The sequence below is a fragment of the Ciconia boyciana genome, chromosome 4 (genome assembly GCF_034638445.1).
Source record: "Ciconia boyciana chromosome 4, ASM3463844v1, whole genome shotgun sequence".
In the NCBI taxonomy this organism is placed as follows: Eukaryota; Metazoa; Chordata; class Aves; order Ciconiiformes; family Ciconiidae; genus Ciconia; species Ciconia boyciana.
In genome coordinates this window covers 45,492,340-45,636,518 of record NC_132937.1, presented here as the reverse complement: position 1 = coordinate 45,636,518, position 144,179 = coordinate 45,492,340, and the positions used below count along the sequence as shown (strand labels likewise).

The 144,179-nt window shown below is 38.9% G+C and overlaps 1 protein-coding gene across 2 annotated transcripts; it reads left to right on the top strand.

The window, feature by feature from the left end:
• The first annotated feature begins 59,002 nt into the window (after positions 1-59,002).
• TNPO1 (transportin 1) lies at positions 59,003-141,540 on the top strand. Of its 2 annotated transcripts, XM_072858743.1 has the most exons (26): positions 59,003-59,145; positions 82,888-83,132; positions 83,355-83,468; positions 87,256-87,331; positions 101,650-101,799; positions 106,762-106,868; positions 107,996-108,129; positions 110,502-110,583; positions 111,325-111,447; positions 114,996-115,114; positions 117,574-117,634; positions 118,289-118,457; positions 120,600-120,752; positions 121,903-122,128; positions 124,821-124,992; positions 127,040-127,126; positions 127,907-128,014; positions 128,216-128,374; positions 128,468-128,555; positions 129,634-129,732; positions 129,946-130,041; positions 132,898-132,973; positions 133,770-133,869; positions 135,322-135,396; positions 138,256-138,398; positions 139,954-141,540. In XM_072858743.1, exons 3-25 carry the CDS (start codon positions 83,364-83,366, stop codon positions 138,361-138,363), a joined length of 2,673 nt encoding a protein of 890 aa, XP_072714844.1. In that variant the 5' UTR covers positions 59,003-59,145; positions 82,888-83,132; positions 83,355-83,363; the 3' UTR covers positions 138,364-138,398; positions 139,954-141,540. The 2 variants fall into 2 exon arrangements, with proteins under 2 accessions (XP_072714844.1, XP_072714843.1); XM_072858742.1 differs by lacking the exon at positions 82,888-83,132 and having other exon boundaries at positions 59,124-59,145.
• Positions 141,541-144,179: the final 2,639 nt, after the last annotated feature.

The window sequence follows — 144,179 nt, the reverse complement described above, 5'->3', positions numbered from 1 at the left end:
TCTCATTATTAGTTCTCATTAATAACTGGTACAATTTGTCCTCTAACACATTTTAAGGCACAACTAACAACAATACAGATGATTATCATGATAAGTACAATTACAATTATCATTTGAAGTAAACTTGCCAACAATCCAGTTAGGGAAAATCCAAAACTTTGTAATATTTTGTTTAGAGGCCTGAATATTTCTACTTGATTTTGCCACTTATTTTATTTCGTCTATTTGCTGATCTAAACTTTCAGTTATATTGGGGATACAGATGCAACAACCTTTGTTTTACAGTTTTAGGTACCCACATACCCCGTGTTCATGTAATAACATTAAATCTAAGGTTAGCCTCTTCTGCAATGTCATCTTTGAAGTTTCCTGTAATTGAGTGTTTTAAATCTTGTAATCCTGCTCTGGTTGCATTCGCTAATAGTTCTACTTGTCCTGTTAGATTGTAGAACCACATTCGACTCTGAAAGGAGGTAATTTAGAGACTGAAGAAAGCTTCGGTTTAAATCTAAAGTTAAAATTCCCCACTCGAGTGGATCAGCTGCAGATTTAGGTAATGGTGACCAGGCCATTATACTGCTGACATTATGGATTCTTCCAAATGATTAGGCAAGTTTTAAGATCAGATTTCTGTTACAAAAGTACATGCTAGGTTAATCAATGTCAGAGATACAATTTTCATTATAACTATGCTAAATTAATAACACTTTCCAAGAGTGTCCTAGGAGCAGTTTCAATAATAGTTTTCCAGAAGAAAAGCCTTGATACAATTCATCGACAGTCCCTGGTTAGTCGGAGTTTCAGTTCTCCAGTTGGCATGGAGGTCCACTTGTCCTGGTCTGGTGCCTTCTTTACTCTAGTATAATGAATCCAGGAGTCAATCCCATTCACCTTTACCACTGTGTAAGTTTTTGATAGCACTGTATAAGGTCCTTTCCACTTTTCTTTCAAGGGCTCATCTTTCCAGGTTCATACGTAGACCGTGTCTCCTGGCTGGAAGGGGTGTACCAGGGTGTCCAAGGGAATGGGAATCTTCTGGTTTAGGTACCTATGCTGGAAGGATAAATTCTGCAAGAGAGAAATCAAATACTGTTTAATTACAGCCTGTCCCGTTATATGCATGTGGTCTCCCTTCGTGGTTAAATGATTGATTGGATATGGTTTCCCATACAGGATCTCAAATGGACTTACACCTTCCCTAACTCTGGGTGTAATTCGTACTCTCATTATTGCCATGGGTAGAATATCTACCCATTTCATTTGAGTTTCATGACACACTTTAGAAATCTGTCTTTTTAGAATTTGATTCATTCTTTCTACTTTGCCACTGGACTGTGGCCTCCAAGGGGTATGCAAATCCCATTTAATGTCTAGAAATCTAGAAACTCCCTGCACTATTTCTGCAATAAAGTGGGGTCTGTTATCAGAGGATATACCTTCTGGAACATGGAATCTGGGGATAATTTCATTCAATAAAATTTTAATCACTTCCCTGGCCTTGTTAGTGAGACAAGGGAAAGCTTCAGGCCAACCAGAAAAGGTGTCTACCATTACCAATAAATATTTATACAGATTACACCTTGGCAATTCTGTAAAATCTATTTGCCAGTATTCCCCAGGAGTTATTCCCTGTTTTACAATTCATCCCATGATCTTCTTTGCAATTTTTGGGTTATTGGCGCAACAGATGATAGTGCACTTTTTAACTATTATATCTGCAAGACTTTGCATTCTTGGCCCAATGATGTGTCTTTTGGCAATTAGTACTAATGCTTGTGCTCCCGAGTGTGTTTATTGGTGCAGTTTCTTGAGTAGAATTTCCATAATCTTTTCAGAAATTAATAATTGCTTCAGTGGTGTCACCCACCAACCCTGATCATTTTTGGAACAATCTAATTGCTCTGCCAATTGATTTTTCTTCTCAGTATATTGTGGAGGTGATAATTCCAAATGGGGTATTGGAATTAAATGTAATGCTGCTTCTTTTGCTAACTCGTCTGCTTTTCAATTTCCCTTTGTGATTTCATTGTTTCCCTTCTGATGTGCTTTACAATGCATTATAGCAACCTCCTTTGGTTGAAGCACTGCCTGTAAGAGCTTCATTATTTCTGTTCCATATTTGATCGGAGTCCCATGTGAACTCAATAGTCCTCTTTCTTTCCAAATTACCCCATGTGCATGCACTACTCTGAAGGCATACTTAGAATCTGCATAAATATTGACTCTTTTTCCCTGACTAAGCTCCAAAGCTCGTGTTAATGCAACCAATTTTGCCTTTTGAGCAAACGCATTACTAGGCCTGAGTATGTGTTACCACTGCATATCCAGCTTTTCATCTTCCTTCCAATATAAAACTGCTTCCATCAGTAAATACCTCCAGTTGTGCATTTGGTAAGGGTTTGTCTCGCAGGTCAGGCCTACTAGAATACACTTGCTCGATGGTGGTTAAGCAGTCATGATGCAATTCACCAGATTCAGAAATCAGGAGCAGAGTTGCAGGATTTAGAGCAGAGGTCAGGGAGATTACAACATCATCTTGTTCCAGCAGCACCGCTTGGTATTTAGCTAACCTGCTTGGAGAGATCCAGTGATGCCCTTTGTTTTCAAGGAGAGAAGACACAGCATGAGGTACAAATACAGTAATAGGTTGGCCTAACGTCAGTTTCCGAGTCTCTTCAATCAAAGTCACAGTCACTGCTACTGCCCTCAAACAAGCGGGCCAGCCTTTACTGACTTCATCTAATTGCTTTGAAAAATATCCCACCCACCTTTTCCAGCTTCCTAATTTTTGTGTCAAAACTCCTAATGCCACCTGCTGTCGTACACTTGCTGTCGTTCATGTACATATAATTGGAAAGGTTTCCTCAAATTTGGGAGTCCCAAAGCAGAAGCCTCCATGAGTTTCCTTTTAATTTCATCAAAACTCTTCCTACATTCAGGTGTCCATTAAAGAACCCCCTCAGGTCCTTTCACAGCAGCATACAGTGGTTTGGCAATTAGTCCAAAATTGGGAATCCATAAGCGACACCATCCGGCCATTCACAGAAATCCTCTTAATTGCCTCTTTGATGTATGTACAGCAATTCTACAAATCACCTCTTTTCTTTCCACACTTAATTCTCTCTGTCCTTTGGTGATTTCAGACCCCATAGACTGGACCTTTTTTCCCCCAATCTGAGCCTTTTTCTTAGAAACCCAATACCCTGCCAAGCCCAGAAAGTTAAGCAAACTGATGGTGGCTTCCAGCCATGCGTCATAACTGTCAGAACCAATTAGCAAATCATCACCATATTGCAACAATGTTACAGCATCGCGATCATTTTGCCATCCTTCCAATTCTTTGGCTGGTATGTTACCAAACAAGGTAGGGCTGTTCTTGAATCCTCGGGGAAGGACAGTCCAGCAGAGTTGTGCCTTTCGTCCTATAGCTGGCTTCTCCCATTCAAAGGTGAAGATGGTCTGGCTCTGCTCATCCACAGGCATACAGAAGAAGGACTCCTTTAAATCTAACACTGTGAAATAAGTATTACTGTTAGGGATTGTAGTAAGGAGGGTGTATGGGTTTGGAACCTCAGCGTGGACATCTACTGTCCTTGCATTAATTTCTCATAAGTCCTGTACCAGTCTATATTCAGAAGAATGGGGCTTCTTTACAGGTAGGATGGGAGTATTAAATTCTGATTGACACTCCCGTAACAATCCATGTATTAAAAAAGAGCTTATTATAGGTTCTAATCCTTTTCGGGCCCCCAGTTTAATGCGGTATTATTTCCTTCTTACCAGGTGAGCTCCTGGTTTCAGTTCAATCTTTACCGGGTCGCATTCTTCGCTTGTCTGGGTATCTTTGATGCCCATACCAGAGGTATAACCGCATTCAGTACTTCCTCTGGAATATTCATTTCTTCATTAGGATTTTTCTTGGTTAACAAACGTATCTGGGCTTTCCAGGCAGTCTCTGGAGGAATATGCAACTAAACAGAGTCTTCAGAAAAAGTTAGTTGTGCATTCAGTTTACACAGTAAATCCCGTCCAAGCAATGGTAAGGGGCATTCTGGCATATAAAGGAATTCATGAGTTAATTCGGTATTTCCAATTGAACATTCCATAGGTTGTAAATGCAGCCTTAAAGTCTTTTTCCCTGTTGCACCAACAATGCTTATTTTAGTTCTACTTAAGGGTCCCTCCCCTACAACTAGTTACTACAGAACGTGTGACTCCACTATCAATTAAAAAAATCTACTATTTCATTCCCCAGCTTGACTGGAACCAGAGGATCAGCTGGGAAAACTTTATATACCTTATATGCGATTGACAGTAACTGTGAGATTGTCATGCTATCTGCACCCTCTACCTTTTGTAATTTCTTTCTTATATCTGCTGCCACTTGACCAATAAACAGCATGTTAAATAACTTCAAATTGCTATCATCTTCTGGGTCCAGATCTGTCCATTTTCGAGCTACTTCACGGAGTCTCTCACAGAAGGCTGATGGGGTTTCCTTATCCCCCTGCCTTACTTCATACAGTTTAGATAAATTCTTAGGCTTTTACACTCCATGTTGAATCCCATACAAAATTAACTTTTGATATTCCTTTGCCCTCTGTAATCCCTCACTTGTGTTTGCATCCCACTCCGGATCCTCTTTTGGGAGCTACATATTGGTACTAGGCACCCCCCGCATTGTTGGATCAGTCCGTCTCTAGCCTTCTCTAAAATAATTCTTCTCTCCTCAGTTAGGATTATGAGTCATCATTACAGTTTTAACAATACCATGCATTCCTTCTGGATTGTTTTGATAGGATCCCACTGCCTGTTTCCCGTTTAATAAATCAGAAGTAGTAAAAGGTACATGTGCATACACTGGTGTTCCTTCAGGCCCTACAGCCTGTCTGAGGGGAGCTTGAATTATCAGTTTCTGTCCCCTGGTTCTTTTAGAGATAGGACTCACAACACTCACAACTCCATTATCACTGGAGCCCCCACTTTTGGGGGAGCCACCAACAGCTGAATATCCTCTTCTGAATTTTCCGATTCAATACAATAAGATTTTCCCTTTTTCTGTTTTAACGCATATATTCCAATCTGATGTTTAGAATCCACTAAACCACATTTCTTCCTAATATCCCAATCATTTCTGAATGAAAAAAACATATCCACATAAGGTATTTAATCCCATTTTTCAGTTCTCCGACAAAACAACATTAATCGCAATATCTCCGACAAAACAACATTAATTGCAATGTAGTGTTGTATTTCAAGGATCCATTCTCAGGACATTTTTCACCGTCTTCCAATTGATATTGTGGCCACCATTGATTACAATATCATCTTAGCTTATTTTTAGTCATGGGATCCCCTCCAAATTTATTGCAATTCTTCAGGATGCATCCTAGAGGAGAGCAAAGGGGTGCCTCCTGGGAAGCAGCAGCACACATATTGGTACCAAAAAACCCAGTGTTCCTACACAAACCAGAACGAGGGACATCTCCCTTTGTTAATCAGAACAGAACAGAACAGCGTGTAGAAACAAACAGAACTATGCTGCTGCCGTGTATCTTCCCTGATGCTGTCGTATGCAGAGCCCAGAACAGAACAGATGGTGCCTGCTTCCCGAGAGATCTTGCCCTTACCCCCCTTATCTCATATCCCCCCAAAAATACCTCTTTTCAGTAGCATTGCACCGTTGTGTCGCTTACCGCCGACTGCAGGAGAGGAGCTGAAGGAGTCCCCGATCGACAGGTCGGTGCGCGCTGGACTCCACTCGGGTCTGTTCTCCCTGACGGATGTGGCAAGACGAACCGGGCAAGGCTGTCAGCTCCGTCCATTCTGGGTCGCCAAAAGCTGTTATGCCACAAGTGTGAGGTCATTTACCCGGTGTGTGAGACGCCAATATACACACAGGGCAGAGGTATTTTATTTCATGCCTGCGCAGAGATGGGTGCTAGGTGGTAGCTCCACAAAGCTAGCACAAAGTTTGGTCATACAGGTACAGTATTTATACAGTCCAGTTATGCATATGCATAAGTAATTACACAAAGCAGTTTTCTATTGGTCTACATTTCTCTTATTTCAATTTAAAGCTACAGTGCTACTGTAATATTCTGCGCACGCTGAAAGGTGAGGGGTCTCTGCTTGGGCCGGGGTCTCCAGCTCGAGGGGTGCGACTTTTAGTGTTATAATGAGGATAGTTTGGGTGAGGGTGCTTCTTATCACACTTCTACTAGTTGTTTCAGATGGTTCCCAAAACATTTTAATTAGCTTACATATTTCTTCAGGATGTGCTTCTCTCCCAAGGACAGTAATTCTTGTTTAGACATTCCGCTTTCCAGCCTGACTCCCCCTTGTCAGCTTTGCATAAGCCCTGGCCTCCCACCAGCTCCTGTTAGACTGCACTGTTAGACTACACACTGATGTGGTAACTCCCTCGTAGAAAGCCACGAGGTTGGTCAAGCAGGACTTGCCCTTGGTAAAGCCATGCTGGCTGTCTCAAATCACCTCCCTGTCCTCCATGTGCTCTAGCATAGCTTCTAGGAGGACCTGTTCCATGATCTTCCGAGGCACAGGGGGGAGGCTGACAGGTCGGTAGTTCCCAGAGTCCTCCTTTCTACCCTTTTTAAAGATGGGAACAATGTTTCCCTTCTTCCAGTCACCAGGGACTTCACCTGACTGCCAGGACTTTTCAAATATCATGGAGAGTGGCTTGGCAGCTACATCAGCCAATTCCCTCAGGACTCTGGGATGCATCTCATCAGGTCCCATAGACTTATGTATGTTCAGGTTCCTCAGGTGGTCATGAACCTGATCTTCCCTTACAGTGGGAGGGGCTTTACCCCCCTGGTCCCCAACATGTTGTCCATTGACTTGGGGGGGGGTGAGGAGAGCGGTTGCCACAGAAGACTGAAGCAAAAAAGCTGTTGAGTACCTCAGCCTTCTCCTTGTCTGTTGATACTAGGTCACCATTCTTGTTCATCGGTGGAGGTACGCTTTCTTTAACTTTCCTTTTCTGGTTGGTATACCTGTAGAAGCCCTTCTTGTTATTCTTCGCATCCCTTGCCAAGTTCAGCTCCAGCTGCGCCTTGGCCTTCCTGACCCTGTCCCTACACAAGCGGGCAGCGTCCCTGTACTCTTCCCAGGTTACCTGTCCCTGCTTCCACTGCCTGTGCAGTTCCCTCTTGCTCTTTAGGTCAACTTTTTCCTTGCCAAAGAAACAAATATCAGTGATCAGAAGAAAAAAAAACAAGTTATTTTGCTGAGAGCACCTCAGATCACACATCATTCCGTTAACTGGAGCATGTTCAGCCTAAGTCCATTTAAGTCAACGCTTTTTCTGTATTTACAGCTCTGTAACTGGGAGAGGGGAAATTTTCCATGTTCTTTTTCTGTTTTCTTCTTCTTTTCTTCACTTCCCTATATGCTCTTCTCTTCAGTGCTGCCTGGCCTTACTTGAATCCTTTGAGCCTCTTCAGGCCCATATTAAGGCAGAGTCCTCCAAGTACAAAGACTGAGATGTCTTTTCAAGTCTGCAAGCATCACTGCTTGCTGAGTAAAGCATTCCCTCACCTTTCAGCTCAGATCTCCTGTAATCACAAAATGTGACAGGCCTGAAACCATCCACCAAAAAACCTAAGTGTGAACACTATAAAATTAGCCACATGAGGGAATATACACCTGTACCTGGGTATGTGTGTGCGCATTTTATATCAATGGTGAATTACCAGATTGTAAGCTGATCATTTTGCTGTTGATTAGTGAACCAGTTTCACTGTTTCTTATTGCTCTGAGGAAAGCTGAAGTCATAGAGGTCACTAATTTACTCTCAAAGGCATTTTTATATGTTACAGCTACACCGTCATTTTGTTATTTCATTCTCCCATTTTCTCCTTTTCAGTGTTATTATTTTGTATAAGAAAGTCAAGAAATGTCTAAGGGAAACACTTTATTTTTTTTCTTGTTTATCAAACTTTACCATCATCTTCCAGTGCTTGTGCATAGCCATAGGCTTTGCAGGTAAGAGGAAGGACTATATTGACTGCAACGAGTGCTGCACTGGGCCAAGTCTGAAAGTCAATACTTTGGTAGATGGGCTCTTTTTAAAGTTCAGTTTTAAGGCAAATCTGAATTAAAAAAAAAATACTTGATGGATTATTTTTCATTCATCTTGAGAATGACGTGAAGAGAACAGCTGGTGGCACCTATGAGGAGCATGGTGGGTGGGTGAGCGCGCAGCTTCCCTTCCTCCCCTCCCCTTACAGACACACATCTCTGACTTTTGCATGGAATTTGCTTTAAAAATATCTTCAGAACAGACAGGTAAGAGACCACAGGAAGAATCTTGCATCATTTTCTCGTGAATAGCTGCTCCTGGTTTTCTCTTTGCTTGCCTGGGAACGGTATCTAGAAAGACCTTCAGGAGGCAGCCTCCTCAAGGACTCTCACAGTCCAGATGTTCTTTGATTCATGATTCATTATTTTCTTTCTGTAGCATTTTGATGGGAGGGGGCATTTATTTTGCTAATACAAAACACTCCTAGTGATCAAGTGCAGAAGATGTGCTTAGTGGTAGAAGAGAGAAGCAAGAGCCAGGACGTTCAGGTTCTGCTTCCCAATCAGCCACTGGCTCAACTTCTGTAATTTGTGTCACTCCTCACACTTCATTTTCTTCCTAATAGCACAACATTACTTACTTCTAGACTGCTGTCGTAATGCTTAATTTATTCATGTCCGTGAAGCCCTTAAAGATCATTAAATGAAGGGCATTGTGTAAGTGCAACACATTATTGATATTCTTACTTATTATTCATTGTAACTGAGGATGGAAGGAAAGCCAAATAAGTTTCCCAAACACTACAATGTTAAGATTAAATTGTGTTGCTAAAAATAACCAAGAAATGTCTTTCCAAAACCATAATTTCAAGGTTAGCTATCTTCCTTTAATATGAAGGAAAGATTTGATTTAGAAAATTAGGGCCTGACTCAGTCATCCCTCCTCCATGTAGGTAAATTCACTGTGACTGAGTAGTTAACTAGATGAGAAAGGGGTTGCAGAATCAGACCCTTAATATTTTCACTTGTAATTGCCTGCAGTAGGGTTTGTATTTCAATCAGTTACATTAATTTAAATATCCTGGGGTATATTATCTCTTTGAACCATACATATAATTAATGTTAATGAGACTTAAGAGCTTACACCACAAAGCTGCTACAGGCTTTTGGCTTTGCCTCTGATGTTTCATTTCAGTATGATTTCCACCTAAAGATTAGTACACTGTATGTTTAATCTTATCAGGCTGTTTGTACAAGAATGTCTTATTGATTTTCATATATTTCACTGATTGCCAGCCATTCCTGTTTTGGGAGTTTGATGAGGAGGTGCTGCTAAAGTCATGCATGCCTGACATTAAATTATATGATGGAGATCTTGAGAAAGGAAATTATCCTGTTTAGATTAAATAATATCTTTGCTTTGAAAAGTTATCTGGATTTGACAGAAATAGAATAAGAATTTCACTAAAGCTATTATACTTTGGAGGAGGGGATGAAACAATTTCTGGTGCCTACTATATGTCTTCTCAGGCTCACCTGATGCCTCTTAAACTGTAAGTTTAGTGATTTCAATTAGAAAAAAAAAATCTGGTCAATATGATGGAGACGTGACCTTGAGCTGGATGGAATAGTTAAAGAGGCTTAGACTGAGGTCTGAACAAGGACCTTGAGCTGAGATGGCATTTGGAATCAGATACTTTAGACTCTTTGCCCCTGACAACGCTGGTAAAGGACTTTCCACTTTTTTGGAGAAAGCTTTGGAGACAAGTGGCCCAGAAACAGATACACTATTATGTGAGGACCTTTTCTAGAGAAGTTGCCTAAAGGTATTTTCCATCTGCATTCTCCTACAGGATAGCTTCAGATGAAGGTGGGTGTTTTGCATGTCTTCTCTGTCCTCTTTGTATTTAGGGAGAATCTTATGTCCAACTGCAAGTCTACAGTGAAACTTTCACAATTTCATCTAGCGTTTTGGACTTTGGCTCTTCTATTATGAGTTGCACAAGACTCAGTGCTATCCTTAGCCATAGCTTTTGAAATAAGGCTGTTATATGACTCTCAATGTTCTTGTTTTTAAGTTGCTTTAACTATAAGAAGCAGAAAAAAGCTTGAAATGGGAACTGTAAGTACATGGACAACAGTTACCCACCTAGCTAAAGCATTTCAGCCATGTCACTCTTCTGGCTCCTCCTTCTCTAACACATAGGACAGAAATTGTCCATCTTCCTTTTCACAGGTCTTCTATAGCCTTTCTCTCTCCCATTCAGTATGACAAGATCAGCTCCCACATCTGATCACTCATGACGCTATCTTACAGTGCTACCACACTGGATCTTCACACAAGCCCTTTTCTGCTTGTCCTGGTTTAACCCCAGCAGGCAGCTGAGTCTCACACGGTTGCTTGCTCATTCCCCCCTGTTGGGATGGGGGAGAGAATCAGAAGAGTAAGAATGAGAAAACTTGTGGGTTGAGATAAAGACAGTTTAATAGGGAAAGCAAAAGCTGCACACACAAGCAAAGCAAAACAAGGAATTCATTTGTTCCTTCCCATGGGCAGGCAGGTGTTCAGCCATCTCCAGGAAAGCAGGGCTCCATCACATGTAACAGTTACTTGGGAAGACAAACACCATCACTCCGAATGTGTCCCACCCCTTCTTTCTTCTTCCCCAGCTTTATATGCTGAACATGACATCATATGGTATGGAATATCCCTTTGGTCAGCTGGGGTCAGCTGTCCCAGCCGTGTCCCCTCCCAACTCCTTGTGCACCCCCAGCCTACTCGCTGGTGGGGTGGGGTGAGAAGCAGAAAAGGCCTTGACTCTGTGTAAGCACTGCTCAGCAATAACGAAAACATCCCTGTGTTCTCAACACTGTTTCCAGCACAAATCCAAAACACAGTCCCATACTAGGTACTACGAAGAAAATTAACGTTATCCCAGCCAAAACCAGCACACAGCTTTATGTTTTGTTGCTCCTTACATCTCCTAGGTGTTCCCCTGCTCTGCCTCAGATCAGCCTCATCACCTGTCTTCTTGACTGTGGTACTTAGAAAAACCTCCATCTTAGAGCTAAGTTCCTAAGACTTTGGCTCATCAGGCTGGTTTTTCTCCCTTGTAGTTCGCTGTCTGACAATATGAATCTCTTTCTTTTGTCTTACACTAAGTGTTGATTTTTTGATAACAAAGTCTCTCTGTGCTACTGTTTGTACAGCATGTAGCTGTAGGTTTTGGATCATCAGTTTGGTTTTGGTTCGCTAAACAGGAACATTAGGCACAGGAACATTACCTACAGGCAAGAGAACTGGAGAAGAGCACCAAGGCCAAACAGTTGTCGCTGCTATTATTTACTGAAGGAAAAACACATGGTGAGACTTCAGGAAAATCAGTACATAGTTACACTGTGAAATGCAAAGGAGAAAGGAATATGGGAATGGAGGAAAGGGGAAGAAAAAGGAGGAATAGGATGGAAGATGACTAAGGAAGAGTGCAGGAGAAATAAAGAAGTATAACAGAGACAAGAGGGAAAGAGGGGAGCTGAAAATGAAAATAGAACAACAGGGAGCACGGGGAGAAGACAACAAGAAAAACGCCAGTCTCTACGATCTCTGAAAGCTCTTTTCACTGATGTACCTGAATGCCGACCACTGTATTATGAACTTAAGCTGATGGATATGTTAGATTTCTTGATGTCTTTTTTCACTTCCTTGTAGAGAGTCAAAAAGCTATTTCCACCCACCCATGAGCATTGCTCATATCAGCCCAGCCTGGATCTCAGAGCTGACAGTATCCCTGTCCTGGGAGACAGCTGGTGCTCAAAGCCAGATCCTCCCATGTACCCCTGTGTGTCCATCCGCACCCTCCAGCTACTTCTTGGCACAGCACAGTTAATTTTTAAGAGACTTTTTAGTTCAGATGTTCCCATTCTTTCTTCCCCCAATTTTTCTGTACAAACAACAGATTGCATTGCATCTGACACGTCAGTTTGATCTACAAAGGGAAAAACAAACCAATAATGTTGCTTTCTGTTCCTTCTGTCAGGCCTCCTATGCCTTTCTCTTTTGCCAGATGTTTTTTCTTGGACTTCCTCCTAAAGGTTTCTGTTTCGTTTTCTGTATGATTATTTAACTTGGCTTTCTATTGACTGTCTGTGTTTCTATTGACTATCACTTCTGCAGTGCTTTACAAACACCCTGCTAATGCTTCCATTCTCTTTTGAAGCAGAGAGATATTCCCATTTTACATACGGGGAAAACGAAGGAGGGAGGTTGTGAAGTTCATAGAAAGCACTGTGCCTGCACCCAGACCATAAAACCACAGTATGATCTCTTACTATTGATATAACCAGCATCCTGTGTCAACCTCTCATTCCCAGATTTCCCCAAGTATCACAGACACAAAGGCTTCAGTGCCTATATATTGTGGTCACGAACAACTTCCTTTGAGCCTGGAGTGCAGTGACCTTCATAGGTCAGGAGCACTCTGTGAACCTCCTATTGCCTGGCAATACAACTACAAAATCAACTACAAGTACTGCACCCTGGGGAATTGAATAAACCCTATTGCTTTTCTCTGCCTTTTTGCTAGAGCAGCACAGGCTTGGAGGCATGAAAGGGCTGGGTTTTGGTTTTTTTAATTTTTGCATTCTTTGACCGAATGGAAGCAGAGAGAATTTCCAACAAATAGCATTGGAGAGCAAAAGCTACTACTTCAGCTTAAAATACTTGAATATAGAGCTAATTTCTGTAGAAGATTATTTGAAACACTAATACATATGGCAGTATGTGTTTGCTGATCAAATAATGTACCTTTTTTTTTTGCCAAACTGTGTTCCAAAATGCTGTTGTGGCTATTACAAAATTAGCTTGCTCCCATTCCTCTAAACCAAAAAACAAACAAAAATCTCCTATTAAAAAAAAATAATTCTATTATAAGTTGATTTCAATTCAAACCTAAAACCTACATTTTTTTACATGTGTAGGAAGTTCTTTTTATATAAGCTATGCCCTTTATACTTTATATGTGAGATAGCTTTTTTGCATGCTTAACCAAAAACAATTTTATAATTGGTATCAGACATGCCCTCACATCTGGGAAGAGAAACAATGTTACTGCTATAACTTCACTTATTTGTAACAACTGAGTAAAATGGCTAAGATTTAACTTCCTTCTGTGTAATCCCTAAAGTAAATGGCATAAACTGAAATTGGCTAAAAAAATTTGAGAAAAGTCTGTTCCTGGACATTTCAGAAAAAGAAACTAAATTATCTGATTAAATTGCTTGGTCTTGTTGGTCCTTTACTACTAAAGTGTTCTGGACAGTCTTCTAATTTGTGGAAAAGTACACAATTCTTATTCCACTTACAGTCATGTACATTTCATTCTTCTCTTTAAATTATGTATAGAAGAAACTACTTGCCTTATTGAAGTGTCTTTTTTTAAGATGAGAATGTTTTTGAAACCTTGTCTGTCCTGCAAGGTGGTGGAAAAGACTACTTTGTCTCAAGAAATACTACAAACACTTTGGATGGCAGATGATTTGATCAAATGATCAGTAAAGAAGCGATATGTTATGGGCAGTCATTTTTTTTAGCAGTTGCTCATTTCACTTTAATCTACAGTATTTATTTTTGCATTATGAGGAGAGAACAAATTAGATTTATCATATGCCTGACATTATATGATTGAATCAGTTCTGTAGTAAAATCACCATCATTACTGGTAGTCATTGAAAATTCCTTCTCAATAATAATGAAGAATGCATTTAATTTGCTGTTGTACATCTAAGTACACACTGTTTGTTGCTGATTCATCCAGTCTTTAATAACATTCATATCCCCAAAACACAGAACTTCTTTCCCTGTGCCTTCGAAGTTGAAGCTATAAAATACACATGCATAAAAATAGTGTCAGATTAGACAACCTGAAATGAGGCCCACGTCTCTCTAACACAGTTCTACAATGCATCAGTGTACAGAGGAGCTCTGTGTGAGAGCTCAAATTACTGCTTTTGGCAGTAGAAGAGTACTGACACGAAATCTCTGTGGCTTTCAGAGGTTTCCTGAGATTAGATGAATTGAAATAAGAAATTAATATATTTTCTAAATGAACCTGTCATTTCAAAGATTCAACAAACTAGCAGAAGGACCTGAAATCCCACAGTAGTCCTTGTCTTCTCAGATGCAAATGCATCTAGTTTTCTATCTGTCTCAAAGCTATTACTGTACACATTGTTCCAGAGGCCCTTATAGGTAACACATTTCATGTTAATATTTTCTGTGGGAATAAGTTTCAATTACATTTGGCCCTGAGGATTTTCCTCTGTATATAATTCGTAGCACAGTGTTGGTCTGTGCTGAAAAAGTGACACTGATTGTCATCTTCCAATAATTTTTGCAGCAAGAGGGCTCTCGCAAATTCCCACCAATAATTTGACACTATAGCAATCTCTATACATTTACCTAATGAGTATTCAAATGAGTTCAGTCCTGTAAAGTCTTTGCTCTGGGATCTGCTTGTATTCATCATACTACTGAAGCTCCTATTTAGCCATATTCTCAGGATGCTCAAAGACAGAGTGATGCTTGCCTAGACTGCTGATGTCTTGAAATTGGTACTACCAATGGCACAGACAAAGCCTGTTTAGCTAGGTTATTTGTCAAATGCTTATGTTATGGCTCAAAAATCTAAACCTTCATTCCCTCATAAAGATTATGATCTTCCAAATTCTGTTTTATTTAGAGTAAAAATTCTCCCAATTACTTGCAAATGTGACTGATTGTACTTACTTCTTATGGGCTGCGCTGCTTAGCTGTTCAGTATTGATGAGTCAAAGCAAATTTTTTGGCTGTTCGATTGGGCTGTGTAAGGTGGCTTTGCAAGTGGGTCAGCTGCATCCAGCTGGGAAGATACCAGGATGGTCATGGTACATGGATAGGTGATGGCTCCATCAGCATCATGTGGTGGTGAGACACATTGCCCAGAAGATGATAGTAAAGGTGCCTATCTTCCCAGACCCTTCACAGTAAACCCTCTCCTGAGCACATCTGAAAAAGAGACTATAAAAGTTCTTCCCATACTTTATTTCCTTCTGTGTATTTCCCCAAAGCCTTATGAACACATTGGGATCTGCAGTAGGACCATCCATGGATGAATAACTCCCTGTCTGGGGCACCTATGCTGAAGTATCTCCAGAGACCTAAATACACACTGGCCAAAGCTTTTAATTAAAGACCAACATACCTAATAAATACCTAAGCTATTTTTTATTTCTGAGTCCCTGGAAGGTAGCTGGAGTAAGGTTTTTCTGTATTTGTACAAAGCCTCTCTTTCTCACAATCAGTATTCCTCTTCCCTGAGGCTTTGAGTTGTGATTTTATTTATTATTTATAAAGCGGCTAAAGTATCTGAAGTATCTCTCAACAAACAGAGACATAGTTCCTCACATCAGGAATTCATATTCTAAATAATGAAGCCTTGGGGCCAAATCCATTGCTGACACAGGCAGGCACAGCTCCACTGCATTCAGCTGAGTTGTGCTTGCATATTCTAGCAGCAAATGCTTAATCTTGTGTTTGCAAAATCAGATGTTGCTACTGAAATAGTCTGGATGTAGTGAATTTGATTAAGTGATTTTACAGCTAGGGGAAAAGATTGCTTTGCTGTGTAAGTGTCCTTGTCTATTTGAATGGAGTTTGATAATTAACATATGAAACAACGATTTAAAAAGCCAAACAATTAGATACTTGCTTCATCAGGGACATATAACTTAAAAAGCAAATTATTTACATCGTATTCTTCTTTAAGTTGAAAAGCAAGGGCTACAGATGTAAAAGATAAAAGAAAGTGAAGTTAAAACAGCATAGTCTATGGCTCCAAGTGCATATGTGAACCAGAGCATACTTTGTGATGAGTTGGACCTTTCATTTCTCTTGAATGACTCCAACCATCTTGACCTGTCTTTCAGCATATCCTTCTGCCATTAACCTGATAGAAGCAAAAAGGCTTTCTGCTCCTTATATTCCATCTATTATTGTTACACCCTTAGTATTGCAAGTATAAGCACTAAACTTTGAAATGTGTTGACAGTTGTGGGAATTAATCTCTTCTCAGTGTGCATACCACAGACAAATAATAGATTTTAGATATTTCTTACTTGCAGTGGAAATACATAACCATAACTTTCAAGACTGTTGCCTCCCTGCAGGAAACGGTCGAATGAAGACCATATATTTTTCAGATCGAATCTTCACTCTTTGACAGTTTTGGGCAGTTATGGTCCTTGGTTTGTTTAGTAAGTATTGTCATTTTCTTGATAGCAGAACTTATTTTCTTTGTTTCTCTTTATCAGATTGTGTACTGAATTTGTAAGCAGTGGTATAAAAGGACATCTAAGCCAAATTCTGTGAAACTATGAAGTAAGTGTTAAAGGAGAGCTATCAACATTTACCTCATTTTAGTGTAGTGGCTTTGGCTGCCTGAAGAGGTATTTGGGAAATCAGGCACGGTGAGGGGATCCACGGTCAGATGGGGGGATGAGGATGGGCCAAGGCTGGGATGGGGTGGGGGCTGGGTTCAGCCCATGGCAGGGCACAGGGAGGGCAGCAGGGATGGAGCAACCCCTGGGGCCAGGGGCCAGCCCCTGCCCGGAGCCCCACAGCCAAATCCCCTGCTGGGGGGATGCGGTCAGGGCCCTGACAGCAAGAACAGCACTCATCTCTATTCAGTACTATCAAGTGCCTCAAGGTGAAGTAGTTTAGAAGATCCTGGAAGACACTACGGATGATATTTCACAGAGCAATTTCCCCATCTTTTCCTTTTTTCTTCTCTGCAGAGAATAGGAAGGCTCTAACACACAGCCCACCCTGCAGAAGACCCCACTGATGATATGGCTGCATTGGCAGGAGACACTGCCACAGTAAGTCATTTCCATGGGAGCAGCTAGCTGTTGCTGAACAAAGGAAAGGAGACTTACATAAATCTCACTTTTTAATTTTTAGTGCACTTAGAATAACTCTCATAGAATAACGGTGGAATCAAAACCACATAGCTTGTGCCCTGGTCCTCTGTGTCCAAATGATGGGAGCTTTTACCTCTGAGTCCAGAACTACAAAGACAAATTTAATGCTTGTATATACCGTGTATATTCTCGGCCATTTCTCAGACTGTCAGTAATCTCAGCCTATGGATATTGGGTCTTTTCTTCAGCAGCCATACACTAAGTCAAGAGTGACAAGCATAACCCCCAAGTTATTTCAGATTCTTCTATCATTTCCACCCCCACTATTTTTATTAATTTCTTTACTGATCATTGAAGTAGGACATTAATTATGTAATGCTGCAGAATAGGCTAAATGAAATTAAAACCACCATTAACAAAGATTTTTGTAAATCTTTTTTAATTACAAAGAGCGTAAATTTATTGTCCCGAGATCTACTATGCATATTTATGTTCTGTCAGCTGTTTTTATTGGACGCTTAAATGGACCACATAACTTCTGGGCCTCTCTCCCAGGCTGTGCTGTGCTGCGGGGTGTGCCTTCCCCCAGGCCCAAGCACTGGAAAGGTACTCTATCTATAGGGCTGGTTCCAGCAAGGCTCTCCTACTTTATCCATCATATATAGGGACACACCAATGTCCTAAATGGATGTCATTCAGCAAGAGTGAGATTACCAAGACCTGGCTCTGAATGAACATATCCTTGTTAACTGGAGGATACTCACCAAGGACCTTTCTGTGTCTCTGGGGAGAAAGTCCCCCTTCGTGCAACTCCATCCATTTAAATAAGTTCTGTACTCCCTCACACCAAGTCTGAACTTGGCCTGTGGTCAGGTTAGTGCTTTGTCATAAAGCCATGAACAGAATTCTACATCTGCAAGTGTGTGCAGACTCTGTCCCCGGGGTTGGTGAAATCATCACATTCCAGACAAGCTTTTAGATCATTTCTCTTCAAGGGTTTAACATACTTGGCGTCTCAGCTATGATTTCTTTTTTTAATTAATGATGAATTTAGAGATTAATCACTGCCACCATTTGGCCAGCATGATGTCATTTAGACCAGAATCTGATCTATTGCCACAGTGCAATAGTGGCAATATTTGCAACACCACAAAGTCTCCACAGTAATTCTAAATGAGCTGAAAGAGGCTTGGAATTGAGCAAAAGCATGTGTATGTAAGCATATTTATATATATTCTGATCAACAAGTGTTTAAATCATATCCAAATTCAGTTCTCCTGCTTGTATTCTTAATGTGGCTGGTAGATACACTGTGTTATTAGAATTTCAGTTTGGGTTTTGCTTTGATCTATACATTTGTTTTCCTGCAAATTAGATCAAAGCCTACAGGATCAGAAACAAATGTGAAAAAAAATAGAAAAAGTGGATCATTTTTGTTAAGATTTTTTTCCATTAATATTTCTACAGTTAATTTATTTGAAGAGGTAGGGAGAGGTGGTATGCATACACAAACAACATAGAGGTCCAACTTACTCATAACTAATTGTGGGTAGAATCTGGCTCATGAAGCTCAGGAAAACAGCAACACATAAGGCCTCCTCTTATTTTATGGGTAACATGTTGTACTTTCTGTTAACGCCAAAAGAAAACAAATACCATTTTCCTGTAGAAATCTTGATGGACTGGAAAAACAATGGAAGGATGAACAGAAAAGCAAACAAATTCCACCAAATGGATGTTGATTTTACCTCTCTCTGAACTGTGTCCAGGAATTAAATAACTGAACCATGATGTTATAGCAAGTAGCTGGAACTTCTTAGACCTAGATATAATCAAGTTAGTTTCCATGCATTTTCTAACCTACAGACACAAATTAAAATGAATGAGTACATGTAATCGTTTGCAGAAATAGGTTTGTCATTTTTTTCTAGAAACACTTTCAATCCATGGTCTGTAGACCCAGGAGACCTGTGGGCTATTTCTACGGTTTCTGAGAAAAGGAGTTAAGGATGGCAGCTCTGTAGTCAGTAGGTTTATATTCTCTCAATATCCCCTGGGAAATTTTTAGGGATCCTGAAACTGCACCCAGTGGAACCATAATTCTCCATTTTATGCTACTTCAAAATGAAGGTATCTCAGAAGAGCCACCAGAAATAAATAGTGAAATCATTCAAAGGTTGAGGTTTGGAGCGCTGGCAGTCCCTTTTTTAAGGGACAGCACTCGGATCAACATGTTCAGCCCTAGGGCAGGTTTGTACAGCAGTACAGAACACCAAAGGCCCCAGTAACCCCTGTGCGCTGCACCCCTGCTTGCAGGCAGCGGGACGCGTAGTCCCCCTGCACATGCTGCTGGCTCCTCTGCCAGCAGCCAGCACGCAGCTCGGGGGCTTTTGCACATCCCCAGTTCCTCTCTCAGGGCCCCACATCCCTTTCGCAGCCAGCTCTGCTGGGGCTTCCTCCTGGGCCAGGCTTCCTCCGACCTCCTGCATCCTTCCTTTGCCAGCAGCACACTGGAGAGCAGAAGGTTTCAGCCTGTTGGATGTTGAACTGGGAGTTAATGCGCTAAGATGACGGTAAGTTAATTGGGATTCAGTTGCCTGTTTATACATGCGGCACAGGGACGCCAGCTGTGGAGGAGAAGCCCTCTTGTACTGAGTGTGTCTGCAGGATATGATTTTTGTATTTCGCTTCAGCTTAGAGCTGTGTGGCCTGGCCAAATGTCAGAGCAGAGAGTATGTAAACAAATGTACAGGTGATTTTTTTTCTCTTGCACGGCAGAGCTATAACAGCTGTGTTCATGTTTGCTCAGCATGCGTATGACTGTATTGCAGTGACTAGAAAGTTTGGGGGGATTGGTTCTTTTTTTCTTTTTCTTTCCATTTTGTTTTTTTATAAAAAGGAAAGAATGGCTTTAACTTCCCCTAGAAAGACAAAACGCCTTCCTACACTCCTGTTGACCATGCATCACTGCTAGTTTTCTTAAGCTTCTTGAAGAACATAATCAGATTTCTAAAAATAGAGCATTATTAGATCTTAAACACTTTTCCAAAACACAGGGGGTCTTCCCAGTGTCAGAGGATGGGATCAATGTCTAGAAAGTGTGATGCTTTTAGAGTCATCTTTCTTAATATGGAAAGAGAACATGCTGTTGTGCACAGAAGGATCTATGTAATGCTTATACACTGGTGATATAACTTCAGGGATAGTATTTTTCAATTATTTACTTGTTATATACTCTATTATCATTTTTTAATGTTGAAGGGGAAAGAGAAATCCATGCTACTCACATTCTGACACAGAGAAATATTAAGCTATATGCTCATTCCCAAAAGTCTCATTTTTTATGTTGCTCACTTTTAGTGTATTGGTACTAAAGAGAGGCTGAGCAATCATACATTACCGGAGAAAAGTAATAGAACTGACAATTAATTTAGCCCTTTCATGGTAAACCTCAGTTTCTGCAAAGGACAGTGCTGTGGAACATAACACTTCAGCTCAGACTCTGAGCTGTGTGGAAAGACATCCCTATGAAAGCAGGGTAAAACTGAATTGATACAGGGGTGCATCCCCTCCTTTCTCATCACTTCTGCATCTTCTCTAGAGAGGAACAAGGTTTTTGTGTGCTGAGCTCCTTCATGGGAATAGTGCAGCCAGCACTAACCTTCTCTCCGAGTATGTTTTTTACCCACTGCCCATAGAGGAAAGATTGTAGAGTCCACACATTTTTATTTTTCAAGTTATGATTTAGACTGAATTCCAGCTGTCTTAGTTACTGAAGCATTCTCATTAATAATATATTGTTTCAGCCTATGTTTACTTAGTTGGTAATAACTTATTACTTTGAGTGCATGTTCAGATCAGATACCTGATCCTAGCTAAGAATTAAGTTCAGGAAGAGCTAGGCAGGCAAGAATAATTAGTATGTGTTCCCAGAGTGCTTCTTTGAAATAGAAGTTCTGTTGTACTGGTAATTTTAATGTATTTTTAAAAATGATAGTCACTGTGAATCTCTAAGTATGTGTTTGGAGCATTTGTCCAAGGTATTTTTATTTGAAACACTTAAAAAAAAATTCATTATGAAATATTAATTGGAAGTAAATTTTGCCAGCATTTAAAAGAATATCATATTATGCATATTATTGGCTGCATGATAAGTGAATGACATAGAAACAGTAGCATCAGCTTCTCATATTCATTCCAGTGCCTAGAAGCACTGATTGGTTTTGCCCTCTGCATTTTACCTAGCGTGAGTACCTCTGAAGAATGAACGTTCACAGTCTAATCTAATCCAATGAAAGGGAACTTAACCATATAGATCTTTTAAGAAATATTGAATTCACACAAATACATGTGAGACCAATAACTATTTCTTTTGGGTACCCCTCACACAGGAATATTTCTGACATTATGTAAGATCCATTGGATCACATTCTAGAGATTACTTTATTAACTCCTATTACTAAAAAATGGTAAATTTATTATTCTGCGGGGAAAATAAATCACTGAAAATTTGCATTTTCTTTAAAGACTGAAAACTAAAAAGTGTTTCAACTAGAGGAGGGAAAATTCAATTTTCTGTTTATAGGTGCAGTGAAAAATTACAATATTTTGAAGGAAGGTGATCATCTCATGACAAATAATGGTTGCAAAAACAACAAAACATTTTACTAGAAAGTAGTGATGAATTTCTTTAAAGGATAGCTACACTAATTGAGTTTAGAAAGTTGCTTACAACGGGAAAGTAATTGCCAACATGTTGTGATATTCCAGAAAACGTGGCTAACACAACGACCCTTAATAGACTATTGCACAGCACAATTTAGGGCAGTTTTGAGTTCTAGCAACTATTTGTGTGATTTTTTTTTTTTTTTTAGAGGTTAGGCTTATATATTATCAAGGATCTTATATTGAATTTTTGTGCAAGAAATTTGTGTTGCGAGTGAGACTCTACTGAAAAGCATTTCCAACCCTAGATTTCCCACAAATCATTTTATTTGTGAATTTTCTTTTAGACTATGAAATCTGTTAACAAAATGTACAGAGCCTGGCTAACCCATTAAATACTAATCTGCAGGGAAAATGCTTCCTCCAGTTACCCACATTACAGTTTTTATCTACTAAAGTTAGTTAGAACGTCCACTCTCTCCACCTTCTGTGTTTCATACAGAAAGCTTGTCCAGAAGACTTAGAGTCTTGAGAAGTCACTGTGCTTTTCTAGTTCCCTTTGGCAGAGTAAGTTAAACCACACAACGGCACTCTTGATGCAGTATAAATGTGACCACAAGAGGAGCCAGAGCACAGAAACTGTTCCACTACACCCATTCTGGACTATTTTCCTTAGCAAGGTGCCAGACTGACCCTTAAAGTTGCACAAGGCAAGGCAGGAGCTATGCTGCACCTTTGCATGGTGAGCATGACCAAGAGAAGATGAGCAGGGGTCTGCACGATGGGGTTTTGCTGAGCTGGAAGCATTCCCAGCAGATGAGAGGGGTGATGTGATCTCCGAGGTGAGGCGAGGGGCTTAAAATCCCAGCCACCTGCAGACACTTTTGAAAGAGCTGTGGCCTCAAGGCTGGTAGCTCGGTTGTATTCCAGTCTGCCTATTTTTGTGACACACAAGGCTATGGCATTGTGTCATTCCTATTAGGATCCGTTGTCTAACACGTTGTGCTGGTAAGGCCGCAAGACACGAGTGGTTGGGCACTAGGCTGTGCCGCTGCTTCTGTGCCAAATTTGTGCAGCCCTACAGCCCAAACTGAACTTAACACAGTCACCATTGGCGTATTGGTGAATAGCAATGGCAAAACTCCCACTGGTCTTCACATTTCACCCATTTACATTGTCTAAATACTGGAAACATGGGATCTTTATGGGGATTAACAAGACAGGAGAGTGGAGCTGTTGGAGGACCTGGGGTTAATGGGAATATGAAGATGACTTAGTAGCAGTTTTGTCAGGGCTGCTTCAGCAGTTCATATTGCTGCTTCTGCTCTGCAGCTGGGGAAGAGCTTTCATGATTAAAGCACTTCAGTTTGCCCTGCTAGTGTAGTCAGCCTAGCAGAGATTCTTTCATAACACTCAAATGGTTTACAGCAGCAGCAGCCTTGACTATAACTGGACTAAATCCAGAACACAACTCTTAAACCACTTTGCGTAATGGCAGCCAAATTCCACATACCAGTTAGAAAATTCACACAACATAGTGATCATCCAAGTGCTTGAGTGTTCCGATACTGAAAAATATATTCAGTTATTCCATTTTAATTTGCTGCAAAGTCTTGGCAGAGCTTGAAATGTATTCACTTACAGACTCAGAGTCACTACAGCCTGGGGTAGGCAGCAGATAAGGCTCCGTTCAGAGGATACCTTTCAACACCATCTATATTTTTCCTTGGGTTGTTAAGATCTAGCTTGACTATAGTCTGAGGATAGCCTGTTGTTTTTAAGTTTTAATGGGCTGGTTTTTATGTTAGGAGTAGGACAGATTCTCTGCTCTTATTTCACTGTTTTCATAACTTTAAAAATTTTTCTGCTGATACAAAGATACCTTCATCAGAATTTCACTTTACACAAAAACCGAACTTTTAATTCATTGATTTCCTGACAATTTCCTTAGAATAGAAGCACAAGATGTGTCCTGTGAAATGCTTTTGCCTTGCAGTTACAGAGAGCTCTGAGGCTGTGATATGCACCAGTTGTTCTGCAGAGTACTCGCAGTAGCTGTTCAAGACCTGAGTGTTCACTTTTCATTACTGAGAAGGGCTTTTTTATAATTTCCGTATCTTATTGTCCATGCAGTACAATCTCTGATTCAATGAGCGGTGCTGTTCATTTCAAATCAGCTCTGTGCATTAGGCTATTTTAAAAATGAAAAATAAATAATTTTAGTCAAACCATGATAATGTAACAGCTTTCGTATCCCAGCCAACGCAAAGGCCCCATTAAATTGTTGTATTTGTTAAAACAGGAGGAGACGACTCTGCTATGGAGTACTGTACCTGGGAACCAACATGTTTAAATATTAACTGAGATGTAACCATTTAACTAAGGAGTCAACACAAACACAACATAAGTATCTCATTGTTCTTTGTTACTGTACAGCTAATGGAGACTGCTCACTTAGGTAGATTTACGAGTCTCATTTAAGAAGAACCCTGTATGGTATAGCACCACAGGAGTCACGTATTAAGGGCCTTGTCAGATGTGACACAATGGTAGGTTGTGATTGCAGGGCCTATTACATTACAACAAATGTGGGCAATGTTTTTTTAGTTACATATATATTTACATAGTGTTATATATATGCTATCATAGTTGCAAAGAAAAATGCCATCTTCTTATGTTCTTGATAAGAAACACAGGGCCATTAAAGTTAAGAAAGCCATTGACATGGAAGGGGTTTGCCAAAATATCAAGCAGCTTCTTGATCTGGTTTCCTAAATGGCAACAATCATATGCTGAGCTATTTTGAAAATTGGGCCCCTTTACATAAGATCTACGTTTGCAGGTTGTAGGAGCCTTTGCAGGTTTACTCAGTGCAACGAGCAACAACCAAGATGCTGACATTTATTTCCCAAGTCAGGCAATTCAGCTGTGAAAGCCAATGCACCTCTGCTGAGTCACAAAATGGTTGAGATTGGAAGGAGCTTCCTGCTCAAAACAGGGTCACAGAGAGCAGGCTGCTCGGGGCCATGCAGAGTTGGGTTTTGAGTATCTCCACAGATGGAGACTCCACAACCTCCTTGGGCAACCTGTTCACTGACCTGTGTATCCCCTGTAGACTTTATTCAAAGTAGAGATTTCACTGAAGTCACTACTATATTTACCTCTAGTCCCCACCGACCTCAGTCAGGAAAATGTGCTCACAGCAAGTCATCCGAGATAGTGAACAGCCAGCTAGAAAAATGGTATAGCCCCTAGGCACTTATATTAGTAACAAAACACAGGAACCAACTGGCAATATTAAGTGGTTAATATTAGCAAGGTTTTTTAAGAGGCTGGGTGGGAAGGAGCTGTAATATATAGATGCAAAGTATATTATCATTACCACCTCATTTTACTGACAGTTGCATTACCGTTGAGATATAGCACCGGCTTTAATCCTTTAATTTCTGATGTTCTGTATCTTTTCAGAGCTGTTTCATCCCCAGTCCAGTTGGTTCTTGATTAGAGATCCACAAGACAAAACTGTGAACTGTTTTCTACTAAGAAGTATATAATATGATGACTAAACACTCAGTGTTTCTAAATCTTCAGCTGCTTCAGCTTTTACGGTTATCAAAGCAATCTTCTGGATAGTACAAGCGGGACTGTTGTTAAACACTCTGTCCTTAAAAGCTTTTCAAAACCAATTTTCTTTATTATCATCATCCTGTAATTTGATAGTGCTTTGCAACAATAGCAACAAAACTCAACTCGTATTTCTCAGCCCTAGGAAGGAAAGCCTTGTAGCTCGTCGCTATAGCTCCTGATAACAACAGCTTAGTGGAAAATACCAGCTTTCACTCTGGATATGTAGTGCTTATTTATTTAAAAGCTAATGATTTTTAATTGTCATTAAGATTGACATTCTGGTTTTTGTTTGAACTTTTAATGTCCATTTATTATGTCATTACTACTTATAGCCAGTTCCAGAAAAAGTACTTTTGATAAAGCTATTTTTAAATGAAATTAAAACAAAATAAAATATTGCACACTATGGATTACCAGAAAGGAACCCCTTTGCAATAAAATTGATTTTTTAATTGTGAATGAGAAAAAAGGGGTTTTTTTAATGAAAAATTATATGTGAAAGACTGCTGACATTTTCTGATGAAAAAAATTTGATGTAAAATTCTCAGGTGGCTAAGCTGGTTAAAATTTCCTGCTAATGTTTTCTAAATCTGAAAAGAGAATGACAGCATAAGAGATAGCAACTTTCCATTTTAATCACAAGAGTTAACAACGGTATCTAAATCCATTTCAGCTGGTGATATACCTGAACATATATACCTGTACCTGGATCACTACTCACAGTACAAATGTCTCTCTACAATAAGCAAACAATTTCTACATGAAACATTTCAAATTGTATTAAAAATATGATCAACACTATGTCTGTCTCCTGCTGCAGACTATACCAGCCCCCTGTAAAATGGCTGCTGATTTCCACAGAGCAGAGCTCTCAGAAACAGAAAGCAGGAGCATACCAAAAGCAGAAGCAATCATAGTGGCATGTCACACTCACTAAATCCAAATAGCAGGAGTTTCAGTACAATTGTATTTCAGTCCAAATTTCCATCCCTCGAAGGGAAATCCAAAGTTTTGGAGCATGTTTTTATGTGGGTGTGATATTCAAACTGAGCTTTTACACCGGAAGTTTCAATGCTCATGTCCCGTGTAATCATTTATGGCCATTTGCTATTGCTTCACAAAGCCTTGCGGGTCTTTTTTTTGTCAGCTTCAGAATACGGTGAGGTGTCAAACATAATTTTTCTCACAGCTCCTGCGTGCCAGTAGTTTGCCATTAGAAGAGCTATCAGACTGAATTATTATGCTATTTCCATCATCAAAATGAAAAAAAAATGCTGTAGGGGATCCTCTTCTTCAAACAGATGGCAAATGTTTCTGAGAAATGCCAGAGTGGTTCAGCAGCACAGGGTTCTACAGAGTTTCATGGTCATTGCTGTGTTTTGTGCTGGCAGTTGTACTTTATGGCAATTGCTTTACAAAATTTATCAAAAGTTAAAGTTCTGTTGGAACAAAACAGGAGCTTGATTTGCACATGATCTCAAGTTGCCAATTACATGTAAACTTCTGTAAGCAGTTTTGGCAGGTGTTGGCTACTTTATCCTTAGCACTTTCATCCCAACACTGGTACTTCACAGCTGCAGTTGGTGGAGAGCCACAGAAACAGTAAGAATTCATGAAAAAAATGCTGTGTGTGTACGTGAGTGTGTGCACATGTGAGTGTGCATGTGCATGTGCATGTGCATGTGCATGTGCAAGCAGAGCTCCCTATAGCATAAGTCTGCTGAGAGGTGGTTTGGCATCTGCTACCACAGGTTTTGTCAGAGACCCGGGCCAGCTCTGTCACAGCCTGGTAAATGTCACCATCGATGGCAGCTGAAGCTGGCACACCTGGTGGTGAACTGTGCAAACCTGCATCCCCGCTGCCGGCACTGCGGATGGCAAGCCTCTGCACAGTGACAGGGTTAGGCAGCTGGGGGCTGACACCTGAGATTTTTCTGGAGCTCATTGCTCTGCCAGAATCCTGCTTGCAAACATTCCTTCAGAAAAGCAAAAAAGTTGTCAAAGCTTTACAGAGCAGAGTAACACCTCTACAAATGCAAGCCCTTGGTCTCATCTCGTGGCTGTGCTACCAGGAAAAATACTGTTAAAAGACTGCAAAGCTCTTGGTGATATAGGGGTTATGTTAGTCATTGGAAGTTAAGTAAATACTTAAGAAAGCATGATACTGTATGGTAAAATGCACATCCTCCATAGCTAAGAGAGTCTGTGTGCCTTCATTAGAATTTCTGTGGGCCTTTCAAAACTGGTACATACAAATTCACCTTTGCTCAGGCTCAGGGGAAGGGTAAGGGGCAGGGAGAGAAGTTGAGATGAGAGAGAGCAGCTGGGAGGGGATGAAGAACGTTGTTACCCTTTTGTAGACACAAAAGTGTGCCTTCAGTATATCAATGAACAATGTTTAATTTGGCTCCAACACTATAAATTCATCCGCATTAAAAAAAAAAAAAGGTTGAAAATAGTTTCCCTGTCATCACATACCAAACAAATCTCCAGTGATGGCTTGAACAGCCAGAATTGAGGATTTCATAAGTCCTTGCAACAAGATAGACATGAAGGGGAAAGTCTATCCTGATTGTCCCAATTACAGTTTTTAAAACACTAGGCATTGTTCCCCTAGTGCAAATAATTACATATACAAATTGTCAATACTTTTAATAATTACACCAATTATGTATTGCATTTTATGTATTACAGAAATTATGTATTGATATCTCACGATCAGATTTTTAACGTATGTATTGTCCAAACATGCAAATAGATACCTAATTTCTTTACCATTTTCAAAAGTACTAAGACAGTAGTTTACGTATTCACATGCCTATATATCTTGGCAAGGGCAGTGATACAACCTCTGTGTGTGTAAATATTTGCAATATAGTGGTTTGAGCCTGTATAACATTGTTGAAAAAAATACAGACTGAGGTAAGACAAAGGTCATGCAGCTATGGGATGGCACCAAGCTTGTTTTTGAAGTGCTACTGTTTCGAGTGTTTTTTTCTTTAGTATTTTGCAGACAACAGAAAGACAAGTGAAGTTATTGGAGCAGAAAATCAACAAGGAATAGAAAGGATAAAAACATAGCACAATTTATCCTGAAAGGAGATAGTCAATATACTTCTGTTTGTCCTGGTTTCAGCTGGGATACAATTAATCTTCTTCCTAGTAGCTGGTTTTAGTATGAGAATAATGTGATAACACACTGATGTTTTAGTTGTTGCTAAGCAGTGCTTACACTGGTCAAGGACTTTTCAGCTTCCCATGCTCTGCCAGGTGCCCAAGAAGCTGGGAGGGGGCACAGCCAGGACAGCTGACCCACACTGGCCACAGGGACATTCCATTCCATACCATACCATTCCATCATGCTCAGTATAGAAACTGGGGGGACTTGGCCAGGGGGCAGCAATCACTGCTCAGGGATGGGATGGGCATCGGTCAGTGGGTGGTGAGCAATTGCATTGTGCATCACTTGTTTTGTTGTTGTTGTTGTTGTTGTTATTATTTTCTCTTCCTTTGCTTTTGTATTAAACTGTCTTTATCTCAACCCATGGGTTTTACTTTTTCTCCAATTCTCTCCCCCATCCCACTGCGGGGAGGCAGGTGAGAGAGCAGCTGTGTGGTGCCTAGTTGCCAACTGGGGTTAAACCACAACAGTTTCATGTGAAAGTCGAAGCTCATGGGTAATGAATCTCATCTACCCAAGAAAACTTTGAAAAGTTTGTATGGAAACATGAAGGTATGCGTCTACCTACCTACACATACATACATACACAGACACACACACATATAAAATTTACATGTAGAAGTTGTTTCATGTGATAAGATGTTAACTTAATCTGCTTATCTTGATGACATAATGTGACGTGGTAGACGGGCTCATAGAAAAGATTTTGGAAGAACTGGCCTCTCATTCCTGGTCCTGCTACAAGGCATTTTGAAAGTCATTGTGTTTCCCTTTTAGTCTTTGTTTTCTATTTAGATAATAATGTAAATCCTAAGCTCTTGACAGAGCTTGCTGCATATCTGCAGAATGCTTTACTCTGTGGCATCCCAAACTAGATGAAATCTCTTGGCTTTGACATAATAACAATAACAGATAAACCCATCATATAATTTTCACAAATGCAAGTACATTTTCAAGAACTGAACGTCAGACTTTCCTGGATGCTTTGCAGGTGAGCTGTGGTATACCACCTGAATTTATCCTTATGTCAAATTATGGATCCTTGCAAGACTGCTCCAATATGCAAGACTGCTCTGGAACCACGAAAGGCTGGACCAGATGAACTTTTGAGGTCCCCTCCAACCTGGGCTGTTCTATGATTCCATGATTTATCACAGGAAATTTGGACCACTATATGGCAAGTGACTACAAAGATTGAACCAGCTGGCCAAGCTCATCCATCTGGTGATGGATTTCAGTGGAGCTGTAGAAAAAGTTATATGGTCCAATGTCTTTGGATCTAACTTTTGCTATTTTGTTTTACAAAATGTTCAGTGGAACAAACATGAGAATTCTACAGAGTAATACATCACTTAAGCAACAATGGGAAGCAGAACAGAGGCCATCATACCACATGAAATATTTAACAAAACACGATTTCTATATGAATGGTATTTCTCCCACTGAGCTTAGTAAGTATAGTGATAAAGGTAAAATTGAAACCCTGAACAAATTTGTGTGACTTGAGCATTTCATTCTCTGAATTAATAATGAAGAGGAGTTGTCTTTTAAAGTGCTTATTGCCCCTTAACAAGAGGCTTGGAGGGCTAAACAAGGCAATGTGATAAAATTTAAGACTCAGTAAAAAGAAACCAAATAAATTTAACTGATGGAATGAAGGAAAAATAAGACAATAAGAAAAATTCTTCTGCGCATGCATCTTACACACTCTGAGCCTAAATTGAGATAAAGGTCATAAATCCTTAACCGCCCTCGTGTAGCATCCTCAAAATCTTGAGTAGTTCGTGAAAAGCACTGTAAAGGAGACGTTCAATACTTTCAAAACCAGACTGTTTAAAAACAAAATCCAGATGTGTAACTTAGTAACGTGACAAACAATTGTCTTGTTTTTCAGATGCACTGAAAAATTACCATAACATTTCACAAGAGTTAGCAGCCATGATAGTTTGAAAAATATTCTTAAGCCTAAGTGAAGGTATATTCATCAGTGAAGTCATTACATTAATCAGGTTTAATGTGTTATCTGCAAGTAAGACACGATTTAAGCAGTTTGTGTTTGCATCATCTCTTTGCATGGGTTTTCCCTGTGAGAAAAAAATGTACTTCACAAATGTTTAAGACATCTTCTGTTTATGGTTTTGTGATTTGGGTGAGTGCTTGGAAAGCTAAGAACGCCAGACTTCCTCAGAAAGAAATGCATTTTCACAGACAATGCCATTTTCAGAAGAAAGAGGAAGGCATATCAGAGGAAATTGTCCCACATGCCGTCTCTAATGTGAGACCTCTCTCACATCACCAATCTACTGTTTTTAGGCAAAACCAATGGTTATCATCACTGCATCTAACAGCTTGACACACTATTCCTTCTTCATCTTTGCCACTAATACCATACCTGGCTGCAGACATCAGGAGAGAAAGATCTTACTTGCCACACATGATCCATTGCACATACCACCTCCATGTTACTTAGTAAGGTACATTTGTTTCATTCACAATTTCAAATAATGCAGGACACAAGTCTGCTTGTGAAGACCACAGCAGGGTTGAGAGCAGCCTCTGTCTGCAGAGCCCCTGGATCCGTGTAAGATGGGATCTAGCCAGGACTCTGTCCTTCAACCAGGACACTGAGCATGTGCCACTGCCTGAATGGGAGGGATTTTTCTATATTTCTACACTTTTGCATGGTGCTACGGAGCATTGCTTCCCACCAGGATGCTGCTAGTGATGGAATTAAACTGAGACAATTTGTTGTTTTGAGTAATTTGCTGCTAGTTGTAATGATGCTAGCATCACTGCCACTGCAGTACCAGATAATTGACTCATCATTTAGGCTATGAGCAACTGGCCTTTTGAGCTATTCATTCAAGTGGGCAGAAAGTCAGCTGCTTTGATAGGCATGCTGTAGTCTCTGACTTCTAGATCAGCATACCACTCTATGAGCCTATAGCTGGAATATGACAAGCACACTCTGCTTTAAATTAGCCCCAGTTACAGATTACTTTCCTTTAAATTTTAATATGCAACTCAGAGAAGGTTGCTTCTCTACGGCACCTTGTTTGGTACAGGGGTCTTTCAGTAGGCATAAACGAGCTATTGGGGCAAAGATTAAAATGAAGAATTGGGCAGAGCTGTACATTTTGCCTCTGATGAAATGTGGGACCTTTCCAACCTCAAAGCTCTGCTGGGTTGTGTCTTCTCTTGATTTGCCACTCTTGGCAAGGCTTGGTGTTCACAACAGCATAGGCCACTGTAAATGCCCAGGCTGCAAGTTGATTATGGCATTGGAGCTGTTGAATGGTTGCCAAAAAAGCTATGTCTCTACAACTATTGCACTATTGCACACCTGTTATAAGGTTTGGGATTGACTAGACAAACTTTTTTTTGTATTCCTTTTACTCACATGTTACTCAGACTAAGTAGCAGTTTATTCTGCAAGTGCTCCTAATGTTTTAAAGGGGCTACTCAAGGAGTAATTACTAGTCAGGATGAATAACAGCAGTACAGTTTGGTTTTCTGTGCTCAGTAGTATTTTGCAGCTTTAGGAATTTCTTCTATTAAAATTACGCAGACACTTCGTAGCCAGTTTTAGCATGACTTGACCGTGTGGGTATTAAAGAATTCAAAATTAATGCAACAATATCAAAAATTCTCCACTAACACCTTGACTATCTAAGAATTCTCTTTGTCTCAAAACTAGAACTTTTTAGAAGAATATTCCCCAAGGATGTTTGAAAATTTCATCTTTAGAGAGTCTTACCACGTATGTTTTATGAGTTACTTTACTCAGCTGCTTCTTGTACCAGTTTTGACAGACATATGATGAAATTTGTATTTCTACCCAGAATGTAAAATAAGTCCCAGTTCTCAGATTGGCTTTCTCTCACTCCTTTAAGCTTTTTCTCTTCATTATTGCTGTTATAGTACTATACCATAACTTTCATGTGTATCTACCATATATCATAAGGAAGGTTTCAAACCAATTATAATTACATTATTGGTCTGCTTTAACAGAAATTGAACATGTGTTCTACTATTAGAGGGTGTTTCATATTTTCCTCTGCTCTCAAAAACTATCTCATTGATTCTTGCATTATGTTCCTGGACAGTTCTCTATAGCTCCATAAAAAATGCTACCTCTGTAAATTTCATGGTATTTAAGAGCTGCCACAAAAGGAAAATATGTGAGCTGTGACAGGGAGGGCAGTTGTTTCGTTGTTATACTATCAGCAGAGCCACAGAACTTTCTTACCCTTCCCAAATAGCCCTTTACCAGATGGTTTATTTCACAGAACTTAATTTCTTCATGTAAAATAAACCCATGTTACACATTTTTAGATGAATTAATTTCACCCAAAAGGTGCTACAAAGTGACCTGCTGTTGAATTAACTGCAGGAAATCAGGTTTAAAAAGCAACATTAACAAAGCAGTTAATAAGCAAAATAGAAGTTAGAAAACTGCAGCACTTACATTGACAGACTCAAATTAGTTTATAGTTTTAGCAGGGAGGCTTGAGGTGCAAAAATGCAACATTTCTGATGAGAATTGGTATGAAGGCATACTATTCTGTTCTTGTATAACTCTGTTCTTGTATAACTTTTGCTGAAGACATGTACAATAGTAAAACACTCTGGCCCATTCAAAATACCAAAGCCATACATTAGTTCTTCCTGTATACATTGTTGCCAAAGAACAGGTTATATATGGAGGCTTTTACATTTCTATTTTGATCCTTGTAGAAAATACCCTGAAATAATTTATACTGAAGTGAATTCAGCTGGGGAAATTCTGTGAAACAATGGAACAGAGGCACGTAGTCCAGTGCACAGTGCATGGAGAAACCCGATTTCTATGCCCAGTCTATCACCGACTTGCTGGGTATGAGCAGAGACTATTTGGTTGAGCCGCTAAGCATTGCAGCAATACAAATAGACAAGACTAGCAGCTGGCACTGTCTGCTCTCTCCATGTGTTTCACGAATAAACATGATATTCAGGAAATTTTTATGTGCTAGCCAGATACCTTACTGTGCCTAGAGTCAGAATGAAAATCATGTTTATCAGTAACTCAGAGAAAATAATCAAATTGAGGCAATGGAGGGTCAGTTTTACTTTCCTGCTAGATGAAGTGAGAAACAACAAGGAAGAACTTTCCCTGGTACGTTCTCAATCTCTTCTGCCTCATTCTGACACTTAAGTTTCAAAAAACATAAATCATAGTCAGAGCTTCTAGGGTATTTTCCTTTTGAAGAGTCTTATTTAAATTCTCATAAACTTTTTGATAAATCTCCAGTCTAGGCAGTGAGCCAAGAAACAACCACCAGGCAATGCTGCAGCCCAGTCTAAGACCCCAAACACAATTCCAATAGGTCACTAGACTATGCTGGTACAGATGCCATAGGATGGCTGGGTGTGCAGACATGGTACAGACCAGGGCACTGAGCAGATGGCTGGGAGCCAGGAGTCGCTGCCCCAGAGGAGGAAGGGACACAGTACCTTCACAAATGAGTACACAATATTCACAGGACATGACTGAACCACAACCTGGGAGGCAGATTTCCTGGGGGCATTAATGATTTCTGGTGTTTTCTGCAAGGGCATAGTTCTCATTATACTCCTGTGGGAAAATTGTTCTAAATAATCAAATCACTTCTTTTTGTTTATGCCACATACACCATATATATATTATACCATCCCAGAGACAAACCTTACCTTTGAATTAACTTTCTAATTTTCAAACTACATTGGAACATTCAATCTTCTATTTAGCCCCATCTCAGATTGCATTTGATCTTCCACACACTCAACATGGAGCTGTCCAAGATGCCAGTGTAGCTGACTCTATCACTTCCATCCTCAGTTTTCTGTCTCTATGCCTCTGTCCACACTGTCTTCTTACCTTCTTTCTGTTTAGATTTTTTCCAGAGACCCAGCTTATTTGTGATCTCACAGACACATTAATCAGCTGTCTTCACCACCCACATGTTTAAGATGAAAAAAGTGAAGAGAAAAATGGTGACATTTTCTATGGGAGTGTCAGAATGTCCTACCTTGTCTGCATTTATTTCCTAAATAGTTCAGGCAGAGACATTGGGTTTGTATTTTTTCTATACAGCAGTAACTTAACAAACATAAGTAATAATAATGAATTATTACCTAGTTCAGAACAGTCTAAAAATGTGTCAGTTATATGCAGCATGCATGTTGCATTCATATGTGTTGCACAAATACATATTCTTTTATATCCTGTGAATATATAAAGGAATGCTTGTCATGAAACTCCCTGCCTTAGAGAGCTTATAGTGTGAGGCTTATGGACACTTTTTCCTGTTATTTCTTTATTGATATGTATAAAATCCATGGCTTTAACACCAGCCTAACAAGGTTTTTCTGGGAAATAGGATATGCTGAGCCAGCTGAGGCAGTGGGGGCTTCCTCACCTAAGCCCTTGGAGAGTCTGAGAACCTCTGGGTATTCAAAGCCTGCAAATCAGAGTAACTCTCTTCCAGTAAAAGGGGGCATAACTTGACTCTTTCCAGAGAACATTACCACAGTTTCTAAGGACCTGCTGGGAAGATTACTATCAGTAAGTAAACCAAGCACTGGTACTGAGCATATATTTGCAGGACATTCTGCACCTCCCTGCAGCTTTATTTCATTGCTTCATCAGGATCAAGCATCACCCTGTTTTCCTACCTGCTGGGGATGGCACTAGCCGTTTGGAGCCAAGTGTTTCTGCTGACAGTAAGGCAGACCGTTCATTTGCAACTCCAGTCATGACTGCAAAGGCAAGGCACCCAAAGCAGCTGCACATCAAAACCTTAAAACACGACGCTGATAATACTGTAACTTACTTGGGAAGTTCTTTCTCCTATGGCAAGAACACAATGTTCTATTCTGGGAGATGGCTGTTTCCCCAAAGTGTTCTTGTTTGCCTAATGCATTTGCTGAAGGATAGGACGTTATCTGCCTACGCATAAAATGCAGGAGTGGTGTTATTTCTCCAATTTGCATTATTCATCCAGAATGAGAAAGCTTTTCTTGTCAAGAGGAAGCTTGTTGGGCTGGCTTGCTCTGCCTATTATTAATAAATAACTGAAACATCATTTTAATCATCTAAACATAGAACAAGGCATTTTATTTCTTTAAAGTCAGGACCAAGTGAATAACCAAAAGATAATTTTGGTAAAAAAGAATACAATAAATTCTAAAGAGGGGTGAGTTTGTTACAACATGTTTTTACCTGCAGAAAAGCAAGGAAAAAAAAGAATAAATTAAGGAGGAAAACAGAGTTTTGACAGTTTAGGGTACCGAATCACTACTTTCGGAAAATGGCCTTTGTGAAAACGGTAGGGCATGAAAGGCAGACAGGAGAAGGCCAGGATCAAGCCAGGACAGGAACAGAGCCAGGCAACGGACTGCAGAATGGGCTCTCAAATGTTCATTGTTACGTGCCCTCATGTTGGACTCTAGCAGCAGTTGGATCCCCAGCAGTTCAATACATCTTATAGGACTGTAACATTGGCACTAGTGGGCTTAACATGCAAAGTGTGATTTCCACATTTCGCAGAAACATAAATTTGATATTCCTCAGCCTGCCACAGAAACTAACTGCATAGAAGTTAAATGATTTTCTTTTTGGCGTGCTATATTTTAACACCATTTTACTATTCTGCTTTACCTAATTAATTCAGAGTTAGAGCTTGAAGGTGGGAGAAGAATCCTTCAAAAAACACAAAATGCAACTCTTCTCCAAAATTATTTAACTGTGGCTTTGCTGGCAGTCAAGAAAGACTGGCAGGGCTTTATCCCCCACTTGTACCCATTCATGTAGTGGTGCAACCTCCCCAGCACAGCTGCAGCAGTCACATCCATAGCACAAACTTCTTGAAGTACAGGAAGAACAAGACTATTTTTATCTGTGGTGACACTGATTTGTGCCACTTTGGAGAGTTCAACCTAAATCTACCTCTCTGCCAGTTCTCCTTCGGTCATGTTGAAAAAAAAATCTTTGTAAAAATGTTTGATATTTAAAGATGTAAGAGATTTATATGAATTACTTACAATTATTATTTGATACTTAAACATGCGAGTTTAGGATAAACTGTGTTGGACAAGAATTTTGTCCTAACATGTCTGCCTTCTGTATTTCCTACAATCTGTTGTACATATGTGCTTTTGTAGTTACGGTTGTAGTGATATGTTGCAGTGACATTATGCCTGTTAACAAGTCGTTGTGCCAGTTTTGTGTGACGCACATGACAGCAAACGATTGCATAGATGAAGAGTCTGCCTAAGCCTACTTGCACAAGCTTTCCAGTGGGAAGTCCCTTCTGTTTGGTATTAATGTCACAATGATGTACCGTGACTTTGATGGTAGCTGTGAATATTCATGTGCTATTATGTATTTGTACTTTGGAAGGTGCTGAACTCATAGACTACGAGGATTACAGATGACTACACTTTATTTCTTTGGAAAATATGGGAAATCTATTAAGAGAAACAGCAAAATATGTGATGTATTCATAGAAAATCTGCAGAGTATGGCCGGTTTAAGCAATGGCTTAAAAAAACCAAAACTCAGCTCAAGTGCATAAATCCAGGAGTTACACACTCACCGTAAAAACTAAATATAGACATTTCCTTCAAGTTGGCATTTGATAGTTAATACTTTTTAATGAGATGCTAAAAATTGTATTTTTCGTATTATTCCCGCAGCACACACATTTTTCAATGCATTGAATGGAAATAAGTAAATTTTTACTTCAAGAAAACAACGGAAAAGGGTACAGTGCATACATGTTACACTCTATATGTTCCAACACACATAGTGGCTGACGACTGTAGTGGCAGATCTAACTCCAAGGTGCACATAGGTCATTGTTTCTTAGCAAAAAATGGGTAAAATAAACTTGAGTATGTCAGAAGTCACTCTCACAACAAAGTACAGGTAAGCTTTTCCGTCTCAGCAGAGGGAACACCTGTGTGGGGTCAGTGGCATCCTTTTGGAGGATTTCAGGGGAACAGAGCACAGTTACTCCAGGGAAGCCTCTCTGCTTACCACAGGCAAGCCACCACAGACTCTTTCTTACCTGTTTTTTTTTTGTACGGCAGGGATGATTTCTTCAGTGTCCCCATCCCAAAAAGTCATCCATACTGTTCATGTGTTAGACAGAGATTCACTTTTCTGTATGAATCTTGAGTGACTATATTTTCGCATTGCCACCATCCTCCCAGCTACACTTCCTATGTCTGTCGAAAAATGCCAACTTTAATTACAAAAAAAAGTGTTTGTCAGATTCCAACTGCCATTTCAAAGTTACATCAGAATGTACTAGTTGTGCATACTGATTTTTTTAATTAACCACATATCTGCCTGGGCAACTGGCAGCCTAGCTACAACTACCATCTATGGTGAATAAGACCTAAAAACCCAGACCTGGCTGAAGAGAAACAAAACACTGGCCATGAGCCAAATGCTGTTCTCCCCCATCACTGTGTGTCATTTGGGTATTGCTGATCTTTTGCTTCCGTCTTCTATTTCATCAGCCTTGGTGTCTCCTTCTGTCTACCTGACTTCACTGCTCTCTTGCCCTTCATCCCGGAGCCTGTTTTGCACGTAAGCTTTTTAGCTTCTTGACCTTCAGCCTTGCCTTTGACCACAACTCCTGCATAAGTTCTTGGAAAGGTGTAAGTTTCTCCACTTCCTTAGCAGGACTCACCCTGATTTATCTAGTGGCTTCTGGAGATCCATCTTGTCCTAGCATGTCCCTTGTCATTGGCCACATCTTCCCATATCTAAATAAATATTGTCCTGCCACAGGATGCAAGTAATGGTGTTACATCTGCCATGCTGAAAATGAAATGCTGAAAATGCTGTAGTGAGTGTTTTCACTTGTTCCTTTTTCTTACGTAAACTTCCAGCTCAGCGTAGCTAAAGGAGTCAGCTGCTGAAGCACCAGATACAATGTGGAGTGAAATGTGAGTGTTGACAGGCCAGGGAACTGTCTGAACAAACAGTTTTTTTAACACACCTCCATACTCTTCAAGGCAGAGTGGGAGTTGAGATGCCTTTCATCACCGTGAAAGTCCTAAAATGGTAGTAGAAACGGACCCGTTTTCTCTGCAGCAGCTTTATTACCCGCCACTGGCTCTCCTACTCTTTCAGACATTTTTGGTAGGAAAGAGACTAACAGAGAGAGAAAATAAATTAACAGAGGATGGCAATTCTGGCACCAACTGAGCAAGCAGGCTTTCACTGCTACGAGCACAGACATCTTCCACAGGGTATCTAGAACGGAATTAGCTTCCGAAAAGTTTCTGAAGGCAACCTTGCATCTCAAATGATTGATCCTCTCATTTTACCTCCTTCCTGCTCTCCCTCAGTCAGTTGCACAGAACCTTGTCCATTAAGCAGTGGATTCTTAAAGCAGAGGGCTGGCTGGCGTGATAAAGTACAGTGAAGATACCTGTTGCAGAATTTCATTACAGTGGGTGTAACAGACTAGAGCCTTATAAAATTGGTCTTCACTGACTACCCAAATCTCTCTTCAGAAGAGCACAGCAAGTCCATGCCAGAACAATTTCTGGGCTTGTGAACCGGATTTGCTTCATTAATGAAATAAACAGCTAGAGGAAGGGTTAGGCCGAATTTTTCTTTCTTCTTTAGAATAGATAAGAGTTCGGTGTTTTGTAAATGCTCAAGGCACTCTGGCAGATGGAAGGCTCATAAACCCAAAGAGGTCCTATCATTTATTATCAGAGTCTAACCAAGGCAATTTAGTGATGAGAATGGAGTGAAGGCTGCAAAGTAGAAGTCTTCCTTTTCTGCTCATCTTGTGTAATGCGAGCATATGTACATGAAGAGGAAGAAAAAATTCACACTGTCTGGCAATCTGATATACCATCGATGTGTCATTGTTTGTTGACAGCCCCAGAGAAAGAATTTTGCTAGCCTGGGTGTGTCAGCAGTAAGGAAATAAAATTTGGATTTGCTCCTCTGGTTATTACAAAGACAGACATTTAGTATCAGAAGCCAGCCTCCCAAATACCCACCATCTGAACTGGTACCTCCTTTTCTTTCACAAGCCAGACCTTTTTCCATTCTTCAGCACTCTTGTTTGTGATTCCTCTGGACATCACAGGGGCAGATATTTTGGGAACTCTTTTGGAGAATGGTTTCCCCAGCATTTTGCTGTATATGGGCTGGCTCAGAACTGGCATCTTGAAGTTCCAAAAGACAGGGAGAAGATAGGGTATACATGGAGGAGGTAGAAAGGGAGTAGATGGGTATGGAACAAAAGAAAAGAAACTGAAATAATTTCTTAGGTAATTAACTATACCTGTAGCCTTAGTCAGCCCCTGGTGGCTCACTCTCCCAGTAAAGCAAATATGTATCTTTTTGTTCTGTTGAGTCTAGGGAATTATGTACTCCTGCTAATTTATTCCTAACCATTTCTTTTCAGATGGAACTTTCCACAGTTGAATGGTTTATAACTTTAAATTTTTCACTCTGGTTCCATTCAAAACCTCATCAGCTCATCTTTGATTGCCTCAAAGCCTCAATTAATCCTTTAGCACAGAGCCAATGCACACTTTTCAAGCAAAGTAACTGGACAAAAAAAATAAAAGCAATTTGTCTAAAACTGCTTTTTCATACTTATACTCCAGAGAAACTTCTGCAGATTATGCTACATTATCATTTTAATAATTAACCAGTCATTTTAGTATAAAGACTTGCTTTGGTTGCCATGTTAATTACCATATAGCTATAAACTAGAAAAAATATTGCTCTTATCAGCATTTAGAATTTCAGCAAGCACTTCATGATGTTTTCAGCACTGCAATTTTCTATCCCAAAATTAATAACTGGAATTATATATCATCTTATGTCACAAAATTATCCCACAATTCAGGTAAAATGTATCCTGCTTTGTTATTATGTTTTCTGTAATATTAATTTCCCAAATATATCTAGACATTTGCAGATCTAAACATTGTTTTAAGTGTCTTGGGTACCTGTTGGAATAATGTTTTTGAAAAAATAGTTGAACTGTTTATCCAAGAAACAAACCACAGAATTAATCTGTCAGATTTGATGAGATAACTCAGATATTATCGCAACTATCAGGAAAACAGCAGACCACTTAAAAAGATAAATTAGTTATTTAATTGTAATCTCTTTATATTTAGCAATAAAATAATGCAAATCTCTTATATTAACAAAATGTTGGTTCTTCTCTTTCTTTACATTTTTGAATGTGTAATCATGCCTCTAAATACTGTCTAAAAAGTTAATTTTAAAAAGTAAATGTCAGCCATTCTATTCTTACAAGCTAAAAGGTGTCCAAGCAATTAGGCCAAAGTGTTTGTATGTGTTGGTCTAAAACGGGTTAATATTTAAAAGATTAAGCTATTTCTTATCCTATGGCCAAACATTCTGTTCACCCACTCAAAAAGTAAAAGAACCAGTAAGTAAGAAAAAAATATGCTGTATAAGTATGGCGTTCTTCAACTGATGAAATGGGACAAAGGGCCCCATTACAAATAAAAGGCATCAATACAGTTATGTTGCTGTCATCTGGCCTTCCTGATGGGCTACTTTCAGCTTTTATTTCATTATTTTATTATCAGTATAAATCTATTTTTTTACAACCGGGATGGGGACCTGTGCCTTTTTATTTATAGTAAAGACTATTTTCTTAATCGCGTTGTTAAAAATAGCTTCATGAATGGACAGGAGTACAGAATATAACACAGTGCAGTCCGGGTTAGGGTCATCAACAGATTATCTCCAGCTTATCTGGATTATGTGATTACCCCTGTGAAATGTAGGTGCGTTACAAATTAAAAATTAATCAGATTTACAAAAACTATTACTAAGTCAAGATAACAACTGTTGGCCTACATGTATTTAAGTCATGATGCATTTTAGTATGGATTTCATCATTAATACAGTGAAGCATGAAAAAGACTAGTAACACTCAAATTCTTAAACTCATTTAAAAAGATCTTGCACTGACTGTACCAAGTAGTCTTGGTATAGGGGTTTTGCTGTTGTTACCCTGTTCACTCCGAAATGAATTTCAAATATGTCTTTATCTTGACCATTTTCCCCTCCTCCAACATTCCTCCAACAGCTTTAACAAAGCCAACTTCATTCTCACTTGGCAAGTTGAAGCCTTGATTCTTCCTGGAATATAGTGCAGAAAAAGGCTCATGTGTTTCCCCAGCTATATGAAATCCAGTGCAATGGGTCAAAACTGTAGCAAAGGAAAAGAACTCCTCTGGATTTCCTCTCACAAACCAAAATGCCCTTTCCACAAGATCTCATGTTGTGACTGGAGAAAGCAAGTCCATTTCAAGGGATTCTCAGAGGAAGTCTGGCACATAAAATAGCCCTACTCACCAGCAGCCAACTGCAAAACCCACTGATACCTCTGCATTTCTTGGGAAGAAATAACTTCACGAAATTGTAGTGAAGACACAGTCCCACACTGTGCACATATCTTAAAATCTATACAGACAGACATTGAAATCCTTCCTGCATCCATCATATAACAGAAATTACCCTTTGACTGGGAGACTGGAAAATAAATCAAAACACACATTCAAAATTAAGTCTGAAATTTCCTTGCACTCTTCACCAGGAACATGCTCCACATTACTATGGCATTGCTAGTATCACTTCTTTGAAAAGGATATGTACAGGAAAATGTAAACACAGAGATGGCTAGTGCTGCTCTGAATACACGCTGTGGGACCTAGCCCACTAGAGGAACTAAATTAAAATGCTGACTTACTTAGAAATGAAGGGTTAAATTTACTTCAGTAAAATTCACATTAAAACAAGTGTGAAATCAATGGTTTTCATTGATTTCAGAATGAAATCAGAAAGGAAAGTTGAATGAGATGCAAAGTATGTGAAAACAATATCTTTCTGTTCTTAATCATTAAATACTCCTTGTGAAAGGAACTGTATTTCTCCTGCCCAAATAATGGCTGCCCATAATCTGTAGGTTAGCAAGGTTAATACAGAAACACACTAATGGATCGTGATGGAGACAATTTGAAAGCTTTTCTATGCGCACCTAATAACTACTTGCTATTTGTAACTCACCTATGTGTGATTGAGGATTTCATTATTTGTAATGCAATCTAATTACCATTTACATATCTGCCATTGAAGATTTTCTCTATTATTTGTTTTAATTTGCGTGGTACCTGGTTTTGGCAAAAACTTTCACATCCTCAGATGTGATCATTAAGAAGTACTCTGTCAAAGACAACGGCTGTCAGAGAAACCTCAGAAGTCCTGGGAGAGACCAAGAGGGTCACAGGTGGTTCAGGATGGATTTGCTCCTGTAACAGCCTGGTAACAGTGGTCACGAAATTCTGAACTATTTGTTCATTATTCTGCCTAGTCCTGAAAATCATGTCCTCAATGTTTTTTGACTCATGGCCTTGCAAAAAGCAGGCTGCAACTTTCTAGTTACGTAAGCTTGGAAGTCTTCTGTAGATTTTAATGAGTTAGGAGCCTTCAATCTGCAGTGTCATAAGCTGCCTTGAGATGTTCAAGTATATACCAGCTGTTAGATGCTCCTATGGAATTTAAGAATGCCAGTGGATATATGCAGAATCTTTCACGCCTGCCTCTTTGTGCATAAAAAGTTGAAGGGCCTTGCCTTTATTGGCATATTTTATATGTTTCAGCTTTTACAGGGAGAAAGGCAGTCATATATTTCACCATTATGAAATATTAATAACTGGAAATAGAACATCATTGTTACATAAAAATTTCTATAATCTCTTACTTTGCTGCTTTCATGATTAGCTTTTATTGAAAGGAAAAATACTGGTAGACTTATTCTGTGATACTTTAATTGCGACTGTGGATAGGATTACTGATACCATTTCATGGCACCAGCATATATGTCTACAGGATTTATTACTCAGTTCATGTCTGCTCTTTTATGGATTTCATCCAAGAGATGCTTGAACACCGAGCTCTTGAAATGTCTCCCTTGTGGTGGTTCAACTGCACTGAGCTGCATCAGCAAATAGCAATGACACTCACGAAGGCAGCAACTGTTACATTCCAGCATAGTTTGATTTAGTGCAGAATTTTTATAGATGTATTCTGCTGTAACCCTTTTCTATCCATTACTTAATGCAAGCCAGGTCTAAAAATTGGTTTAATGGAGTTTAAAAGACTCTAGTATTCCTCTAAAATTTTATCTTGTAAATATAATAAATATCAGCACAGGTGTGGTTCATCATGTGAAGAAAAACCCAAATGCGTAGTATTTTTTTTTAAGTCATGCTTAACCACTTACAGAAAAATGGTTAAAGAAATTAATCTTAATTATCAAAATATTTTTAAAGGTACTTCAAAATATGTAAAATCAAAGATCATTTCTAGAAGGTAAGGCATAGGATCTCTACACAGCTAGTATCTATGTCTACATATTCAGTTCCAGTGATGAACTGTGGAAATTGAATAACATTCAGTAAGCCTGCTGCATGCATAAAGATACTTGTGAGTGAAAAATTGGTTGTGGAATCATGGAAACATCATTAAATATTTGGCTTTAAGATTTACACTGGTATGTCAACATGCAGTGAATATAAAGCAGGTTAAAAGAAGAGGTCAGTATACTGCTAGTTCACTAATTAGCCACTGGCCTCTTACCAGAAACAGCACCCAAATCCCATTAAATTGCTCTTTATCTAAGTGGGGGAAGAATGTACATCAGCTGCCTTCATTGAAGGACAAATGGTATACAAGTGTTAAGGCTCTTACTGTTCTCAGTGATGAAGGGGAAGAACAAAAACATAAACAAACAGCATCTGCCAGGTGTTATACTGTGATTGTTAAATAATGGACAACACTGGAACAAGAAAAGACAATGACTGAAACTTGGTGACAGATAAGAATGAAGAGTCCTCAGTTTTGTGGTTATAAAGTGCAGGTCTCAGAACTGGTAGATTAAAGTGAGGTTGGTAGCTGTCCCAAAGACTTCCTGGGTGATGTTGCCAAGTAACCTAGGCATCCATTTTCAAAATTCTTCATTTAGACAAGCTTGAAACAAATAGGAGATAGAAATTATCAGCAGCTCAGAATATCTTGCTCTAGTTCTCTCATATAAGGCCCCCAATACATTAAAGGTAATGGATATCAAGTAGAAGCTCTATTGCTTGAGGTTCCTCACCTGTAAAATGGATGCAGCTTCAGGTTAACAAACACGAGTCAACAAAGATTACTGGGACTGTCTTCTTTGTCTCTCACTGTAGCATCATTCTACTTGATCTGTATAATTTCAACTTATATTGCCTGCCTTCCTTAGAAATGTTTATTGAAACCCCAAACAGACAGGTTTTGGTGGCCACCCTTCTGTTGTAACCTCTCTTCCCTGCTGACAACATCACTGTAGAGATTGATGGATGAAATGCACAGAGAACTGATGCTCCTCTTGATCCACTATGATTGTGTAACCTGTTCACTTTCTGTGCCAGCTTGTCCTAACTGAGGACAAGCAGTCCTAATTGATAGAATTACAATTAAAAAAACAACTTGCATTTCTAAAACTCACCCAGAGGAGTGAGAATATGCAAGACTGTACCCTTAAAAGTCCACTACCTGCGTGAACACCCAAGAGCATGCTACTTTGTTTCTGTTTTCTTCAGCACCCTTCCATGGTCAATGTAATGTGTTCTACCACGGCACAAACTTCCAAAGCACTGTATGAACATCAAGACAACATTACAATGTGCACGTCAAAAATCATTCATTCATGGACTCTGTTCTGGGAAATTATGAGTTATGCTGAACCACAAAACTGATGCACTAGAGATGGGGTATTATTTGGAATTTATCTCAAATTATGTACTTCAGGTTAAATAATGAAGTAGATCCTGTTATGGTTGATTTTAGAAGAATTACTGCCATCACATTGTCACTGAGTAAAGCACAGCAATAGCAAAAGGAATGTCTTAGATGTTGGGAAAAAGTTAATTTTCTACAAACAAGTCCCTAATAACAACAATGCAAGAAAACGATTTGTTACGTAGAGCCCTTGCTGCAAAGAAGGCTAATGATATCCCAGGCTGCATTAGGAGGAGTATTGCCAGCAGGTTGAGAGAGGTGATCCTTCTCCTCTCCTCAGCACTGGTGAGGCCACACCTGGAGTACTGTGTCCAGTTCTGGGTTGTCCATTGCAAAAGAGACATGGACATACTGGAGAGAGTCCAGTAAAGGGCCACAAAGATGATGAAGGGACTGGAGCACCTCTCCTATCAGGAAAGGCTGAGAGAGCTGGGACTGTTCAGCCTGTTGAAGGGAATGTTCAGGGGGGATCTCATCAATGTATATAAATACCTGAAGGGAGTGTACATAGAAGACAGAGCCAGGCTCTTTCCAGTGGTGCCCAGTGACAGAAGAAGAGGCAGAAACACAGAAGGTTCCTCCTGAACATCAGGAAACACTTTTTTTACTGTGAGGGTGACTGAGCACTGGCACAGGTTGCCCAGAGAGGTTGTGGAGTCTCCATCCCTGGAGATCTTCAAAAGCCATCTGGACATGGTCCTGGGCAAATGGCTCCAGGTGGCCCTGCTGGAGCAGAGGGGCTGGACCAGATGACCTCCAGAGGTCCCTTCCAAGCTCAACCATTCTGCGTATGCTATACACTATGATTTGAAAAATATCTCCAAAAGAAAATAAAGCCATTTCTGAAGTTTGTATGGAATCATATTCTGTTATGTATTCAGAAATTAGATTTTTCTCACCTAGAACTGCCATACGCTTCTTTCCTTGACAGCAAATGATCTGTCCATCAGTTCTAAAATTCAGCATACCAAAGGAACGAACGAAACAAATATTAAATTGACTTATTGTACCTAAACACATTTTCTGGTTCATAACAATTTTTTTTTCTAATGTATATGTATTTTTTTATTATTTTTCAGAAAGGATATAGCACAGTGACAAACACAGTAAATCAGTCTTGAAGAATTATATCTATAAAGAAATCATTAGCATAGCTTTTATAGAAACAAAAAGAAACACTTCTCCAACTGGGCAGTAATATAAATCTTTTGTGGGAAGAGACTTCAGTAATTATTTCTTTTTTAATTGCCAGGGAAGTGAAGATGTTTGATGAATATAAATGTTATTTAAAGATGACAGGCAGAAAGGATGCTAACCTCCCTGTGCAGAGTTGGGAAACAAATAGGTTCACTAGTATGCAATATTTCTTATGGAATAGGCGTGTTGGCTGTTGAGCTCTGCTACTAGCTGCTGTCTAGGGAAATGATTTCCAAACTGAAACCACTGATGATCCATGTGGTCATAATAACTTGTCATAGACATATAGGGAGCAATATAAACCAGCAAAAAACAAAATGTGGCATTTAAAAATTTAATGTTAAACTGTGTAAAAAAAGGCTGCAAGAAAATTTGAGGGTTGGCAGAAGTCCATCAGTTCAAAAGGCTGTGGGAAAGGGTTTGCAGTAATCCCAGGATATTGATACAGAGTCTAAGATCTGCAAAATTATTACGATCTCCAAAGTAATCTGATGTCCCTTTATGACAAAAGGAGCTATATATAAACTAAATACACAATCTGAATACGACAGAGCATGTGGCACTTAAAGAATTTCTCCATGTAGAACCTCTTGGGACTGGAGACTACCTGTTAAGAACTTGGAGAAGAGAAACATAGTTTCACAGCCTTGAAATAATTCAAACTAGAACTTTTGGTGTCTAAATTTTTGATGCTTATGTTAATTTTTTAACAGAAAAAAAAATCCAGAATTATAAAATTTTGCCCACTGTGGCTGCTTGTTTTTCCTTTCAACAATCAACACTAGAAAATACTGCATGAAGATCATGGGAGCCTTTTATTGTAGGCCAATGAAAGAGAGCCACAGACTCTGTACAAAAATAGATTAAGCGTATAGACTTTCTCTTTGTAAATGAAAACATTATCTAATAGCACAGTGCTGCTGAGAGTGAAAGATATAAACAGCTGACTTTCATCCCTTATGGGGCACATTCCTTTTCTCAGCTCCCACATCTCCAAGGGAAGTGTGCCTGGTGCAGCACAAAGTACCTCTCTGAGAGCCCCTGTGTGCCTTCCTGGAAGTATCCTTTCCAACACCCAGGCTTGCAGAGGCAGAAGGGAGAGGAACACAGCTACCATGTCCTCCCCACTCCTCCACCTTTGAGATGGAGGTGAGAACTAACAATATTCCACGCCCAAAGATAAGCAAAAGGAATAAAAGGACATCATGTAGTCTCCACTCCTCCTTTTATATCTGCAATAAGATCAGACACAATTTGATCACAAACAGTGAAATTATTATTGCTTTCAAACTGCAACAGTGAGCGTAAGAAAGGTTGCGCAATAAATGCCTTCAGTAATCTCCAGGATGATTCTGGACAGCAGTCAGAACACCTCTGGGCATCATGAAGAAATATATGTCAAAGCAAGAGCTCTGCTGCCATTCAACCACTTAACGCCTCAAATACTGTAAATTAACTTAGCTCAGTTAATGACTGTTTAGAACGATGAGGTTTTTTTCAGGCTCATCTCTGATATTTTATAGGGGGATATCTTGTCCAGGAAAGGTCAGTTAATGTCTTTCTAAACATGTTTCCTTAGCAAGAATGTTTACAGCTTGTACTAGAACACTTTCCAGGGATGTTTGTCCTTTGGTAAATTTCCAATATCTAAGTAAACTCAAATCCAATTGCTCATTCTTTCTTTTGCGGGGTTAGGGAGAGAGAGTAATTTTTTCTCTCATGCTTAACATGTTCATCATTCTATCTTTTTTTTAAAAATCAGCTTTGAATTCATTGTTTCAACAGCCATTTTTACTGGGGAGAAAGAAGAGTGCTGCTTTTTAAATTATAGTGATGATGCTTTGCTCAATAGATGCTATTAGATTTTTCAAAGGTAGTTGTCACAACAGTACTGTAATCACCCAGAGTTCCTTTGGAATAATTTTTCTAAGTTAAACATAAGCATGTTACTAAATATGTGACTTCATGATTATACCTAAGTATATATTCCCATATTTAAAAAGTTGGTGCCCTTGAGAAATCCAGCTCTTTGGCCTTCTGGTCTCCATGGGGCATCACCCATTGGGCAATGAGTGAAATCCTAGCACCACATAAAATGTGGGAATGCTGCCAATGCTTTTGATGAAGCCAGAGTTAGTTAGGGACGATGTCATAATTTTATATTTACTATACAACTTTACTGTCTATCTAGACCTGGATATGACTTGGACATAGTAATGTATTTTAAGCTGTAATCATGAAACACATACAATTTCTTCCTTATATCTGTAAGCATAACAAAAAATTAAAAACAGAAGAGAAAAGCAACTTAACCTTGTTTGTAATACTGAGATGTTTCATAATATAGTTCTTATACTTCATGCAATTTACATTTGTCATGTCATCATCTTGGCTTCTAGTATTAAGTTATTTACAAATGTGACTTGCTGGAATGCAAGCAATCAATTTCTCTATTTTTATGTCATCACGGCTGAGCACTTTGGGACTGTGTATTCTAATGGATCAGTAATTGTATTTCTTCTTCAGCATACAGTATAAGAGGCACACAGAAATCCCAGCTGACAAATCTAGCCAACCTCATTACAGATGGAATCTGGTGTTTTTTCATTCACTAGATGAGGATTCATTGCCATCTCTTTGAGCAGAGTTGTGAGAAAGAAATAAAATTATTATATTATTTGGGCAAACTACTGCAATATGTATTTTTATCAGAACATTTTGGGGCACATACAGGTGTGTCCTTGGGTCTCCCTTGTATCCAGACCCCTGAAACTACTCCTGATCCCTCTTTAAAGGATTTGGTAATCACTCTAGACCCCACAGACAGTGCATTGTTTGTAGGTGGGACTTCCAGCTATCACACAAACCAATAATAACCTCTGCAATTTCTAGGCCAGCCTTTCCCAAAGTCTTTTTAGCCAAAGACTCTCTTTGAAAAATTAGCAGTATTCCACAGAGTGCTTGTTCAGCCTCCCATACCTGTCACCACCTCTCCTTTGCCCTGCCAGCTGTGCTGCTGGTGCTGGCAGAACTCTCACCCAACCAAGCTCACCAGGCAGGCAGGACCCTGCATCAGCATCGCAGCCAGCTCTGCCTTGGCTCCCCAGCACACCGTGCCCAGGAGCACCATGCAACAACACCCAGGCTGCTTCTTCAGGGCCAAGACAGGGCCAGGTACACTCCACACCTGACCATTTGGAAGGATATAGCAATTTATAAAAACTTAAATCAAGGAGCAACAAAGTAAGTTATACAACACTTTATTCTAAGAAAGAACTAGGTAAATTAAAAGGAGGAGGAGAAAGCTGGCAATCCTCCTCTTCCCTTTCTCTGAGTCCTTTTTATTCCCAGCTCCACTGCTCACATCTTGGATATCTACCTGACATTGTCGCTATCTTTTTATCTCTTTTATAACCCTTGTCTTTCTTCTAGTACCTTGTCTTTCTCCAGTTCCTCTCCACGAAGTCTTTTTCATCTTTCTCAAGTTAGCCAATCTCTAACCTCTTATAGTATTTCTTTTCTTTTGATCTCCTCCAGCACTGCTATCTGGGAGATAATCCACATACAGACCTTCATAGTCAGTTAATGTAGTCACCAGCACTGCTCCTGAAAAGAAGAAGAAGGGCTTTCAGCACGCCTTTGCTGCTGTTGCCTTCACTCACTGTAAAGACAGAAGTAAGCGGCCTATGCCTGTGCCTCTACCCCACTCTTTGTAAATTTTGTCAGCCCCACATAATAAATCTTTGCCTGGTAGGCACTTACATCTTTTCTGCTGGTTCTACTACTGTCACTTCTCCACTCACAGGAAAGGAGTTGAAAACTTTTGTAAAGCACAATGCTAGTGGCAATAGATGACATTCTCAGTGCAGTTCATTCAACTCCTTCAGGTGATCTCCAAAGATGTCTTCTGTCTATGAATTCCTGCTGTTTCCAGATGGACAACCAGTAGCTTTATGAAACAGGAATCAAACAGGATCCAGTGTTCTATTGAAAAAACTTCATTGGCCAACCAAGAAAAACATTAAGATGATAGAAAATATTCATGAAGGATTTTCTGCTAAAAATAGTACCTGGACAGATAATGAATTTGTTTATTATGTCTGCAACTGCCACCAGCCTTGGTTTACATGTTGATGGCCTGTTTCACACATTTTCCTTATTAATTTATTTAACATACTAGCTGTTAAGCTTTCTGAACTTCAGTCTGCCCAGTGCAACTACATCCTTAAAGTATAGATTTTGTTAGTTTTAGTTTAAACACATTATAATCAATACATTTTTACCTTTACTACAGAGCATTTATATTTTAAATTCCACTTAAAATGTACTTTGCATCCTATGACTAATCTCAGAGAAATGGCTGGTGTAGATTGCTTCAGGCAATAACAGCTTTAGTTGCTACTGCTATATTTATCTTCAATTGTGAACCAAAACCTTTAGGAAGGCAGCTTTTTCCTTTGTAATGATATGAAATAGAAACTAACTTGAGACAGATCTCAACAGCTAACACTAAACACCATCTTGCCTGTATGTAGTTGAAAAAATATTTTTAGCTTAGAAAAATGTGGATCAAATTCTCACAAGCAGTGACCCAAATATAAAAAGTTCGTATTTCATTTCTGTTAACAGTGAGTTCTTTCAGTCCCTAGCTTAATAGATATAGAATCATAGAATCACAGAATGCTTTGGATTGGAAGAGACCTTTACAGGTCATCTAGTCCAACTCCCCTGCAAGAGAAGGGACGTCTTTAACTACATCAGGTTGCTCAGAGCCCCATCCAACCTGGCCTTGAACATTTCCAGGGATGGGGCATCTACCACCTCTCTGGGCAACCTGTTCCAGTGCATCACCACCCTCATCATAAAAAATTTCTTCCTTATATCTAGTCTGAATCTACCCTCTTTCAGTTCAAAACCATTACTCTTTGTTCTGTCATAACAGGCCTTGCTAAAAAATCTGTCCCCGTCTTTCCTATAGGCCCCCTTTAAGTACTGGAAGGCTGCTATAAGGTCTCCCCACAGCCTTCTCTTCTCCAGGCTGAACAACCCCAACTCTCTCAGCCTGTCCTCATAGGAGAGGTGCTCCAGCCCTCAGATCATTTTCGTGGCCCTCCTCGGTACCCGCTCCAACAGCTCCATGTCCTTCTTGTGCTGAGGGCTCCAGATCTGGACGCAGGACTCCAGGTGGGGTCTCACCAGAGTGGAGTAGAGGGGCAGAATCACCTCCCTTGACCTGCTGGCCACGCTTCTTTTGATGCAGCCCAGGATACAGTTGGCCTTCTGGGCTGCGAGCGCACATTGTCGGCTCATGCAGCTTTTCATCCATCAGTAGCCCCAAGTCATTTTCCGCAGGGCTGCTCTCAATCACATCATCCCCCAGCCTGTACTGAAACTGAGGATTGCCCCGACCTAGGTGTAGGACCCTGCACTTGGCCTTGTTGAACCTCATGAGGTTCACACAGACCCACTTCTCCAGCTTGTCCAGGTCCCTCTGGATGACATCCCATCCTTCTGGTGTGTCCACTGCCCCGCTCAGCGTGGTGTCATCTGCAAACTTGCTGAGGGTGCACTCGATCTTGCTGTCAATGTCATTGATGAAAATATTGAACAGCACTGGTCCCAGTACGGACCCCTGAGGGACACCACTCGTCACTGATCTCCATCTGGACATTGAGCCATTGACCGCTACCCTCTGGATGCGACCATCCATCCAATTCCTTATCCACTGAACAGTCCACCCATCAAATCCATCTCTCTCCAATTTAGAGAGAAGGATGTTGTGGGGGACCGTGTCAAAGGCTTTACGGAAGTCCAGATGGATGACATCCATTGCTTTTCCCTTGTCCACTGATGTGGTAACTCCCTCGTAGAAAGCCACGAGGTTGGTCAGGCTGGACTTGCCCTTGGTAAAGCCATGCTGGCTGTCTCAAATCACCTCCCTGTCCTCCATGTGCTCTAGCATAGCTTCTAGGAGGACCTGTTCCATGATCTTTCCGGGCACAGAGGGGAGGCTGACAGGTCGATAGTTCCCAGAGTCCTCCTTTCTACCCTTTTTAAAGATGGGAACAATGTTTCCCTTCTTCCAGTCACCAGGGACTTCACCTGACTGCCAGGACTTTTCAAATATCATGGAGAGTGGCTTGGCAGCTACATCAGCCAATTCCCTCAGGACTCTGGAATGCATCTCGTCAGGTCCCATAGACTTACGTATGTTCAGGTTCCTCAGGTGGTCATGAACCTGATCTTCCCTTAAAGTGGGAGGGGCTTTACCCCCCTGGTCCCCAACATGTTGTCCATTAACTTGGGAGGGTTGAGGAGAGCGGTTGCCAGAGAAGACTGAAGCAAAAAAGCTGTTGAGTACCTCAGCCTTCTCCTCGTCTGTTGATACTAGGTCACCATTCTTGTTCATCGGTGGAGGTACGCTTTCTTTAACTTTCCTTTTCTGGTTGGTATACCTATAGAAGCCCTTCTTGTTATTCTTTGCATCCCTTGCCAAGTTCAGCTCCAGCTGCGCCTTGGCCTTCCTGACCCTGTCCCTACACAAGCGGGCAGCATCCCTGTACTCTTCCCAGGTTACCTGTCCCTGCTTCCACTGCCTGTGCAGTTCCTTCTTGCTCTTCAGTTTGACCAGCAGGTCTCGACTCAGCCATGCTCGTCTCTTCCCTTCCTTGCCTGATTTCCTATACCTGGGGACCGAGAGCTCTTGCACTTTATGGAAAGCATCCTTAAAGATCTGCCAGCTCTGTTCTGCTCCCCTGTCCCTGAGGACCGTTTCCCAGGGGTTCCTACTGACTAACTCCTGGAAGAGCTGGAAGTTTGCGTTCCGAAAATTTAGGGTCCTGACTATACTCCTCACCTGTCCCATATCCCTCAGGACTGTGAACTCCACCAATGTGTGATCACTGCAGCCTAGGCTGCCTCCAGTCTTGATGTCACTGATGAGCTCACTTGCATTGGTAACCATCAGGTCCAGTATCACATGCCCTCAGGTAGGGATGTCTATTACCTGGGTTAAGGAGTTATCCTCAGATAGTTCATGAACCTCACTAAAAAGAAATACCCTTTGGATAGGCAAAATAGCAGGGATATTTTCATATTCTTGTAGACCAGGAACTAGTTAAGTTAGTAATTTTGCACATACTGAAGGTCAATGGAAAATTTTGTCTATGAAATTAATTAATCTTGTCTACAAAATTAATTAATTAATCTGTGCTATTTCTGTGTGAGCAGCACCCCCAGTTAATCATGTATTTCTCAGAGTTAGTGACCAGGTCTTTGCCAAGTTATTCATCTTAACTTTGTTCGCACATATAACGCTTCCAAAAGATGTAAACTGCGTATTGTTGAACAAATCCCACTATATTTTACTAATTAACTGTACACAAATATATTTTGTATTAACTACTTAAATATTCCTTCCTTCTGTCCATCCATCCATCCATTTGTCTTATTCTTCTTATTGCCTTAAAAACAGTGTATTAATGCAAATACTCACTTGCATCTTGTCCTCCCTCTTTAGGACAGCAGTTTTCTGTCAGATTTCTCATTTTGTGTTAGGTTTCTTCATCTCAGTTATTTCTTGTCTAGGGAACACAATAACTGCTAGTCCACTAACAGATCCAGCAACATTACGCAATAATAAGCATCCCAGTTACTACATGATGGAGAATCACAATTTTGGTTTTCCCCTGACTTTGATGGTCAATAAAGCAGTAATATTAACATTTAAATATGGTTGATGACTACCTAAGTTGACATCTCACTGATATAAATTGGACAGTAACACCTCTTCCAACTGTTGTTTTGAAATTTGCAAACTCAGGCAAATACCACACACCTTTACATTAATTTCAAGGTTTTATTCAATCATAACTTTACACTTACTTACAAATAGAAGACAAAAAATTGGAGCAATCACAGGACACATTATCACCATTCATAGAACACCTCAGGTTGTTTCCTATTTCTCTGTTCAACAAACCAAAAATTCAGTTAAGTGATTCTTTGTAAGCTAGAGAACAAATTTGCATGGGAACTGCATAGCTTCCCTTGTGACTAAGAAAACTATTCTTGCATCCAGATGACTTATCTCCACTACTTGATCCTGCCAAGGAAAATCAGATGCTTAAAAGACAACTAATTAGGATAACAAACGATAGTGAAAATAACTAAATCTGCTCCTAAAAAAAAAAGATCTGCAGTCACACAGAAAGAATTGCAGCCTGCAATCAAAAGAAAAATTAAATGTATGTCTGTATAATGCACCATCTAGTGCAATGTAGAGATGGTTAAGCTGGTTCCAAATAAACTTAGGAATTGTCTAGCATGGAACTTTGGCTTTCTCAGGCAAACTTATTCTGCTGAGAAAACAGGTAAATTAGCTCATGGTTTGCTGTGTGCTGTCATGGCTAGGCTGTGTTTGGTACCCAGGTAACTCACTATCACAACAGACTGCAGTGCCTGTATATTCTGAATAAACATGGAGACAAAGTTCATTTTTTAGTAACCCATTTCCTTCATGCATTCTTGATAGAACATCAGCACCACCTGAAATGGACCATCAGGGAAGAACCTCCCTTTGTATGGAAGATGGCTTTGATGGACCCCTTCAGTTGATGTTGTGTGTGGAAAGCAGAAGCTATTTAAACATATTGTGCTGCTGTCTGTGGTTAGAGCAAAAAGCTAATATAACATACAGTTTTATTGGCCTTGTTTAGGTACATCAGCCTGGTATATCAAGTATGAAGGTGTATTTCAATGGAGCCTAGCTAACTGCTCCTGAAAATGCATTGCTTGCTTATTTATATTTTATTTATTAAAACAGAGAAATCTTAAGAAAGTTGTCAGGAAGTTAGTACTCTATGTTTACCTTAAATGTTGTTAAAGTCAGGCAAAGGTAACTCTCATCTTTTATTCTTCCATCCCTTGGTCTCTAGCCAGTGAAAGGACACACTGGGCCTGGATCGTTTTGTGATAGCCACCAAAAAGGCTGTTCTGCAATTGGAGATTGTGAAGTACAAGGGTAATGTGGCCATACTGGCTTCCCTGACACTTTTAGCAGGAATACTTGAGTAGTTGATTATGCCACTTTTGTAGCTTTGTTGTACTATGAGCTGGTTTAAAATATCTATAGTAGGAACCAGGCTATGCACCATAACTTGAGTATTTCTAGTTCCTTCCCATACCCACTAAACCCTCTGTGGTACCACGAGTTCCTTCCCACATCTTTGGACCAACAGCAGGGCCAGAAACAGTATTATGAGTCTTGTTTCAAATTCCTTATGTGGGACGGACTAGCCAGTATGTTGTTAATGATAAACTGGCAGGATATCAAACAGGCAGAAAATATGCCTTCCTTCTACCTCTTCCAATATCTCCTCGTTAGTACAGTCTCTCTCCTCTACCTGGCTCCCTGCTGTCTGTCACAAGACTTCACCTTCGTTATCTTTTGGAGACCTCAGATTTGACTGCAGCTGACCAAGAGGTTGAAAATTGCTAGGAAAAGAATAGCAGAGGACTGGGCATCCAGGCAGACATCAGAACCACATTGCATTGTGTCAGGAGGAAAGCAGGCCAGGATTTGACTGATGCTATAGGAAATTCAGATAAGTATCTTTTTGTGAATGAACTACAGAAGCTGTAGTTCTCTGGATTCAAAGTAGCTGCTCTATTTGCAGTGTCTATTTAGATCTTCTGTCTTGGTTTTTGTGCTTTAAATGTAAAAAGTAAAAAAGTTAAATGGGCCCATTTTGCTTACATAAATGTACACCTTGTAAATGTTTGCCACATATCACCATATAAAGCATACAGTTCATACTGTCAAATATATTGTAAATGCATTTTTATTGCTGTACTGTTTAACCTCTTTTGAGTGGAAAATTTGTTCTGTTTCTTTCAATATAATAAAGTATTATTAAACAATTTTAACAATTTCTACCAGCAGCTTTTACTCTGACCTGTCAAGTTTCATGTTTTCAATATGACAGTCAAGAATTTGGCTCTTACATCCTTTTTCCCGGCCACAGCAACTGCAGCTAACACATTTGCATCCTAGCACTACAGTATCTTGCCTGGTGTAGCTGTGGCTGGCTGTAGATCCCCAAAGCTGGAGGTAAGCTATAGGACTTATGTCTCTGTGCTTGGGAAGCCTGAACTGGAAGACATAGCCCCACATTCCTACGTTCATGCTAGCTGAGAGTTAGTTTTATTGTGAGATTGTGGATACACAGTGAGTGTTGCAGGTATAAGTATTAAGCTATAACTCAGTGTAGCGTAACTAAATACAGTCTATAACTACAATACAATCTGCTCTGAATATTATGCAGTAAAATAATATTTGAGAAAAACAACAGGTATTTAATTGGACTGTGTGGGTAGGGCTTTTTATAGGCGGAAGCAGCCTTTTGAATGTGTACATATAAATCTTTCAGCACAAGGAGATCTAGACATAATACTGAAGTGTTAATACTTGCAAGGTCACCAGACAGGTCCCATGAAAATCATCAAATTGGCGTAAGCGTTGGAATAATAGATGATGGACTTCTTATGGGTATAAATTTCTGGTGTTCAGACCAGTTGTGTTTTCAAGTTTTCCTCTCGAACAATGAGGATTAGAAAATGACCTTTAAAAGATATTAAAATGAAGTTTTAAAAAAGTGGAAGTAGCGTGGCGGGAGGGGTATGTGCATGCCTAAGAACAGACAGAGAGGATCCTCTGGATGAAGAGAGTGCCTGAGAGAAGACCGTGTGTCCCCAGGAGCAGGAGATGCACAAGGAGACCATAAGCAAAGTCACCAACTTTGAGTTTGTCTCAAGACTGTTTTTCTAAATGCTCTGTAAGCTTTAGAAATTGGGTGGAAATGTTTAGCTTTCACTGTTTAATAAAAAAGTACTTAGTGCTTATAGTCAAGGAGCTAGGATTGCAGCGCGAGTGCCGTAACTTGTTGGGGTACCCACAGCCATGAATGAATGTGCAGTGGTCTTCTTGCCACGACAGCTGGCCATACAAGTCACAGAATCATAGACCCACAGAATGGTATGGGTTGGAAGGGATCTTTAAAGTTCAACTAGTGCCCTGTGCCATGCGCAGGGATATCTTCCAGTAGATTTGGTTGCTCAAAGCTCTGTCCAACCTGACCTTAAACACTTGCAGTAATGGGGCACCCACAACTTCTCTGGGAAACCTGTTCCACACTCCCTGTAAAAAATTTGTTCCTTAGATCCAATCTAAACCTACCTTCTTTCAGTTCAAAACCATTGCCCCTTGTTCTGTCATTACAGATCCTGGTAAAAAGTCTGTCCCCATCTTTCTTATAAGCCCCCTTTAAGTACTGAAAGGCTGCTATAAGGTCTCCCTGCAGCCTTCTCTTCTCCAGGCTGAACAACCCCAACTCTCTCAGCCTTTCCTCATAGGAGAGGTGCTCCATCCCTCTGATCATTTTTGTGGTCCTCCTCTGGACCCGCTCCAACAGCTCCATGTCTTTCCAGAGCTGGACGCAGGACTCCAGGTGGGATCTCACCAGAGTGGAGTAGAGGGGCAGAATCACCTCCCTCGACCTGCTGACCACACAGCTTTTGATGCAGCCCATGATGCAGTTGGCTTTCTGGGATTCAGGTGCACATTGCCAGCTCATGTCCAGCTTTTCATCCACTAGTATCCCCACGTCCTTCTCCACAGGGCTGCTCTCAATCCATTCACTCCCAGATAAGTCCGGGAAGACCTTGGCTATGCACTTGTGTTGCCTACTCAAGATGAAATCCAGGATGCTGTACCTTTGCTGCCTAGCCCTTAGCCCCATTTTTCATCGTTATGATTTTTGACATGTGTGTCAGCCACCTCCTGTGGAGCTCCTGAAGCTCTCTGCTGCTGCTGGCATGGGGGGCATTGGGGGGTGTGGGGAGAGGAGCCCACCCTGAGGAGTCTGGTGGGCCCAGAGGGAAGGGTGCCTGTGAGGAGCCCGTTTGTACCAGTGGGTCAGAGGGACAAACACTGCTGAGGAGGGAAGAGAGCTCCCTATGGCGGGGTGGGTGCTGCCCGAGGGGCTGGTGGTCCTTCATACTTGTGCCTCTTTGAGGGAGGTGGTGGCGGGTCGGGAGAAAGGGTGCATCTGGGGAGGGCAAATGTGCGGGTCCCCTGGGGGATCACTGCGGCAGGCAGTGCCTGGGCACGAAGCCTGCGTGCCTACGTCTGCAGCGGGGAACTGCGCGGGAGCAGAGAGCCGGCAGGCAGAAGCGTCCCTCTGCGTGCAAGCCCGGGACAGGCCGCGGGCGGGGGCCGGGGCCGGGGCCGGAGCCGAGAGGCTGGGTGGGGCCGGGCGGCCATTTCACTGCCGCCTCCATCACACCCGCGGCCACGGGCCCCAGACGAGGCCGCCGTTACCAGGGTGACCGGCCAGTGGCGCCCCCGCCCTCCCCCGCGCACCGAGCCCCGCCCCCCGCCCGCTCCCCGGCCAATCGGAGGGGCGGTGGCAGCGAGCGAGGTTCCCTTTGTTCAGCCATTTCAGGGGCCGGAGCGGGCTCGGGCGCGGAGCTGTGGAGGGAGAGGACGGGCCGCTCCCTCGCCACTCCCCTGCCGCCGGGCTCTGGGATGGTGTGGGTAGGTGTCCGGGCTGCGAGGGGCGGGCTGGGACGTCCCATCCCCGGCAGCCGCGGCCTGCCCGCGGGCGGGGGGCCGGGCTGGGGCGGCAGCCGCCGCCGGGGCGCCTCGCCGCCGCGGGCCCGGCCGGTGTCAGGGGCCCCCGCGCCGCTGCTGGGAGGGCAGCTGTGGGGGCCCGGCCGTGGGCTGCCCCTTCCCCTCCCGCCGTCGGCTCTGCTGCTTTGTGCTGATGGATGGATGGATGGTGGGCGGGACGGGTGGCGGCCTGAGGGGCGGCCGGGGCCTGAGGGCCCGCGGCGTGAGGGCCGGGCACACACCCCCCTTCCATCCCCCTAGGCTCCTCCCGGTGCTACGGCTGGTGCCGTCCCCGCAGCCGGGCCGCAAACTCTGGCATTGCAGCAAGCCGGAGAGTGAAAGTCGCCTCGGGATATAGGAACGTGGCCGTATATCCTGCCGTGTTTTCTGGAGTGCGTGGGGTCCTTGCTGTACAGATTTTAAATTTACAAATTTAAAATCCCTGCTGTGGGACTTAATTTTTTTTCCCCCCCTACGAAATATTAGGGAGGAGAGAAATCTGGTGTCTATCTGTACTTTGGGGGTTTTTTGCTTAGGGAGGTTGTTAATTTAGGTGCTTAGTGGAAATACCCAGTGGAACTTGTAAAGCTTTTGTGGAGTGATTGTGCAAAGGGCAGGAACGCTTTTTGGGTTGGTATAAATGGCTTGATTAGTCTGCGAGTTATTTATCTCCTTGCTTTGAAGGTAATAATTCCTCTCGCTTGAATTTCTACTCAGGACCTGAGAGATCCTCCTACTGTGAGGATTGTTCTGCCATGTATTCTGGCCACCACAGCTTCATAACTTGTTTGCTTTCCTTCTTGCATGTTTAAGTAGCCCTTAATGTGGTATTTGAATACTTCACAAATATTGTTCAATCCTTACAACACTCACTGAACAAAAAGTTGACTTATGTCCCTTCTATATGTGAGTAATTGAAGAAAAAAAATAATCACATGCCCAAGATCATATAAGGAGCCTTTGGTAGAATTGGAAGCTGAGCCCATATTACCAATCCAGAGTCTCAGCTATGTTTAAAAATGACAGTACATGGTCTGTTTCTAAAAGTCCTCATTCTGCATCTGCTGTGTGAACTGTAGTTATTTTTGAGTAGTATGTGGGAGGATGGAGGAAAGGTGCCTACAACTGGGAAGAATAGTTTCTGTATGATCAGAATTACTTTAGAATGCATTTCTTCAAAATCTAGCTAGCTTATACTCAAAGCAGTCTAATACAAAAGGATAATTATGATCCTGCAAAAACAGGGTTAAAAAAGGAGTTTATTGTCTGTCTTAAAGGAGGAAAGCTCTGGTTAGAATTAATATTGACTAAGGACCGTGTTTGCCGTTGGATACAGGCAGTGACACACATTTCAGTGACTTCAGAAATTGATGCAGATGTAAGCAGAGCTGCTAAATTGAGCTAAGCATGCCTTGTGACAGGAAGGTGAAAACAACATTAATCATGGGTTTATGAATGTAGGCTTTTATTGGATTATCTGAGATACTTTTCTATTATATTTATTTAGAATCCAGTTTAGGAGTCCTTGTATGTGGATATTCAAGAGAACACAGACGTGTGCTAAATTTTAGGTTCATGGTGGCAACCCCAGGGATGGAGCTACCTTATAATCAGGTGATAGGTATTCACAGAGCTGTCCAGTAGACTGACAGAGATGGAGTAGAGTATAATTCAATGAAGTTTCCTTCCTGTTCCTGCTTCAGGCACACCAAGATGCTATGGCTACAAAGGAGGGTGGCAGAAGGCCAAGTATAGTCCTCCTCCATTGAAGCTGATATTCAGAATCTGTACAGTTTGAAGATCGGGGCTGAAATCAAGACTCAGATTTTATCTTTGAAATGTCTCATTGGTAGAGATCTCCTTTTGTAGACCTGGTGTTGTTGTCACTGTCATAAAAATATTGGTACCACAGATTTGTGAAATTGGTATGCACTGATTAATGCATTATTGTCAATGAAGTTGTGCTAGTTTTTTCTTTGCTTTATTTTTGAAAAGGTAGGACTGGTTTTCCATTATTTTCATGTCTTAATTATGTTGCAACTTTTATTAGTTTTGACCACAGAAATTAATTTTACCAGTTAATTCTGTTTCAGATTCTATGAACATTTAAATACATGTAACAGTTGTATGTTTTGATGACCAATTCCACTTCTTTCCACTGTTTTATAGTATTGATTTGGATAGTTTGGGTAGGTTTTCTACACAGATTGATAGATTTCATATATAATTTATTATGTTATACATATATTAATATATTATTATATATTAATATACATTATATATATAAATATATTCATATAGGTATAGTATGCAATTCATACTGAAATTTTATTTTTTTTAATCTCTCCTTGATAGATATATAGTTGTGTAGACCCAGTGGTGTTGGGTTTATGTATCTCATCTATCATATACATGATACAACAGTGTACATAATCTGTTTATGCATGTACACATGGATGTCATGGAATATGGCATCTTTTAATGATATGTTATGAAATAAACTTCCGAATGTCACTTTAGCCTCTAGAAGGTTTTCCTTTCCAAACCAGACTCCAGAGTGAGATTTAAACAATTTTTAAAAAATCCTGTTAACTTCCTGTGTACTGAATGCCTTTGAAATTTTGAGTTTGTGTATATATGTGTGTGTGTTTGAGTCAAATCTGAACTAGGGCATAAAATCAAATTCATGTTTAAAGAAAACTTTGGGTTTTTAAACCTTGAGTGTAGAATAGAAAGTTACACTTAAATTATTCTCCTATTAAATAGGTTAATTTCATAGAGCATTTTCTACAAGCCATTGTGAGATACCCTTAAACATTCAAAATGTGCTGTTTATGATGAGTCTCCCATTAAGTGCATTAATTTAAATAATAGATAAATGCTGAATAAAAAAGCAGAGGGAAAGGCAAGACAAAATGTTTTGGGCAGAGAACAGAAAATAGTAGGTAAGTAGGTACAAAGATGCAAGAAAACTGTTACTATATTAGAACCCAAAAAGGACACACTTGCAGAAATGATGGTGAGGTAGCAGAGACCAGGAGTTTCCCAGCCTAGTTAGCAGGTATATGATCATCGTCAGTAACTTCTGGCATTCAGGGTCACATGCTTTTCTAACCATGCAAAACCAGAGCCTCATCTATGGCTCTTCTCCCAGCTTTCCTAGTGCATGTTCCTGTCTTCCAAGCTAGGATTGCAGTCCAGTGCTCACACTTAACCTTCCCTATGCACTTATGCATTTATGCACCCGCTATGCAAACTATCCATTTATGCACCCACAGAAGTTTACTCTAATTTCAGACTTCAGCCACATCCTTTCTTTTGCAGACACCCAAATCATGAGCCTTCACTTCCAGCAAAGACAAAGCGGAACCTTGGCTTCCCCTCTGTGCATGCTATCTCCCTAATCCTGTTCTTCCTACTTCACCATGTCTTGGTCTTTTTCCTGTATCCTGAACCAGAAGTGCAGGTCTGCCTGGGGGCAGCAGAGCTATTCATTATTGTTGAATGCAGGTGGTGGCTGCAGTAGTTCCTAACTGTGTTTACACAGGTTTTACAGGACCTAGGAGGCAGTTACTGTGCTGCCTGTATAACAGCAGTGAGACCCGGGAGCTGTGGCTCAGTTCAGTATCGAATATATGATGGAAGCAGGCATGAGTGGCATGTGCACTACAGTTTGGCCACCTCTTTTATAGAGAAGGAAGGAAAGTCAGTAGCAGGCAAGAGTCTAATTCTCATCAGAGACTAAAAAAGCACAGGTCTGCTTTTTATACCAAATAAGCTAAATCAATGCAAAAGTCCAAATAGATACCTGTATTTCAGTCTGTTTTACATCAGTTGAGCTTGAGTCAATTGCTCGGGGGGGAGCATAAGACAACCTTAAATTAAAATAAATTGTTTTGCCTGGGATTTTCCAAATTAATGTATAGGCAAGTTTAAGCTAAATTGGTCTAACTTTCTTGTGCAGGCAACCCCTGAGGTACATAGCTGGAAATCAGGAGTGACTTCACTGCACTCCATTAGGTGTAATGTAAGTAAGTGGAGTTGGTGTAAGAGGTGAAAGCTTCAGTTGTTGAATCTGGTCCATAAGAAGTAGTTAAAAACAAACAAGATGTTTGAATGGCGCTTTTGAACAAATGGGAACCAATTGCATTAACAAGAACACAAGAGTCATGTAATTACATTCTTTGCTTGTGCTGACTGGTTTCTCACACACTAGGTTGAAAACACTGGAGTCTGAAGGAGAGATGCTTTTGGAGCCCCTCAGAAAAGGAATTAAAGTAGGCCAACTGATGAGAGGAAGCAGTTGGTTTAAAAAAACTTTAAAATGTATGGTAGTTTCATGATTCTCTCTGACACAGAAGTGTATACACTAGTGCAAGTATATGTGTGTTTGTGTATCACATCTTCAGATATCTGCTTATCTTAAAATGTTTTAGCCTTTCATATGTAAAAATCCAGTTGGTCATTGATCACATTACCAAATTACTTCAGACACCTTCCCTTCCAAAATCCTCATCCTCTCTGTACAAGACTTTCTATAGTCTTCCTCTGTTTCTCCACTGAAAACTGGGTAATACACTGTAATTTCACACAATTTTTTGCTTCTGGAGAATACCCTATTCTGCCAGAAGAGAACCCTGTTGGTTCTCTGAGCCAATGAGTACTTGTAATAGATTTTAGAATTTATGATGATAGTATGCATTTCAGTTTGGCAAGGAAGCATATTTTAGATTAGGCACTGTCCATTCTAGTGATTCTTTTCATTTCTCAGTGATTGCACAGAATCAAAATAGGAAAAAAGAAATAAATAAAGCACAGTTGGCAGTATTCATAGTTTCCCTCATTTGCAGTGTGCATTTCAAGGTATGCTTTGTTTTGTTTGCTACTTCCATTTGCAGTCCTTTAAACTGTGGGTTAGAAAAAATGATACTGATAAGGGAATTGTATGAGAAAGGTTAATCTTGCACGTAACCACCACAGAGTTCAGTCTTCTCTTTTTTAATTGTGCAGTGTGTTTGAAAGATGAGATAGGTTTCTTTTAGATAAAAAAATTGAATAGAATATGTGAAGCTGCATGCTTTAGTATTTTCCTTTTTTTAGAATATGGATTTTTGTATCAGCGCATGAGATTGAGAATCAGCAGACATTGAGATTACTGCCCTTGCTTTGTTTCTTTTATGCTAGGTAACAGGGCTAATGGGTTATAGTCAGGCTTCGATAAACTCAGCTCCACTGGGGTGAGACTCTCCCTTTTTTAAAAGAAATAAATAAGTAAACAAAATAAGATAGTGAAGGCTGCCTTTTGAGGATCTCCTTGTATGTCTTGCTTTGGATAAATGTATTTCAGGATGTTTCTAAATTCAGAAGTAATGCAGATTTAATTGGACATAAGGGTGATTTAAAAATTCTTTACCAAACTTATTTCTTGAAGCTTTGGAGAAAGAGTATGCTGTTGAAAACAAATAACTATCCTCAATTATCTGAGGTCATACAAGTTGGGCTTATACTATGATAGACATTTTAAAAGTTGGTCTGTGAGTTATTGGTAATCTAAGTTGCTGTTTTCACAAATAAAACATGATACTTAGAAATATTTGGTTCTAATGTAAAATTCTACAGGTAGGGAGAACAATAATAGAAAATAACATATTTTTCATCCAGTTTTCTTGATGGTCTTGTTTTATCAGGGGTAATAGCAGAAATCATAAGGAAGTGTTAGAATTGAGAGATCTGGTGATAAAGTGATAAATAAGGAGGTGAGGTATTAATTTCAAAAGTTACCCAGTATAGGAGAATTTGATATCTGTGATAAAACATTACATCTGTCAGAATGAATTCTAGAAAAGGTGCTTTTGAGCTCTGCAAGATCCCTTATAGCATCTTCTGTGGAGCTTACAAGAGATACCTCAAGTTCAGAGGAAATTCAACAAAGTGGTCAGGTGTAGTGTACTGTTTTCATTGCAATTTAATCCTTGAGTCCTCCAGAAGATGAAGTCAATTTAGGATAATAAAATTCATGACACTGTTGTGACAGCATTGTATAGATGAATTACTTCAGCCTTGCATCTAGGAAGACCTGAATTAAAGCAAGTAAATGTATCTTTTTACTTGAGTGAAGTTTAGCTGTCCCTCTCTATGCTTTCGGTAAGTGTATATTAGAGAAAACTGTTTATTATACAGATGTCCTTTAAGATTATGCTAATTTAGTCATAAGTGTGTTTGGGACTGCTTTCTTCAGTTAGACTTTATAGTTCAGTTTTTAAATCCTGAAAAAATATTTAAATTCAGTGTTGGTCTTATCCATGCTGAGCAACTTTAACGCTATTGGTATTGGTATGCTGTGATGGTAGGACCAAGTTTTACAAATGTATTTTTTGATTGTATGTGAGATTTTAAAGCTAGTACATTGTCAAATACTCAGTTTTGTTATTGAAGATAATTTGAAAGAAGCCTAAAAACAAAACAAAACTAAAACAAAAAATTGGCTGCCATGTCATGCAGAAGATAGCTCAACTCTTTTTGCAATTGAATATAATATTTTTTAGTTAATATTTGAGTTACAGTAGTGCCAAGGAGCTCCACATATGAATTAAGGCTCTAGCATGTTAGGCAAGTGTGACAAAACAATGGTCTTTTCTGCATATGGCTCACAACTGAATTACAAAACAAAAGATAAATGTTCTACAGTAGGCAGATACAGGGAGAATGAGAACTATGAGAGAGACTTAAGACATCTGTGAACACTGCACCAAAGGAGAATTTCCACATAAAACGTGAGAAAGGGCAGAAAGTATCTTGTAATGCCTTTTGCATTTTTTTTTTTAAGGGTAGCATATGAGCAAGCATGCTGCAGGTCAGTAAATTGACCCTCAAGGTGAAGACTATAAAAATCACCAGCAGGAAAAAAAGCCTAGATTCTTCACCATGATGATACATAAGAACTGATATATAGGACCGAGACATTGATTTATTCTCTTGTCTATAGACAGTTTAACCTGTGACTGTGGTTTCAACTCTTCATAGCTTTATGTTTCATGTAGTGGTTACATTATTCTTTTAAGACAAAGATGATGTATAGAATGCCAGCAAATTTAGTTAGTGGAGTTGGTGAAGCTATTTGCAACAGGTTTTTATTAAAAGTGTATTAAAATGGCCTCAAAGTTATTAAGTGACCTGAGCATTTATGGTAAATTGAATTATTTTAAATTACAATTTCTTCACTAAATAAATTTCCTTTACCTTTGAACAAGGGAAAAAGAAAAACAAAACTTTAAAAACCTTGAAATATTTGTTTTGTATTGGTTGTGTTAATTGTAGCATTTTAAGGGAATTACTTTATATATGTAGCTGTTTAGTCTAACAACTAATCACAGCAGCTGATCTCTGATTCAAATACCATTCTAATATCCTTCGCAAACCAACATTAAAGTATTTAAATGCCTAAAATATTGAAAACTTACAGCTCAAGTAAGAATTACAATTAAATTCCTCATCAAATTACATTTTTACATGTTCAGATTCCTTAAGTCTATCTAGCTTTTAAAATCTGAATGTATAATGTACTTTTAATTTAATTTTTCATTTGTAATGTTTCTTCTTTTGGCATGAAATGCTGCATTTGAACTAGAAAGAGGTAAAATAATTGCTAAGGGGACTGGTAGCACTTTTAATGTCTATAACTTTTGGCTAAGGCTGCATTAAGTCCCCAAGGAATTTCACCTGATCGTTCATACAGGTAACGATCGTTACCTGATCGTTCATACACAACAACAGTCTCTATCTGTGTAGAAACAGTAGCGTAGCCACTTCAGCGCACAAGCTTTAGCTTAGGTGCATTGCTTGCATTCAGACTTGCTTGCAATTTCCTTTATTGTCTCACAGATGGAGTTTGTTACCCGGTGTGCAGCATCCAATATCACACACAGAGCCGAGGTATCAGTTTATTCCAAGTCTTGCGCAAGACCAGGTGCTAGGTGGTAACTCCACAAAGCTAGCACACCAATCGTTCAAACAGGTACAATTTTATACAGTTTAGTTATACATATGCATAAGCGATTACATAAAACAGTTTCTTATTGGTCTACATTTCCATGCCTTACTCTTGAAGTGACAGTACTACTTTAATGTTCTACACATGCTCAGAGGTGAGGGGTGTTTGCTTGGGCCGGGGTCTCCGGCTCAAGGGGTGTGATTTCTAGTATTATAATGAGGATAGTTTGTGTAAAGGTGCTTCTTACCACACTTCTACTAATGAAGTCGGATTGTTGTCACAATGTTTCACTCAGCTCACATACTTCTTTGGGATGTGTTTCACTCCCAAGGACAGTAATTCTTGATTAGATGTTCCGCATTCCAGTATGAATCCCCCTTATCAGCTTTATGTGTGCCTTGGCCTTCTACCAGCTCTAGTGTACTTCTCACATCTGAATCTTCCCACATAGCTGTATAATACTGAATACATAGCTGTATAATACTGAATTTTAATTGGCTATGTTTAATTGGCTACAATTCCCCCCTTTGAGACTATCTAAGAATATAATTTTTTAGCTAAGTCTCACTTTCTCCTCAGCGAATGCTAAGCAACATCTGCAGGTGCACACATAGACATACAAAGATGCTCAGTGCAATCGGTATTATGCCCAGCAACTTCTTTACCCACAGTCTTAAATCAGGGAACCAAGAGGTCAGCCATCTCCAGGTCTCTTCAAGTCCTAAGGAAGTATCATCCTTTTGAATTTCATGTAAAATTTTAGTTTGTTGACAAATTTCATTTAGATCAGCTGAGATTTGTCCACTCTGGTCAATGTAAATACAACAACTAGTGTTTAACATGGTACAGATTCCTCCTCGTGAAGTCAGGAGCATGTCTAAGGCCATTCTATTTTGCGTGGTGATATCTGCTAGTTGTTTGCAATCCTCATAGTTCTTTTCTGTTAACCCCGGGTGGACGTTAGAACTTCATAGATTCGGATGACTCTCCTGGTTCCCCCCTGATGACATGTAGAAGTATCGTTAAGCATAAGAGGGGTATCATTCTCTCTATTTCCTTCACTTCTCACCAGAAAGAATTCAGTGTATTTACAGAGATATGTTAACAATATTATTGTTCCCAATAATACAGGAAAATACAGAAGTAATTCCCTTTGGACACAATCTGTATGGGTTATGGATTTCTCTTGATGTCCAGTCTTCCAGTGGAGAGGTTTTCACTCACGTGTAGTGAATCCAATAATTTATTCCTTTTATTTTAATAGCTGTGGGGGTGATTAGTAACACCAAATATGGTCCCTTCCAGCATTCCTTCAAAGGTTTGTCTTTACAGGTTCGAATGTAGACTTGGTCTCCTGGTTGAAAGGAATGTACTGGAGTGTCTAGTGGAACAGGTGTTCTCTCATTCAGGTACCTGAGAAGGGAAGACAAAGTACACCCCAACGACAGCAGATATTCAATCAGTGTTTGGTCTCCACTGACATGCATTTGATCACTCCTTCCTGTTAACTTATTTACAAGATATGGTTTACCATACAGAATTTCAAAAGGACTAATAGCTTGCCTAACTCTGGGTGTAATTTGTATTCTCATTAATGCTATGATTAGGATATCTACCCATTTCATTTGAGTTTCCTGACAGACTTTAGAAATATGTCTTTTTAGGGTTTGATTCATTCTTTCTACTTTGCTGCTGGATTGCGGTCTCCAAAGGGTATGTAAATTCCAACCAAATTGTAAAAACTTGGCAACCTCTTGTACAATTTTATCAGTAAAATGGGGCCCATTATCGGAGGCCGTTCCTTCAGGAATACTGAATGTAGGGATTATTTCTTTCAATGGTACTCTGACTGCCTCTCTAGCTTTGTTGGTTCAGCATGGGAAACCTTCTGGCCATCCAGAAAAAGTATCTACCAATACCAGTAAGTATTTAAAGTGATTACACCTAGATAATTCAGAGAAATCTATTTGCCAGTACTCCTCTGGAGTTTTTCCCCTTCTAACCTGCCCCAGAGGAGGTCTTTTCTGTATCTTTGGATTGTTCTTGGAACATATCGAGCACTACTTTACAATAGCATTAGCCAGTTTTTGCATTCTTGGTCCTATGGCATATTGTCTGATGTCTGCTATTACTGCATCTGCTCCCATATGGGTTTGATGAGTCCTTTTTATTAATTCCCTCATTAGTGGGGCAGTGACTATTATTTGCCCATCATCAGTTGTCCACCATCCATCCTGGGCTTTGGTACAGTTTAAAAGTTTTGCTAATTGATTGTCTTTTTCCGAATATATTGGAGGATCCAGTAAAATTCTTCTTAGATCATGGACGAGCTATTTGGCATATAGCTTCCTTCCGCTCTAGTCCCAGTTTTCTTTCACCCTGTGAAACTTCAAAACCCAGGTATTTCACAGTTGTTTGTACAATTTGGGCTTTCTTTCATGATAGCCTGTACCCAGCCAGTCCCAGGAAACTTAACAGATCAATAGAGGCTCCTCTGCAGTCTTGTTCTGAGGTGGTCCCTATTAGTATATCATCTACATACTGTAGTAAGGTAACAGAAGGATGCTCTCCTTGCCATTCTTCCAGTTCTTTGGCTAGTACATTACTGAACAGGGTAGAGCTGTTCTTAAATCCTTGGGGCAGCACGGTCCAGCAGAGCTGGGTTTTCCTTCCAGTCGTTGGACTTTCCCATTCAAATGTGAACAATTTCTGGCTTTCCTTTTCCAGAGGTATATGAAAGAAAGCATCCTTCAGATCCAGTACTGTAAAATAAACATTATTTTATAACAGAGTATATGGATTCAGAACTACCGGATGCACATCCGCTGTAATCCAGTTAATTTCTCTCAAATCCTGTACCAACTGATACTCCTGTGTTTGGGGCTTCCTGACTGGCAAAATTGGAGTATTATATTCAGACTGACATTCTCTTAATAATCCATACTGAGTAAAGTAATTTATCAATGGTTCCAAACCTGTTCTGGCTTCTAACTTAATAGGATATTGTCTTTTCCTTACCGGTGGCACTCTGTGTTTCAATTCAATTTTTACCAGTACAGCATTTTTCGCCCTTCCCGGTTTCTTGGTTGCCCATACTGTAGGTAGCACGGCATCTAGGATTTCCTCTGGGATGTCAAAACTGCGCTTTCCAGGCGGTTTCTTTTGGTAGATGTAACTGTATTGACCTACCAGAAAAGGTTATTTGTGCTCTTAATTTACAAAGTAAATCTCACCCTAAAAGAATAGGCCACTCTGGCATATAGAGAAACTCATGAGATACCACTTAACTTCCAATCTTACATTCCATCAGTTTCAGAAATGGTTTCAAAGTTTGCTTTCCCGTGACCCCAACAATAGGCATATATACATTACTTAATGGTCCCTTACAACTAGTCACTACAGAATGAGTGGCCCCCGTGTCTATCAGAAAATCTGTAATTTCATTCCCTAGCTGAACTGGAACCAGGGGATTGGCTGGGGAAACTTCAGTGTTCTCCCCTGGTCTCCATCAATCCGAGTCTGAAGTTCCCAACATAATTAGATCTGCCTCCCCTGTGGATCCCCCCCTTTTGGATAATCGGTTTTCTATTCGGGCAGTCATTCTTATCCTTGACCCCTTCCTCCGCCTTTTGTTGAATTCCCTGCAATTGCTGCAGCTAGTAATGTAGCCTGCAGCTTCCTGTCCTTTAATTTTTCCTTTTGTCTCTCCCTTTTCTCTGCTTCATCTCGATTATTATACACCTTATAAGCTATTTCTGCTAGTTGGGATATAGACATTCCTCCTGCCCCATCCACTTGTAGCTTCTTCCTTATGTCTGGGGCAGATTGTCCAATAAACAGCATATTGAACATTCTCTGATTAGTCTCTTCCTCTGGATTCAAGTCAGTCCTCTTTCTAGCTGTTTCACACAATCTCTCATAGAATGCTGAGGGGCTGTCATTATTTTCTTGTTTAATATAATACAATTTTGCTAGATTTTAGGTCTCGGAACCCCGTGTTGTATCCCATATAAGATCATTTGTTGATATTGTTTAATCATAGCCCTTCCTACACTGGTATTGGATCCCATTCAGGATCACTTTTAGGTATGAACCTAGCAGGATCATCATTGGCATTCTGCCTCTGATTTTCTTGCTCAGCTTTTTCCATTACTAATTGGCTTTCTTCTGGAGTAAAGAGGGTGCTTAACAGTGTCTGCATGTTTCCCCACCTAGCGTTATGATTGTTTATAATTGCATCCCCTAATTGATACATTTTATCTGGGTTTTCCCGATATGATCCAACTTATTGTTTCCAATTTAAAAGGTCTGAAGTAGCAAATGGTGCATGCACAAACACTGGTAAGCCTTCCACTCCAATTGCTTGTCGGAGTGGTGCTTGTATTACAGGTGCACAAGCCCGAGTCCTTGCGGAGATTGGTGAAGAGTCCCTCTGAGTGGACTGTTCCCCTATTCCATCAAACTCTGTTTCATTATTCAACTTTTCCTGCTTAGTTCTTGGCACTAATAATTGAACTCTGGCTCCTCATTACCCCGGATACATCCTTTCCCAATATCACATGCAGAACAACATCCCTGCTTCTTCTCCAACCTGTTTTCTGCCAAAACATGTATACCATCAGGATCATTATTTAACAGTTTACATTTCTTTCTGATTTCATGATTATTCTGTAATGCAAAGAACAAATCAACATACAGTACTTCATCCCATTTATCCATCCTCCTACAGAAAAGCATCAGTTGTAGTACAGTGTTATAATTTAAAGTTCCAGTTTCAGGCCATTTTTCGTCATCACCTAATTTGTACATTGGCCACCACTGATTACAATATTTTTGGAGTTTTTCTTTAGTTAGGGGATCCCCTCCAAATTTTTGCCAGTTTTTCAGGATGCATCCTAAAGGAGTGCAGGAAGGTATCTCGGTAGAAGGATTTAAACTCATATCATTTCCTAGGAAAAACTTTGTTAACCAGGGCTTCATGTACTCAGCAATCAAAGCATCTACGTACAGAAGTCTAAACAAGCTCCTGGTGCAGTCCTTCATGGGTGTCTTACGCAGAGCGATTTTAAAACAGACTGATACAGAAACCAGAATGAGGGACGTCTCCCTTCGCTAAAACAGATCAGTACCAAAAACATAAACCAGATGCTACTGCTGCGTATCTTTTCCTGATGCATCTTATGCAGAGCCCAGAACAAAAACCAAATTGGATTTCCCACTCATTGAAATTTCCTTCTCTGCAATCCCCTGAAGATACCTCATTAAATTCGCGTTGCATTGTTATGTTGCTTACCGCCCGACTGCAGAAGGGAGGCCAAAGGGAATCCCCGAACAACAGGTCAGTGTGTGCTGGAATCCGTTTGGACTGCCACTTCCTGTCAGAACAGCAAGACGATCTGGGCAAGGCCTTACCGCAGTCCCACCTGGGTCGCCAAAACGTTGTCTCACAGACGGAGTTCATTACCCAGTGTGCAGCATCCAGTATCACACACAGAGCCGAGGTATCAGTTTATTCCAAGTCTTGCGCAAGACCAGGTGCTAGGTGGTAACTCCACAAAGCTAGCACACCAATCGTTCAAACAGGTACAATTTTATACAGTTTAGTTATACATATGCATAAGTGATTACATAAAACAGTTTCTTATTGGTCTACATTTCCATGCCTTACTCTTAAAGCGACAGTACTACTTTAATGTTCTACACGTGCTCAGAGGTGAGGGGGTCTCTGCTTGGGCCAGGGGCTCTGGCTCAAGGGGTGTGATTTCTAGTATTATAATGAGGATAGTTTGTGTAAAGGTGCTTCTTACCACACTTCTACTAATGAAGTCGGATTGTTGTCACAATGTTTCACTCAGCTCACATACTTCTTTGGGATGTGTTTCACTCCCAAGGACAGTAATTCTTGATTAGATGTTCTGCATTCCAGTATGAATCCCCCTTATCAGCTTTGTGTGCCTCGGCCTTCTACCAGCTCTAGTGTACTTCTCACATCTGAATCATCCCACACAGCTGTATAATACTGAATTTTAATTGACTATGTTTAATTAGCTACACCTTTACACTGGTTCAATATTGCATCAAAGCTGGTATTACAGATAGAGTTGTGAGAATGCTTCTTCAAAAAACAAGGGTAGAAATGAGAGAATACAGTAAGAATTATACCATTATACATTACTTTTTTACTTACTTCCTGTATTTGTGCCTTTTTTTAACCAGCCAGTGTAAGTCCACCTGTCTACCTGGAATTAATCAGTGATCTCTTAACACCTATTGCTGGAAAGGGCCATGAAGATCTGTGTAGAAGAACTATATAGGCTCTCTTCTGTGATGTCTGTAGGCTTCAAGCGGTAGCAACTTGAATATCTTGTTTAATTGAAAGTCCAAGACTTCTCTTAAATCTCATCTTCAGATGTCATATCCAAGAGCATTTAGAATATGACTGAATATGCTTAAACTGAAAAAGCTAAAGCATTCTTCCATTGAAATGTCCATTTGTATTAGATATTCAGTGTGCATCTATTAATTGAAATAGTCTTCACTGCTAAGATTATGCTGGTTTCCTTACCAGATTATCCAGTGAGTTTTATTGTTCTGGTCAGATGAAAACTGGAAATTTTCTAAAGGAGTTTATAATACTGTTTTGATTTCTGAAGATATTTCTCTATTCTTTTATATTTGTCTCACATAATTATTGCTGAGTTAATGTTGAAGCACTTGGATCATACTGGTTTTTATGTTAAACAATAAAAAATTCAACTCATTATTATTTGTCATCTAAAAATAGTGATATTCAGAGGAGGCAAAAACATTGTTTTTAATGTGTGTGCAAATTCCACTGTGTATGTATATGTAGGAACAATTTAGGGGTGGCAGAGGTGTGTCTGTACTTCTGCCTTGACCCTTCATTCTTTTTTACCCTCTTCTTCATCTGAAGCTTGAAAGACAAGGAATGTCTACAGTCATTCCTTAATGGTCTCAGTAAGATCAAATAAGTCCTGTTTGCTTATTTACCTTAAGAGTTTTGCTTCTTTCTTTAAGGTGGTTAGGGCATCGTTCCTTTTGTTTATGTGCATGATTGGAGCAGTTAATTCCGCTCACTGATGATCACATGCACAGCTTTGTCTCTTTCGGAGGGAGCTACATTCCAGATCAGTAATTATTTGCTCACTCTTTTCCAGGAGGATGTAATTTCAGAATATTTATCTGATATTAGAGATTGGAGAAGGCCAAACAGCTGCTCAGGCTCACTGGATAAAAGATTGAATTCCAGTTTCTGTCTGAAGCTTTTGTGTCCCTACCATTTATATATGACTCCCATTAGTCCCTATGCAGGACAGATACCGGCTTGCTGGAGTCACACAGGGACTAATATAAACCCAAACACTGTCACTTCCTTGAGGCAACAGCATCTTAAGGACCTTAGATAAGCCACTTAGTGCAGTAAGGAAATTCATCAGCCATCCAGGGAACAATACACTAGCCTTCTGTTACAAAGACTAGTGATGATGTTTTAGCCTACAGTATTGCTGTTAGTATTGCAAGTATCACCAAAGCACCAGTGTTGCCACCAATGACAGATCTGATGGTGGTAGTGTCACTGACAGTTGCATGTCTTAATGCATGTTCCGTGTGTGAATGTTTTAATACACATTGAGTATTCAGAAAAAAATGGGGAGGAAAGTGGGTGAGTGTGTGACTCTGAATTCTGTGTGTCCTGGATGCAAGGTATTTTGTCAAGAAGTAAAAATAAAACTAATCCTGACTAATCAGTTCTTAGTGCTCCCAATATAATTTTTGCCTTGACCCCTACACTGAATTCCTAATAATGCCTGATCAGTTTTGACTGGAGGAGACTCCTCAGTTTTTTGAGACATACTTTGTACTCATTCCTTTACAGTTGGTGCTGGTGCATACTGTGAAAAGACACTGGTCCGATTTAAACAGTGTAAAATAACAAATTTTAATAATTTAAATCCGAAGGCCAAAAAGTTTAATTTTGTGTATTTGGTTTTAATTTTGCTTTACAATTGTAGCTTTTCTTTTTCTCAATAGATCATTCTCATCTCATTTATGCATCAAAACATAACTTGCAAATAAATATACCATTTGTCTTGTATTTTTTACTTCTTTCTACTAGCAAAAGGGCCTCAGTACCTTTACATGTTCTGTTTCTTCTTTAAGGAGATTCCCGATTTTTACATTTTAATGCAAAATATACCAAAGATGTTTCTACTGCATAATTATTATTTGTGATTGTTAAGATGGTGTCATACAAAAAAGCATTTAAACTGGTAAACTGCTTTATGGGGGATATATTAGTGATTTATACATATTTTGCATTAAAATTGGTTGGTTTATTAAAGTATGTATTGACTACAGTTAGAGAACTGATGATATATTTTGGTTCATCATGGTGCAGATTTTTCAAAGTTAGCTTAATCTAAGTAAGGGGCGATCTGTTTTTAAGTTTTTTTTAATAATTGTCAATAACTTAATTTTAAAGAAGCAGTGCACTCTTTTCAGGGCCAAGAACTTCCCCAAATTTGGCACTACGCCATGATGAGGTGTACCCTCCTTCTCATTTGCTGTGGTGTACTTCTTCCTTATTGTCAGAGCAGGAGATGATATCGTCTCTGAACATTTTTGAAAAAGAAGAGAGAGAGAGATGTTTACCACATGCCTACACCACCAGGCCTCCCACAAAGGCCCTGTCTGTCACAGCTGAGCCATTGTTAGAGGAACAGGCACCGTGGAGTCTCTCATTCTATGACTTTCCTCCCAAGGTTTGCAGGGGCTAGGACCACTTTCTCAAACATGCAGTAAGTGGAGATAGGAGTCTCACATCTGTTTCTTTCTTTGTTTTTACTGATCTCTTCTAGTTGAGAAGGATGAGCACATAACTGAATTAAAGTAAATGCTAGCATTTCAGGGGCTGCATCTCTTTTCTCACAGTCTTATATCATTCTCATCCATGGATGTGGCTTTTTTCAGCCATAACTTCATTTTTAAATTATCTCTGCTACTTTTGTCAGGTATTTTCAAAAGTTTCAGTTCTGATCTATTAATGAGGAACAGGTTCAAAAGCTATGTATCATTTTGGTTTTATCTCTGTCTTGGGGCAGCCTGAATTATATGTTACAGAAACAAGTTCAACCAAAATCCTGCAGCAGACACCAGCTACTTTGCCTCCTACAGCTAAGAGAAAGAAACCTTACTATATACTTAAATAGGGAGTTGAATAGGATTCATATGCGCCTGTCACTAATCTTGCTTGAAAGACTTTTAAGCTGACAAACAGCACATGCTGAATTACAGACATGAGATTTGACAGTAGAGATTTAAATAAGACTCTGGACCCTCAAGAATGACTCCTGCCTTTGCATACCCACTTACGCCCTTGGAATAGATTTATCCTGTTACAGTAATGAGTGGGGCTTGTTACCCAGGGCAGAGCATTCCACTTTCACCTCCCAGTCCGTAGTTAATCTTTACTTTCATGCCTTCAAAAGTCCCTCTCATGTTAGGCAATTACAGATGCTCATATGTTTCATGTAGAAGAGCAAAGTAAAGTACTCCAGAATTTGGAGGAAGAAGCCTGTGTCCTGGAGCAAAAAAAAAAGGGCAGGGGGGAGGTTTTACTATTTTAGACTTCAGCTGATACATCTGATACCTGCTGTCACAAATGCAAGAGGCAATGGTTTTCTCAAACAGCCCTCCATTCAGTTTCAGATTGTTTCATGACTGACAGCATTAAGAACATGTACTGCCATTTTAGTATCTAGCATGTGTGATTACAGTGGGGCAAATCATTAGCAACACAGTATCTTTCCACTTGACATCTCTAGCAGTGGAAATGAAGTTACAGCTAGTTTGAAGAGATGATACATCCATATGTATCCTTGTCCAGAAGATTAGTTGATCAAATGCATTTAAAATCCAGAGATCTTTGCATCTTGTTCAGTCAGCTGGACTTTTAATGAAGTATAAGAATGGTGTTTCATCCTATCAAAGTAGAATTCAAAGCACTCCTGATGATTTCCAAATTGGTGAAAGCTTAACAGGTTTTTGTCTCTGCAGCAGACAATGTCATGTATCTAACTGGAACCAACAGCAATAGACTTGGTTTTCAGTTCTGACTTGTACCTAAGCCTGTGCTATGTGTTGATGTTTGTAAACCTAATTTGCATTAAGTCTTAATTAATTGTTCTACAAGACATCAAGTGTTAGTGCATGCTGTGGCCTGTCATCCATTTTATCTGCAATGGTGTGGTGGTTTTGTACCTTCATATATATGGAAACTATATTGCTGTACTCTTTCCTCTATGCTCGTTGGATGCATGAGGAGCAGAGGTATTCATCAAATAAAGAAGGAACATACTTCTGTCAGAAGAGTGGAATTACAGGCTGTCAGGTTATCATGTGTGCTATTTCATCTGCTCAGTGGGATTCCACAGTGCAGGCTTTTACAGACATTATCTGCAAAAAGAAATACTGCTCTTCACTTTTGGGAAAAGAAACCGTGAAATTGTGGACAGTGGTTCCACAACAATGATAAGCCAGAACAGCTCTCCCTTTCTCACAGGCAACAGTGTAGCAGATCTCCCGAGCAGGTACATTATCATAACTGTAGGTACTCTCAGAAAAAGTCCATCATCAAGCTGATTTTCCATGGAGAGCAAATCGCATTACAGATTTATTTGCCTCCAGTATTGAAATGTCCAATGTTCCAGGAAATTTGAGTTCAGCTTCATTACGAGGTGTCGTAGCATGGGATCAATTGTGCACATACACAATCTCTAGTATGATACACAACATAAAGACAAAACCAATTATAGCTAGAATTGTCTCAAGAGGGTAGGAAGCTTTCTTAGTTTCTTCAGCTTCTTATTCTACTCCTAGACCTACCAGCCGCAGGGAATGAATGACAGTAGGAAATGAAGGTCAATTAACTGTACCCAAATCTGAAATTATATTATCTGAAAGCCCATACGTTTGCTGCTTTGAATGGTGCTATCAAATTGTTCCTTACAGATAGAAGAAATTCTATCTGTAGATAGAAGGAAAAAAGTTCTTTTTTAAGATAATCTTAAGCCTACCAATGAAGCAAACTTTTAGTTTGGTACATTCCACAAAACTTTTTACCTTAGTCCAAGGCTTACCATTGTACATTGGATCACATTGGATTTGTCTTACCTTCTGTTAGGTGGATTTCCTGTTTGTACTGTCTTAGTAAGCCTGTTGTCATCCTCTGACATCGAAGAACTCTTAAAAAATATCTTTTGTGTCCTTAGTTCCCAGAAGCAGATTCCACTCCTGCATATGGGAACTTAATACCATTTGTGCAAATCTTACCATGAAGTCCTGTTCAACAGAATTGCAATTCAACAGTGAACTTAGTTACTGTTGCATTAGTCAGAAAGTAGTAAGCTTACAGCCTCTTCTGTCTAATGTTTCTATATGCCTCTCCACAAGTATAAAGTAATGTTGAGATCCCATCTTAAAAATATTTTTCTAAAGTTTCCTCAGACTTCTGTTTAAAACAATCCTTCTATCATAATAACCAATCAGCTCTGGGAGAGTAGAAAGCTTAATTTCATAGACATTTCAGTCATGGACAGAAAATCCTTCCAGACTGTCTTTCCATCTGTCTCTTCAGTAACCTCTCCAGTGCTTCACAGGGTGAAACTATCTTCTTCTAAAGACTATTCAAATAAATCTTTGTGTAATGAATATTAAGCTTGTATCATATGACTGAACTCAGGAAGGCTGCACTAAATGTTTTAGAATGGATTCTCCTTTGATATGCTGGATGTGAGAACTACCAGTATTTTTTTAAGCTTAGGGCATGTCTCCAGACAGAAGGCATTGCAAAATAATATAGCAGTAGATATTCTGCATGAGCTCCTTCGCATACACGCATTTATTCTGTGTTATGTGAGCTTTTTTTCTGCTTAGCTTAATCCACATCACTGTTAGCCTGAAATAAGAGGGTTTTACACAGAAAGCTATTATGGAATATCCATTATTTCCTCTGTGCATACAAACCTTCTATACACAGAGGTACAAAGAGACACTATAAGCAATCTGCGTGGAAGCTTTGAAGCCTGGATTTTAGCAATGGATTGAACAATTTATTCCCATTATTAAATACCAATTTTACAGGTAGCAGTGCCTGAATTTTGTGACAAGAAGGTAGCTCATTAGAATTCTCTCTGAAAGAGGAAAAAAAAAAATCCAATATTACCAATGTAGTAAAACTAAAGACTGGGAAAAATTTTCTAAATGGTAAAGTGGCTGAAACTCTCTTCAATTCTGAAGAGAATTGAAGCTAACAATTCTGAAACTAGGACAAATTTGAGAATTAATTTTAATTAGAGAATGATTACTTGAAACTAGTTTCCAAACTGCTAGCAGCGAGAAGTTGTGCTCCCGAAAGGTACAGCTTAGAGGCTATGGCATTTGAGGGATGGGACATCTTCCTAGTAGTGCAGATTTCTTTTCTGGCTGGGTGTCGGGAGGGATTTGCACCAGTCTTCTATTTCTCTTTTCAGTGCCCTGAGAATACTGTCAGGGTGGGGAGGGTATTCTGTTGAGTCTCCTATTTGTGCTGTCGATATATGTATTGTCAGTTATACAATTATACAATATATACAGGCTGCTGATCAGAAAACAGTTCCTAATCCAAGTTCCTTTCAATATCTGTTTATAACATAATGGAAAGCAACAGGAGAAATTAAAAGACCTAGCACCAAGTACACTCTACTGTGATGGTAAGGACACTTTCCAGAAAAAAATTGGGTTCATCACCCTAGGAGGAAGCAAAAATTGAAGCCTGCCTCATGCATTCAGAGCTACTACTCTCTAGCTACTGGATTTTGAATGAGTTAGCAGTGCTACCTATTGTAGCCATTCCTTTTATTTCCTTGTATGACAAATGCCAGATATGTGTCATTTCAGCCTGATCTAATGGGACATACTGGGGGAGAAAGAGAAGAGAGTATTGGGCACAAAACCAAAGACAAATAAGTTACTTCTGGGCTTTTTGTGGATACTCAAGTAGAACACAGCAAGGTTTGTGGAGAGAGAAATGGATTAAAGATACAGATTAGTGTTTGGTGGGGTTTTTTGATTTTTTTAAATACACATTGTTGTGATACCAGTGCATTCTGGCTAGTGCGTGACATCTGAAGCTTGGATAATAGAGAAATGAAAGATTAGCCTCAGCATTTGTGCAAGGCTCCTGTCTTCAGTGAACTTTTGTCTTCTTAACATATATAGGTGAAGTGTTTCAAGTTTATTTCTGATGCATTCTACTGATTGAGTGGGATGAACCAGGCCATCTTATGTTTTGAATGGTAGCTTTTATGCTTCTGTGTGGTACTTCGTTTAATATTGATTCTGAATTCCTTTCTGCATGAGAAGATTCTTGCTTGAGGGAAACAGGTAGTAGAAAACGAAGAGGCAAAGGATACAGAAAGAAACCATTTTCTCATTTTTTCTATAATGTTCTTTGCTTTCAGTCTGAAGTTTTTTTCCTGACTGGTTTTTTTTTTTCCTGACTGTTTTCCTGAAGTTTTTTTCCTCCTCCTAAGGAGGAACCTATCTTGGAGGATGATCGTCTAAAGCATTTAGATGTCCCCACTAATTGTAGAGGCTCCCATTCATGCTCTGATTTGTAGGCCTTTCTCTCTCCTTTCCGCTGCAGAAAGATCTTACCAGGATTTAATTCTGGTCACTTTCATGGAAAGGAAACGGCTGCTTTTCTTAGTTATGGATCCATGGCCTGCTTCTCTTCCTGCTTTTTCCTGTTCTATCTCTCAACCTTCCATTCTGGTCTTTTCCCTTGTTTCCCATATTTAATGTTATTTTTGTCTAGCGCACTTGGTTTCCTGATAAAATTAGCCAAATGTAATCCTTGTGTCATAATTTGTGAATAGTAACTTCTGAAGCTCTGATCAATTTCAAACAAAGTTGACACTGGGCCAGAAGTCTCAAAGATGATCAAGTTTCTACAACCTTCCTGGTAAGGCAGCAGTTAAGGGAATGAGGCCCAAATTAGCCTTCAGGCCCTTCTTTGATTTGTTGGACCTCAGCTTTCATCTGCTCCAGCTGTGTAAGCATCACTATGGAGAGCTCTCCTGCCTATATGGTGTGAGCCATGAACAATGGTTTTAATGGCCTGGGTCCACATCCTTTGTTTTGACATTTTTCTGTTCTAGAGGGAAACTAGTGGAGATTTACCCTGGTCACAAAAATCTCGTATAAACCTTGTGCCCACCCTTTCCTAGTAGCTGGTGGCACACCTTTACACACCTACCTTACTGACTGCATCTTGTAGACATTTCAGTGTGATAAGCTCTCAAGAGGTGTGGTGCTTTAGTAGTCTGTCTCCCAAAAACCCCTGTGATAACTATGGCAGTTGCCTAAACAGAAGAGCTTAAGAAACATGTCCCATTTCTTGCTTTTTTAATAAGCTGTTTTTGTTCTCTCCATTGGTTTTGTTCTCTTGTGTGCTGTGCTGCATACTTCTCTGCTATTTAGCTGTTTCCTGCTTCTTATTCCAGTGTGAATGTTTTCCTGATTCATCAAGTACCCTCTTTCACTGTCCTCGTTATCCAGATATGTAGATACTGTAAGTACACTGCCCATCTTACTTGTTGCCTGTGATGGTTCCTTTTGCTGTTTTACTGGAGACTGTGCAGTACTAATTTTGTCTCCTTCTTCAAGAATAGTGGCTTGTAGTAATATAGAAGGAAGTTGGCTCAGGACACTTAGCACCTGAGACTGGACAGCTGACTGTCAGTGTTGGGGAGGTGAGACAAAGACCCACACAGCAAATTACCTGGGACACACCGTGAGGAATCACTGATGTTCCCTGTCCGCACTGCCTCTGAACAGTTGTTAAGGCTGTGATGTGCAGCACTCAGACTGAGTTCTGTACTGCAGCAGAAGCACCAGAAAGTGAAACTAGTTCTCATATAGTCAAGTGAGATGCTTACAAACACAGTGACTAAAAGTAAGATCGTAAAAAGCCAGGGAATTACTGCTTTTCATTTTCATATTTTAGACCAGTTTTCAGCAGCATGTGTTCTTATTTTGTCTATTGGCATATGTATTATATAGGAAAAATAGCTATATATATATAATACATATGTAATCCATATGTATTAGATACGTAGCTATGCATATATGTATCTAAATGCTAATTTTGACCTGAGAGCTCCCCTGATATATTTTGAGGCTAAGGACAAGATACACTAGCTATTCAAAGCAGTTTCTTGTGAGTTTCTTTCCCCGCCGCCTTTCTTGTGTAGTTGGTCCTATTCCCTCTTTAGACGTGGAATTGAGAACTTGTGAGATCTGCCCAGCGCTCAACCAGATCATGTAGAAGTACAGCAGCCGGCAAGGCAGGTACCGCGTTCCTGACGCCTGGGTCTGCTTTCGCACCCCCGCTTCTCCTTTGTGGGCGGCAGCCTCCCAGCTCGCAGCCAGGCGCTGCGGGTGCGCGGCCGCAGCTGTCCCAGGAGGCCGGGCCGGGGCCGGGGCCGGGGCCGGGGCGCCGCTTCGCCCCTCGCGGCTGCTGGGGGTTTCTCTCTCTTCTCGGGTGGGTGGCTGAGGCGGAGGCGCTCCGTTTCCCACCGGCCGGGATTGAGGGGCCCGCGTTTTGTCGCCCCCAGGCTCCTGACGGTGTGGGACGCACCGGGGAAAGGCTGACGGCGGCGCCGGCGGGCCCGAGGCGGCCCGGGCGGGCGGAGGCGGGCCCGGCGCTAGGACCCAGGAGGACGCGAGGCGGCTCGGGCGGGCGGAGGCGGGCCCGGCGCTAGGACCCAGGAGGACGCGAGGCGGCTCTTCGGGCCAGATTACAAATTCGCCGTGACTCAGTCTGCTCGGCACGGAGCAAAGCGGGCGGCGGCGGGAGCAGGTCGGTGTCGTTCGTTCGTCCGCCCGTCCGTCCGCGGGGTGCGCGCCGCGGGGGCGAGAGCCGGAGCGGCCCGTGCTCCGCGGTGCCCGCTCCCTCCCTCCGGCTTTCCTTCCCTCTTCCCTCCCTCCCTCCGGCTTTCCTTCCTTTCCGCCCTCCCGCCTCCCTCGGCCTGGGCCCTGCCGCGCCGCTAACCGCGGCCGCCTGTTGTCTGGTGTTTTCCAGCAAGCCAAGATGGAGTATGAGTGGAAGCCCGACGAGCAAGGGCTCCAGCAGATCCTGCAGCTGCTCAAGGAGTCCCAGTCCCCGGACACTACCACGCAGAGAGCCGTGCAACAAGTATCCTTGGCCGAGGCCTGCGCCGCGCGGGCGGGGCGGGCGGAGCGGGGCCGCGGCGGCCCGGGCGGGCGCTGGGGAGGCCGGGGGCGGCGGGCGCGGGGAGCGAGGCCTGCGCGGCAGCAGGCCGGCGCTGCGGCAGGCGACGGCGGCGGCGGCCGGGCCTGCCCGGGGAGCCGCCACAGCGCGGTGGGCCGAGCCTCCGCCGGAGCGGGCGGTCGTGGCGCGGCGTTTGAACCGCCGAGGCCGCCTGCGGGCCGCGGGGCCGCCTTCCCTCGGCGGGGGCCCGGGCACCTGTTGCGAGCCCGGAGCCAAGGGCCGGGTTGGTTTTTTTTTTTTGTTCTTTTCTTTTTACAGCCCAGGCTCTGGCGCGGCTCTGCCGGTGTCTGCGGCTTTCCCGGGTTCCCCCACGCTGGGCCGCCGCCAGCGCCCAGCCCCCAGCCGCGGCGGGGCGGGAGCGCGGCCCTCGCCCTAGCGGATCCCGCCGAGGGGGCCGGGGGTGCCCCGCGGCCCGCCGGGCTGAGCAGGCGGCGCGGTGCGGGGTACCCGTCGCCCCTGCGGCAAAGCGGGGGCGAGCAGGGGCATCCGGCGCAGGGATTCGAGGCGAAAGCCGTAGCTGGTGGGGGGGTGCCCCTGGTGGAGCTGCTGCCTGCACGCCCTCGTTGGCCTGCTGGCTCTGACACTGCGCATTCTGCTACGTTGTGAGGATGTTTCTGCTTGCCTAGAAGCCTGAGCCTGAACTACTGCTTGTTAGGCTCGTTAAAATTCACGGGAAGGGGACGATCTACTGTATGTAGCTTCTTGTGCTGCTTTGCAGTGCATTTGGTGTTAGTGTTGTGGATTGTTGGGTTTTTGACCCCCCTAAGTCTCTCTGGATTGTAGAAGTGATGAAATAGCAAGGAACAAAGATTGAGAGAGTAAAATTTTAAATTAGGACTAATAGAAGCATAGGTCTTGAAAAAGAAAGCCCTTATTACTGTATCCTGCTCCTTGAGCTAGCCATATGAGTGCTTTAAAATATCTAGAAGTCCTGAAATTCTATAAAGTTTATCATCTTGAGCCCTTTTTATTTAAGGCATTTGCTTGAAGGTCTTCACAGAAAGCAACAGAATTTTTTTAAGTAGGTAAGAACATGTGTGTGTGTATGTATATCTGTATTTATGTTATTTTAAGAGTTTAGCTTGAAGCCAAATTTGTTCCACTTCTAGACTTTCATAACAGATGTGGTCAAGCTTAGGAAGGCTTCTGTCTTATCTGAAAGGTGAAGGTAGTTTTCATCTCGATCATCTTGTTATTGCAGCTATGTTTCAGATTTTTAAGATGCTATTGCTTCCTTTGGAAAATCCTAAACAGAAGTGTCTGACTAAGTAAAGTGTTCTGATAATGCCCCAAACTTAGACTGGTGCTCTTTAGTATTTAAAATACAACACTGTTTATAGCAACAGTGTTTATAGTGTAGCTTTAACGTAAAATTACATTTTAAAGCTCTGCTTCAAATAACTTAATAACATCTGTTTTGTTTATTGAAAAATAGCAGCATAGGTGCGGGATGGGCAATATAGGTGATGCTGTCCGTCTTCAAGATCAGTAGAAATTGACTGAACAAAAGTGCTGTCAACTGGTGTTTCAAATTCTTTTAAAATGGTATTGGTAACTCCCTGCTGTGCTGAGATACCTGTGCTTTCAAGGAGGTCGTCATATGTTGGCCTGTAAATGTTAGAGAAATGGCATATTTTTACCATTGTATTATGCATCAGTTTGGGAAAAAGTTCTAATACAACTTGACAGGCCCTGTCCTATAGTATTTTTTTTTTTAAAAAAGTATGTCCTTTGAGACTGTTTCCACAAAGAATTTGTGATGGTTGTTTTATTGTAGAATGCTACTTAGCAGCATGTACAAGCAGGGTGGTGATTAATGGTTTCAAATGTAAAGTACTCTTAGTCCATAATTTTTTTGTAAGCTTATCAGTGTGTTGATTCTGTCATGCTCTTTCTTTATGATACTGTTTTGGCACATTTGGGTGATTAGAACTCAAATGTAACAAAGTGGGGAGTATAGGTTAGCCAAAACCCTTTGTTAACAAAGTTATGAATTGGTAAGGCTTTGAATATTTTTCAAATGAAGCTATTAGATGTTTCTTGGAATAAAAAAGAAAAAGTTAAAGTGAGTGAAGAAGAAGTTGTTAAGAAAATATAGCTTATAAGCTATTCTTTGATTCCTATACCAATTAAGTGTTTTCTCATGAAGTTTCTATTAAATACTGCTCTTTCAGTTCTTTCTGCTCACTTCTGCTGCTACTTCCTACTTGATCCATTGGAATTCACAGTTGTTAATAATGTTCAACTGACTGTTTTGGTGATTATGTTCCTGAAGCTTGGAAAAGAAGAAAAACATTACAAAACATACTACCCTACTTCCTGGCTGTTCCTGAAAGAGCTCTTTGGCTTGGCACCTTTGACAACAATCTTTGGATGTGTGGTTTTTCATTTCTAGGGGACATGTAGAGTGTTCTATATTATTTTCATTTGCCCTGACCATCCTCCTGTTTACATTTAATCTCCTGTGTGTTTCACAGCAAAGGAGCTTGTGGCTATGATAAGTACACTTTACTCTCTTACTAAGTGAAAAGAGGGCAGGCTTCTCTAGCAAAGTTATTACTTGATGCAAACAGCCTAAATATCTAAAAATGAAGTTTCTTAAGTTTGTGATTGAGACACTGGCTGTTGGTCCTTGGAAGGAAATGGATCCTTTAGAACTGGAAGGGATTTACTGGGCCATCAAGTCCTAACATACATCTGTGTGGCTAAGGTTTAGCTACTTTGAATGTTTAGAGGTTTAGCTAAACAGCAAGTAAATGCCTATGGAGCAAATAATCTTACTTCTTCTAAAAATACGTTTTTGTAAAATGTCTTGTTTGCCATACTGATGATATCTAGTAAGTTTAGTAACTTAGAAGTGACACTGCACTGATTTAAAATATTATTCTTGAGCAGAATACTTGTTAATACCAGGCTGTGAGAACAGGATACAAGGAGAATGCTAGATCACTGCTGTAGCCAAGCGGTGGCTGAATACTGGGAAATTTGAGGCAGAAGTAATGACAAATTTTGGGAAAAGCAACAACATACTTTCACAGCTGTTCAGAAACATAATCATTCTTCCTGCAGTTAGGGATCATGTTGTTGTTTTGGTGGTTTTTGCTTTTTTTTATGAGACCATGGATAAGCATGAACTTTTTGGTACAACTATCTGTGCATTTACAGTTAAACACATTCTCATTGCTGAGAGCTCAGGCTATGGCTAGTTAGTATCATAAAGAAGTATATGTCTGATATTAAAATGAATGGCTTATCAAAATCATAGCTGTTACATTTTAATGCTGAAATGCTTCCATTCATTGTGGAGGGGAAAAAAAGATGTGTTATGGGATTGTGTCTCAGTGGATTCCTTAAGTCTGGCAGGCTTCTAAGCGTAAATATTGAGATCCACAACTGTACAGAGGAAACTTTTTTTTAGTGCCTTTACAAATATTTTTAAGGATCTATTAATTTCTGTGTCTGTCCCTGGATTTTTTTTTTCCAGATTTCACCATAACTAAAAGCTATTGCTTCAATAAGAAAATTACAGAAACTGGTTTTAGATTGTTCATACTCTGTATATTGTGAGCTTGTAGTCACAGCTGGTTGAAGTGATGCAGCAGTACATAACTCATTTAATAATCTTTGTATGCAGAAAGCTATAAATGCTGTGTGTGAAGATTCAACTTTCCTTAACAGTTTCTCTCTTCAGAAACTAGAACAACTCAATCAGTATCCAGATTTCAACAACTACCTGATTTTTGTTCTTACGAAGTTGAAGTCTGAAGGTAAGTTCTTGAGAAATTGACTGTTTTGTTCTACTTCTTTTTTGCCTTTTTTAAAAATTTATTTTATTTAGCTTGAAAGAAATAGGAAGCTAATGCCTATAGTCAGTTTGCTGGTGGATTGAGCACCATAGTCATGTAGAACTCATTTATCCTCTCAGGAGTCTTTGGGGAAAAAAATCTGATAACTTATTGGTACTTTTAGTTTCAGCCTTGGAATAGATTCCAGTCTAAATGTCCTGTGAAATCTTCCCAGAAATGTTGGAGCATCATACCTCTATCGGACTGCAGTGAAATTGTGGAATAACTTTGATGAATCATGCCTATACACATTATAAAACATGCTGCTAAATTCAGTTATTATAATGATCTCCCTAGTAGTGAGACTGTTAGTATTTTGAAGTGCACATACTAGAGTTGTCCAAAGATTATGTCGGTCAGAATTTTCATTCTGAAGTCTTAATTCTAGTAAAATGCAGTTAGAAATCAACCAGCTACTTACTGTTGTCTTATTCTTATGGATGTTAGTACAAATGGCATATGGCACACTGTGTAGCCTCTACCAGTTGATAAATTCAGACAATTCCCTGCTAATGATCAGGGTGTGTGAGAGATTCTTTCCAGTGTACTACAGCTACTGATTTGTGAGGTCTTTGACAGTGAAAGAAATGTGTTTCAAGACCTGTTTTGGCACACCTGGCTTCTTTAGATTTGTTTGTAATTAATGTGTTCAATTGTTTGAGTTGTTTTCTGGGTTTTTTTTTCCTTAGTGTCCTGCTATCAGTACTTTTTCTGCCTTCTACCGTTTCACCTCTGGTTTTCTGGATGCTTGCTTTTTTCACTTTGAATTAGGTTTTACTTTCATGTGGCCCTGTAACATTCAAAGAATCAGCAAGAACATATATCTTAAGTTTTAACTAGTGTTTTGGTTGTGCTGTCAGCTTACTTCAGGAGGAAGGAAACAGAGAGGAGGAAAAAAGTATTTTTTCATATTGAAGGCTGGAGTATATCCCAATGTTTTTGTGTGTTCTATGTAGCAAGTCTCCTGATCATCTGTCAGGCCTTGAGGGAATACCTCAAGTCTGAGAGAGAGAGCTTGCAAGACCTGAATCAGCCAGGATATTAAATTTTTGAGCAAGGTGCCGGTGTAGATACACTATGTGCTTTGTACCATTAACAGAAGAATGAAAAGTGCAGCGAGTCCAGTAGTGGGATCTGGAGTTTGTATAAAGTATGTGACAAGAAGGTTGTTCCACATTTTTTTCCCCTGAATCTGTTTTCTAACGCTGCCTTCCTTGCTAATTTCCCCTTCTTCATTCCGTTCACCACTTGAGCTTCTAGACACTGATGTGTGTTTAGCAATGTGTCAGAATCTCTCTTCCCAACAGATCTCCTTAGATTATCCAGTAGTCTTCTTTTACCCTGCTTAATGTTTACACACATCAATCTGTTTGGAATTGGATGAAGAGTAGGAGGTGCTAACTGTTGCAAAATGGTTGTATAAAGCTGTGTTATCTGAGGGAAAAAAAAATAGAATCTGGCAGGTTGAGCGGGCAAGCAAGTTGGGGAGAAGTAGCAAGTTAACTTCTAAGAGGTGTTTGGGATCAGACTGCACTGATACCTCTCACAGGTACATCAGGTCTTTTGTGAGACTGCTGAGAAGGAAATGTTGCTTCAGAGATGCTCTTGTGCTGCACCAGTGACATTTTTAGAGTCATAATCTTTTGTCCAAAGCAACTATTTTTTAAATTTGTGTTTCTAGTTCAGGAAACTTGCAGAATATTGAAGGTGCCATAACTGAGTCTGGTGTTGGTGCTTTTCATAGTATTTGTCAAGTTCTAAATACCCTGTTACCTTGCTTGGGTAGGACTAATGAGGGATGACAGAAATCTGTTGGTTGGATTTGCTCTGAATCCAACCAACAGCCCTCCATCGTCCCTCATTAGTCCTGCCCAAGCAAGGTAAAGAAACCATTAGAACAGCTATTCAGTAGCTACAATACTCTTCCATCCTCTTTTTGACCAGTAGGTGAAAATGTGATGGACTCATCAGGCAGATAACAGTCTTCAGTACAACTGGGAAAGTATTCTTTCCTTTCCCCTCCTGAAGAGGGTTCTGTTGGTGGTCTGTCCTACAGCCTTGCTAAGTTTGTTGGCTAGGCGAAAGAAGTAGTGTGCTTTACACCACAAACCAAAGCATAGATATTCATACTGTTGGAAGTTCACACTTCTGTTATGGCCATACCGTCCCAGCAGAAGGAGCCATGAAAGTAAGCTCCCGGCATCACTGACAGCTTATTCAATAAAAATTACGGTGTTTTGATAGTGCAGGAGAAAAAGAGCTTGGTTTAATAGCAGGTAGGACTAACCTTTGATTGCATTTTTGCCACTGTTGAAACCACTGCTGAGAAAACTGTGCTTAAGTGCACAGTTAAAAAACCTGTGCATTTAGGTGACAGCTCCTGAATGTAGGAATTCTGTAATGATTGATTGAAATGCATGTTAAATACCCTTGTTTTACTGCAGTGGACATTGTACCAAATTATCTTTGGCCTGAGTTTTATGCCTCTGCAGGCAAATAACTTTGTAAGCAAACTTTTATTTGCAAGTGAATAACTTTGCTTGCAAAGCTGCCTGTTTCACTGAGGCCTGCCTCTAAGATACTTAGGTAAACCTTACATGTAGGGAATTTGCTTTGTTTTAGCACCAGAGATATTAACTTTCAGTTTGCAAAAAGTATAAGTTCTTTTTTCCTCCAGTGTTAGCTTCATCAGGCTTCTGTGTCTGAATGCTTGTGACTTGCTGGCTTTAGGTCTATTGTGGTACTCCTACAGGTATGTGGTGGTTTTCTGGGTTTTGGTTTTAAATTCTGTGGGCCTCGTTAAGCTATCAAAGTTTGTTAAGCTTGGGTCTTCCTGGAAACAGGTGTTGAATAGTGGATAGTGGATGAATAGTTTCACTGGAAACAGTGAAAATATATGGCCTGGCTTGCAGCTATGGCATATACATGCCCTAGCTTTAAGCACTTCCTTTCTTTTTCTTTCTTCTAGCTAGTGTGCATTTCTAAATATAGCATTGTGAATCTGGACGAACCCCAATGTTACAAATATCACAGAATATAAAAAATGGCAAGGAAACAGCATTCAGTCTTGGAAGTCAGACAGTAGGCAAGCTGATGGCATAAAATACAATCCCAAGCCATTAAAGATTGAGGTATAGGTCTCTAGAATGTACTTCCCAGAAGGCATGGTGCTCAAAGATCTTCCTTAGTTGAGTGAGATGGCATCCAGATTAACTGAAAAATACCTGAATGAAAGAAGGTTGTTTTTACTAATTTATCTGTAAATGAAAATATTACTCAGGTGCTCTGTTACTGTAGCTGTTCCTTCTTGGTTTGGCACGTATAAAACCTGGCAGATAGGCAGGGCAGTGCCACTAGATTTAGTGTTGGGTTTGGTTTTGGTTTGTTTTTTTTTTTTTTTCTGATGTCCCCTGAGCTGAGCTCAGAACCCTATAGGCTTCTGTATTCTGTTAACGAGTTGTTTTCTGGAGTGTGTGCATGTTGCTGCTGCTGTTTCTCAGATCACTTTCTGTATTTTATGTGTGGTTGACTGTAACACTCCAGTGCTGCAAGGGAGTATCAGCTTTGCCTCTGTTGTTGCTTTCTTTGCTTACCTGCAGCTTTCCTTCTTTGTTCCAAGTCATGCATCTAAATCCTCCTTTCCTTGTTAGCATTTTTGCTTCCATAGTCCAGTCTGTTCTGTTGAAGGAAAATATGAGAAAGTCTCATCCACATTTCAGCCTCCTTGCTGTCTTGCTGAGGCCAGTTCTAACCTCTAGGTAAGGTACATTGAGGCAGTTGTCCAAGACCTCTGAAGCATGAGGCAGGTCAGAGGAAGGACCTCTAGGTATCATAATATGGACAATTCATACTGTAAGTGGAAGTTCTGAGTTTGTTTCACCAGTTGTTGACCATAGTGGTGAAATTCCCAAAGTTGTCTGTATCAAAGCCTTGCTTTGTTTATACCTTCTGTAAATGAATGTTTATAAGATCCCTTCCCCCTCCCCCATCTAAAATAGACTGACTGACAAAAATAGCATCCTTAATTCATCTGTCTTGTCCTTTTGTACTACTTGGTCAATTTCCTGGTGTTTTCTTATTATTATTTTTGACCTGGAATTACACCATGCTTTATCTCACACAGCATCCTGAATTTTGTGAATGAGAGGTGGATCTGGCTTGCGCTAAATTATCAAAAGATTATGTCCGTTGTCTTTCACCAAGAATACTCTCTAATCTTCATAAATTCAATTTGTCAGTTAGGGAGCATTGGGTGTGATGACTGTCATAATCCTGCTGTAATATTTTATTGATGCAAGGTTGTGTCAGGATACTGAGATGACATGCCTACTTGCATCAGCAAAGACTACTGTGTTGCCTTCTGGTAACATTTCTCTCTTCAACTCTAAGGAGAAACTAAATTGAGACTTTGTAATCTCTGCACACAGTTGCTACTATGTTTCTGCATGTATCCATTCTGTTCCTCTGATCTTCACACCTCTGAGCAAAAAAAGGGAAGCTGTCTTTATATGGGGTCAGAATTAATGTGGTATTTTACTTGGCCTAATATGGCCTTCATGTTGCTGGATGTTTTATATAAAAATTGCAATAACAGAAGTGGTGTCAAAGCTTACCACTTCTTAGGTAGGATTTGACATACCTAATGCCTCTTTATGTGGTAAAAAAAGAACAGAACTACTGATAATATAGCTATTTTAGTTAAGATTCAGACTGTCCATCCTTATTCCCAAAACACACGCGTCCTTCTCAGATCTACCTTTTATCCTTCTTAGACAAGAGACAGAGGACTTGGTTAGTTTGTGCACAGTTTCTGTCAAGTTTTGTGTTTTTCTCCCTCTCCCCTGTCTGCTGGGCTCTTGGCAGGACCTAGGCTAATGGAAAAACATTGAGAGAAATGCATGATGGTCCTGGTAGGTTTCTGCTGGCCTGTATAGCCATAGTTATCTATCCTGTTGCAGCTATATAAAGCCTTTGTGATTCTGATCTTGGATGGTGTTTTAGTGACTGACTCTTCACCCCAGCCTAACATGGGAACTCTAGTTTTTGGTCTCAACAGAGTGTTGTCTCGGTGGATTGATCATGGCCTGGTGTAAGGCTATCGCAGTCAAGGATCAAACCTTGAGATGAACTTTTAGTCTGAAGGTGAATGAGCTGGGATTGAGAACACTGCGGTAGTACTGCCTTTGTCATGGGCTTTAAGGATGATCTGTTAAGTTTATTTCCAAAATGCTCTGGATTTTTATAAACCAGTTGAAGATTGAGCAGTGTCTCTGCAATTCTTGATCTTGTTCATGTGATGAGTTAGTCATTCAGAGTACCTTACTTTGACATGGAACATTACCATGGAGGAAGATCCCATCTCCTCCCCTCCCCAAGTTTTTGTTTCACTAGAATTCCACACAGATGGTAATTTATTTTGTGATAATCATGGCACTAATAATTCATCTAGTTCTGTAAGCAGAATTTGAAATGGCTTTTTATAAACTGTTACTGGGATCCAAAGTGGTCTGGTGGGTTTGATGTGAATGTTTCTGATGAGTGTTGTAATTTAAACTTGATCTGAACAGCAGTTTTCATTAGTCCATTTCATTATGAACTTTCTTGGCATGTTGGTGTTGAAAGATCTTTGAAGCTGAGCAAGAAAAAGACCATTGTGTTAGGTTGGGTGTTAATTCACAGCTACCAGTTTCAGGAAGGTATCTTTGATGAGCAGCATTAATCCAGAAAAGTGGTTCAGCAGCTTTAACTGTTTAATTAAAACAAAAGCCCCCCTACCATTCCTCCTGCCCCACCCAATACCATCATCCTGCATTATGTCATTATTAAATATACTAAAATAACTGCCAAGGAGTGAGTCTGATTGTGTTACAATTCAAGTCAGATTAATACAAATACAATACAAATCAAGTCAGATTAATGTACCCTTACAGTTTAAAATGCTGCATAACATATGTAGTGTCCTACTTAAAAAAGAGCAAAACATTTTTCTCTTAAGTTCAGATACATGAAGAATTAAAAAAATAAAGCAAGCCTGACTGAGTTTTAGTAATCAATGCATAAAGTAGTTGAGGTACGTAAATATCTTAAGGGAAACCAAGTTATGAGATAATGAATTTTGTCATATCAGTAAAAATTCCATATTTTTTTTCCCCATATGCTAGCTAATTCTTCCTTTCCATGCCTCTGTAGGGATATTGTAGTGCATATTTAAGGAAAAGGCTTCTCTTAAGTAGTCGTATGGCATACATACCACATGTGAGAAGTGACAGATTTATTTATTTATTTATTTTAAACCTTGAAAGAAACTTTGAAGTTATCCAGTGGATTGCAGTATGTGATTCAATGCTTCAGGAATGCCTTCCTGGAGCTCCTTATTCTGAGCATCCAGAATCAAAGTATGGGCTCTCCATTGTTGTCTCTTTCCCTATCCCTGAAGCCCATACAAGGAAAGCATTGAAAAAGAACAAGTAAAATAATAAGTTTCTTGATCATAGAGGAAATTCCCAAAGAGCTACCAGGCATGAATCTTCGCCCAACATACACAATGGTCTTGGAGAAGTTACGTTAGAAGAGTCTGGGGCTGCTACCTGGGAATTCACTTGTGTCCAGAAGAAACAAAAATGTTCCTGGAGATGCCTGTGAGAGGTTCCGGGGAGCTAACAGGAATGGAACTGCCTCTAACATCGACAAAACTCCTTGGGTAGTTACCTTGGAGGAGTCTAGGGCTGCTATCTGAGAATTCACCTGTCTCCTGGAAATACCTGTTTCCAGGCTTCTGCAAGGAAGCCACCCAGGGAGTCTTGTGTATGTTGGAAGCAGGTCCATGCTCTGTACTTTGCTGGAAGTCCTGCCAGGCAGCTTTGGAGTGTTTTGGCCTCTTGACTAGCCTACTGCCTTCATGGTTTAGGTTCTTCAAAAGTGCTGTTCACTGAAAGCATTGTGGGGGTGAGTCTTGGAATATATTTTCTCTCAAGTAGCTTGTGGAGAGAAAGGACAGAAGTTTTCACGCTTTCCCTTGATCCTTAAGGTTATCAAACTTCCGGTTTTGTTTGCTATGCTTTTTCTGAAGTTCGGGTAGACTTGGGTGAGGTCTGTTTTGGCCTTACAATAAATGTGACTTTTTTGAGGTAAGTTGGAGGTATTTAGCCAGCTATTTGAATTCTTTCCTTAGTGCATCTTACCAGCTGAATGTAGTCTGCTGCAAGGGGTATTTCTTTGTATGCTTTTTTTAAGCCAGACTGTCCTACTCAGTGATGTTTGGTTGTTTCTCATGTCAAATCTAAGTGTACTTAAAATGCCAGTATCAAGCATCCCTATGTGGTTGTTTCATACAGAAGGGGAAAGTGTTGCTGATGTGATTTCTAAAGGTACTTCTGTCTACCAAGTAGTAGTTGATTCAGTGCAGTTCTGAGGTGCCTCCTACCTGAAAAAAAGGTGCTTCCTGCTCATGAGGCTACGTGCTGGTGTCTGATTTAGGCTGTAATGGCTCCTAGGAAGCAACATCACCACCTCTTTCTAGATTTTCAGAAAGCAGATTTGCTGTTGAGGCATTAGGCTGATATAACAATTTCAGCATGTTTGTTATCTTGCAGTGCTGGGGCAGGTACAATTAGTTAGCTGACCACTTTCATGAAGCCAAATCTAGTCTTATAATGGAATGCCTGTTACCACTTCTCACGTGCAAGTAAAAATGCCTTTTCTTTAATGCCAAAAGGGAGTGGAACCCATAAAAAATCCAAATATTTTTCAATACCACCAATAATAGTACCCACAGTATCTTTGGCCAGCTCCAGAATTGAATATCTTTACTGAAAGCAATCTAAAGACCATATAAAAGTACATATTTATCCCACAGTCTGATGCTAATATCAGTAACCGTCTAAGCATTACTACTGCTTTTGCAAAGCATTTTAAATTCCTTTCTTCTATAATGACGTAATTCTCAGTCTTCAGAGCTACATTAAGATTTTACTCAGCTGTGCCTTCTCCTTTCAAAAGGTATTCAGGAGCAACAGTGCCATGAGGGAGTCATAAGTACCAATAATGACTGCAGTCTACATTCACCTCAGTATGGGCAGCTTATAACAGCTTAGCCCTGCAGCATTGGGCTGGGCAACACCATTCCTTCCTAGTGAGGCTGTCTGCTTCATCGAAATGGCATACACTGGCTGTTCAAGCAAGTACAGATTCAGCAGTACAAATTTTTATTTTGGTATCTCCAAGGAAAAAGCATTTATATAACTTCAAGTGATGGATGTTCTTCTCTGAATCAGAAGATATACTGCTGATCAGAGGTAATTCTGACTGGCAAGCTTTAAGTCTCAGGAGCTTTAAGCATTCCAAAATGGCAAGCACTCACAGGTTCCCTTTATTTTCCTTCCTCCTCAAAGAAAGGAGGCCGATGAAGTCATAGGTAGAAACTGAAGACAGATTTCAGATTACTCCAAAGAGGAAGAGCAGCATGGTCACACATCAAAGCCTCTTAAATATAGTCTCATTTTCACTGGTACTCTAAGTAGCAGGGGATCAGTCACTTTGTTCCTAGTAAGAACTCTTATGTAGCCAGATACTAGAAAAAAATTAACTTTCTAAAATAATAATAATAAAAGATGAAATTGTATAAAGGTGTATTGAATTAAAAGCAGGTCCATGCTCTCTATTTTATTATTGTAGCTAGATGCACAGGTGCTTAGGAAGAACACCTCCACTAGTGCCAAAACTCTATTCTGCCATTCACCAGAGTGCAACCCAATATTGCTAATGGAAAATCTGGTTATAGTGTCCAGAAAAGTCAGACAGAATGAAAAAAAAAAAATAGGAAACACACTGAGTACAGGCTTAGGAAACAAAAATGAGAAGGCTTTGTCTTGAATTCATTGGGCATTATAGGGGAGGAAGCCTTACTGGCAAGGAAGGGTATCAGTTGGAGAAACAAAGTAGTCCAGCTTTATAACAAGACCTATACATGCATACCTCTACACAACTTTCTGGTAAGCTAATCCTATAGGATAGAGACAGAAGGAGAAGTAGTCAAAATTTCCCATGTACGGCACCCTATACAACGCCAGTGTTGGTGAGTGTCCTGTATTTTGTGCTTCCCAGTACTCACTTAGAAGTTTGAACAGTATTCTGAATGACTCAATTTGATAACACAAACTCATTTTACTCGTCCAATTAATCCTTGTGTTCTAACAGCTATTTTTATGACAGATTGTCACATTTTAATACGCGACATTCACCTTTGATACATTCAGAGAGTGACAAAACTTCTATTCATCTGACCAAGTAATTTCTTCAGATAGATTAATGACTCTAAATTCATTCACTGCCAAATGCTGTCTAAGCAACTTCCATTGGGAAGCTCATCATTTCCTTTCCCTAAATGCTTGACTTAGTGCTAAGGCACTTGTTGTCCGCCCCTTCCCCCAACATACAAACACCAAAGAGAAATGACATTACTTTTTAGATGTTCTCAACCTGCAACAGTATCCTGTGTTCGTTACGTAGTTTGGGATCTTGTACATTGATCTCATTACACTGAATTTCCATGTCTTATTAAGGATTCTTCTGCTCTTGATAGAATGCTAGCACTGATTGAACTGCAGGATCAGGAGTTGCTACATAAAATGGCATTAGAGAGGAAAAGTGCTGAGACAATTAGTTTGTGGGGATATGGTAGAGAAGCTGAAAGTAGGAGTGAAACCAGAGGATTAGTTCTTTAAACTTTTCATGTTTTTGCAAGCCTGTAGAGATGTACAAATTCTGGCATTCTGATTGACCTGTGGTCATTACTAGTTAGAATGCAGAAACTTCCATAACTAACCAGCAAGCTAATTGTTGGTCAACAGTTCAACACCCTTCTCATATTGTCCACAGCTCAGTTTTATTTACAACACTGTCTTCAGAAGCATAGCTGTTACTACTTACTATTCAATAAATATGCAGCACTTGGCATGAACAGAACATTTCCAGCTTTGTTTTGGTGTCTTACAGAAGTTCCTAAACTTAGGCAGTTGTGTCAAATTATTTTCCATGACTCACGTGAGTCAGCTGAGCACTAATTTGAGACTAGCCCCTACATTTCAAGGTCATTTATGTATTCAGACACACTGAATGTTTTGAAACATCCTCAATCCTGCTTCTGACATGATGATACTAAACCATACCAGTTTTAGTCAAAAGTGTTATAGTCAAGGTTACTTAAAAGTCCAGCATCAAAAAAAAAACCAACAAAGGATGTTTTTGTGCTAGGAAGCTCATGAAGGTGTCTCTGTACTGTATTCTTATACATGAGAATAAAAGAAATTATTCTGCTGGGATCCTTATCTTTTTGGATTTAGCTCTTTTAACAGACAACCAATCTGTCATTAATGGATCAGAAGTCTTCATGTGCAACAGTGACATTAGTCATGATTTTCATCACATTTTGTATTTGTACATATTAAATCCATATCACTAGTTAAAACACACAGAATGACAGCTTATTTCTGAAAAAGGCTTAGCAGCTTTGAGACTGAAATTGACAAGGCAGAGCAGTTTTGCTTTAGAAAAAGTCTCACTCTAACATTTAAATTTGCCAATATCACAAGAGTAATAGGGCAAAATATAGCCATGCTCATTATCACAGTCTGTGAATGGATAAACGCTACCCTCATCCCAGTCGCTCAGTTCTTTTAACAATCTAGGAAGTTATGGTCTAAGGAATAGAGGGTGAAAAGGCATGGTGAAACAAATGCTCACCTGGACTTGCAGGTGAGCTACAAAAACCTCATTGCTTTCACATTTGCCCCTTATGTCATACAAACCCTTGTTAGAGAAAATATAGCTGTTTGAGGACACACTCTAGTTCTTAAAAGCACTGCAGTAGCCCTAAAATAATTGATATCTGTGTAATGTGGGTATGCGTCCATTTGCTCTGTCTGTAAACCATTAAAATCTGGAACTAGAATTAGAGTCTTGCAACAGAATTGAAAATTTACTGAGAACCCAACAATGATTATGTGATATGGTTTTATTATGAAGTGAGACAATGTGAGAGGGGAATCCTCCACTGATGAACTGATCTGCCACCAAAGGTGATATCAAATGCCAGAGGTCTGCTTCACTTTCCCTCTTTTTCTTGTACTATATGTTCTTGTCAACTCTATACTTCCAGGTTGACTGAGATAGGAGGAGGCAAGACTGTGTGATCTTTCTTGATGGCTGAAGCATATGGCTGACATAACTTATCACAGAATCTATGAAGACTAAATAGTGTCTTACTCAGCTCTTAAGCCATCTGCCTGTAATCTTGGTGTTACAGCAAGAACTCCATCCAGACCTACATTACTGTCTTCTGACAGTGTAGCTGTTAAGCTGTTGAACACCCTGGATTCCATAAATATCCTTGTGCAGTCATATCAGAAAATTTTTTCTCAAATTAAGATTTTTGACTATGGTGTGGTTTGGTTGTTTGGTTTTTTTTAAATGCATGAGTACCAGATTCTGTGCTGCTTCTATAGCTCAAGTGGTTGGTGTCTGTTTAGCACTAAGTTCGTCTTTGTGATTTCTGCTTGTCACCTCTCAGTATGGTGATAATTGGTTCTGCTTTTTTTTTTTAATCTTTCTTCTTTTTCCCGCTTCATGAATTCTTTTTAATTTGTCAGACATGCAACTTTCACTATGAATCCCTTGGAATCTTTGTTGAAGGTCTATGGGATAAAGACTTGCTATGAAGAATAGTCTTTCTGTTATCTTGGCTAAAGGAATGGATTTAAGAGGTTTCATGCCACTGCATGCTATAGGATAGTTCATGAAGAAAAAAATGATGCTGAACTTTCGCCTTAATGTGACCTTGATTTTTATCTAAACCGGTTGGCTAATCTGCCTATTTCTAACACAAGGAATTTAATAGTATCTGTATCTCTGCTTGGTTAAATTGAAGCTGTTGCCTTGTCCCTTTTGTAATTGTATCCAGACATTCTAAAAGAGTAATGCACTAATTAATATTTTCATGCTCGAGTTTATACTAATAGTGGCTAATGTACCGTATTCTAATCAGACTTTTGTTGGTACTCTGACTTCTTTCACCCCAAGAAAATACTACCGGCTGATAGAGAATGAGTAACTATCGTATTCTGTGCCTAATAGTGGCTTCTGACGGTGATGATTTATTGTGGCTTGCAAGGGTTTTAGATCATGTAGAAATTAAAGGAAGACTCCTTTGGCTTCCTTCCTTGCCAGGCACAACTTTAAATCTTAATCATCATATATGGAGGACTGCATTTCTTGAAGATATGTGTACCTATCAATGGGTTACAGTTACGTAAAGCAATCAGAGTTTGACATACTGTTTTGGTGTACGAGTTGATGCGGAGATTTTCCTTTTAATTCAGAGAGTATTTCAGGCAAACATGAGACTGATTAAGAGTTCAAGTGAGAACTTCTTTCTGTAGGTCATTCTCCACCTGATCTTTATTAATGATACCTTCTAAACTTTAAACAAAATTACTTGATTTGACTTGCTGAGTAATAATGGTAGTAATATTTGTCATATCTCACAGCCAAGTTCTGTGGTTGAGAAAAGTTTGTCCACTCATCCAGTCTTTAATATTTTTATTTAAAGTAATAAACCCTTTCTTCTCTCCTTCTCCATTCTCCCAGAAAAGTTGTTGGCCCTTGAAATGCAGTGCTGTGCCAGTGAAACGACTTATTTTTATATTGTTTAGAAGTTGGTGGTTATTTAAAACCTATAGTGTAGGTAAAGTTATAGAATTGTTTCAAATATGTATGCATAGAGTGGCTTCCTGGTTTATAAAGTTACTGAGTTCTATGTAAAGGATATGTTTGTTTGTAAATCAATACATTTATAGTTATGGAGCATGAAAAATAATGCTTCTTTAGGAGAACTGAAATATGAATATGAAAACAAGATTAAAAAGTACATGATGGCAATCTGGTTTTGGCACTCAAAATCAGCTGATTAAAATGAATTTTGATTTCTGATCAGCCAAAGAAAACCCCCTCTTCTGAAAAGTGCTGTTTCTGTTCTAACTAGCACAGATCACAATAGAAAGTGTCTTTAATGTCTGTCAGTCAGACATCGCAGGTGTACTGAGAGTATTGGTGTTGTGATGCAGTAAATTTAGCTTGAAAATACTTTATATTTGAAAGTTGTATATCTTATTTTGCTTATCCTTATTTCTGTTGGGCTGTTAATAGTTTTGAAGGCCTGGAATAGATCCATGTGTAAACTAATTCTTGGCACAAAGGAACTTTGAACATCCTTATTTCTTACCCAGTGGCTAAAGTGGCTAAAATCCTAATTAAAATTAGCTTCCTGTGCTGATTAGGGTTGCTGTAAACTGTAAATTTAAATTTTCTTATACTATAAACTAACCCTTTCTATGTAGAACATTCAGATCTCGCTTTCAGCATATTTCAGAAGTAATACCAAGTTACTCATGCCCTTGGTTGAAGAACCAAACATGAGTCTGCTGCAATATAAATGAAAAATCTAGGCTGTTCTTTTTCCATTCCTCCTCTTGTCCCAATACTTCAGTGACATTTTCAGGCAAAAAGAACTCACTGAAGAGAACTGAAACCGTTGACTAAACTTCAATTCTTACTCAGTTCAGGTCAATTCTGGTCACTTTTTTCTTATGGTTCACACTATATGACACCTACCTGTTAACATTGTTAAAGACTTCTTTTTTCTTCTCTAATTATTAATTTAATAGATCAATAGAACAGCTGGTATCTGAAGGGATTACAATACTTTACTTTGTAGAAAAATTGAACACTATATTTCTGTGGGAGTAGGGGGTGGAGGATTTACTGCATAGTCCTGCATCTGTATCTTACTGTGGTGAAGCAGGTTTGTCATCAATTTCTTACAGTATCAGTGTTGAGCAAGCCAGTCAGTGTAATCAGAATGTCTGAATATCTTTGACCAATTTCTTTCATGAGTCTCCTATATCCTGTGACTAAAGATCTATTCCTTGCCTATATCTCTATACAAAACTTTATTTTAAAATGTAGAATTTGTGATACTGATATTCTAATTTTGAATAAATAGAAATAGTGACCTCGGAACCTGAAAAGTTTTGCTACATGAATTGATGGGTGTAGTTGGAAGGAGAGATAAAGAAATGAGGATTAATATCTCTCTATATAAGCTTTGCTCTTGTTGCATTGTTCTGGAAATCCACCTTATTCCTATGAGCTGCTTGAAGGTTGAACGTAATTATTTTTTGTTGCAGATGAACCGACACGTTCCTTGAGTGGTCTCATCTTGAAGAATAATGTAAAAGCACATTTTCACAACTTTCCCAATGGGGTAACTGACTTCATTAAAAGTGAATGTTTGAACAACATTGGTGATTCTTCCCCCTTAATTAGAGCTACTGTAGGTAAGTTTGTTCTTATTTCTGTCTTCTGCCTACTGAAAATGTTACTGATATGGGTGAGAGCTGCACTAGTGATGTAAACAGTTATTAAACTCCTAAAACTGTTTGCTTCTGATAATTTTCACAACTTCACCATGTTTTAATGCTGATATTTATCTTTAGTGTGAATATACAAAATTTACACTTATTTTTGCTTCCTGTTCTCTTAGAAGTGATTTAGCAATTCAGTTCATATCTCTTGAAATGTAACTGAACATAAGTTTATTTGAATCGACTAAAATTGAGCTTGCTGACAATTTCTATACCTAAAAACAGGAACAAGGTAAAGGTCTGACTTCAGAACTATTTCAGTACTGTGCTTGCATCAATCAAACACTTCTGTTAGGTCATTTCCTGTGCCCTGCCCCCCATATGCACACACATGCACATCCCTTCAGGGAATCATCATACCATGCATAACACATTCACATAATGAGTTTCTGTTTTTAAATACCTTCTGTCAGAAAACAGTAGATAAAGTATGGTGTACACAACATCATAGAATAGTTTGGGTTGGAAGGGCCCTTGAAGATATCTAGTTCCAGTGAGACTTTTTTTGTTACATGGATTTCTGATTTCGTAGATACTTTTAGTACACCTCTTCCATAAAATAAGCATACTTGCATTATTTTTATTTGTTTCTTGGTAAAGTTACTTTTCTGTCTGCTCTTTGAGAATATGATTTCCTCCTATTGCTACAGTCACTGTAGTAATTTTCCTTGTCCACTCAAAAAACTAGAAAAAAGTAAAATAAATATGTATTTGAGTACAGCAGAGAAAATGGGGGTGGGTGTTAGTTCAGAAGGAAATTCAGCTTGTATCAGCTGACTCCTCTTATAAAGTAATTACCAGCTACTGCTCCTTTAGAATCCTTTGCTTTTTCTATAGGATTCCTTCTCCAGACATCTGGATTATGGACTATGGGCTAGAGGAAAATGCTCATCTCTTAGCTTTTTCCTGCTATCTCATCACTTGTGAAGCTGCTTTACTATGAATTTTATTAATGTCCCATTTTCTTAATGACAGTAGAAACAAGTCTTTGAGTGGCAGGTACTTTTGTGATTTCAGGTTGTAGAAGAGTCACACTTGCTTGTTTGTTCATAGTTGTCAGTGGAGTACAATGGAGCTCGCTAAAGAATATATTCCAGTTCCATTTGGATTGCTGTCTTAGGGTTGTTTGGTGGTGATGGTTTAGGGGGTGGGGGATTTGTTTTCAAGCGGTTATTCTTTGATTTCTCCTAGTATGAAATGTTTGTGGATTAGTAGCTCAATTACTGTTCGGCTTTAAGTGATCCTTGCAGGGATTATTCAAGCATGTATGAACTCTGAGGATGAGTAGCAACTGATAAACTGTATGCTTATGTAACAGTTGCTATTTTGTGCATGCTTTGCACCCTCTTCTTTGAAGTAATTAAATGTTGGATCCTTTTAGCCTCCTGTCTTAATAGTGAGGTTGGTCCAGTACCTGCTGGTCTCTTGGTACTAGCTAGGTGTAAAAATATTACTACCTACCTAGGCCTTCTTTGTTAGCATATGAGTTGGCATGTGCTAGTTAGAGCTGCTCTTTGAGATACATACGGGTTTTTGTAGTTTAAGCACTATCAATTTAATGAGCCAACTGCAAATCAGATCTCTGGAATTCTGAGAGGAATATAAGCAAGTACATCAAAATAGCATCAGAGAAGATTTAATGCAGTATTCACTCTCCTTTGTGGTCTCTAGCATCTAGTGCTAACCAGACAAAAGCTGATACCTTTTGGCCAAGATGGAGGCAAGCTGATTAATCTCATCCTTAGAAGTCACCTCGCTGAGGAGAATGCGCATGGCAATAGAGTTGATTTTAGAACTGTGACTTGAGACCAAATGGTAACTACATGTTGTTGTATCCTTGCTTAGCTTCTCCCTATTTTAATCCCCAAATGAGTAACAGTGTGGAACTTCTCTGTGCTGTGTGGTACAGGTTTTAAAACCCCATGTGCTAATGTTGAAATATGGATTAAAGTTCAAAAAAGATGGCTGCATGTGTTGAGGACCCACAAACTTACCAGGAAATAAATGCATCTATTTAGGAAGTGTCTGTGACTGTTCTTAAAACTTTCTGGGGATTCTAGTCTGGGCAGGACCTTAGTGTAGCTGATGCTTAAAAGCAAGCAGGAGAAATAGTTTAAGTGTTTAAGAGAAGTGGTGGGACTGGAGAGCTTCACTGCAGAAGGAAAGTGAAAGCTAATGATTGCCCTATGAGGGAGAATTTTGCTATGAAGTTGAGCTTTTAGAATTAAGGAGTTCAGAAATCAGCTTTAGAAGCTACAGAGGCAAAACACCAGCCCAAAACCCCCAGTCTTCCCCCTGTCCTTTTATTGGCATGAAAGTACTGAAGCATAGCTGCTTTTTCTTTATGTTAAATTTCTTATTGTAGAATTGATGCTGTAAACTGGGGTTGCATGTAATTGAAACAGTGACATAAAAAAGCTGTCATGTCAATTACACTTATGTTTTTAAAAATTTCTGACATTACTCTGGAGTTTGTTTTCTTGTATATTTACTGCTCAATTAGCCCAGCTGCTATATTAATTAGATTTCACATTTGTCAGGTGAAATATCAACAGATTCTGTAATACTGTTTTGAAGTCCATTACAAATCAAAGACCATCTTTCTAAAGACTTTCAGTTTCAGATTTCTAACCTTGCCATGTAGTATACTGGTCAGAAGGAAAGGCTGTCTTAACTCTCAGCTCTAGCCCAAACCTGTGAAAAAGCTGCAAGCTGCTAAACTGATTATTTCTTTGATTATTCTTGTGATGTCCATGTTTCTGTGTCTGAAGTGTTGCGGAGAAAGCCACAAAGGCTAATCTCTGATGTCTTCTGTTCCCTGCTGGCCAAATAAAGCAGCAGGTGGGTGGGGAAAATTTCATGTTTGAAAGGAGATGAAGCTCATTAGAAGCCCATGAAGATTCCTTTTAACATGAACATAAGTGCCTAAAACTTATTTTTTTATGTGGCTGTTTCCTCATTGTTCTTAAAACCTTTTGCAAAGCTTCAAATGCTATAGCTTTTGCCTCTTTAAGTTCTTGATAGTCTGATAGTATTCTTTTTTTTGTCCCCATCAAAGTCTGTTTATCATTTCAAAAACACTAGCACAGCATTAAATGGCTTCTCTGCAGACCTGTTCAGAAAGTTCATCATGACATGTATGGTCTGAACTGCATACACCTCTGTTGCAAGGGGCAGTGGCCTCAGGTCACTTCTTGCCTGTGCATCTGGAGGTATTTCCTCCTAGATCCTGTTGCTATCTGCAATAAGCCTTTTGGAGGAACACTTGAAGTAGTTTTCAAATAGTCTTTCTTTCAGCTGTGAAAGCTTACACACATGACAAGTATAGCCAGACCATTTGACATCCTCAGAAACCACTTCTAGGACCTTGACAAGATCTTCAACCAACTCTTTTCCAAACTGCCTACCCCTTTGAGACTTACAACTTCTGTCACATTAGTTCAGAGGAGCTCCAGGAATTTAATTATGTTTGTTTCTAAACCCGTGTTAAGTCTACAAACAAACCTGTGCCAGATCTAAGTTAGAGAGACAATTTTTCAATTTAAGTCCTTTGTCTAGGAGGCAAGAAAATTAATTTATTTTGTTCTTTTTGTGAAGTTCAGTTTAATTTAAAAAAAAAAAAGTGGATCATTAAGATCCAACAACAGTAAAATAAGTATTTTCTATTAATGCATCTGATATTCTTTGCAGGACCATAATATTCAGGAGAAATGCAGTCTTTAAGACTCCATAGATCTCCGTAAGCTTTTGGGAATCTTTTCTATTCAGTTGCAGTTATGAAGAGAACTGGATACAAACTACTTCTGGAGCTGTAAAATTGTGTTTTACCTCTGTCTTCATTTTTGCCCTTTGTCTTCGTGGGTTCTCCAGCATTATTGCATCAAAGGAAACATGATGCAAAATATCTTTTAGTTACTGTGTGTCTTGTCCAGAATGTCCTTTGCTCTGTAATGTTGTCCTGTGTTCTTGTTAAAACAAGAGTTTTAACATTATATTCCAAAGAAAAATTATATATTGTGATTAGCTTAATGAAAAAGCTTAGGAAAGCTTTTTTCATCACTTGTCACTTGGGAGATTACTAGTTGTAGTAGTATCAAGTTCTTCTGTGTTCATACTCATTAGAAGTAACTGTCAGTAGCATAATAGATTATGCTACCTGTTTCATTTTTGTCTTGAGGTAAAATGGACTCATACAAAGTCAGTTTTAGTTTATAAGCAGCCTTCCCTGTTCCTGTCACCTAATTAGTTTTTTCCTGGGATTTCTGTATGTGGAAGAAACAGAATTAGTGACTCTTTGGGCTGACCTATCTGTTTGCTGGATCTCAATCAGACAACCCCTGCAGCTGCTCACTGGATGACCTGCCATAGTGTGTAACCTCTTAGTAGGTATTTCTGTCTTAGACTGTGTCCTTAACGTTTTGTGTAAACACAGTAAAGTTGTGAACACATAACTTACCACTGGGTTTTAAGTTTATTGAATGACAGCTTCCCACATTCATGCTTTTGTATCATAATAAAGAAGAGCTGACTTGAGGTGGATACTCTACATTTACTGGAGGTCAAGATTTGTACAGTGTTTAGTAAATTTAGAGCCAAAGCTGCCCTGCAGTGTTTGGGCATGATTATTTCCTTAACTGGAATTACTTTGTGCTTGATTTCTCACGCCTGAGCCCTTAATGGTAGCAGGAAGGAACAACCCACCTTTGCATTTCAAAGCCCTTCAAATACCATTCCTCTTTTTATGCTTGCCAGTTCTTAACAAAACAATAAATTTCTTAACTCCTTAGATCTTTGAGAGGAGAAAAATGAGAAAAATTGGTATGAAACATGTAAAGATATGGAGATCTCATTTCCTTCCTCCTTCTGATTCTTTAGGCATTCTGATAACAACCATTGCCTCAAAAGGGGAATTACAGAATTGGCCTGAACTTTTACCAAAGCTTTGCACCTTGTTGGATTCTGAAGATTACAATACCTGTGAGGTAAGGAAACTTATAGAAAATATAATATTATAATCTGAATTTGATTATTTTTGTCTCTCCTCATAGACACTATTTATAAGTATAGTATTTTGTGTGTGCGTATAAATGCACATATATTCTCCTCAGAGAACAGTGGCTCAAATTTGATACTTTTTCTTCTACCTGCATTCCATGTTCTTACTGTTCAAACAAATCTGTTTTCTTTGCATAAAAGCAGAATAAGACTGCAGATGGGTAGTCGTAGCATCCCAGCTGAGAAGTGTCCTGAAGTTACCACTCTCTGATGCCTAATCTTTTAGGTGTCATCAGCATCATCAAGCTGACCCTGCATTTTCTCTTACTTAAAAGTAGTGTTCATTCTTCTTGTAACTTAATTTGCAAAAAGTGATCTGTCATTGCTATATCAGGGTGAAATTAACTGTTTTGTTCAGTATGTATGAAGGAAAATAAATAAATACAAACTTAACTGTTTTAAACTATGAGGAGAAAAAAAGCCTTGTCTAATTTAAAAAAAATAAAAATCTGTGATCACATAATTTTAGTTACTTGATAGTGTCTGCCTTAAAGTGTGTGAAGCATTTTGTATAAAATAATCCTCAGAGATAGGATAATAGTCCAAGATGCCATACTGTTATGTAGTGTTTTAGTGCTGCTTTCTCAAGAAAAAGAAAAAAACACTTGAAAATGAAAGTCAAATTGACCATCATATCCAGAGTTCTGTTTTGCCCCATAACAAACCATGAAAGGAAATACAGTTATATATGTAATTAAATTGGATACTTCTGCACCTGGACATTTATTTCTCAAATAAGAACCAGCTTTTAAGCATTTTTAAAAATATGGTTGAATAGATGAGCATTGAGTGCTAAAATTAAAATTACCACTTATCCACTGAGTCACCCAGCTTGAGAGCTTACAGATGCCGATATAAAGTGCTTAAATAAAAAGCCTTTAAGGATGTTTCAGTTTAACTCCATATTTAGTTAGCTGCATTTACTGTGTTAACTAGCTACATTTACTGTGTTGTGCTGAAATCACCTGTTCTGTACAAAACCTGAAATTTTGCTTTCTTCAGAATGTGAAAGAAGAGTGGGGTTTTTTGGTGTTCTTTTTTTCTTTTTAAACAGGGTGCATTTGGCGCTCTTCAGAAGATATGTGAAGATTCTGCTGAGATTTTAGATAGCGATGTATTGGACCGACCACTCAATATCATGATACCTAAATTCTTGCAGTTCTTCAAGCACAGCAGTCCAAAAATAAGGTAGGTTTAGGTATTGTAGTAGTTACCTGTTAAAATTTTATTTACGTGAGCAGCAATGTTGCTATTTTGTAGATGTGTTTAAAACATGCTTAGTTTTTTTAAATGATCCTGCAGACTTCCACAGAGATCCCATGCATCAGTAATGTCCATGTTTATCTGCTTAGTTATTACAAGAATCTCACCTCTTTATACATCTTCCATTTCTGAAAATCAAGCTGGTTTTTTTGCATATTATTATGAAAAATTCAATGCTGTGATTAGAACCTAATATTCTGATTAGAAAGAACAATTTTGCATTCATTTTGTAATGACTTCAGCAATGGGAGAGTCAAAATTCTTTTGCTGACAATAGTTTCTGCATTCTTGCAGAAAATTTCTTCTGCTTTAACTGCACCAAGACTTAAAAAGCTCTTTATCTTTTAGCTGAATCAAATTAAATAGGTTCGTCATCTTTTCACTGTAAAACTGTATTAAGCTCTCCAAAGCAACAGAAGTATAGGATAGAGGAAAAAATCCAGAATTAAATTGTTATTGCTAGTATTTGTTACAAAGAACAGTAGCTTTTGCCCTGAAATGAGCCAACAGTGTGCCCCTGCCACAAAGAAGGCTAATGGTATCCTGGACTGGACTGTTGCCAGCTGGTTAAGGGAGGTGATCCTTCCCCTCATCTTCCTGGTGAGGCCACACCTGGAATAATGTGTCCAGTTCTGGGCTGTCCAGTGCAAGAGAGACATGGACATAATGGAAAGAGTCCAGCAAAGGGCCGTGAAGATGATGAAAGGACTGGAGCACCTCTCCTATAAGGAAAGGCTGAGAGAGCTGGGACTGGGGGAGCTCATCAATGTATGTAAATACCTGAAGTGAGGGTGTAAAGAGTCAGAGCCAGTGGTGCCCAGTGACAGGACCAGAGGCAATGGGCACATGCTGAAACACAGAAGGTTCCCTCCAAACGTCAGGAAACACTTTTTTCCTGTGAGAGTGACCAAGCACTGGCACAGGATGCCCACAGAGGTGATGGAGTCTCCCATCCTTGGAGATACTCAGAAGCCATCTGGACATGGTCCTGGGCAACTGGCTGTAGGTGGCCCTGCTTGAGCAGAGGAGTTGGACCAGATGACCTCCAGAGTTCCCTTCCAACCTCAACCATTCTGTGATTCTCTGTGATTCTGTGAAATGTGTTTTTTAACTCCTATTTGAAAATTATATTGAAAGATTCTACAATTTGGAGGTGGCAATTCTTTATTCCCAACAGTAGTAGATGGTGAAGACTAAGAGGAAGAGTGTAACTTGGAATATATCATGACAGGATACAAATAATATTTAGAAACTCACCTAGAATAGATGCATGCTAAGAAAAATATATAACAAAGCATGAACTTGCCCTTGTGGAAAGCTAAGCTTAATACTTCTTTGGAGCTGGGAGAGATGGAGAAAAACACACTTTTTTCCTTACCACATTATACAGTCTTTCACTTTTTTCCTATGCTGCAATGTTTTTGGCTTTGAGACTCTTAAACCAGTTTCAAGTTTAAAGCAGGCCACGTGCTGACCCACAGCCTGGTTCTAGTACATAGTGCTGAAGTATGAAAACTATTAGTAATGCCAGTAAAATACTTTATATTTAAATCTGTCAGAGACAACTTTTGAACAATGTTTTGTGAGACAGTCTTCCAAGAAATATCTGAACAGAATAGAAGTGTGGAGTTACATTAGTAAAAATACTTGAATGGGTCTTCAAAGGCTTTTACAGGTAGTTTTGCCTTGTGCCTTTATTTATGGAATTTGACTTTTCTGTCTCTGAGAAAGAAAAAGACCTGTAAGAGGCTTTGCATGAAATGGCATAGAAGAACCAATGCCTCATTTTTTAGTATGTTTCTACCACAAGTGTTTTAGGATGTATCCTACTACAAGTGTGTGTTTTTTCTAAGCTACACCTATATTGTTGACACATACTGGTCTCACTAAATACTAAAAATATTGTAAAGGCAGTTGGATACTTAACAACGAAGAAGGGCATGCTAAAATTTCACCACGTTGACTTGTATAGAATTGTTAATATCTGAGAAGATCAATAATCATAATATACTCAAAAAGAACATCCTTACATACTGTTCAGAACAAATATGCCACATGTAGTCATCCTGCTCTGGTTTTTATTTACTGAATACTTTAAATATTTTTTAGATATGTCAGAGTATAAAGTGGTACTTAAAATGTGGTTTAGTAATTTTGCTTGGTAATACTAGAGGTGTGCAGATTTGTTCTGTCTTGCCTCTAGAAGATGTTTGGACAGTGTCATTTGATGCCTATGTACAGTTCATAAAGTGTTCTTAACTCATGAAAAATGTATATTTTAACTGTTCCATTTGTAGGTCTCATGCTGTTGCATGCGTCAATCAATTTATCATCAGCAGAACTCAAGCTCTTATGTTGCACATAGATTCTTTTATTGAGGTGGGTGTGCCTTCTTGGTTGGGGGGTTAAGTCAAATTACATATCTGATTTATCGAGAGTTTTGAATTATGTTTTACAACTACCTCTACCCACAAACTCCCCATTTCTGGTTGCCTGTCCTTAGCTTCAGTCCCTATGGATGGAAGTTCATTCTGTATGCTCGTGCTCAGAGTTGATTAGTCTAAGCACTCTCCAAGCCCAAAAAATAGTATTTTGAAAGATGCTTCCTCTTCATAAGTAGAGGAAACTCTTGTTGCATAAAGGTGTCAAAGTAATGGCAGCAGTCTGTCCCTTACCTATCATGGCAAGTACAGTAGAGGGACCATCATGTCACTGAGTCCATCTGGGTCTCTCTGAATACTGCTACTGAATATGGATTAGAAGGGTGGTATTTTGGGTTATCTAGAGCATTTGATTTGCTGCTGTTATGTACTGACGGATTTTTCTGGCTTCAGAACTTCATTTATGTTTAGGATTTAAAAAGAAAAAATCCAGGAAATACTATTCTTGTGCCAGTGCTAATATTATGCAATGTTTTTGTTTGTGTACAATACACACTGAGAGTCTGAAGAGTTCATTCACTGAACCATATGTCTTTAAGAAATATAATGGTATTCTGAGGTGTGGGGTGGGAGAGTACAGAATTACATATTTGGATACTTTAGTTTGTCAGTAATGTCATTTGAGTACAAGTTGAAGTAGATGAACTGAGGCTTTTCAACTGGTATTACTTTCCAACAGAATCTTTTTGCTCTGGCTGGTGATGAGGAGCCTGAAGTACGCAAAAATGTTTGCCGTGCTCTGGTAATGTTGCTGGAAGTTCGAATGGATCGCCTGCTTCCTCATATGATTAGTATAGTTGAGGTGAGTCTCATTTCCCAGATTGTGTGCTGAAAGCTGTTTGGGGTTGCAGAAATAATAACAAATAAAAAGCGTTCATCAGAACAGATATGTTTCTCTTGCACTTGCTTACTCTTCGTTTTCCTTCAAGACTGAGATGGAGAAACTTTCTTCTTAGCTAATTGCCAACTTGACATTGTGTTTGACAGGCAATGCATATGGCAGTTGTTTATTCTTCATTAAGTTAATTGATCCTGAAATGGCCGGGATCAGATATACTATGGAGCAGCCAGGCATTGCTTGACCCCAAGTGAGAAGATCATGTTAAAAATCTGGTGCTAGTGCTGATACTGCTACAGTTTACACATTGAAGCTGTCACTTTTTTCAGATGTGTTGACCATAACAAGGATAAGGCATGTTATTTTATATAGCCGAGATGCTCTTTGAGCTACTAATGACATTGCCTCCCATTGCATTCAGTCATAGAGGTTAATGTTACTTCATAGTTCCTTTACCATTCTAGATTAGTGCAGACTTGTCTACCAGAGGACCAATCAGCTCTGGTTTTTTGTCTGCTCAAATGTTTGAGCTGTAATTCCCACATTTCTGGGAAATACTGGCGATTTCTAGGTAGTGTTTGCATATACTATTTGCCAGACTGGAAATACAGCTCAGATTAGAATGTTTCTCATGCAGCTTTCATGTGGACAAGTGGGTCACAACCCAGTGTCAAATTCCATAAGAACTGTGTCCAGACAACACGAAAAAGGCGTTAAGTTTTTCTTTTGCTCCTGGACACAGGCATTAGAGATGCATAAACCTGAGGTGACCCGTGATAGCCTTGGCCTGTTGTCTACTCTTCCTATATGTTGTCTGGAATTCCATGACACTAGTCTTGGCAGACATGCTCTCATATAACATAGTACAAGCAAGGATTGTTGGTGCTTGGTGGTGGGTTTTTTTTTGTTTGGTTGTTTGAGAGATTTTTTGGGGTTTGAGAGAGAATAAAGCTTTGGAGATTATATTGTCAAGAAGTGATAACTTCTGTGGGTCTTCACCCTCCTAAGATCAGTAAGAAACTTCTGGGCTTTGTAGGTGGAAATGATGTCACCAACTAGAAAAAGATCCAAGATTGTATTCTCATTGTATCTGGTATTTTGGTCTTGGTAAAACTATTACTAGGCTTCTTTTCTACCAAAGGCAGTAGTAGTGATGTTCTGTTCTGTAACAGAAAGTTTAGATTTTTTTTTTCTTTCTTTCTCCAGTTTTGGGACTACTGTGTACTGTAACTGATTTCCCCAGTTCTGTATACATCCTGTTTTGTGCAAATGTAATATCCCAGAAGTTACTATTGTTCAGCATTCAAATGAGTCAGGTTTTGCACCTTTGAGGCTTTAATGCCTCCAAGCTGAATGATGCTGCTGATGGCTGCTTTAAGTGAAGAAAGTCTTAAAAGAGAGAAACTTGTATCTACATGAAGTTCTTTATGATTATGGAGAATCACTTTTAAAGTAAAGAATATTAATGATCCAGTAGTGATTCTAAGGTCTTGGCGGGCATCATGCTTTTGAAGCCGACAGGTTTAGTATTAACTTTCTTGCCAAATACCTGGAGCATACAGGAATGGCTGAGTTTGGATTTTGTTGGGTTTTTCGAGCATGTACTTCCAGGTGAGCAGAAGCACAAGTTTTTTCTTTTTTTGTCTGAGAGCTTGGTAACAGGATATGTCAGGAGCAGACCAACCTAACATTTCAGTTACTAGATTGCACTTGTATGCTCACAGAGCATGTTTGTCCAAACACATGGCTCCTAAGATCTTTCTCAGTAGAAATCCTGACTTTTGCATCCTGTTGCTTTCTTCAGATAAAAGCGTGTCTGTTACTGCTTAAAGGATGTGTTCTTCTCAATGCTTTGTGTAGCCCACTATTCTTTTCTTGCTGGTTTGACTTAACAAGGCTAGCACAACATTTATATTTATGTTAGAGAGTGCACAAAACCGTACTGAATAATCTTCCTATGCTATTTTGTAATTTATTGTGACAAAGCAACTATTTGCATTGCCTAAAGTCAGTAGAACTTTATAGCTTATCATTAAAACTATTTAGTACAATTTGGCATGATAATATTAAAAAAAAAAAAGCTTTCAAATACCTTTTGATCAAATATCTTCAAATACCTTTTTAAGCCTTCATTTTGCTTTGTTACTAGGATCAGTGTTCTTGCTATGATTTCCAAGCTGTGTATATGGCTATCTTACACCACTGAGTGTAAGTAGCCTTTTCAACCTACTGCTATCTAACTTCATGGAGCATAGAGTATAATACTTATAATAGATACTTAAAGAGCAAATGACGGTGTGAGGGACATCTTCAAACAGATTACTTTTTGTCATTCTGATTTTGTCTCCCTGACAAATAACAAATCCACAAAATAATAGTGGATTTTCAGTCCCTCTGGGGAAAAATGCCAAATCTCTTAACTTAAGGTTCATTAAGGAAGCCTTGCTTGCAATGAGTAGGATATTTTTCAACTTTTCCAAGCTGCAATCTGTTGACAACTCAGAATAGAGCAGTATTTCTCTTACTGTAAGTTCTTAATCACAATAGCGAACCTTTAGGAAAAGCTTGCAATTTAGTGCAGTTTTGTAGGAAGGGGTACAATCATGGCAAGTCTTGCATCCCTGAAATGCAGAAGGATAACAAAGGTCCCCCCATTGTATTCAATTTTGAGAATAAAATGGTATTCTGAAGCAACTGAAGAGGGATTTCTTTTGCTCTAAATCTATGTGTGAGGAAAGGTAGCTGCATGGACTTCCATGAGGTTTTCTAAAATGAATGGAAGAACCAAGTGTTCCAGAAATAAGGGCTGACATGGAAAAATATAGAAATTACTATTTTGGAAGTTGCAAGAGTCTTCCTTAAATTGTTTTGGCAGTTGTGTGTAAGAAACTGATGTAGCAGTAGTCTACTTAGGCTTTTTGTTTATGCAGGTATTTGATTATTTTTGGTTGAAGGAGGGCTAAATTTCAATAGCCAGCTTAAAGATTTGATACTGCATCTCTGAATTACCGTTCATGCTAGAAAAATGTGAGACTTTTTTTTTTTTTTTTCCCTTTCTGTTATGGGTTCTACTTACTTTTACATCCTGTCAGGTAATCAAGATTTGGAAGGGAAGCTTTTTTATGGTACTGGAAATAAAAAGTATTTCCATCTTATTAAGGGTATAATTGTACCTTTTTATTCAAAAGTGCAAAAGGGGGGTAAAAATAAAAAAAAAGTCTATTCACAGGAAACTGCTGTTTATTATCTTGGGTCTCTGTAGTTTCTTGGTAATAATGTTCTCACTTAAGCAATGAAGAAATTTAGAATTCTCTTAAGAAGAAAGAATTCTCTCAGCTTATTCTCACTATAGCCTTAAGTAATCTCTTATGTCTGTTTCTTCCCCTCACAAGAAACAAAATTGCTATGGTAGCATAGTCTGGTTTTGCGAACACACTTTACAATGTTGGTAGCTTCTTCTGGACACTTAAAACTTCTATCTTACAGAAGTAATTTATTTTCATATTGTGTAGTACATGCTTCAAAGGACCCAGGACCAAGATGAAAATGTGGCTTTGGAGGCTTGTGAGTTTTGGCTGACCTTGGCTGAACAGCCTATTTGTAAAGATGTATTATGTCGGCATCTTACTAAGTAAGTATTAAGAATTACAACTCCTATTTATTTTGAAATAGTCATCTTTAAACTTCAGTTGACTTGTTCCTGGTTACTCTCATAGAGACTGTATCTAGCTTGCGGTATGCTTAGAAGAATTTTCCTGTAGCTAGTTCTTGTGCATGGTAAAAATGGCTGTAGCACGGAGTTCATTGAAAAGAATTCTGAGGATTTCAGACCCAACAAGCTCCAGAAGCACCCTAAACTGTGTCACTGTGGTGCTTTACCTCAAGCTAAACAGGCTCTTAAGCTTCAGATGAATTCAAAGATGTAATAACCTGCACTTAAGCTCAAACATCTCCACATGACATTACCTGTAATATCTGGTGTACCATGAACATGTTGTCTTGACTACTGCTGATGTAGGCATCTCTGTGCAATGCTTCTATGTGCATAGTCATGCAAAGGGTTCCCTGTTTTATAAAGAACATGCCAAAATGGCATGACATCACTTGGATTTAGGAATCCGTTTTATATCAATTACTATTGCAATTTTAACTTGAAAGAAGTATGTAAAATGTGCTCCGGCATACTTCTGCAGCCTGATAGTAGTTTAAGTTTCAAAAATTAGGTTTTGTGAGTTTCAAAAAGTTATCCCATGCCTCAAAATGTAGATCTTTGTTTGAATGGGAATGAATATCTGTGTTTGAGACTTAAACATCTGCATGTCTGCAACAGTGCTTGTAACTTTTTTCCAGACTAATCTGAAGTCTTTTGCAATAGGAAATGAATTCTTCAGTGTTCCCAGTAAATGGATACTCTTTGTTTTTATATATGCATGGAAGGTTTTTGAAATCACTGGGGCAGTTCTCTCAAGATCTTGACTGGAAGAACAGAGTCACAGACAGAAGAGATGCATTCTTCTCAGCAAAAATAAGCCTTATAGATTTGAAGCAATTAAAAAAAATCAGCAAAATTTCAGTTTTCATAAGCAATTAGAAAGTAGAGAATTGAGATTAAAACACCTACTTTGGCAGTGGAGGAATAGGAGTTGAAAACAGGAGAACCAATGTTATGAGAAATAATTTTTAAGTTTTAAAATGGTTTTACTTAATTCCTACTCTTGTAGCTCAAAAGAATGATAGCACAATTCTTGAGTCTACCCACCCCCTTCCCAGCATACATCATGTTTATACTGAGAATAACAGTAGTTACTAACTACTAGTTAATAACAACAAGTATTAAACCTCTTTTGGCCTACATGAACCTTGACACTGCAACAGTGTCACACTCAGTTTTTTTTTAATTAAAAAAAGCTTCTAAATTTCTAGAAAAACAAATAAGGGTAACATTACATTTCTCATGATCTTTCAATGTCACATTTGTTGAAAGCACCTTATTTGTTGGTGAGTCCTGTTTGACTAGACGGCTATATAAGTTTTGTCAATACTTGATGATCTTAAAATTTTTTTTATTAAATTAAAAGTGGGACAAGATCTTCTAAAAACCTGTTCATGTGTTATCTAATATCTTGTTCCATTTTGCTTCTGTGGGCTTTCTTATAAAATACATAGCTCCTGCATACTTTACAAAGTATGCTGCAGAAATGCCAATGAATTTGTGTTAATGTGAATACTTACTATTCCTTCATTCAAAGTTCAGAAGGTAATGTGCCATTGCAATGTGTAATATTATTGCTGGCCTGGTACCTTCAAAAGCAATACTCCTCAGCTGCAGAATATAGAGATTGAATTTGTCACCGGAGCTGGGTCAGTCCATGGTGATTTCATTATTAGCTTGATTTGAGTTGTAATACATATTTTTATGGATTTTTCTTTTTCCAGAGAATGTGTTTGTATGTAAACTATTGGGCTTTTTTCCCTTACTACTTTTTTAGCTATACATCTGTACAGTTGGAGTCCCATAGCCTTAGCCAGTTTAATAATGAAGTGAAATCCTAATACAGATTAGTCAAGATCACTGCAATGTTGGGGACTTGTCTTATGGAAGTAATGTGAAAAGGATAGGAGGGCTTAATGTAGTTAGGCTTCTGTCTTTGAGTAGTGAGGTAGAGTCTTCAGCCACAAGTAAATAAAGTGACAAGTACTATTGGTGAGAGCCAACTTAGTACTTGTTTATAATGCATATTATGGGAGTTTGAATTCTTACTGAAAACCTTTAGACTTAATTTCTGAAAGGTGCTTCAGAATAAATTCATTATATGGAATAATATCTGTTTTTTAAAGTTTAAAACTCAGTTGTGCCATCTGGCTACCTCTGGTTAAAAGTTTTGTAATTTGAAGTTAACGCTTACAGATGACAAGTGTTGATGAACCTTATGAAATGGAATTTGGTTTAGCTTTTGTTATCAGACTAAGGATTTTTTTTATTTTGTGGGTTGTGGGGGTGAGGGTTACAACCAAAATTATGGCCCAGGTAACTGAAAACTGTCTGCTTCTTCATGTGTTATTTCGACATGTATCAATATTTCTTTGTAGGCTGATACCTGTGCTGGTAAATGGTATGAAATATTCAGAGATTGATATTATTCTGTTGAAGGTGAGCATCAATTTCTTTTACTCTGTAAGAATATCTGGTTAGCTTCTGACCTGTCAATCAGAATGATTCAGATCAGAATAGGCAGGTCTGGTCTACCATCTGTTCAATGGAGCATTAGCTTTCTGGGCAAGGTGTGCTGTTCCAAATACTACATGTGACTGCTGCCGTGTTTGTTGGATAATAATCTGCAGGTTTTCCTGCTTTGCCCCTGTCCCTCCCATGCAACTAGGCAGAGCTGGGATACTATTACACATTAACTACTGCAACAATGCAGCCTAAAAAAAATGTTCAGAATTAGTTCTAATGCCTTCTAAATTGAATACATGGCTTTTTCCATCACTATGTTTTAGAATATGTCTGTGTACCAGGATTTCTTTATCACTACTTCTTTCGGTTACATTCCCATCAAGAGTAATTTCTTACAAGAAGGATACTTTGTGCGGGAGCTTACCTGTCTTGCTTCTATCTTCCTGACATTTTTCTGGTAAATGAAGCAGCAGAATGCAGGAACAATTGCATTTTTAGTTAGCTGGGCAGCACAAGTGGGATGTGAATCTTTTATATGCTTATAAAATCTTGAACTAAAACTACATTCTTAACTTCCTTGAGCAACATAGTTGGAATAGTTTATCTGATAAAACATTTTGATGACAGGGGGATGTTGAAGAAGATGAAGCTATTCCAGATAGTGAACAGGACATAAGACCTCGTTTTCATCGTTCACGGACAGTGGCTCAGCAACATGAAGAAGATGGTATTGAAGATGATGACGATGATGATGATGAACTTGATGATGATGATACTATTTCTGACTGGAATTTAAGTATGTCAAAGTAATGTGTAAAATGTTTTAAAATAGAGCCACTTGCATAATACAAGAATGACAGTAAAAAGAGGACTTTGTGTATAGGAATGCTGACGTTTTGCTTTTGAATACGAAAAGAACTATCTGCTGACATAATTGGTGGATGGGGTGGAGGGGGAGTCTTTCAGATGACACTTTGACTATGTAACTGTATTGGCAAAAGCTAGCCATCTGTTTCTTCTAGCCAATAAGTTTCTTTCTTATTTTGAATATGGCAGATCGAGCTACAAACATTTACTGGATGCAATTCAACAGAACTTTTGGACTTAGAATTTTAATTCAACAAGATAATAAAAATAATGTGTCACCTGTTTAACTTCAGTTTAAAAAAAAAAAAAAAGCTCTTACACACTTGATAGCTGGCAGAAGCTTAATAATACTTTCTTTTACTGCAGTCTTCCCTCTAAAATTGGTTTGTGTGTTTCATTTTGTTGTTTTTTTTTTTTCCCCATGTGAACATGCTACTACTGACAGCCATTACCAGTAGTTCATTTCTGTGTGAGGAATTTGCTTCTGACCAGAATATAGTACCTCAGTTATGAAGAGAGGAGATAGCTGTAAGGAAACCACAGTTCTGATGGCCTGTGTATGAATCACAGGTCCTTTAGGCCAATAGGCCATGTGGTAAGGAAAGAAAACGCCACAAACTGATTTTTAAGCTCAGTGATAGAAAATAGCTAGTGAAATTCTGACAGATCTGACTTAAATATACTTTTCAAGCAGCCTCATTGTGGAATAATGTTTTGAGATTTGGACACATCCACATAAATTTTTGTTTTCTTTCAAGGCCCTGAGCTTTCATGACAGGTCAATGTACCTTGAAGCTTAAGGTCAAACAATTTTGAGACACATCTGAATTTTAAAAATTATTTTTTTAGAAGAAAATATGAGTGCAAATATGCTTGTTTCCCTAAAGCCTCTTTTTGAAAAAAAGTGTAGTTTTAGATTCATAATGCTGTTCTTGTCAGTGCCGTGTGTAGAGATTGCAGAATTAAATACACATTTTCTGAAAAAGATAGCTGAAATGACAGAGGGTGCCCTGTGGTCCACAGTTTTGATTAAGATGGTGAGGAAGCTAAAGTTGTCCAGGAATGGTGGCCTGAAAGAGAAAGAGCAGAACAGTTAAGAAATCTGTATTGACATATGTCATCTGGACTTGAGAGAATTTGGATTATCTGAAAATCAGAATTGTGTGCCCTATTTCTTATCCAGTGTTCTATATTTGACTTCCAATTTGAACAGAGAGGAAGCATCAGCGCAGCCTGACAATTAGCAGCATTGCTTACTAATGAGACCAGTTGGATCCTTTATGACAGATTAAGAAGGAACTGAGATCATAATAAGCAAAAAGTGCAGTATAAATTCTGCAATATGAGCATTCTTTATAAAACCACCTTAGCATTATTTTTTCTAGACATGACAACACCACAGCAGAAAAACAGAGTAAGGATTTCTGAATCATGTTTTGCAGTTGATCCTGATTTTTCTTTTATGAGCTTTTGTTTGCTAAAAATATGGGATTAAAACTTTCAAACAAATTTTGAGGTGTTCTTTATATTGGTGCATCACAGAATAAGAGTAAGGTAATAAAGCTCAGAGCACATGCCAGCAAATTCCTTTCAGTCTCTAGAGTTGGATGACTTCTCCTTTTTTTGCTGTGAGACATGGATCATGTCTGAGCATTTTCTTTTGAATCAAATGCTAATATTTTTAGGCCATTTCTGCTTTCTCCTTAGTTTCTCCAATATGTTCCATTCGTGTCACAGACCTTCCCTCTTCCTTAGTGTTATGTCATCCTGAAATCATGTAGTGTAAATAACGTTGCAGTATAATGGTGTGGTTCCTGTCAGTGAGTGTTTTAATATTCCCACTGTGTAAGCCCTTTTAGTAGCTATTTAAGTGCTGCAAAACTGGCTTTCTAAGAGCTGAGGCTTTGCACTGGAGCACAGTGGATCACTGTGTATTGTAATGAAATTGGAGTATCTTTCTTCCTAATGCCCTGAGACTCCACTGGCAGCTCAAAGTTAAAATGAGGATTATATTGCCTAACTACAACTACTTGTATAATAAGCAGAGATTAACACTGTTAATTCCCCTCAGGGAAATGTTCTGCTGCTGCTCTAGATGTCCTAGCCAATGTATTTCGTGATGAACTTCTGCCACACATCTTGCCCCTTTTGAAGGAATTGCTCTTCCATCCTGAATGGGTAGTTAAAGAATCTGGTATCCTTGTTCTTGGAGCAATTGCTGAAGGTAAGGCAACAGTGCATATCAGGTTGCTGAATTTTTGATTGGTTCTAAAGCAGCTCTGTGAATTCCTTCCAGGTGAATTTACTTATGTAAACAAGTATATCTCCTTAGCTGGTTTGGTTTCAGTGATTAATCTCTACATCTACTAATTGGTGACTGCAGTTATTCAATTTTCCAATCTATGCATGTTTGGGAGGGTAAATAACTTAGATAATTTATTTTATTTCTCCCTTTCTTAACTCTGCAGCATATATTTATTGGTCTCTCATTAAATACTACCTAGATTTCATAGAAGAGGAATATTTATTAAATTTGAGACTTACATTTCATTTACGTGTTTTCAGAAATGGAGAAGACCACTCCTGTGACTTCAGTGCCCTGAACTGCTTTTTGTGGATGGTTCTCTAACTTAAATATGATAACTTCCATTCCTTTGTACTTACTCACAGGCTTGCTTGGCTTTTTGCCTGCATTTCCAGCATCTCTGTCCCTTTTGCAAGCTGAAGGAATACATTTGGGTCCATGCCTCGATTATCTTTCTTTTCCCAAAGTGCCTAGTGAACATACTTTTTTCTTTGTTACTAGAAAACCTTTTTGTTGGTTTTGATTTCAAGTCAAGCAAGGTAAAAGTTAGTACTTCTGGCAAATCTCAGTGTATTACTGCCCTTGCTGACTTGAAACGGGTAGCTTTTATTGCTGATCGGTATTTGTATGACATTAGGAGAAAACAAGAAGAAATTTAAGTTTCCTAAAGAATCTTTTATAATGATATGATGACTTGTTGTCAAGACTGAGTCTTTCTCTACTTGTTGTTGTGGTTATTCTGCGTAGACTGATGTAGGACCTCCAAGCTTTATAAACTCATTTGCACGTACTTGCCGTACTCCATTTAGTAAAGCAGGATTTCTGGAGACTGGGGAAGCACTGAAGTAGAAATATAGTTGAAAAGAATGTAAGTTTAATTGGGGATTTTACTTATTGCTTATGTAAGGTTTCTTTTAGGACTTGATATAAATTAGATAGCCTTGCTTTGTATGTTGTTAAAATGTATTCCTATGTGATAGAGAATGAAAATATGTCCCTTCTAGGAAATAGAAAACAATACAACTTTTTGTTAATTCTGGTACTGCAATAGCTATATTTTTCCTTCTAGGCTGCATGCAGGGTATGATTCCATATCTTCCTGAGCTGATCCCTCACCTTATTCAGTGCCTCTCCGACAAAAAGGCTCTTGTGCGCTCCATTACATGCTGGACTCTTAGTCGCTATGCACACTGGGTAGTTAGTCAACCCCCAGACACATACTTGAAGCCATTAATGACTGAGTTGCTAAAGCGTATCCTGGATAGCAACAAGAGAGTACAAGAAGCTGCCTGCAGGTAAGCCAACACTTAAGCAAAAAACATTATCCATGACACTGCTTTTTCATGGAAAATTCTTTTAATGCCTTTATCAATGAGTGCGTGACTCTCTGGCTCTTGATGTATTTCTTTCTCTTTTAAATTGGAGTAGATGCTGCTTCTTCTGGAGTAAGTCACAAATTACTCCAAGTTGTTATAACATGAAAAAAGTTAATTGGTATTTGTCTTGTCCAGTTTGTTTTCAGAGTATATGAATCACCAAACGAAATAATTTATTGTAGTAAAAAATTGTTTGTGACACTTATTTATTTTCAATATATGATGTTTCATTGACCAGAAACCTGGCTTTTTTTAATATGCCTATGAACAAGGTCAATACTGATTGCAATGGAAAACTATGCTATCATTGGATTACTGATAGTGTTTATATTTCATTTACGATTACCAAAACATTTGTGTTATGATTATTTCAAAGGATATTCTCTTTCTCTTGAAGGGAGATCCTGGGAGATAAGATTCCCTTCTCCCCCTTATCTGCTGATATTAAAAAAAAAAAAAAAAAGAAAACAAAAAAAAGGCCCCGTTAATGGACACACCATGGGTGCACCTCTTGTGCAGGAAGCTCATCAAATAAAGCTTTTTACATGTCTGTTTGTGTGGGGCAGGAGTATATCAGCAGGCTGTCAAGAAGGTTTCTTCATAAAGCAGAGGTAGATCTGCATCTGATTGTATGCCTAACACTTGAAACACGCAAATTTATTATCATTATTATTATTATACCCCACCCTCGAATTTCAGTAGTGCCTAAGGACAAGGCTGAGGTTAGAGTTCTTCTGCCAAGCTTTGCACAAAAGGGGTAGATGTATCCTTGCCTGAGAACAGATACAATGAATTTAATGAAATGTACTCAAGTAAGATTTGAGTATTAAACAGTTTCCTTTTTGTCTCTAAACCTTTTCAAACATGGGGCTAGCAAATTTGTTGGGCTTTAACATCTGCTCTGTTCTGTCTTTTCATAGTGATAGTCTTCTGTTCCTTCCTGAATGAGGAGGAAAATGGTGATATAAGACTACTTGCTTCATGCATTTTCAGTTCCAAGGAATCAGATTACGTACAGATTCTATTGGGAAAAAAAAAACCACACACACAAACAAACAAAAAACAAACCAAACAAACAAAAAAATCCCCAACAATAACAAATAAAAATCCCACACTTCTGTTCATACTTTCCTTGTCCAAAACATGGTTGAAATGTGCATGTAGTTGAACACAGCTGTGTTGCAGTTGTTAAATACCATCATGTAGCGCTTATGATGGAAGTGCAATGGGCAGTGGAAACTGTTAAAGTAATAAGAAAGGGATAAAATGGAAATATTAAAAATAACAATACATCTGATTTATTTTTTTTATTTGAAGTTCAATATCAGATTTATAGTGTGTTTTGAAATACTTTCTTTAGAGCAGAGATTCATTAGAATTACTGTTGCAGCTAAAAAATAAACTATCTGGTAAACTTCACTTTAAGGAAAATGTAGAGCTGTTACAAGTCAAAACATACTTACTAGCTTTCTAAATTGCAAAGAAATAGAATGATCCTTCTTGGAGAGGAGCAAAAAGCTGCATCCCTACAGTGAATAGTTGTACAGATCATTAATGTCTGCCAAATTGAAAACTGGTCACAGGATGCTGTATATTTTCATCACTTCTTTATCACAGCAGATGTCTTAACTTTAATTTCTGTACTATTCAAAAACTGCTCATTTAGTTGGTGACATCCAAAAAGATACTTTACCGAAACATGTTTTCCTGGTCATGTCTAATGCCTTTCTGAAAGAATACTTTGTAATAATATAATAAAATAATAAATAAATAAAATAAGAATGCTAGCCACTCAGTGTTCACAGTTGCATTGTGTTAAGAAAAAGGCATTTCCGTATTTGGTAGCACTCTAGTAGGGGATTGTTCACCTCATACAGTGATGCATGCATTTTTTGTGCAGGAACAGGGTAATAATAATCGTGCTGACAGAAGCTAGGCCAGTAGATCTTAAATAGCTCATAATTTTTCCCTTTCCTTAATGTTTCTCTGAAGTAGCATGTTGGGGGAGGGGAGGGTGTTTGTTTTGGATGGGGTTTTTTAATGCTGTTGTTCAAACACTTGACAGACAACCTGAAAAGCTGCCATGATGCGTGCTTTGACCAAGGCTGGCTAAAATTGTTCATCCCCTGCCTTTGCTTTTAATTTTCCATGTCTTTCTGTATCTGTTTTTCAATGTGGTGAACTGCTGAGAGTACAGGCTGATGTTGGTGTTGTACTGGCTTCTAGGTGCAGCTACAGCATACATTAAAGATAGTGAGCCGTTTTTAACTTAAGTAAACAGCGTTTGTTATCGTTCCTACTATTTCAGTTAGTATATTGTAACTTGTGTACAGTAATGCTTTTCTCAGTGGGGGCTTCCTGCATATACATAATGGGTTTTACAGCAATATTTTTAAATTTTGTTCGTCACAATGTAAGAGTGGAATCCTTACATGTTCCATCAAAATAGATCGAGTTTATCTCAGTAATACCATTTTGAAAACATATCTTGGATGAATTTGAGGACTATATACAGTTTTATGTTTAAACAGAGATGGGTAGTGTGGGGCATTTTGGGGTTGTCTTGTTTTGTTTTTTCCGATACTAACTGACCTGGTTTTTTGTCCCTCAGTGCCTTTGCTACTCTAGAAGAGGAGGCTTGTACAGAGCTTGTTCCTTATCTTGCATATATACTTGACACTTTGGTCTTCGCATTTAGTAAATACCAGCATAAAAACCTGCTCATCCTTTATGATGCTATAGGAACTCTGGCAGATTCTGTAGGACATCATCTAAACAAACCAGTGAGTATACCTTATGTTCTGTAGAAGCACTCATCATAATTGAAAAACTGGTTCAGTGTTTTTTGTAGTGCGCTTTACACGGTATAAACCAGAAATGCTGATGTTTCTGTGTAGGTTTTGATAATACTAAATATTTACAGGTAAAATACATAGACTGCATGTAATTTGCCCATTACACAAATATTCGCCATTTTGAATAAACGATTGTGTGTGTGGTGGCTTGTGAAATGTGCTTCTCATCGTGGTTTTTTTTCTTGTGCTCAGAATTTTTCAGCTCAGTGGAGATACATATATGTCATGGTTTAAACCCAGTCAGTAACTAAGCACCACACAGCTGCTTGCTCACGCTCCCCACCCCCTGCACTGGGATGGGGGAGAGAATTGGAAAAAAAAAAAAAGTAAAACCTATGGGTTGAGATAAAGACAGTTTAATAGGACAGCAAAGGAGGAGAAAATAATAATAATAATGGTAAAAGAATGTGCAAAACAAGTGATGCACAATGCAGTTGCTCACCACCCACTGACCAATGCCCAGCCCATCCCCAAGCAGCAATCGCTGCCCCCCAGCCAACTCCCCCCAGTTTCTATACTGAGCATGATGGCGTATGGTATGGAATGTCCCTGTGGCCAGTTTGGGTCAGCTGTCCTGGCTGTGCCCCCTCCCGGCTTCTTGTGCACCCGACAGAGCATGGGAAGCTGAAAAGTCCTTGGCTAGTGTAAGCACTACTTAGCAACAACTAAAACATCAGTGTGTTATCAACATTATTCTCATACTAAATCCAAAACACAGCACTATACCAGCTACTAGGAAGAAAATTAACTCAATCTCAGCCAAAACCAGGACAATATATCAATATAGATATGAAATGGGACTTTAGAGAAATTGGTGGAATGTGTATTTTAATTTCTAATGACCACACTTTTTTTGGTAACCACTTTCAGTATAGCAAAGCTGCTCTCTGTGTCTCTTTCCAATGTATTGGAGCACAGAATCACTAGAAATTGCTTTATCAGAGAGTGAGACAAGCATTCATTTCATATGTAAAAACACAGAATCCTTTGCACAAAGTGCAGCTACACACAGGCAAATATAGTGGGGGTTTTTTAGTGTACATATATATTAATAGAATACATGTCACATGTGTGCATCTTATGGTGGTTATTGAAATTTGTTGTATTTCTCTATAGTGTTTCTCATGACATAGACACACTAGAATAAAACAATTTGAGTTGTGTCCATGGCATTTTACTTGCCATCCGAGACCCCACACCATCAAAGGGCCTCTTTTTCAGTCTCTCTCTGTCCTTGGCCACCTTGACATTTGACAGCACCAGGAGGAAGCTAAATGGGAGCTCCTGGTGATGGTGGAACTTTCTTCAGTCACTTAGAATTTTGTATCTTTGGACATAGCGTTAGCTGGCAGCATCTGTTCGCTCTTTAGATATCTTGTGGGAGCAACAGCACTGTAGGGATGCCTTGCTTAATGTCCTTGTGACTGTGGCTGTGCAGTGGCAGGGAAGGTACAACAGCTTTCTACAGAATGGGTAAGTGTGTCCTTCTGGAGGGATAGGAAATTACTTTCTTAATGGATGGTTAGTTGCTCAAAGAAGAAGTTTCAGGAACTTGGGGGGATAGGGTTGTAGCATCAAGGCAATGGGAAATGGTTGAGAAAAGCAGGTGGCAGATGCACAGCTAGATTGCATTGCTAGTAGAATAATTTTCCACAGGCCCTCAGGCAATCATGTAGATTTGTAACAACCCAGGCAGCTATTAAAAGTTGCTAAACTGAAACGAAACCTGGCGGAAAAGATTCACTCTTCAAAGGTACTTATGTGCTTCAGCAAAAAATCTTAAGACACAAATTGTAAATTCGAATATTAAACTACTTCTACATATTGCAACAATGATTGAATTACAATACCTCAGGGTTTTTTTGCTGAAAAAGTAGAATATATATCAATTCTTAATAGATCCGTTTTCTAGCTTTGAAATAAAATAGTATGCAGTGAAGTGTTTCAGCAGCTGATGCATTTTCATCCTAAACAGGAATATATTCAGATGCTAATGCCTCCATTAATCCAGAAGTGGAACATGTTGAAGGATGAAGATAAAGATCTCTTCCCTTTATTAGAGGTAAATGTTAAAATTTGAATATTTTTTATCAATTTCTTCTAGGAGTTACACTTTCTACTAAAGATGCTCCTACTAGGAAGTACGACTATAAAAGCCGACAGTGTTAGGTATTTCCCATTACGGAGAAAATATTCTGACTGAAGTAAGAAAATTTTGTGACTGAGGATATGTCATTAGGTTTAGTAGAAATCTTTTAGATTTTTTCTTCTGCCATTCTGGAGTATTTTCTTTGATGGGATTCTTTTAGATAAAAAAAGAAATGTTCCATCCCCCTTTTATTCTTGTCTTCTCTCTCCTTGCTCTCCCTTCATCCCTCCATTGAAACTATTGTCAGACAAGCTGAAGGTATGAACCAGACCATGTAGTCTATTCTCTGTACTTTCTGGGTGTGAAGCAGGAAAGCACCTCTAGAAAAATTAGTTTCATAACTCTTAGGTAATGTTAGGGCTTGTATATGGTCAAGATACTGAAGCTTATTGTAAGTGCTGTCTGAATTGTCGTAACTGGGTTTGTATGCACTTTCTTGGCTATCTCGAAGAAAATGCTGCTGCCAAGAAATTTTCTCAACTGGCATACGTAGGAGAGAGTAACAACTTGCTGATAGTTGCCTTGGCTCAGCTAATTGGTACTGCCTTTCTAGGTTGTATTTACTTAATCAGTTACGTGTGGTTATACTTAAAATGCTAGTATCTTTTAATTTACCTCTCCCAGGTAAAAAGCACTTCAAGGATGTGAGGAAAGGTAGTGACTGTTTTCTCTCTTTTCCTTTTTTAATTCCAGTGCCTGTCGTCAGTTGCTACTGCCTTGCAATCTGGCTTTCTTCCATACTGTGAACCTGTGTACCAGCGCTGTGTAAATCTGGTGCAGAAGACCCTTGCACAAGCCATGGTATTTTTCTATTGCTATTCCAATGTTTTCAGAATATCTCCTTAAACCAATATATTAACTATGTAAAGTTACGGGTTTGCAGGGAGATTTGTGGTATAACCATTGAATATTTAAATAAAGCTGCAGTTCTGAAACTTTTTTTATGCATACCCCTGAGAAAATCTAATACTCATTTTGAAAATGCATACTTATTTGTTGCAGTTGCATAATGCTCAGCCAGACCAATATGAGGCTCCAGATAAAGATTTCATGATAGTGGCTCTTGATTTACTCAGTGGTTTAGCTGAAGGACTTGGAGGCAACATTGAACAGCTAGTGGCTCGCAGCAATATCCTGACACTAATGTACCAATGCATGCAGGTGAGATGAGTAACCTGTTTGATCCAAGGATTTTCTTTCTTAAGAGAATCAGAAACACTTCTAGAATTGTCATTTTTTTCTTCCTCCCTTTAGGATAAAATGCCTGAGGTACGGCAGAGTTCTTTTGCATTGTTAGGTGATCTGACAAAGGCGTGTTTTCAGCATGTTAAGCCTTGCATCGGTATGTTTCTTTTACGTATTAAACAATTAACTTGTTTTACAAACTGATAAGAGCCTGGTTCAGCTATGGTTAAGCTCCCTATTCTGTAGGTTGCCTTTTCATGGTGTTGTAAGTTTTCATTTTCCTTTATCAGCAAGAGTCTGTAGTCTTTTCTCCTCCAAATTGTGTGTTTGAAAGACATGTTCTTATTTTTGTAGACACTGCAAAAGTGCATTTTTGTCCTTGATTTTAATAATGTAACAAGCTACTTGTTGTGCTGGAATACAGCAAAACAAGTGTACTTAGACTTCAATTAGAATAGTTGCTTGCTTTGATAGATTCTTGAATTTATAGCTTTTTTTTGTTCTACCAGAATCTATTATTACATAAAATTATATATATGTATATATGTAAAATAGAAAACTTGGCTAGAGGGTAGGTTTTGGTTTGCATTTTTGCTTTGTTTTTAATTTCAGTAGGGAAGTAGCATCAGTTATACACTTCCATGATATTTGCTGTCTCTTCCCACAGATACTCTTGAGATACACTTAACTTGCCAAATGAATTCTTGGATAGGCTTGGAATTTAAAATTTATTATAATCTATCTTCGTGACTAATTTTTTCTTAAAATGCAGTCAAGGATGTGATTGCCTTCTAGGCTTCATTGTTTTTTCAAGCATAGCTGAATACATAGCTATCCAGGTGATCTGAAGGTTGTTCAACTATGTTATAAAACTACAAGTACTTGTAGCCGTGTTTTTTTTCTTCTTCCCTCTTCCCCTCTCTCCCCCTGCCCCAGCAGGGGAAGGGGAGAAAAAATGTTTCTAGGTTACATAAAGATAAAGGCTATTAGAAACATTTTGAAATCATAATTTGAAAAGATTTGCATTGATCTGTTTAGGTTCTAAAATCCATGTTAATCTGATATATAGAGAAATACAGCTCTTGTTAATTTTTGAAAGTGTGTAACACTTTCCAAGCATTTAGATAGGTTTGCATGATTTTTTTAAAAAACTTCCCCCCCGCCCCGTGATCTTACAGTAATGGGACAAGATGGTTGTATTGTGTGATGAGATTTTAAAATGTTGTTCTTTCTAGCTGATTTCATGCCCATTTTGGGAACCAACCTAAACCCTGAATTCATTTCTGTGTGTAACAATGCCACCTGGGCAATTGGAGAAATCTCCATCCAGATGGGTAAGATATATTTTTTTCTTTGAATCTTTGCACATTTAGCATGGTTTGTCTGGATGGTTTTTTGGGTTTTTTTAGTGATACTTTCATGTTAAAATGTAAATTAAATTTGAGATTCTTGTCCTTGTTAGTAAGTTCAATGTACCAGATCTATTTAGATTATGTATATTAATGGTCATTTTCTTCTGAATCTTTTTTTTTTTTTGGCTGTTTCAGGTATAGAGATGCAGCCTTATATTCCAATGGTGTTGCACCAGCTTGTAGAAATAATTAACAGACCCAACACACCAAAGACGTTGTTAGAGAACACAGGTACCCAAAAACTGAACCATACACGGTGAAGGGAATTACAGATTATTTTTTTTTTATAATGATTTAAAAAATTGCGTAGGGGAACCACACCAGAACTAATTTTATTGCTATGTATTTGGCTTTTATAAGCAAAAGCAACTCTGTTTTGCAGAAGCTCTTACAAGTCTCAGTCTTGCAGCAAACCTTCTATCATATATCTAGATTCTTAAAGTTATTGCTTTCTCACTTTTATAACATTTATTATATTTATTTATCATCTGTTTAATCAGGTATTCTTCCAGTTTTATTTATTTATTAAATGTGACACATGTATGCAGTAACACTTAGACTTAGTTCACACTGATTTTAATATATGCATGTCCTTACACATGTGTACTGTATATATATGTCTAGTGTTTGAAACAAATGTGATTGGCATGTATAAAACAAATAACAAACTCTTTGAATTTACAAAAAATGCACTCTTTTATTTTTTTTTAATAAACTTGTAATATCATGGACAAAAATCTAGATCTGTGATGGCAGTTTTACCACAACATAACTGAAATTATGTATAACTTCTATTACCTGGTCACTTAATAACAAATTTCTGAAAAGAGTTCTAATAATGGCATGCATATTTTATATTCTGGCCCACAGCTTTGCCTTCCAAATTGGGAGCAATCCTCAAATGCCTTACTGAATCAGAATTTCTGAGGCTTGTTTCTTTTGCATTTATAGAGGGCACGTTCTGGTATGAAGAGCACCTTCCATACTTCAGCAAAACTTTATTAATAATTTGACAGGTTTCTGGTTTACTATTTTACTAATTGAGAATTTTTTTTTTTTCTGTTTGAAAACTGTCTTGTAAGAAAATGACGGTTTGGTCTTTATACCTGACATGATTGAAAATTATGCAAATTCAGTGCTACAGTTATATTTTTTTGAGCTAAGCAAAAGATAAATTGGAGAGAGATTTTCAATGCATATTTTTCCTCTGGTATTCTCTACACTTAAAAGCTGCACTTTCTCTGTCCCCCTCACGGTCCCCCCGTTTAGTATGGAAGGTGAACTTGAAGAAAAAATTACCTAGTTGTCTGGCATATTATAGGTACTGCTTTTTGAAAAGATAGTTTTGGAGCAAATACCTACTTGTTGTGAAATATACCATGGAATAGTATAGCAATATGAATTTTCTTTCCCCCTGCCCTGACCCTCTTCCTCTGCACTGATGGATGTGTAATACCTGTAACTGAGAGGCATCCCTTACTTAAATGTTTGCTTCCATCATTGTTAGAGAATTTTTGGAAGCATCCAAACACTGACTTTTTTTTTTTTTTTTTATTCTCTTAATAGTTACTTTAAATGTGGATGCATAACTGCAAATAAATGTTGAGTGTGGTGTACTTATAATAAGTTTGTTGTGGGATATTGTGCTGCATGCCACTAGTATGTGCAAGAATATTACTGTTTTCTGCTTTAGCTTGCTATGTAATGAACTATGAAAACAATTCTCCTACGGAAACATGAGAGCATCTTAAGTAAAAGTAATTGCATAGAAAATAACGAGTATATGCTAAAAAGTTGAGCTTTGACAGAGATTACTATTCCTTGTACAGACTGTAGCTGTGAGAACTTACAGATAAAACTTAAAAGTGTATTTTCACTTGAAAGTAGCACTTCAAATGCAGTTTTATAAGTTAGATCTGCCAAAAATTTTAGACACTGCATATTGAAATTGAGTAACAAGGCAAAACAGTACTTACCAGTGAGCTGCAGCTTTCATGGAATGAGTATGTTTCAAACTGCTAGTATATCCTACACCAAACTTTTATTGGAGAAAGCATCATCTGCTTTATTGCATGTTTCATGAAACTGTTGGCAAATGCCTGTTAATTAGAGTGTTGCATAGTATGTCCCTTGAACATAGGTTTCCTTTCTCTGCTTCATATAAATCTGCTGGATTTTAGTATTATTCATGTATTTTGCTTCAAGTAATCCTGATACATTATTCCCCACCTTCTCCTTTTTCTAAAGATTAATCTTTTGTGAGTTGAGCAAACACCGTTAAAACACATTTGCATGATGATATTTTCTTCAGTCTGTCCCTCGGAACAAAGGACCAAAGTACCTAATCTTCTGATAAAGCAATTTTGCTTTTCATGTGTCCTTATGCCTTGGTATCAGAAGTGAGATTCTTACATAATTTCTATGAGGAAGCGTTTTGTGAACAGGAGAAATACTGGGATTAAAGAATTAATCTTCTGTCACTTTAAATTCTCTATGAGATTATGAAGAAAACAAATATTTGGTGCTCTTTGAGAAGTGTTGCATCTATTTAGCATTTTTAGATAGACCATGATATTTTCCATCTAAAAGTATTTATAAATAAGTAGTAGAGTAGGTCTATTAAAATTTTGAATTCTAAATATTGAAAAAAATATTTAGAATACTTGATACTAAAACTGAAAATGGTTAATTCCTTTTTATGAAGAGTATCCATAATAGTACATTTGAATAAAAACTTCAAAATGTATGGTAGGTAAATTTACTGTAAGAGATTACTCTGAAGAGGGCAGAATGACTGCTTACATCATAAAGCCTTTGGATTTTAAATTGTGTTTTTGGTGTTCTCTCATTTACTTCTTCAATTTTTCTTTTACCCTGGAGAGTATACCATATATGTTGCTGCCTCTTATTTAGGGGGTGGTAATGAACAGCACTGGTGAAATCTTATGTTTATTATCATACACAGATTCTGTTGGTTTCTGTTTCTGAGTTATTTGTTGTTTTTTCTTTATTTTTTCTCCTCCCCCCTCATTTGCTCATGTCTTGGTTGGCGTTTGGTGGTGTATAACCGTGATTGCGTTACCTTAGCAATAACAATTGGTCGTCTTGGTTACGTTTGTCCTCAAGAGGTGGCCCCCATGCTACAGCAGTTTATAAGACCCTGGTGTGTATTATTCAATCTTTTTTTTTAATTCATTTTTCTTCACTCTCTTTCTTTCTTTCTTCTCTCTATCTCACTTTTAGATATATTTTCAGTTGGTTACAAAATCTCAATCCTTAATCATTGCCAACCATGTGACTAATCTTGTCCTATCAGGTTTGTGAGTTTTTAGTAGCACCGTCATGTATTCTTTATGTTGTGGCTAACGACTAATTTATGCATGGGATAAGATTGTCACATGCTTGCTGTGTTAAAGCTTGACTATGAAACAGCATTTTAAAATCCACCAGAATGATAATACAATGCATGCAGATACTGTAAAATTTAAATCGTGCATTACTTTACTTAAAATTCAGTCTGAGGCTTGAATTGCTGTAAGGAATATATGTTCATAGATTTGTTATGTATAAAATAGCTTGCTTGCTGCTGTAAAAGTTAAATAACTGTTCTGTAAGTGGTATCTGACATAATTCATACTGTGATAGTATTATATGTTCCGCTTCTAATAATGATAGTTTCTATAAATATTTCAGATACATGTTTCTTTTGTATTTAATGGAATACAGGTCACACTTTCTAACCGTATATAGTGCAACAGGAGAACAAGATTCTGGAGATGATGCCTAATGGGAATAGGCTAGTAAAGAATGTGTGCAACAAGTGTTTTTCTAAGTGTTCAGAATGGTGTTTCAGATAATCTTATCAGTGTGACTTATTCCATCAAATACTGTCATCTAGTTCTGACTTGATTGAAGAAAAGGTAATAGAGTTAGCTAAGTTTTGCTCTCCAACTTGCTAGGTGCACCTCTCTGCGAAACATAAGAGACAATGAGGAAAAGGATTCAGCATTCCGCGGGATATGTACCATGATCTCGGTCAACCCCAGTGGAGTAGTCCAAGTAAGATACGTGAATAGATCCTAACTTCTTTTCTTTACTCATGTGAAATTTAGTGAAAGCTGTATATGGAGTATGAAAAAGTTTAGCTTGATGTGATTGCCTGCAGTACATGATGTAGCTTTATTTTGAGGACAAGGAGGCCAAAATGTTTATCTTGCAAATGATGCTTATCATAATGCTTCAGTAATTATCACCTAGCAAAGGAAAGGAGTATTGTTAAATCCAGTTTTTGCCTTTTACTTACAAAGAATATGTAAATAATGAGCTTGGATTAAAATAACTCTATTTTGATACTTCCGTCAGGTTGTGTTCAGGATCTGTATGAAAATATAAGGCAAAAGTTGACATACTTAAACCTATTTTCCAGATGTAACCTAGGCTTTTAAAACAAGAAACAGAACAAAAACAGTAACCACCCCTTCATTCTTAACACTTGGGTAGGGAAGATTCTGTTTCAACTTTGGATATGTTGCTTAGATAGTCAATGTGACAAGGAACATGCATCTCTTCAAAATAAATGGTACATCTGAAGAATAGAATATGACTTGCTCTTTAGTCTCCACACCTCCAAAGTAAAGCTGTACCAATGCAATATTTTCTAAGAGGAAAATGAAGGTGATTTTCTCTCTTCTCTGTCTGGAATTCTTCTTCCTGAAACACAAGAATTGAGCTTCTACCTTGTTTTGAAATTTTCCATTCATTTCACTTATGCCTTATTCTGTACTTAGCATTTCCCTCTTCTGCTGTCCATTTGTTCTTTCACATAGCTTCAGGGGAGGGAATAATTAAGGACTGTTTTCATTATCCCATCTTTCCTTCTCTGTAGTTGTTATCCTCAGTTCTTACCCAAAAAACACGTGCGTTATCAACGTAATGATTAAAGACTGGTGTTTTAATGGTGTAGTAGGAGGTAATGCGTGACAGCAGATGAACTAAGTGTAGGGATTTTGGGGTGGCTTTAGTTTTGAACCTGTATGATAAACATTCTGTGTGTCCCAGAAAAAGCTTCTGGCTCTGCTTAAAGGAATACAACAGCTTTTTTCCCCAACTGGAAATGCGTGAGAGAGAGTGCGTTGCGACTGTGGTCTTGAGTGTGTTGCTTGTTATTAAGGTGATTGGTTCTTGAACTTGGTATGTGTACTGAAAGAATTAACGTTAGACAAGTATGGTGTGGGAGGGGAGAGGAGGAGGGGTTTTTTAACTATGGTTTTATTTACTCAAAAACCTGATTAAACAAAGCTATTCCTACACTCAGCTATTTCTATTTCTGGATGTTTAGGTGTACAATAACTTACTGTTATTGTCTGAATTAAATGGAAAGTAAATACATAAAAACAAAAGCTGTTGTGAATTAGGATCAAAGACCCTGCATAGTTCGCAGAATGAACACAAGTGTTGTTTTCAGACCTATAAATCAATGTTTCTAACTGATGTGATTGTTTAATCTTGTAGGACTTTATTTTTTTTTGTGATGCTGTTGCATCGTGGATTAGCCCAAAAGATGATCTCCGAGACATGTTCTGTAAGGTAATGTTTCTAATATAACAGTATATCCTAACGGTGGTTGTTTTGGATCCTCTGGTTTTTTCTTGCTTTCTATTTCCACTGTTAGCACTTAATTTGTGGTCATGGAGGCTTCTTTGCAAGGTCATAAATTTTCAGACAAAACAACATATTTGTTGTTTTTTTTTTTAACCTGATTTTTTTTTTTAACCTATATTTTCTTATATGCATTTGGGTTATTCCAAACTTTTTTTTAACAGTATTAAAAAGCTCACTTGAGATCTTATTTGAAGGGATAATCATCTCAAAGAGCTTTTCATAATGTCCAGCCTACTATCTTTTGCCTACATTTGGAAGAACAGGGTTTTTTATACTACATATATGATTTTTTTTCTAGAAAATTAGATCTGTATGGTTCAAGACTTTTTTTGCCACGAAGATGCCTACTTTATTTTGGAGAAATATCTAGAAAATTGCAAATGAAAAACATTTCATAGTGTCCTGATCTGTTTCTCTTATTCCTGCTGAAAATGAGTTTTCAGGATTGCTTATTCCTCTTCAGAATCCCTTTTGGATGAGCAAGTTTCTAGAAACTAACATACAGTTATACCCAAGAATACATCCCTAGACAAAATGTCAATAGAATGTACGTGAAAGGACTGTTTGCCTTATGTAAAATAGGAAAAAAACCCCACTCAGAATGTGGTATATTGTGTTTTGTTACTAGCGTCTTAGATGAAATAAGTTTCTTTTTTTTTTTTTTTTTTTTTAAATTTTCATGAACAGATGCTGTTATTGTTGAGTAGTGTGGCTCCCCTCATAAGTTGTAAAGTGAAATCTCTGTTTTTAGGAAGAATGTATGTCAGAAGTTCATTATAATCCTCTTAAAGCAAAAATGGAGCATATTTCTAAGTACTTACTAGGATCATGGGTCAGTGTTGGACTTTTTCTTCAAGTAATGCCATGCGTGAGCATCAGAACAGAAGCTAGAACTTTTGTATCCCATCTTTAAGAGCAAAGACAGAACTCTCAGTGTCCTAGTTAGCCTTTCAGATGACTGCTCTCCTTTGAAGGAACATCAGGTCCAGGAAATGCACAGCTGTGAGTATTCTAGCGTCAGCAGAAGAGAACAGCAAATACTTAACAAGCTTAAAAGAAAGTCCAGGATGCTGTCTGTGATGATTGATTGTCAAAAGCAGTCTGCACTGGTCCTTCAACACTGAATACTTGCTTCAATAAGTTAGGCTCCTCTTTCACAGATTCTTTCCAAGTTATCCATGTGGGATCTAATGCATTCAAACTAGACACAATGGTTCTTGGTCATTTGGCATAAGGACATCCTTGCTTTTTAAAGTGTATTCTTCTGTGCTTTTTTGCCATGCAAGAAAGGAGACGAAGCTTTCTTCAAGTGATGGCATGCACATTTTTTAGATTACTTCCTCATGAATACGTGATTGCTGTAGTCCAGTTAGATGTTTTTCCAACAATAATTATGTCTTTCAGGAACAATGGGAAAAAACTGCATTGTCCAGTGTTTCTTTGTTTTGGTTTGGTTTTTAGCACTAGAGCTGAGAGAGAAAATACCACATCCAAGAGCATGGGTAGATAAGCTGCCAGTGTTGAAATCTGACATGTACCCTAAGAATTTTATCCCTTTTTATAAAAGCAAGGTATCTGAAGACTGTAGCTGAAGCTTACTTGCTGAAACTCTACTGGAAGATTATTTAAAAAGTGTTCCTTCTGTCATACCTGAACATTCTTAGATTTTCAGTAGTTTCTTGGCAGCTGGCTAATCTGACTCTTTGGGTTAGGAAAAAGAGGTGAGCCTGCTTGTGGAAAGTCTCTTTCAGGGAGAAGAAAAGCAGTAAGTTAACTGGTGACACTGTAATGTCATTATTGCTACATCCTGTTTAAGAATGGCTCTGCTTGAGAATGTTGTGCTGAGGGTAAACTCAGTACCGTGAGCTTTAACTTTAAGATTGCCTTTTCTGTGAGGATGTGTTCATGACAGACTGTTCCACAATTCAGTATCCTTGAATTTAAAAAAGAAAAACAAAACTTTAGACTCTCTTGGTATTATTTTCTATGATGAGGAACCATTTCATCTGCTTATGTTCTTTCTAATGTTTGCCTTTTAACCTGCAGTTTTCAGACCTAACATACCAAGACCTTTTTGATAGTATCATTTAATTTTCATAGTTTTCAGTTAATTTATTACATTGGAAGGTCCAGACTGAAACTGTAGATTTATTTCCCCCGCCCCCCCTCTTTTACTGGCTTTTGACTGCCACTGACTGTGGATCGCTGTTCTTTCAAAACACAAAAGATTTTAACAGCTTCCATTTTAGTGACAGTTGTCTTACAGGTTCCATGGGAAAAACAGGGCGCTCTCAGGATGCTTTTGTATTTGTGCTAGAAATTGACAGGCATTCATTCTGTCAAATGCTGGCTGCAGTTTTCGCTCAGCTTTCATCCCACAACATATTACACATTTAAAAAAAGAAATGTGACTACAGTAATCTTAACATATATAAACTGTGTCAATTGATAAAATGTTTAGCATTCTGAAATGGCCTAAATCAAGCTTGTAAGTCACCTTACTCATTAAAAATACATGGAGATATGTATACACACACTAATTTGTGTGGGTAGCTATATTCTATATGTCACCCTTAAAAGAAAAAACATTTCAGTTAAGACATTACTGACTTCATTTCATTTCATGAATGTTTCATGTAACATTTTAATATTAAATTGGAGAATTCAAATGGACAGATGTACAGTCAAGCAGTTTGTGGCTTACTGCATATGTTGTTGCTAGTAAATAATGATCATGTATCTACTGTTTAGTGATTACCTTGACTTCCCCCCTCTCATTTGTAGATTCTTCATGGATTTAAAAATCAAGTTGGGGATGAGAATTGGAGGCGTTTCTCTGACCAGTTTCCTCTTCCCTTAAAAGAGCGCCTTGCAGCTTACTATGGAGTTTAACCTCATGCACTGTAGCTGCAGTCCCATAATTAGAGGTAAGCATGCAAATGTTCCTTGCTGAACAGAGCTGTATAACAGACTTCCTCCCTGTTTGCATTATATGAAACATAATGAATTCATCAGACTAGAATTTTTCAGATATGCTGGATACCTTTCCTTCCTATAAGAAGGAAAAAAAAAAAGGGATGATAGTATTCCTAACTGATGGTAGCTGTACCAAAAGCAGTTGTCTGACTCTGTTATTTTATTTTTACAGAGAGAGGGAGAGAAAGAAAGAAAAAGTGAGTGTATGATATGCACAGTAGTGTATCAAGATAAGGTTGGAAGTCTAGGTATAGCAAAGTGCTGGTTAAGGTTTAATAAGCGAAGTGATGAATGTGATCTTCAAAAGACACAGGCTCTCTTATGTCTTATGAGTTAGTAGATGGCAGATGTGGTCTAAGCAGGAACATTCCTCTAGGATAGGAAAGCAGTTTGTTAACATGCTTTAGCCATGAGAAGTCCAATATACTCCTAACCACATACTAAATGAACTTTGCGCTGAAGAAAAGATGTTACGTTAATCTGTAACTGTACTGTACCTGTAGAGCTTGCTGTTTTGAGGAGGCTGATGTGTTTATTATTGCCATGTTCCATTTTGTGCACCAATTCAGAATTGTTACAGTTCCGTGTGGAGAATGATTCAACTTCAGCAAAGAACTGTGATAGTGCATTCTAGAATAGTTATATTATTATACCACCTTGCTTTGTATGCTGTCCGTGCACACTGTATAACACAAATTTCCCATGTGTAATGTAGTGTGATACTGTGAAGAGATTATTATACTACCCAAAAAAGAGGGTGAATTAAGTTTATTCATTCAGTCTTTACATACATTTGATACTAGCTGTAGAATTTTTGTACTGAAATTATGGGAGTGAATAATTTGATTCTGTCTTATTGTTGAATGGACAACTATATAAAAGTCAGCCTAAGATTTTTTCAGTCAGTGACATAAGAAATCCTGTTTGAATTACATGTTTGATCTGAACAATAGATTAAAAATAAACCCATTTCAAACATTTACATATTTATCAATGTGGGCATTTTAGTTCTGACATAAGGGTGTTTTCTCCTCCTAATGAAGAAGAATCCAAAGGATAAAATTTGCCATTATTCTCAGTTTGAACTGAGAAGACAGAATGGCTATCTTGTTTAATCCACCTAAAAGTGAAGTTGTTAGGTCAGTAGCAGATATGTTTAATATTTGTCCTCAGTGTCATAACTACCTCGAAATTTTGTGCTAAAAATGGAAAAGCTTATTATAGTATATGGGACTGCTTTTATCTTAAATCTAAGCTTAGCCACAATAGTGGAACTGTCAATTAGCTTTAAAGCATACATTGTTGTTTCATGAATAATAATTTACCTGGTATAAATGGGCTCTTTTCTTAAACAGACTTAAAAGGGAAAATATAGGCATAAATTCATTTTTAAGTTAAAGGTTGGCACCTACTTAAAAAAGGCAAAAACCTCTTTGTTTCTACACAGATCTGTCAGTTAAGATTCAAGGTAAGATTTAACTATACCTTTATCTTTTCCTTTTACAGGTCCTTCAGTCTGGGAGACTATGAGGGAGCCTCTGCACCCAGGGAAAATGTTACCCTTTACTGGGGGGAAGGGTAAACCAGTAGGGAATACAGTACAATCCCAACCCTACTGGGAGGGGCGGGAGGGAGGTGTTGCCGTCACTGTATTAAGTCGATGTTGGGAAATGTTTTAACATCTGGAGCCTTTGTGGGTGGAAATCTGTCTCCTATTACAACTCTGCACTGGATGTGAAGAAGAAAAAAAAAAAGAATCTAGTCACAAAACAGCACATTCTGGAATATTGTGGGGAATTGTACTAAAATAAGAACCATATAATTGAACCATAGGGATACGTAAAGAGGAAAACTATTTTGCACACAATAAAGGAAACCTAAGAATGGGGGTCACAAACAGTAAAAGGCTTTCTTTTTTCTTTTATGTTTTTTTAAGTAAGGGTTTTCTACATTATTTCATCCTGCTTGATGGGATTCCTAGGTATTTGCATGTTAATGAAGAACTACACAAATGAAGTTAGTACAGTTAAAATGCAGTTTGTGTCTCTATTAGGAGCAGGCACTTGCAGTGTACAATATAGAAACCCCATCGCAAATTAATAAAGGTTAACTTGGACAAAATGAAGCAACCTGCAAGCTGCCAAATGAGTCACTCCTTTCATTTTTGGGGTAAGGGGAGGGACATTTCAAAGGAAAGATTGACATCTTAATTTTTACATTAAAAAAAAGAATTAAAGTAGTGGATATGATTTGATTATTGTACTTCATTAGATTTAATTTCTAGAGTAAGGCATTATTCTTAACGTGCAGTTTAAGGTTCAGGCATGCATTCTGGCTCATAGTGATCAGAAGTAATTTAAATTAGTGGGAAAGTAGCATGCTTGCATCACATAGAGTGAAATTGGTATACATTTACCTATGTTGCGCCAGTTTTGTGTTGCAGTTTACCAATTCAATATAGCCCTGCATTTAAAATTCTTTTTTTAAGATTCTGTGGATTTTATTTTTATTAAGAATATAGATATAAAGTACTGTAGTTAACAATTAGGCCTTGAAATACCTTTTTAGATCTGTTAAGAATAAGATTGATATTGTATTGTGTGTAACCTGCACAATGTGGAAAGCTGATATAGCTGTGCAAAATATTTGCCTCTGTGCTGTCAGTGTGATGTGCTTTCTGCATGGTTATATACTAGTGATTTTTTCAGAATCTCTAAAAATGAGTTACATGGTAAGACCTGTTAAAGGCTGCATAAATGTTAGTTGGCACATAAAGACAATTGTAGAAGTTGATGACATGATTGCTATATTTGTGTTTATTCCCACTCAACATATTACCTTCTACGCTTTCTTTTTGTTCAAAGCATGATCTTAAAGAGATGTTTAAGTTAATGGATGTAATGCAGGGTATCTACACTGTATCGGCGCATGTTGGTGGCCCTTTGTGATGTAGTTAAATGCACAAGGGTGCAAGTTTAAAGCTATGGAGTGAAAGTTGGTTTGGATCCTCTTCATTTCATTTGTTTAGCTTTTCTGTTGTGTTTTTTTTCTCTACTTACATGTATTCCTGTGAATAAATCCTTGTTAAGTTAACCCTTTACTTTTCCTTCCATGTGTATTTTCTTATGTACTGTGAATGTGAAATCCTAACTGGTACACTTGATCTTGTGTCCATCTGAAAGTGGCAAGTCTTTAATAATTTAGATTGCCTAAAGAGTATCCCATGATGATAAAGGAAAATGGAGAGATTTTTAACTCTGCTGGTCAGAGGTGAAGCCACACCTTTCCATTTTTCAAGTGCTGCATAATTAATCTGCAAAACAAAATTAAGCCATAACAGCCTTTTTATAGATTTAGTTTCTCACCTTTGCATTGCAGAATGGATACTGGATAACAGTTTTGGGGTTTTTTTGTTTGGTCTTTTTTTTTTTTTTTTTTTAAGAACTTGCTCTTCTTTGCATGGTTCTGTTTTTTGACTGTTGAATGATTTAGCCATTGCACTGAAGTTTGAGCTGTGTGAGTGTGAACTTATAAATGCTGTTTAAAGAGTTTTGATTTTTTTTTTTTAATGCATGATAGCACGCATGTTTTACATGCCCCCTCCCTGCCCTCCCCCCCCCCCATTTTCTTTTGGCTTTGCAAATTTTAATGAATTATGCCTGAAAAATAGTTTGGACATGTAGTGTATGAAGTACATTCAGTAATGCTAGTACATAGTATTTATTCAATTTGGTCAAAATTGCATGTGATAACTTGCTTTCAAATTACATTGCTTTGGTAGCAAATACAAAATTCCTTCTTAACTAATAACTCTGAAGTAAATTAATAATAGTCACTAAAAACACTTTAAAACTAAATTCTGGAAGGAAAAAAAAACCCCAAACCTTTAAAATTTAGCAAGGTGGGATATTTTAGGCCCAAACTTGCTTTAATTTTGAGTGTGTTTGAACATTAGGGAACAGTTTCAGAGAAATGACATTAAAAAAATTGTAGAATAGAAAACCTACCCAAATAATACTGTAGCATAACAGCTAGAATCTGAGTTTAGTTAAACTTCTTAAATTTCAGAAAGCCCCTTTAACCAAATAAAACCACTCCACCTCACCTCAGATTAGTTTAGGATGCCAGTTTTGTACATACATATTTTAACAGGTATTTGTACAGATGTGAACTGATCTGGTATAACAGCAAGGAAAATAATTAAAATAAGGCAGAAATAAACAGTACTGACAAAATAGTCTTTTGTATCAGTAAGTTCTCTCATGGTATATTTTAAAGCAATTAAACCATATTCTTAATGCATAATATAGCGCAGAGATTTGCAGAAGCCATTTAGGGTATAATGTGAGGTAAGAAAAGTTCTGAATCAGCATTAACAGTTATAATTCAATTATTGCATCATGGGATATATAAAAAGCATCTTTATTCTTGTGGTGTAGTTGTGACAGTTCTTGAATGTTGACTGAATGTTTATACTGGTAGAATTGTGAGTTTGTCTTTGTTACATTCCAGTGTTTCTGCCTCTTGGCATGCTAAAAGCACGGCTTACTTCATTTGCTCCTTACACACTGAATAAAGTGCTGTTAGCGTGCTAAACTACAGAAATAGCCGCTGCTAAGTAATGGTGTAGATTTTCTACTTGAATATTTTTGTTGTAGGAACCTCAGGAGGTCAGTGTTTACTGTTTTTATATATGCCTTTTTCCTGTTTTGAGTTTCCCTTTTTGAAGGATTCTGAGAGTGAACAAAAGCTGCTGATCAACCTAAGTTGGTAACAGAAAGTGTATTTAAAATCCTTATAAATGCATCTTTTTGGCAGTTCTAAATTGCTGTTAAATTGTCTTAAGTGAAGTTCAATACTAAATTTTTTCATTACACATTCAGGAAACAGCTTTTTTCATTTAGGGGGAAAAGATTAGAATAGTTCATTATTCTAACCAGTGCAAGCAAAAATAATCAATTTTGTAGATTTTTTTCCAAAGCTTGATTATTTTCTAAATCAGTGAATATGTATATATTTAAATTGTAATAAGCTAATTCTTATGCTTTAGTTTATTGCTCCTTAAAGCTTGTACTCAAAAGATCACTTTTAGAAGAATGAGTTTAAAATTTATAATCATTATAATTTTTAAAAGTTATGAAGTAGCATAAATTTTGTAACTAACAATATTGATACACACTGTGATTTATTTTTTTGTTAGAACTTTTATGTTAGCATCAATCTTAATTACTTAAACTGCATATATTGTATAATAGTAAAATGTATATTTTAAAACTTCAAGTGGCTTTCCTCAAGCGAAACTCATTGCTACTTAGAAATATTCAAATACTAGCTTTATCTCAGGTGAATACTCTTGTACCCTTTTTGTTCAGAACACATGCTAATAAAAATGTGTCTTAATTATATGAGTTTATGTATTTCATTTAGGCAGCTCCTCTGTCTTAAACTTACTCTAAATTAATCTTTTACTGTGGGACAATAATGACTTTTGCTTCACCTATTTTATTCATATTGAATGTATTAACAGATAAGGTGCAAAAACATTCTTCCCTTGAGGAGAATGCATCCATATTCAAACAACTGAAATATTTCTTGAAGAATGCTTTAAATGCAACATCATATTGGAAATCGTTTGTTTCAGATTTTGTCAAGGAAAGAAGTTGCAACTTAACACTAATTGCTTCGACTCTCTCTCTTTCATGAGGATGATAGACTCATAAAGCTTCTATATA

What these genes read in the sequence shown, in the direction of transcription:
- TNPO1 (XM_072858742.1), top strand. An exon ending in TTGATATTATTCTGTTGAAG is followed by an intron (nt 117,635 to 118,288) that starts GTGAGCATCAAT and finishes TTTTGATGACAG; the next exon opens with GGGGATGTTGAAGAAGATGA. An exon ending in GACATCATCTAAACAAACCA is followed by an intron (nt 124,993 to 127,039) that starts GTGAGTATACCT and finishes CATCCTAAACAG; the next exon opens with GAATATATTCAGATGCTAAT.